Source organism: Physella acuta, unplaced genomic scaffold (assembly GCF_028476545.2).
Source record: "Physella acuta isolate Inbredline_101_S28 unplaced genomic scaffold, ASM2847654v3 ptg001550l, whole genome shotgun sequence".
NCBI classification, from domain to species: Eukaryota; Metazoa; Mollusca; class Gastropoda; family Physidae; genus Physella; species Physella acuta.
Window position 1 is genome coordinate 215187 of NW_026733065.1, and position 127314 is coordinate 342500.

A 127314-nucleotide genomic window follows, 5' to 3' on the forward strand; every position below is an offset into this window, starting at 1 on the left:
ATTAGATATTTAATATATCATTGAATATTTCTAGTTGTTTTTTTTTACTTTAAATTATATTTTATATATTATAAAAATAAGACTATGCTTGGAATAGCTATATTTGAATAACATTATAAGCAATAGTATCAGAATAGATTATTATAGATTCATTACAAATTGAAGAAATAGTGGCCAAACACACACACTTATATGCACACTCATACATGCGCGTTAACCAACACACACACTTATGGGCCTACGTACACGTACATAAACATACACATTCATACATACACGTACATTAACGCATTCGCATACGTACACGTATAGCAACACATATTGCATACAAATCTGCCTATACACACAATGTACTTCACATAGCTAACGAGGGTTCGAGCTCGAGACTTTTCGGTTTAGCAACCATGAGCTTTACCGACTCGACCATGCCGACCCCCACCTTTACTTCTATATTTCAAATGTTTGGCAAGCGTGCATATACTACATACCACAGACTTTGGACATTTTTTTACAACCTCTTACCTCACACAACGTAACCTCCACGTTGCAACTTGATATATAACATGTATAACACAGCTTTAGCCTTATGAGAGAAAACTATTTGGATTAACTATCTAACATTTGGGGGCCGGAGTGGTCGAAACGTAGAACTTTTGCCTGCTAACCCAAAAGTCTCGAGTTCAGATCCTGGGCTCGGCCTGCAGTGCGTCCCTGATTCCACCCAGTTTTAATGGGCGTCTAACGTCTTACACACGTTAGGGAAACAAAGACGGACATACGCTCTCTAAATAAATGGACTTTACTTCATCTGCCCCAAAAATATGATCATATCATATGTCTTATAAAATATGCCAATGTCTTTAAAATTAAAAAAATAAATTTAATAAACGTACTCGCATAAAGAGTGTTAAAGATGTTAACAGTAATTATTATTCGATACAATTCGCTTTATACAAAGTAAACCTTTTTTTATTTTATTTTAAAAGATACATTTAAAATGCGGTCAAACGTTCATACCCCCGCTAATTGTTAGGCCAAATAAGTTTCAGGCCACCACACTCATAGGCCACCAGACTCCAAGGTCAACTGACTCCAAGGCCAACTGACCCCGGACCCCGCCTCTCACGAGAAGAAGCACTTAAGGTCGAGTTTATTTTTTTCGACTAGCTTCGACTTACCCATAATTTTCCCGTCCTGTTGCTGACATTCTATCCCAGAAATCATTGGCAAGTTGTTGCGTCAGAATCCACACAAGCATCACCACGTTGTTGCATCACAATCACAATCGTCATTGCCATTTCAGTTTCAACACAACCCCAGCAATCATTAAAGAGCAGTGACGTCATAATTACACTGGTAGATATTGCCATGGAGTCGTCACAAAATCCAAGCCATCATAGTAAAAAAAAAATCATAGTGAAGCAGCTGTAATTCAAAACCACACCAAAGGCTATTTCTCAATGTTCAGAATTGTTTTCATCAAAATGGCTGACATCAGATTTGTAGGCAGGATTTCGTCATCGAAATTACACACACACACACACTATATATATATATATATATATATATATATATATATATATATATATATATATATATATATATATATATATATATATATATATATATATACGCACAGACCGCATAGTGCCACGCCGTCCCTATATATATATATATATATATATATATATATATATATATATATATATATATATATATATATATATATATATATATATATATATATATATATATATATATATATATATATATATATATATATATATGTGTGTGTGTGTGTGTGTTTATACACACACTGTTTTGTTTATATGAATGGGGTTGCTGTAAAAAAAATCACTAAACTTGTCAAGTGTGGATATGGAATTTAAAACTAAATTTCTTAAAGCAGTAATTGTAGTAATTAGAAAAAAGAAAAATAATTAATTAACTAATTCAAACGAACCACGCAAGAGTACTGGACAAACTCACTTAAAAACGAGGAGAGGGGGAATTCAGCTGATGCTAATTGAATATGTTTGTGTCATAATTTTTTGTGTTCACAAATTTAACAGATCACCCCCCACCCACCCCTCCTCACCTCTCCCGGCGTCCTCCTTTTGAGGAATTTGATCGAGTGTGCACGTGACTTATTAACAGGGTCACGTAATCCGGACCCGACGCCATTATTTATTTCTTAACCCCGCTGACATGTCGCGAAAATTAAGCAGAAAATTTTCCCCACTTTACGACCGTTTTACGCAGTGGGGTGACAGTTTCATGGGGCAGATCCCATACGCAGTTTACTGCCCGCAGGAATGTGTCCACCCCCCTTCCCCAACCCCGACCCGGCGATTTGATTTAAGACTTGTGCCCCAACTGTAACTCTATTCTGAAGTCTATTTTTCTTTCAGGTGTGGTTTTACTTTTTTTTTGTTACGAGTAATGACGGGAGCCGTTTCGTCGGGAGCCTTAATGACGGGAGACCATTTGTCGTGAGTCTGTATCACGGGGTCCATTAGTCAGTGGTCCTTTTGCTGGAGTAATTTTGACGGTCCATCTTATAAAGGCCGTTTTGTCAGGGCCGCTTTGTCGGGGCAGTTTTGTCAGGGTCGTTTTGTCGGGGCTGTTTTGTCGGGGTCGTTTTGTCGGAGGCGTTTTGTCGTGGGCGTTTTTCGGGGGCGTTTTGACGGAGGCGTTTTGTTGGGGTCGTTTAGTCAGGGGCGTTTTGTCTGGACCGTTTTTGACGCCACACGGGAAAATTATGTCTGCAATTGGTGTGTTTACTTTTTCTCCTTGTATGGCGATGTAAGGGTTAAAAAGGATTGCTACAGAAAAAAGGGGCGGATGGGGGGGGGGTCTTGACAAAAACATCCCACCAGATGTCATTCAAACCAACACAAGAGAATATTCCTCTAAAAAAAGAATATGGTTACTTTTAATTTGGTCTTCAGACGGACCTTCACGTCGTCAGCGTTCAATTCTTTTCCTATTTAAATCTCGTAGCACTTCTCAGGTAGACCACGCCTTTCATTAGTTAAGTCTTTTCTAAACTGCAAACATCTTATAACTTATTAGACTTTCAATAAGGTTAAATTAAAATTCTAGAAAGAGTTATCTTTTCTTGACACGTTTTTTTAAAATTTAACAATCGTTAAGCGGTGTGTGTTTTTTTTTTCCTTTCTCTTTTTTTTTTAATTAAACTACTGCGGCAAAAAGCAGCAACGTTAATTAGGCCAACATTATTAAACCAGCGATCAATTGGATCTTTGATCGCCGGTGGGGCTGTTTAAAAAGTTATTTGTAATGAAATCGTTAGTCTCCCTACGCTAGCCCTTTCTCTTGGCTTGACTGTTAGGGATCGTAGTGCACAGTTTGTTTTACACAAGGATATTATATTTAGACCAGCAACCAAATCATGAATTTTAGCTTTAGATATAATACGACATTTAGGCGAACAACCAAGACATCGCTTATAGCTTTAAATATAACACAAAGAAACGACATTTAAACAACCAATACATAGGTTATAGCTTTAAATATAACACAAAGAAACGACATTTAAACAACCAATACATAGCTTATAGCTTTAAATATAACACAAAGAAACGACATTTAAACAACCAATACATAGCTTATAGCTTTAAATATAACACAAAGAAACGACATTTAAACAAACAACCAAGACATCGCTTATAGTTTTAAATACAACACAAAGAAACGACATTTAAACAACCAAAACATCGCTTATAACTTTAAATATAACACAAAGAAACGACATTTAGGCAAATAACCAAGACATCGCTTATAGCTTTAACTATAACACAAAGAAACGACATTTAAACAAACAAACAAAACATTGCATATAGCTTTAAATATAACACAAAGAAACGACATTTAGGCAAATAACCAAGACATCGCTTACATCTTTAAATATAACATAAGGAAACGACATTTAAACAAACAAACAAAACCGCTTATAGCTTTAAAAATAACACAAAGAAACGACATTTAAACAAACAACCAAGACATCGCTTATAGCTTTAAATATAACACAAAGAAACGACATTTAGACAAACCAAACAACCAAGACATCGCTTACAGCTTTAAATATAACACAAAGATGTGATATTTTGGAACAACAACCATTCCATACTATATTAGAAAAGCAATTACCATCCATCCAGCCTCATCCCCTACCAACAGAAAGAATTAAAATTAATATGTAAATAAAAAAATCAAATAATTAGATCTTGATTCTAAATCTATGTGAAGTTCCTAAAAGTCTTTGGGAAATTTATCATTAAGCAGGAAACATGTAGGTGAGATTGCTTAATAACCGAATTAATACAAACAAAAATGTTATTTTATTACATAACATTACATTTGGTCGCTATGACATTATAACAAAAGAAAAAAAAAACCGTTTCTGGTTTTAATCTTAATATGTGCACGATCGCTAACACAAAACCTAATCCAAACCAAAACCGTTCAATATTTCAATTAGAAAAAACAAAATATCTCGATTTGACACTGAGCTATAAAGAAATAACAACTGCTATTTTTTTAAGGTTGCATCCATCTATCTAATTTTATTTACTCTCTATCAAATATTAACGCAATTATAAAATATATTTAAAAATATCTAGTCGTTAGCTTCAAAGACTCTCCGTGCAAAAACGTGACTTGTGCAACGGTTATAAAATTATTAAAAAGCGACCACTGAAAAAAACGAAACAAATTTCGCACGATTTTATCTCAAGATAACACTTTATGGATGTGTCCGAGGGCACAAAGGACATTTTCGTCTGTCTTTTCTTATTAGGAGAATGGGTGGAGTGTGGAGTTTCGCAGTTTACCATAGGATCACTAACGGGGGTGTTGTTTCGCAATTTACCGTACAGAGATTAACAATCTCCTTTAGCGTGATAAATGTTGGAGTCTCCTCCTCTTGTTACTTTAAAAGACAGAGACAGTATGATGATCATACGGTTCCAATCAACGTGGGTTAAGGTGGAGGGTGGGGGTGGGGGTGGGGGTGAGGTGGGGGAGGCTTTCATCATTTAGTCAGTTAGTTTTTGAAAACAACCCACCCCCCCCCCCCCCAAACAAAACAAAAATTCTGCATAAAAAGAATTGAAGTTCTCTTTTCAAGTAGAATTCACCTGTTTCTTTGACATAGGCATATGGCGGATTGTGTGGTTGTCACTATGCGGTCTAGGCGTCTAACGCACTACCTCTAGGCCACGCCGTCCTTTTCTGCCTAAGACTGATAAATAACGCGTGGACATAGATTCTTATATATATATATATATATATATATATATATATATATATATATATATATATATATATATATATATATATATATATATATATATATATATGTATATATGTATATATGTATATATGTATATATATATATATATATATATATATATATATATATATATATATATATATATATATATATATATATATATATATATATATATATATGTATATATATATATAGATAGATATGTATATATATATATATATATATATATATATATATATATATATATATATATATATATATATATATATATATATATATAGGCCTAAATATATACGTATGTATATTAGATGAAATGATTCGACTCGACGATATTTATTTCCTAACGATCGCGTATTCCGTTTACTGTCAGCAAGTTTCATGTTTTTTACATGGAGGAAGGAAGTTGTGATGTTGTCAACTGTATCCCCACACTGCTCAGCAAATGGCCTAACTCCTTACGTTATGAAATGTTTAAAACAATTTTTGTTTAAAAATAAACCAACGAAATCTTCCGTGTGTTGTTGGAAATGACACGTTGTTGTAACAGTTTGATGTTTTTTTGTTGGATGTCCGACATTTTTGTTAGGCGTCCAACAACTCTCATCTCGTTTGCCTGACAGGACTGGCCGTTAGATGAGGCTGTAATGATTGTTGTCTGTCATGTATAACGCATAAATTTTTTCTGATTATAAAATAATTTAATACTCAATCTTCTTGTCAAATATTTATTTTCTAGTCTAGTGCAAGCTGCGTCAAAATTAAAAAATTCGCCTTTTAAATTTTTTTGTATAGCCTTGCCACAAGACAAAGGCAATTACGTCACCATGTCTATTTATAGCTATCTAGACTATTACATTACCATGACAAGTTATTTTTTTTTCAAGCGCTGTTCGTAAACAAGGCTACTCAACGTGGACCATATTTTGTAACACGAGCTATGTTACTGTTACTTACGAATACACCGGATGTACCGGTTTTAAATTTATATTGAACTTTTTGTAAACTAGAACAATGAAGAACACAAAATTTAGACTAAGATAACGGTTGTCTGATAATCAATTAAAATATGGGGCTGTTAATTAATTAGAGTGACAAATGAATAAAGTAGTCTCATTGAAAACTATCTTCATTAAAAATGCGTTGATTTCAGTGAGTTTTGGTACCGTTACTGATGTTGTAGCTTCCCTTTCCTCTCCCCAATGTTAGGGTTATCTGAGTACCACAACTGTATAGCATCGATGTTGGTGTTAACAACATATGTGTTGATATGTTCAGTATATCTGCTGAAGTTAATCTTTTCAATATATCAACTTGTGATGGTGTTTTCAAGATATCTGCTGAAGTGGACGTTTTCAGTATACCTGCTGAAGTGGATGTTTTCAGTATACCTGCTGAAGTGGATGTTTTCAGTATACCTGCTGAAGTGGATGTTTTCAGTATATCAACTTGTGATGGTGTTTTCAAGATATCTGCTGAAGTGGACGTTTTCAGTATACCTGCTGAAGTGGATGTTTTCAGTATACCTGCTGAAGTGGATGTTTTCAGTATACCTGCTGAAGTGGATGTTTTCAATATATCAACTTGTGATGGTGTTTTCAAGATATCTGCTGAAGTGGACGTTTTCAGTATACCTGCTGAAGTGGATGTTTTCAGTATATCTGTTGAAGTGGATGTATTAGTATATCTGCTGAAGTGGTTAATTTCAACCAATCAACATGTGATGGTGTTTGCAAGATATCTGATGAAGTGGATGTGTTCAACATATCAACATGACTGAGATGGTATTTTCAACATATGTGCTGAAGTTGCTGTTTTGAGAATACCTGCTCTTACTGATACTTTAACCCAACACATTTGGTTGGCGTTATAAAAAGACAGCTCTACTTTTAGCCAACATAGTAAAAAAAAAATATCTAAATATATAGAGAAATACTTGAGGGGGGGGTGTAAATGTGCAAATCGAAAGTTTGAGGGGGGGGGGGGGGTGCAAATCGAAAGTTTTGAGATCGGGGTGCAAATCGAAAATTTGAAAGTTTGTCCCCGAGAAGGGTCGCTACGCCTCTGTAGGGTGACACCATTAAGTGCCGCACCGGGTGACACCCGACCTCGCTACGCCACTGACAAGAATCGACCTCAACACCAGGTCAAAACTTTGACTATTATTTATTGCAAATCTTGCTCTTTTAATACTTTTAAACAACGTCGTATAATTGAATTTTACAGTACACTTGCAAGAACCGCCAATACTTCCAAATACGAGATTATATCATCTATTTATCATCATTTTATTATTTTATTCGTAGTTATAAACCCTTGCTGTAAGCTATAATAATGAGATGTTGGATTAGTTCCAAGACTGACTTAGGATAAGATGGAAATAGGAGATACTTAAAACATTGAAGGACAACGATCGAGTGAAGAAAATGGACAGCGGATGAACCAGAAGAGAGAAACCAATTTCCAGAGTTCCTGACCTTCAGTTGACAGAGTACTCACTCCCTCATCCGGGTCTTACAAGAAGAGAAAACGTGCAAAGCGGTATCGCCTGTAATTTGCGTTGTAAAAATGCTACGTTTAATTGCATGCTACTTCTTTGCGCACTCGAGTTCGTCCCTCCCCTCCCCTTCCACTCGTCTTGGAGTGATGACGTCATAATGAACATGCACGAGTGGAATCCGCCGCGAAAAATTTTACCGCGGGTTTTCCGGAACTGACACGGTCTCACAAGTGGAGGCTACACGGATTGCCGGCTCATTTCCGGCTGAGTTAAATCAACAAGGCGTGCCGGCACTGAGTGGGTAATTGTTTTATGGGAGTCACGTGATGCGGGGATATCTTCACCTGGCTCTCCTGTAACACAAGGATAATTGTGGTTATAATCCGCAGTGGTAGAAGAATTGATTTCTCTGCTTTACAATCAGGGTCAGTCGTGATTGCTGCGCTCTTGACTGATTACACGGAGTTTATAAATTTTCTGGTTTTAGGTGTTGAAAATATGACGTAATGCGCGGGTTTAATCTGGAATAAGCACGAGCTTATGGAACGGCATGGTGAGCGCTTTAGCGCACTCTCACTCTCCCTGCTTCAACAGTCTAAAGGAGAGGCGGTTGGACATTGATCTGATGATCAGAGGCGTATTAATGCATCTACATATATATATATATATATATATATATATATATATATATATATATATATATATATATATATATATATATACTATATAAAGCTCAGTTTTGTATGTAACGCATATGTTTGTCGTTGGTCTTGGATGGATTTAAGTGTTAGACAATTATCGTGCGCATTTGTCTAAATTTATTAGTTAAAAAATTACTATTGAAAGTGTTGGGAAATAATTTTCATTTTTCAAATTATAGTAATAATTGTCGGCATGTTCATTAAACACAAGTTTTAAAAAAATATCATCTTTTACAAAAATTCTAATTATGTCTTTATTTAGTCCCATAGCACTTACTTCCCTTTGATAAATTAGGAAAACACAATTACTTCCCTTTAAAAAACAATTGCATTTGTGGAGAAGAATTTACTTTTTAATTACTTTGTTTTGGTGTTGGGAAAAAAAATAATTACATAATTAGCGGGGATTGATCAAGTGCAAATGTTGTAGGTATTTTACGGATAAGCTTGGAGTATTATAATTGTTCATTAAATTGAAACAGGCGCGATCGTTTAAGTGAGTGCAAAAGACTATGAATAAGTTGGGGTACTATAGTCGTTTATTAAGCTAAAACAGGCGATTCCGTTGGGTTTGCGTTAGTGGTTGCGGTTTGATTTGGTTCGTTTTTGTTCTTTCTTTTTTCGTTTTTGTTGTGTTTTTTTCTTTGGGTTTGTATTTATGTTTTTGGTTGGTTTTGCGTTTGGATTTGGTTTGTTTTCGTTTGCTTTTTCGTTTTTTTTGTGTGTTGTTATTGGTTGGTATTGGTGTTTGTGGTTGTGGTTGGGTTTGTTGTTAGGTTTTTGTTTTCGTTTGCTTTTTTGTTTGTTTTTTCTTTGTGTTTGTATTGGTGTTTGTGGTTGTGGTTGGGTTTGTTGTTAGGTTTTTGTTTTCGTTTGTATTTGTAATTGTGTTAGCGTTATGTTTGCGTTTTGTTGTTTTGGTTTGTTGTGGTTTGGGTGGGCAATGCCGGGTTTATGATGATTACTAAACACACAGGTAATGGTCTTTAACAGATAGGTTTTTCACAGAAGCCAGAGCAGGGCCTGGCCGGGACGGCTAGTATGCATATGTAAAAGCTTACTGTTCTAATGTTGTGCGTCTTTAGGCTACATGTAATTCAGCGCGTTGTTTTTGTTGTTTCACCACTACCTAGATCGAGCAAAATAAATGTTTCGACCTCTCGAAATTGTATTCTAATCAGAGGCGTAGCTAGGGGAGGGCGGGTGGGGCGGCCGCCACGGGCGCCGACCTTAAGTGGGCGCCAAATTAGGTAGAAAATACAATAGCATGCTTATTCTGAGCTGCTTTACAGTTGAATTTAAGAAAATAGAAAGCTATTTGGTTCTATGGACGGCTTTCTACGTTGTTTGTGTGATACGGGAAAAAGCTATTAATGTTTACTCATGTGTGTGTGTGTGTTGGGGGGTGGGGGGGGGGGTCCTTTTTGGCTATCGAATACAAAATATATAAATATGTGGGAGGGGGTGCAAAATCGATAGTTTGCCCCGGGCGTTGAAATGGTTTGCTACGTCTCTGATTCTAATAGGTATTAGAAGTTTTAATTTTAATTTCCTTTCTAAAATCTAATGTAAAAAAAAATTATTTGAGGTACACTAGAGGCTCAACGGCACTAACGGTGTTGCCTTACCTACTTTAGGCGAACGTAGCAGAGAAATAAGGATTCTGTTGGCCTTGGGTGTTGAAGCTTTGCTATGACTCTTATTCAGATGTTTTTTTTTGTGATTTTACTACCATTAAACAAGAAAAAAGTTAGTAAAAAATGTTTTTTTTTACGATTTTTGAAGACAGTTTGAGGACTTGAAATACTGGGGGCCGTGGGTTTCTGCCCTTTCACCCCCACCTTAATCCGCCCTTGGCTTTGACAACAAATACCACTAATTTATCTGTACTACAAAACGTCTTTATCTTATTTTTGTACTTTAGACATCTCTGTCATTCTTTATTAACTGTTCAAACAAACACATTATTAGCGGTCTAGGGAAAATCAATTCTCACAGAAGGGCCATGCACTCATCTTTAAGTGTAGAACCCAGATATTTCTTACTTATTTCCCTTTACTAAACCTGGTGCTACGTTAAGCTTCAACGGTGGTGTAGTGGTTGATAATTTAAACGTGGGGTGGTGTAGGAGTGAGAAGGGTCTGGAGACGTTGGCACCACGTGATTTGGGTGCAAGGGTTGGAGGTGGGTGAAGGGAGATAACTTCCGGTTTCGAACCCAGCCACCGAACTAAAGTTCCTGGTTCACAAAGCCAATATTCTAACGCTACACACCGTTCTACTGCCAGAGGCGTAGCGACCCTTCCCGGCGCCCGGGGCGAACTTTCAATTTGGCGCCCCCCCCCGCTATATATATATATATATATATATATATATATATATATATATATATATATATATATATATATATATATATATATATATATATATGTGTGTGTGTGTGTGTGTATAATTATGTGTGTGTGATAGTGTGTTTATATATAAGCTTGTGTGTGGGTAAGAGTGTATTTGTGTGTGTAAGCGTGTGTGTAAGCGTGTATGCTACAGTCCGGACAAGGTTTAATAATTACATTGTATGATTTTCATTCCTTAAAACTTTACGACAATTTAATTCCCATTAAGATGCGTTTAACTTTTTTTGCGAAAGATTAGTAATGTCAGTAAAAAAAAATAAGCCTGATCTGTGTTAGAGGGTAGTTTGTAGCTAACGCTAATATGTTTAGACCAGCCTTTTATGTTCTAGTTTTGAACGATCTCTGTTGTGATATGGTACATATTGGATTCGAAGTTTGTTAGAGTAAGGACACACAAGTGACATACAAGAAGAAGTTATCAGAAATATTTATTGTTCACATTGGAATACGACATGGGTATTTCGTTGATTGGTTGATGGTATGACAAAACAAGCTAGAGAAAACAAACTGGAATCCAACGGATGTTAACAGCTCGTAGTCTTGGATTTCGCAGATTTGCCCTGCCTTCTCGCACACAGTTTCTTCCAGGCATCTTTTCGGGGGGGCGAAGCCCCCCGGAAAAATTTTTACGCCCCCCCCGAACGAAATGAAATTTATATAATTTATATATAGAAAATATATACTTTTAACAGTGTCCGGCCCCCCCCCCGAAGAAAGTTTACCGCCTCCCCCCTCCCCCAGAAGATTTCAAGTGCCCCCCCGGAGAAAAAAGTCTGGAAGAAACACTGATCAAAAGTATCTGATCTCTCACGTTGAAGTTGAGAGAATCGTAAGAATCTTACAAAGAACTAGTCGCGTCTTTTTTTTTAACAAAACTGGCTATTGAAATTGTACATTACTCGTTAATACACTTGGTTTCTTTACTAAGTGTTAAGAGAGTTATCTACTCACCAATCCAGTACAAATACTTGCGATTTTTGTTAGCGAAAAAAGCGCCCCCCCCCCCCACCCCCACACACACTCATCACAACCATCTTGGACAAAGTTTGTAGAGCGGTTTTTAACGTAACTAACTTTTTTTTTAAAAATGTTACACAATTATACAATGCACAGTACAATTCGTTTCTTTCTGAGAGCTAAAGGTTGTTTACTCAGAATCCTGTGTAATTTTGCTATTTTATTTAGCCTAAAAGCGCCCCCCTGCACCATCTTGATAAAAGTCACTAACGTATTTTACAGTTCAACAATCGTACAATACGTTTTAATACAATTGGTTTCTTTTAATAGTGGTAACGTTTATCGACTCAACAATCTAGTGTAAATTCTTCCGTTTTAAGTCTCGAAAAAGCGCCCCCCCCCCCCCCATCTAGGAAAAGCTTCAAAGCGGTTTTGCCGGTCACTGTTTCTTAAGAGTATATGTTTTACATTAAGAAATCAAGATAGAAAACAGTTAAATCAGTATGTAAATGCGTGCAGCCATTATATTTCTTAACTTAGACAGTTTATAATTCAAAACTGCAGCATAAAATCAGCTTTAAAAAATTTTTCCCACCCCTTTTGGCGCCCCCATAGGGTCGGCGCCCGGGGCGGCCGTCCCCCCCGCCCCCCCCCCTAGCTACGCCTCTGTCTACTGCTAGACTCTACGTCGTCTGCTTCTGCGGACTGGCCAGTGTCTACCTGACTTGTTTAAAATATTATTCGATATCAAAGACACGACTGTATTGTAACTAGCTATAAGAACCCACGGTTATCACGTGAGCTCTCAATGTTACATTAAATCACCCCCAACAGTATGTTGTCGACACCCCTCCCCTCCCAACCCTCTCCCCCCCCACCTCCATCAAACAAAAAGTCGTGACTGAATTATCTCCCCGATGGAGGCGCGTGATGTTTACATTTCCACACAGCAACATCTGGGCTTCAGGTTACACTTTACATCATCATTAGGTGGTGACCCTCATGATAACATCATTAGGTGGTGACCCTCATGATAACATCATTAGGTGGTGACTCTTCTGATATTATCATTAGGTGGTGACTCTTCTGATATTATCATTAGGTGGTGACTCTTCTGATATTATCATTAGGTGGTGACTCTTCTGATATTATCATTAGGTGGTGACTCTTCTGATAACGTCATTAGGTGGTGACTCTTCTGATAACATCATTAGGTGGTGACTCTTCTGATATTATCATTAGGTGGTGACCCCCATGATAACATCATTAGGTGGTGACTCTTCTGATAACGTCATTAGGTGGTGACTCTTGTGATAACATCATTAGGTGGTGACTCTTCTGATAACATCATTAGGTGGTGACTCTTCTGATATTATCATTAGGTGGTGACCCTCATGATAACATCATTAGGTGGTGACTCTTCTGATAACATCATTAGGTGGTGACTCTTCTGATAACATCATTAGGTGGTGACCCTCATGATAACATCATTAGGTGGTGACTCTTCTGATATTATCATTAGGTGGTGACTCTTCTGATATTATCATTAGGTGGTGACTCTTCTGATAACGTCATTAGGTGGTGACTCTTCTGATAACATCATTAGGTGGTGACTCTTCTGATAACATCATTAGGTGGTGACCCTCATGATAACATCATTAGGTGGTGACCCTTGTGATAACATCATTAGGTGGTGACTCTTGTGATAACATCATTAGGTGGTGACTCTTCTGATATTATCATTAGGTTGTGACTTTTGTGATAACATCATTAGGTGGTGACACTCATGATAACATCATTAGGTGTGAATCTTGTGATAACATCATTAGGAGGTGACTTTCTTAATAACATCCTTAGGTGGTGACTCTCATAATATCATCATTAGGTGGACTCTTTTGATAACATAATTAGGTGGTGACACTTGTGATAACATCATTAGATGGTGACTCCTAACATCATTACGAAGTAACCCTCTTGAAATATTCAACATGTGGTGACTCTTCTGATAATATTATTACGCGGTGACTCTTCTGATAATATTATTAGGTGGTGACTCTTCTGATAATATTATTAGGTGGTGACTCTTCTGATAATATTATTAGGCGGTGACTCTTCTGATAATATTATTAGGTGGTGACCCTCATGATAACATTACTAGGTCTAATAATGTCATAAAGTGGTGATACTACAAACATAACAAGGTGGTGACTCTCCTAATAACATAACTAGGTGGTGACTTCTAATAACATCACTTAATGGTGACACTCCTTAGGCGGTGACACCCTGCAACCATACAGGTAGTATAGTAATTTAAATACATGTAAAAAAAATTCCATGGGTCAGATGAAGTAGAATTTATTGATTTCTTAATTCAAGGTTGGGTGTGGACTCATGGAAGTTCTAAGGATTTAAGTCCATGATTCGAACTCAAGATTATTGGCTGAGTAATCGAGTGCTCTATCACGTCGTCTATTACGCAAATTTAAAAGAAAATTATCTAGTTGAGTTTTATAGCTTCAATAACAAAAAAAAAAAAAATTATAATATATTTCATATAATTTATGTAGGGTACCAAATTGAGGTTAAAGGGGAATAACAATGCAATTGATTTTGAAAATGTTTACAATTTGTGTGTTACCTCCCTTTAGCCCATGATTACATCTAATTATTACTTACGTTATTTCAACTCAAAAGCTTGACCATGTACACCGTTTAGTTGAGATTGTTAAAGAATTTAACAACTAGTCTAGTAATGGCTTGAATAGTTCACTTGTATGGGCATGTTCCGGATATATTTTTGTACACATGTTCAACTGCAACAATGCCCCCTACTCATAGCAACTGGGAAAGGGAAGGTGGTGTCACATTAATCTTAATTAAATATCTGAAGTAACACATTATTATTAGATTTTCTTAATTTCTTAACCAGCAATCTTTTCTTTATTTATGTAATTTTTTTCCATGCAAAGTATGTTTCTAAAATATCAAGAGGAGCATGTCCTAATAAAAATATCAGGGGGTAGGTGTATACATTTATTTAAGGCCAAAGTATTATCAAATCATAGTTCATCTTTTGGGTTTGCCTGTGCAGGGGCAGATGATGAACAATTAATCCATTTCTGTTACTTAAGTATATAATATGGTCAGTTCTCTGCCAAGCAGCCTTTGCTTTCAACATAAATCAGTACCCATCAGACCTGGGATCCGAACTCAATGCATTCAGGGTAGCAGTCGAGCGCTCTACCGTCCGACCATGCCATTACATATCTAAAACATACACATTTTTTAAACCTACATACAAAGAGAGCTGAGTACGCTCACAAGTCTCCATCACAATCTGATACACTAAAACATTTTAAATATTTAAATTATTTTATTGAACTGCATATTGAGAACAAATTAAAAAAAAAAACAACACATATTCCTGATGTCTACAAGAAAAAAAAAAAATTGTAACTAATGTGAAAGTTAACACTCAATGTTGCAAGCTGTAGACGTGTTTAATATGTGCTCGCATTTATTTTAAGTCGACTAGAGGTGAGAGGTTAGTCGAATAAATAAATAAATTAAGTACCATTCAGAACATTATGGTTTATAAGACATATAAATAGAAATCATCCATTTTTAATGACCTTACAAATAAAGCGATAATATAATTTACTTAAAAGTTAAAATAAAATTTAAAAAGAAAGGAGAAGATAACTGTAAAAGATAATGCTCAGCAGCAGAGTGGTGCACCTTTATATCAATAATATAAAAACTTGGATTGTTATCTCTAGTTTTAATTCCCATTTTCCGTTATAATTCATCCACTGTAAATTGTAACTATTTCAAATAACTTGCTATTTTTAATTTTTGCAAAAATGAGAACTGGAGTGTACACAAATTGAGAACTTGAGTGTGAAATTGTCATAGTAACTAATACACTTTTCTTCACTTCTGATAAAATATTCAATTTTAAATTTTTACTTAATACAATAAAATAAAAAACATTTTTAGCTTTTCTGTTCATAATGTTTTTCAAATACACTTAAATATATGTTTTTAAACATTCCTTTCAGAACAAATAGTCAAATATAAATATGAAATATAAAAATAAAATTTTCAGTGGATTAAATCACATTAAATAAGTTTAAATTTTTATTTTAAAGGATAAATCTCAAAAATGAATACTTAACTTTCAACAATTAGATTTTGGGCAACAGCAAATATTTTTATATTTTTAAGCTGAAGCCAATGACAAAAAAAAAAAACTTTCCATCAACAATCTATAACTAAAGGAAGACTATGTAATGATAAATTATAGTACTAATCAAAACATTCCCAAACAAATGATAAAATAAATAATAAATATATTTATAGTAAAGAAATTCATAAATTTAAATAGAAAAAAAAACTTGATCTAAAATAAAATAATTTATTAAGTATTAACTTTTGCTTTAAATCTGAGTTGTAAAAATAGTATATATATATATATATATATATATATATATATATATATATATATATATATATATATATATATATATATATATATATATATATATATATATATAAAAAATATATATATATATATACTGAAATAATTTCTTTAAGCCATAATATTTTGAAAGTAATAAAGTAAGTACATAAATTTAGAAAGAATATCTTTTTTTCTCGAATTCTAAAGATGGCTATACAGTTAGAGCAGGCTAGTGTTTGTACATACCTACTATTTAGTATAACAAATTGTACATACTTACTATTTAGTATAATAAATTGGTTAAAGAACAGTGACTTGATTAACTCAAAAGGGAAAAATAAAAATTGATTAAACTACAAAAAACATTTTTCTGGATTAATACTTTGGAATAATTACTAATCTTTCCTTAATGTACTTTCATTATCACAGATATCTGAGAAAACATCTTTATACTTATCTTGAGCTAATATATAAATACAAAAACATTTTTATATTTACTCTAATATATGCTTGTAATTTGTATATGTAAATAGGCCTTGTATATTTATATTCGTATAAATAGCCACAGTATGTTTCTGGAGTTGTAAGTTGAGAACATTCATATAGAGCTATTCAAACTATCTATTAGAAAACCAAAAATGTTTATTGCTATTCTCTAACGGAACAACATAGAGTTATGGAACACCAGATCAATGAGCAAATGTCAAGGTCATTATTTGAAACCTGTGGATGTGTGAGCAATGGTTCTCATACTGATATCTGCCGTCTACTCACACACAACTTCTCAACTGAGTGAGGTCTACTCACACAACTAATTGTGTAATAGAATGAAGTGAATATAATTTTAAAAATAAAAAACAGAATCGGTAATTTAATGGTGATATACAAGATAAATTTTGTTCTCAAGTTGTTCATAAGGGGGGGGGGGGGGGGGGGGTCGTGTGGAAGTATATTAGAGAACTGTGTACAAGCAAAATATGTGTTGGAAATAAAAATGTAAATAAGCTATTCACACATTTTTTTTATGGAAATGCTTACATAAGTAGTCATTTATGGAGATATCAAAATTAAACGATGAAGTTGATATCTCAATTATCTGAAGTTGTTAAGTTTAAATAATGGCGAAAACAAGATTAACCTATGGAGATATCAAGATTAATATAACAAATATATCAAGATTAACCTAAGGATATACCAGGATTAGAACATATCATATAGCACAGTAGATATGAACAACCACCTCTCCCCACCTCTCCACAGATACAAGAACCAGGTGAAAGCTCCAGCCAAAATGTCCATCAGGTTAAGGACACTGAGCAAGCAGAAACAACTAAACAAATTGACCATGGTCCCTGTATGTACACGTCTACTGGACCTATTATGTACACACAGAATAAAAATAATACATCCATTGGGGGCTCCTGGCCCAGAAACAATATCACATTCAAGTGTAACAATTATTAAACTGTAAGTCATGGAATAGACAGAAGAGGATTGTGCTAGTTTTTTTTTTTTCTCCCCTTGTCAAGGGAAACAATTATTTAAATGTAAGTCATGGAATAGAGAGATGGGAGGTAACTCTTCTACAAGAATGTGAAACAGTTTTCAAAATGTAAGAAATAGAATAGAGGGGCGATTATAGCACAAGATTTCTAATTTAATCTAAATTAAAATGTAATATTTACCAGAGCTATATGTCATGGAATAAACAGATGGGAAATGATCGTGCAAATATTAAGAACATTTTTTTTAACTACTTCGCAAATGTCATTGCCGAAATCTATCATGTTTATTTTTATACATTATCAAGTTTTACTGAACAATTTATGGTGAGGGAATGCACATTATATTTTACTCTTAGAGATCTTAAATAAGTTTGTTTGGCAAATTAATTTGTATGCACCGAATTTATTATGTGAGATTTCTAAAAAGTGGATTGAAGTGACACAGGCAGATATATTACAAAACAAAACAAAATGGCTGTGAAATATTGGTAACTAACATACAGCACATGATAAAGCAAAAAAAATGTTGATTTATATATTTTTTCAATGTAGATAATAAATGTTTTAAGTGTTTTTAAAAAAAAAGAAATTTGAACTTTGTAGTTTCTATATAAAGGATTTCTTTGTTGTGCGATTTAAATTAGCAAATAATTAAATTGCTTATTTCAAAATCTAATGTTTTGTTTAAGTAAACCTAGAATTATCAGATAAATTTAAATACAAGAGTTGATAGATTATTAATTCCAGACACATTGATTAAACTTTAATTATTTACACAAAAAATAAAAAAAATTATTAGTTAAAGTGAACAAGTATTCAAGCCGTTACTTTAAAGTTATAAAATGTACTTGTCATGCTGTAACTAAAAGTATGAAATAGTATATGTCATGCCATACAAATGTATTTAAACTTGTTAGTTTGTAGCTGATGAAGTAACTTGGATGTGTTAACAAAGTATAGGTACAGACAAGCCTAGGTTGGTACAGATAGTAAACATGAATTATTTCAAGAACATCAGTTCAATCATTGGCGGTAAGTTACATAGCTCCAGAATTTTTAAAACAAAAATCTGGCTTTTAGTCAGTCATCTATTTGAGTTAGTTGTTTCAGTCACATCTAAAAGTCACCTATTTCAGTCATCTGTTAGGTACTTCAGTCATCTGTTCTGTTTAAGTCACCTCTATCAGTCAACAGTAAGTTGCAGGAGAAGACTTGAATAGAACTTGTACCATAACAAATTGTACCATAACACAGCAACATCAAGATTTATGGCAACACTAAGATGTACAGAACTTTCCAGTTGCTGGATTTATTATATTGAGAACTTAAAGACTAAAAGTGCTAACACTTTAACAGTGCTGGTGGGTTGATTAGAGAATTTTTATGAAAAGAGAAAGTCAAATAAACTTTTATTTTTATATTAAAACGAATTTGAAAAAAAAAAATGCTAATATATTTTATCTGAAAGTTATTGTTTCTTTTTTTAAAAAAAGACAATTTAAATATTTTAAACAAAATTACCATTTACTGTTAATTCACAAATTTAAAAAAATAACCCCCCCCCCCAGCATTATCTTTAACATAAAATTTAAAAAAAAATTAAAAATTGAAATTTTATTCAGTAAAATGCTTATGACTTTTGTCAGCTGAAATTAAACTAAATAAAAAATATGATAAATACTCCATGATAAATACTAAAAACATCATTTAAAACATATACAAAGATAGCATAATATTTTCTTATTAAGTCTGCAGACTCTTCTTGGTTTAATGAAATATACTAATAGCATAATTAAACATAAAAAACTAATCTATTACTGAAAATGTGATACAGATTTCTTTGCATTTTTAAGTCCCTATGATGATTCAGGTAAACATGATTGGCAGCATGATGATGATGAACCAGGTAGACTGCTCTTAGAATGATTCATGTAAACTTGATTGGCACGATAATTATGATGACTTAAGTGGACTAGAGTGTCCCTAGGATGGTTCAGGTAAACTGGTGTTTGGTCCCTCCAACGTGGGAGTGCTGCACCCCTCCTTGGCAAGCCCAGTGGTTATTGCAGCTTCCTTGATCTGGATAGCAAGAAAAATGTCTTGTGAGCTTATTAAAAAAAAATAGTAAAACTTTTTCGTAAAGGAAAGTGGTTATTTTACATTGCAATGATTATTTTATGTAGAAAAGTAAAAGAACTAAAACCAAATATTTTTAATTTAAATATATATTAAACAAACTTGACTAATATACTTATGAAAAATTTAAATATAGATCTATATAAAACCAGCTAAATATACTCATGAAAAATCTAAATATATATAAAACCAACCTGCCTAATATTCTCATGAAAAATTTAAATATATATAAAACCAACATTATATACTGATGAAAAATTTAAATACATATAAAACCAACCTGTCTAATATACTCATGACAATCTTTTTTAGCCTGGACTAGTAGGTCAGCATGACCCTTCAACACCCTAATGTTCCAAGCAAAATTTTCTGTTGCCTATAGAATATTGAGACAAGCATTCTTTAGACCCTACAATGTTTACTCAAGATTATAATTTTAAATAAACTAATTTAAACCAAAGTTTAACACTACATACAACAAACTGCCAGGTTTTAATTATTTTAGTTAAGTTTCTAAATATTTTATCTGGTAATGTTTTTCTTGTTTCAGTTTCTGTAGCAGTACAATCAGAATTCAATAAAGCTAAGTTACGGTTTTTAAATTCCTGGATCACTATTGTTAAGGTTTGATAACCATTAATATTTCTAAAGTTTACTCAGGAATTCTCAACATCACAGTCGTAATATAACCAAAATTTAACAAGATATCAGTACAAATTTTAAACTGCTGGGTGACTTACTTTTGATAGTTTCTTTCCCTTGAGCCCTGACTGCTGACAGACATTCTCCAGGTTGTCATGCCATTCAAGTCCAGCTTTCTGGCACTGCAGTAACTGGGAAATTTAGAAAATGTTTGATTATACTAAAGTTTATTTGAAACATTAATTTTTTCAAAAGGTTTAATAAGCAAAGTTTACTTCAGAATGTTTAATTATACTAAATTTTATTTGAAACATTATTTTTTAAAAAGGTTTAATAAGCAGTTTATTTCAGAATATACACTCAAATTATTTTAATAAAAAAATTAACATCATGTTTAAATTAAACACATACTACATTTTAATACAAACTAATTATATTTTTTCAGACTAATTTAAAGCTTTCTATTATATTACCTTAAAACACAATTATCATTATTTTTTGCACATTCTTTACTTCATTTCATTAAATACAATTATTATTACATTGTTAGACCAAATTATTTTACTTTCATACAAGTTAATATAACTATATAATTTTGTAAGATTAACTAAAACTACTTTATCAAATTTGAATTATAAAACCATAAATCAGGTGTCATTAATTAAATTACTTTAATGAATAACAAACTTACTTTTTCGTAAATAGCATCTGAATTCTGTATAACATTTTTACATTCGTTGATTAGCTAAAGTAAAAAAAAAAAATAACAAAATTACATTTTAGTCTAGTTATATATATGTTCTTTAAATACAAAGATCTTTCTATACTTTATCACACACAAATGTGATAATCTTAATTATGTACACAAAAAAAGACACTGAACAATAGGTTTTTTATAACGGCAATTTTTTAAGAACAACTTTAGTTTTGCAACCAACCTCTTCAAAAGTTGATAAAGACTTTTTAAAGATTTCTGGAAGGGTGCCTTGAGCTTCTAAGTCTGGAAACTAATGAAGAGAGTAAAACACAAAATTAATTCATGTTCTTAAACTTTAGTAAAGGATTTATAGATTTGCACAGTAAAGTTATTTAATTGAAAAAGTACCATACACAAATGTCTTTTGTCAAGATTTATCAATTTAGTACGTTGTTTTCAGTTGAAATTGATGACATAGATGAACATAGATGGAATAAAAATAAAATTCAACTTGCTTCATGCTAAAAAACAATTTATGCCACTGATTTGATTTTATGCAGTTAATCTAATATAGATATAAATTCAATATGTAATTTGTTGGCAAAAAGATTTTATTAATAATAAAAATGTTCCAGTCATTTGTTTTGAATAAATAAATCCAAAATTGAACTTAAAATGACAAAACAAAAATAGTCTGCAAATAAAATGTTTTCTGTTAATCTTGTGCTTGGACTCTGGGCTTCAATAGAAGGGGCTTATCTCCCAAAATAGATTGTGATTTCAATAATAATAAAATAATCATTACACTTTAAATAATTAAAAATCAAGAAAAAGATAAGTTTCATGAAAATTTTTGCTATATTGATATGTTTTTTAATTAAAATGATGGAAAGTTACACCATAATTTTTGTTCATGATTACTAGATTTCTGTAAACCAAAACAATGCTAGGTTTTTGAATCAGTATAAAAAATGACAGTAAAATCTCAAGTATTAATCATTGTATTTATTTCTCTCATGTACAGGGTTTTAAATAAAAAATTCCCAACAAAACTGTAAAAACATCTAAGACTATCATGGTAAAGAGACAATTTTTGTATTTCTTTACTTCTAATTACCTTCATTTGAATTGTTGATCAACAAATCAATTTTTTAGTAATGTTCACCATTTTGTTCATGTAATAATATTTGTAAATGTTTGAACTATGTTAAAGATTAAAAAAAAAATAAACCTGGAGTGATCTCCCCTAAACTTTCCCGAATATTCTTATACAAAACAACAGGGGATGGCAACTCGGGATATAGACATGATTTTTAATCCATTTTAAATACTTAAACTTTTTAAAATGAAATAAAATCTCGTAGAAAAAAGAATTGCATACCAAGTGAACGCCACACAAAATGTGCATTATAGTGCGGAATATTATTAGTACTTTATAAATTCACATGCCTTTTTTGAGAAATTGGAAATAGCGTAAATTACTACTTTCGGTCAAAGGAAATAACTCAAAATTTGACAGAAGGCAGAGAATTAGATCTTTTACTTACACATGAAATTTCATTTATACACCTGAAATAGTACTCAAGTTATAGGCTTTTAAATACAAAGCAGAATAAGTTCCACTTCCGGTTATAGGAAATCACTCAAAAGTTGATAATTATCTACGATTTTGATAAAAATATATGCAATTTCATCAACATAGCTGAAACGATACTCAAGTTATCATGTTTACAGACACACACACACAGACACACACACACACACACAGACACACACACATACATATGGACTAGATTGCAAAACTATGTTTTGCCAACTTAAGGAGCTGTAAAACGTCATGATTTGCAAAAATCTCAACTTTTGTTTTGCACGATTACAAGACTTTCTCTATGCTTCGTATATATGAGAAAGTAACAAGGTCATTAAAAACTTGAAATAATAAATCAAAGAAAACAATAACAAAAAAAACAAAAAGATGTTGGCTGTAGTGCCAAAATGGTTAAGAACTCAAGAAACAATTAAAGAAAAAAAAAATTCTAAAATACTGACTTGAATAAGAAATTAAAAAAAAGTATTGAACCTACTTCGCCTTTCATAGAATAGGAGAGGGAGACACTTTCTCCGGAGTTGGCTATTCTAGAAGACAGGAGCCTGATGCACTGTTTGAGGTTTGCTATGGGCGCTAAGCAGCAGGAATCCTTGAATGTGGACAAGGCTAAATGGAGGTTGTCTCGCAGGTCTGTTCCATCTCTCAATGGCTGGATGGCTGTCTGTGGAACACATACAGTCTTCGTTTAGTTATCTATATATATAATTCTCTTCTGGGATCAGTTAGAAAACAAGCTTCAAGCGCGCCTTTGCAGTCCCCTCTCTTCCTCTCTATCACTATCACTACCACCCCCACCCCACACCCACATGATCTGGTGAGCGGTGTTCACTCTGTTTACTTTTTACAATCACAGAGACGGGTTTGGTGACCGCTATTAGGGGCAGATAATTTAGTTTGAAACGATTTTAAACTCAGAGGAGGTAACTAAGAGGAGGCTGCTTTCACGTGGGGGGGGGGGGGGTGGTAGTGTTTTTAAGCAAATATTTTCAATGGCAGCATTGGTACTGTCGAATTCGCAAATTATAAATTACTGAAAAGTAGAAAAAAAAAACAACTAAATAGCGGCGTATGATACGCAGCGGGTCGGCTCGTTGTTACTTAATTCAGTTACCATTACACAGGGGAGTTTTAAGACTAGTCATCTTTGTGAAAATCTGAAGATTTTTTTGTGTTAGAAGAAGTAATATCTGTTCATTGCTTTTTTTTTTAATATAGAAAAAAATGCAATGAATTTTTAAATCTCTTGATAATATATTAATTGATTCAATTAAATTTATGATTATTATCTAAAAAAATTATAGTTATATAATGATGATGAGGATTGTACTGAATTCTCTAATGTTTAATCAAATAATATATAAGCCATGTAATAAAACTTACTTTAAATGTTTCATCTATACTCTTGACTCCCACTGTTTTCATGCTAGTGTAGTCCTTTGATCGCCTTGTTTTTTTCCCAGAAAGACCTCTTTTGTTAACCTTCTAAACAACATTTACAATTTTATACAACCATATCCTTTAAAAAATAAAAATATTTCTAGATTCTATAAAATAAATGAAATAAACTAAAAGTTAGTTGGCTCTGTATTTTGAATGCTTTTAACATTATTATTATAGGCCTACTAAACATCAAACTTTTATCATCCTGCACATATTATTAGCATCAGATTATCAGCACATATTATCGTCCCACTTATGCCGAACGCACTGATCAAAATATGACACACTACTGCAGGTTACTGCTTGAGAAAAGTCTTTCAAAGTTTCAACTCACCCCTCCTCCTCTTTTATTGGTTATTGCAACATGTATAAAAAGTGTACAGTTCTCCATTAGGTTCCCTGTGTTAGAAAGCAGCTGTATGTGCCTGTAGCCTGTAGGAAACAAACAAACAAACACAATCAACATGTATAAAAAGTGTACAGTTTTCTCCATTAGGTTCCCTGTGTTAGCAGCTGTATGTGCCTGTAGGGAACAAACAAACAAACAAACAAACAAACAAACAAACAAACACAATCAACATGTTTAAAATTTACAGTTCTCCATTAGGTTCCCTGTGTTAGACAGCTGTATGTGCCTGTAGCCTGTATGGAACAAACAAACAAACAAACACACTGAACCCACCTCCACAGAATGATATTAACTAAACAATAAATCGTGGTATATTTTCATAAAGGTAAGTGGTAGGTTACCTGTCTGCATGCACTCAAAAGGTATTGTGTACTGTCCAATGAACTCATCTCCAATGTAATCATCATCAAGTATGGCAAATCTGACTAGCGCAAGTTCTGGTAAATTTATTTGAAACTCAAAACTTTCATCAAAAATTGGATTGTACCCTGGAGAATGGAACATAGATAATAGTATTAATTAGTTAATTAACATAATTAATCATCTGTGGTTGCTGCGGTCAAGTTTACTGGTAATAATTTATGGTTGTTTAGTCGAGGTCTGAATAAAGTTTCCAAATACATCCATTTTTATTTTTCTGAGATATTTGACTTTTAAATTCAGTTATGCATTAACTTGCACTTCTTGCTACATTTAATTGGGTTACAATATTCCTCTTGTAATTATTGCTTAAGTTCAGCTTTTGTTCAGCCCTGATTATTACAACATATACATTTGTTTCAGCAACTTTTAAATTGTGTCAACTTTTCCAAAACTTTTCATGTAACTAACCCAGGGGTCGGCAACCCGTGGCTTGCGAGCCGCATGCGGCTCTTTTGATATCAAGATACGGCTCTCCAGCTCCTTGCACAAATACTAATAATCTTAATTAAAAAATAAAATATTTGAAATAAAAAAATGTTAGTGGCTCTTTAAAACCAGGGAAATTTTGAAAATTGTAACTTTTGGCTCTTCTGCTTCAAAAGGTTGCCGACCCCTGAACTAACCCATTTCTGGTAATAAAAAATTAATTTAAATAATTTCTTATGATATAAAAATAGATTGTAATAGATTTAAATTTTTTATTTCTATCCTAAGATCTCCTTTTTGTATATTGGTAACCTGAGACATTTTTAGAAATGACTTGCCATTTGACGCCTACATGAAGCTGAATTAAAAAAACATAAAAAGAAACGGTACCGTTGTGGGGGACAGTTTTAGTTCTCTCTTCTGCACAATCTGCTGGGATACCAAAGACCTCAATTGTGACGTAGGGGTCAGTGACATCACCTTTTGCTGCCGAACCTTTGGGCTTGGGGAAGTTCTGACCACTGATGATCTGTCAAACACAGAGGTCATGTTAGGTGTTAGCTGAGTCAGGAACTGTCATGGTTTGGTCAGCAACTGTCATGTTTTAGTCAGTGACTGTCATGTTTTAGTCACCTTCTGTCATGGTTTAGTCACCATCTGTCATGCTTTAGTCAGCAACTGTCAATGTTTTAGTCACCAGCTGTCATGGTTTAGTCACCATCTGTCATGGTTTAGTTAGCAACTGTCATGCTTTAGTTACCATCTGTCATGTTTTAGTCAGCAACTGTCATGTTTTAGTCAGCAACTGTCATGTTTTAGTCAGCAACTGTCAATGTTTTAGTCACCAGCTGTCATGGTTTAGTCAACATCTGTCATGGTTTAGTTAGCAACTGTCATGTTTTAGTCACCATCTGTCATGCTTTAGTCAACATCTGTCATGGTTTAGTCAGCAACTGTCATGTTTTAGTCACCAACTGTCATGTCTTAGTCACCATCTGTCATGGTTCAGTTAGCAACTGTCATGTTTTAGTCACCTTCTGTCATGGTTTAGTCAACATCTGTCATGGTTTACCAACTGTCATGCTTTAGTCAGCAACTGTCATGTTTCAGCCACCATCAGTCACGGTTTAGTCAGCAGCTGGCATGTTTTAGTCAACACCTGTCAAACATTCAATGTCACTGCAAAACTAAATTCAGCCATTTTGATCCAAGAAATTTATTGCACAGAATAACTAGCTCACTTCTGTCTAGTTAGTAATTTTATAAAAGAAATTTTAGAAAAATTAATGACAAAAAGCTGTATTATAATTAGTTTTAACTTGTAAAAAATGTGTCTAACTCCTTTATTCTATATCATCTTTTTTAAAAATATATAAAAATTTAATCAAACGTTTATGTAATTTTACTTCTTTGTCAAAAACCATCTAAATATTAATATATAACGTAGCCCAATTTAAAATATCTTATATACAGTTGTTTGAGGGTTGAAAAAATTCATAAAAAATGTTTTAATAACAAGCTTTTATATACTAATGCACTAAAAAGTAGAAAATAAATGAGTTTCTTTAAATATATAGTAATGCACTACTATTTAAATAACTATAAAGAAAAGTGTGGGCCAATTTATTATCTGTTGGATACCTTTACAAATATTTATGAGATTTTTTAATGCAATAGGGCCTAGAGTTGCATGACTAAAAACCATTGCGCACCTAATGATTGTGATGACGCATGTCTAATAGTGCGAAATAGTTTGATGAGACAGCCTACTAATTTGGACAAAATTTTAATCAATTCATAAAAAATTAATTAGGCATCCAATTAAGTCAAATTTAATGTCATGTTGCATTGTCTTCATGTCTTGAACCACGTACCAACTAGGAACTGAATCTATCAGTTAGAAGTGCCCGAATTTTTGCTCAGGCATTTCGATCTAGACTGACGACAGAGGAAGCAAGTTAAATAAAAGCTTGTAAAAACAGGTGGTTATTTACCTTGATGTGTAGAATTTGAGGTGAGACACCGGGTATGACATCCTTTGTGTTGGCACTAAAGTATGCAATCTCTTCTCTCATGATGGCGGGCTTGAGAATGTAGCCACACCCACCATTTTTCTGGAACCATCCGTGGTAGAGATCCATCATTAAGCCAGCTGTCTGGTAGTTTAATGCAACTATAAAATAAAAAATTAAATCAAGTAGTTAATTAATTGGATATCTTAATTAAGTGAAATAAATATTTTTTAAATTGACCTATTGCACACAAACTTAATGTAAAATGCTCAACCCATAGGCTAACTATCCTGAAGACCTACCAAAATGACAATACTTTCTAAACGCTACTCCCCCAAAGACCTAATCACACGACAGCCACTAACAGCAGTTTAAACCCACAAAAGACCAACCCACATTAAACCCATCCTTAAAGAACCCACCCATAATAAATCCTCCCTCGAAGAACCTACCCACATCAACCCCACCCCTTAAAGAACCTACCCACATCAACCCCACCCCTTAAAGAACCTACCCACATCAACCCCACCCCTTAAAGAACCTACCCACATCAACCCCACCCCTTAAAGAACCTACCCACATCAACCTCACCCTTAAGGACCTACCCATATTAAACCCACCCCTTAAAGAACCTACCACATCAACCCCACCCCTTAAAGAACCTACCCACATCAACCTCACCCTTAACTACCTACCCATATGATAGACTGTCCCTAGGACCTACCCACATCCACCCCGCCCCCTTAAGCCCCTACCCACATCCACCCCACCCCCTTAATCCCCTACCCATATGATAGACTGTCCCTAGGACCTACCCACATCCACCCCGCCCCCTTAAGCCCCTACCCACATCAACCCCAACCCTTAAGCCCCTACCCACATCCACCCCACCCCCTTAAGCCCCTACCCACACCAACCCCACCCCCTTAAGCATCTACCCAAATCAACCCCACCCCCTTAAGCATCTACCCACATCCACCCCACCCCCTTAATCCCCTACCCATATGACAGCCACAGTTCCAGAGATCCTGTGGGTTGTAGTTGCTGGAGTCGACCCTCATGCCATTGGGGTAGATCCTGGCCAGGAACTTTTTGTTGTGGTTGACAAACTCTTCAGGGCAAGACATGGCCAGCTTCAAGGCTTGAGACTCACTGAAGGAGTTCATCTCCCAGTACTTTTCTGTTGGGTGCAAGACACAATGGTAACAGAACAAAACAGAACTTATATGGCCAGCTTCAAGGCTTGAGACTCACTGAAGGAGTTCATCTCCCAGTACTTTTCTGTTGGGTGCAAGACACAATGGTAACAGAACAAAACAGAACTTATATGGCCAGCTTCAAGGCTTGAGACTCACTGAAGGAGTTCATCTCCCAGTACTTTTCTGTTGGGTGCAAGACACAATGGTAACAGAACAAAACAGAACTTATATGGCCAGCTTCAAGGCTTGAGACTCACTGAAGGAGTTCATCTCCCAGTACTTTTCTGTTGGGTGCAAGACAATAATGTTAACAGAACAACACAGAACTTATATGGCCAGCTTCAAGGCTTGAGACTCACTGAAGGAGTTCATCTCCCAGTACTTTTCTGTTGGGTGCAAGACACAATGGTAACAGTACAAAACAGAACTTATATGGCCAGCTTCAAGGCTTGAGACTCACTGAAGGAGTTCATCTCCCAGTACTTTTCTGTTGGGTGCAAGACACAATGGTAACAGAACAAAACAGAACTTATATGGCCAGCTTCAAGGCTTGAGACTCACTGAAGGAGTTCATCTCCCAGTACTTTTCTGTTGGGTGCAAGACACAATGGTAACAGAACAAAACAGAACTTATATGGCCAGCTTCAAGGCTTGAGACTCACTGAAGGAGTTCATCTCCCAGTACTTTTCTGTTGGGTGCAAGACAATAATGTTAACAGAACAACACAGAACTTATATGGCCAGCTTCAAGGCTTGAGACTCACTGAAGGAGTTCATCTCCCAGTACTTTTCTGTTGGGTGCAAGACACAATGGTAACAGAACAAAACAGAACTTATATGGCCAGCTTCAAGGCTTGAGACTCACTGAAGGAGTTCATCTCCCAGTACTTTTCTGTTGGGTGCAAGACAATAATGTTAACAGAACAAAACAGAACTTATATGGCCAGCTTCAAGGCTTGAGACTCACTGAAGGAGTTCATCTCCCAGTACTTTTCTGTTGGGTGCAAGACACAATGGTAACAGAACAAAACAGAACTTATATGGCCAGCTTCAAGGCTTGAGACTCACTGAAGGAGTTCATCTCCCAGTACTTTTCTGTTGGGTGCAAGACACAATGGTAACAGAACAAAACAGAACTTATATGGCCAGCTTCAAGGCTTGAGACTCACTGAAGGAGTTCATCTCCCAGTACTTTTCTGTTGGGTGCAAGACAATAATGTTAACAGAACAACACAGAACTTATATGGCCAGCTTCAAGGCTTGAGACTCACTGAAGGAGTTCATCTCCCAGTACTTTTCTGTTGGGTGCAAGACACAATGGTAACAGAACAAAACAGAACTTATATGGCCAGCTTCAAGGCTTGAGACTCACTGAAGGAGTTCATCTCCCAGTACTTTTCTGTTGGGTGCAAGACAATAATGTTAACAGAACAACACAGAACTTATATGGCCAGCTTCAAGGCTTGAGACTCACTGAAGGAGTTCATCTCCCAGTACTTTTCTGTTGGGTGCAAGACACAATGGTAACAGAACAAAACAGAACTTATATGGCCAGCTTCAAGGCTTGAGACTCACTGAAGGAGTTCATCTCCCAGTACTTTTCTGTTGGGTGCAAGACACAATGGTAACAGAACAAAACAGAACTTATACAGTGCAAGACACAATGGTAACAGAACAAAACAGAACTTATACAGTTAAAAACAAAATGTTAACAGAACAAAACAGAACTTATACAGTGAAAAACAAAATGTTAACAGAACAAAACAGAACTTATACGGTGCAAGACACAATGTTAACAGAATAACACAGAACTTATACAGTGCAAAACAAAATGGTAACAGAACAAAACAGAACTCTAATAGGGCAAAACAAAATGTTAACAGTACAAAACAGAACTCTAATAGTGTAAAACAAAATGTTAACAGTACAAAACAGAACTTATACAGTGAAAAACAAAATGTTAACAGAACAAAACAGAACTTATACAGTGCAAGACAAAATGTTAACAGAACAAAACTCAAATAGTGTAAAACAGAACTCATTCAATGAAAAACAACTCATACAAAGCAAAACAGAACTTTTACAATTAAAAATAAAACTTATTTAATCTGTGTGGTAATGACAAAGTTTTTAAATTTTATTCACATTTAGTATTTAAGGTAAAATAATTTGCTCTCAGAGATGACTTATATCTGGTCTTTGATGATCACTTTACACAGCTTTCCATAGCTTTTTAAAAACTTAATAGTGTGGCCTATTTGCTTTTTTTTTATTGCCACTCATAGCTTTTGTTTAGGCCCCTATTTATATGAGAAACTATTTTTCATTTGCATGGTATCATCATGATTGGTGTATTTGGTTCTGGTTTCTCATTTTATATTGTGTTTACTTTCTACTTTTATTTTTTATCTAGATTTATGCGATTCTTATCATTAGCCTTCATAGCTTTCTATTATTAAATGTATATTTTTTATCGAGTTTTATGCTATTCCTATCATTGGCCTTCATATGTTTCTATTGTTAAATGTATATTTTTTTTTCCTAGCCAATTTAGAGTTGGTGGGGCATAAATGGCCAACCAGGGTTCTTTTGTCACTTTTTTTTGCTTGATGCATCAATAAAATTAGAAAGGAAGCATCAAGAGAATTAATGAACAAACCCAAGTTTTTAAAATCTATTTAAATCTTTTCCCCAAAAAAAAAAAAAAAAAAAAAAAAAAAAAAAAAAAAAAAAAAAAAACACAACAAAAAAAACAGTCTGTAATGCTATAATATAGAGCTGATCTTAAACCTAAAATGTCGATTTTTTTTTTGTCAGTTCCTTAAAAAAAAATAACATTATAAAATATTCTTTTTAGACCAATAAAATGAAAGTCTCAACAGACTTCTAAAACTTACGATTTTGCTGAGAAGTTTGGAAGTCTTCGAATCTACGTGAAACACAGTACGATATAAGATCAGATAACTCTTTTGCAAGTTTATGCTTTTTAATTGAGCCCTCCTGAGGAAGAAACAGAATATCTTAACCTTAATACAAAAAATTTGGAAATTTATAATATTTCGCCATAATGCAGATATTTAATTTCAAAATCACTATTTTTATTGAAACTTTTTTCTCTAAAAAATGATTTGAGTTTTAAAACTTATTTTCTTATGATTTTATTAAAAAAGAAGTGTGACAGACGAGAAAGAAGATTACCCTTTTACTGTTTTTCTTTTTCTCTGGTTCAGCGCCTTCATCTTCATCGGTAACATAACCTTCATTCGATTCAGAATTTAAATTCAGTTTCTTGCCCTAAAGGAATACACTTTTTGTTAACGAAATCTCAAAAAATTGGCCGGATAACGTTTTTATATTTTTTAAAAGCATTTCAAAGCACTAGCAAAAAATTGAAAAGCAGAACAATATTAACTATAGATCTATACTTCTGCAATCTAGCTTTTTTTTAAAAAAAAAAAAGACAGAAGGGAAATAACTCTAAAATTAGTTTTTTTTTAAACTCTAGCAGAAATGTATCAATTTTTTTTTTTAAATTATAAAAGGCAAGATTGAAATTTCTAAAATTAAAGCATATCTAATGAAGAAAATTCATTAAATTAACTAAAATACTATGCAATTAAAAAAAAAAGAACATGCACACAACTAAAACAAATATAAGCATTTAGAGATTTTTTAAAAACCTGTCAATTTTAAAGTATTTCTAGCTGTCAGTTTCATAAAAGTGCGCTGTCATATGCATGCATTTATAAGTTGTATGTGCAAATAAAAAAGGTGTATCTAACTAAGCACACATGTAGTATTCTTGTGGGTGGCGTATGTGTGGTAAACCTTCAAGTCCATTCCAGTCTACATAAGAGACCTTGCACCCTAAGCACATTGCCATGTAAATAACGTTTTAGTAGTGCTTTCAATTTTCAAACTTCGGTTCTCATAGCAGAATAATAACATGGCTGACTTTTTAAAAATTCTTAATTGATTTCACTAATATGTACATATTAATGTACTTTTAAAGTAAGTTTAGATTAAAAAAAATATGTTTAAAAATAATAGAGGTTGCTTTATATATATATATATATATATATATATGTTTTAAAGACAATTTCATGGTACTATCAGTTAATTTAATTTTTCAATAGACAGTAAAAAGTGCTTCATAACAAAATTTATTAGATCAGGGGTGGCATTTAATTTTTTTTTTTTAAATTAAGAAAATTTGTCTATAAATTGTTCTGTAGCTGGACATTGTATTAGCAATGCTTAGTACAGAAAATGTTATAGATTACTGCTTATTGCTTAGTTTTAAGTCCCAATTTTAGTTACATTCCACAAAATAATGGAGTTTTTATCAACTTTAAAACCAGAGAACCTCAGTTATCTACCCTAAATTTGCTACTGTTAAAATGAAACTAGGTGGTTTTTTTTTATATAGATAGAAGAAGTCCTAACAGTTTCCTGAAGTACTTTTATCAGAATTTTCCCCTTGAAAAACTCAGGGGAGGGAAGTGTGGTCCTGTTGAGGTCGACGTTGTCTGTGTAGAGTTTGTCGCCAAATATGGACTTCATGTAGTGGGCTATTGCTTGTTGCTGCTTGATATTGCAGTGGTTTTCGAGGGAAAGTATCACAGGGTATCTGTAAAAGGAAAGTGTATCTAATAATATATATCAGTAGATAAACATGTCACACACAATATCTGCAGAAGGAGAGTGTATCAAATTATATACACCTGTAGATAAATATATCACACACAATATCTGCAGAAGGAGAGTGTATCGAATTATATACATCAGTAGATAAATATATCACACACGATATATGTAGATAGACATGTATCCAGTTATATACATCAGTAGATAAATATATCACACACGATATATGTAGATGGAGATGTATCCAATTAATTACATCAGTAGATAAACTTAGCATTACATTGGGTATCTGTAGGAGAAGCATATATCAAATAATATACAAAATCAGTGGACAAATATATCATTACATGATTACTCTAAATGAGGGAAGTATTAAAAATTATAAATATCACAAAACAAAACACAAATTATATAGACTATCAGAAGACTTTAAGGAAGGAAAATATTTAAAACAATAAACATAATTTTACAATTAAAAAAACAAGTCCATCAAATGAAGAAGAAATGTGATTTAATATTATTAACATCAAGACCCACCCAAAATATTGCACATCCTAACATATGGAGTTTGAAGAAGAAAAGCTTTAAACAATAAATAGAACAAAATAAGAAAGATTCAAAGATCCCTTCAAACAGGTAACAACATAAAACTTATACAAAAGTTGCTGATATATTTTCTTTTTAAGTCTCTTGACAACAGGATGTAATTACCACTTCATTGTTTGAAAACTTGATAAAAAGTTCAGAAGATCAGAAGCTGATTTTCTTTGATGTTAAGTTAGTTTCCTGCTGGGGAGATCTTATTTAACAAAAAATAATATACTTTCTTATAATTCAAACATATGGCTCAAACTACATAGCTCCATTACTTCACTGCTTTAAAAAAAATTCTGTGTAAATAATACATAACACGAAATACAAAGCAAATACCCAACACTGGAATACACTGGGATCAGAAAAGGTAAATAAGAAATCAGATTGCTCTTAACTATTCTGTTTACAATTATGAACTACAGCTACCAAAGAAATAATTTTAAATTAGAACACAATAAGAACATTTTTCATGTCAAACAGAATCCACTGAGTTTTAATCGTGGACATTCTGTCAAGGGCAATAATTGGATAAAACCAACTCAAGGGCAGTAATTGGATAAAACCTAGAAAATAATTCTTCACATCAGGTAAATACAGGGGTCAGAATAAACGTTTTATCTACAGGAGCATACATAAAAAGTTTCAAACATTAAGACATCTGGATACTATTATTTAAACATAGATCTACAGGAGCATACATAAAAAGTTTCAAACATTAAGACATCTGGACACTATTATTTAAACATAGATCTATATTCTACAGGCAAACACATAAAAAGTTTTAAACATTCAGACATGGACACTATTATTTAAACATAGATCTACAGACACACTCATACAAAGTTTCAAACATTCACAATTGGACACTATTATTTATTTTAAACATAGATCTATAGGCACACACACAAAAAGTTTCAAACATTCACAATTGGATACTACTATTTATTTTAAACATAGATCTAGATCTACATACAAAGTTTCAAACATTCAGACATGTTTACTAATCTAAAGCACAGATTTAAAAGTTAATCCATGAAATAGTGGTCACACCAAACAAATGGTCTAGCTATTGAGATGGACATTACAAGTGGGTCGGAGGTGCTTGTGTCAATAAGATGGATGGCAACTGACTAGTTGGGTTATATTTTTTATTGTGTCAACTTTCTGTAATCTTAATAGATTATAAAACTGTAATACTTTAGTTTTATAACACAAATTAGATTAAAACTGTTATAGTTTCTTCTTTAGGTTGTTAACATAATTAATGTTATTGAGGAAAGATTGTTTTCGTAATTAATGTAATTGAGGAAAGTACCTTTGTCGTCTTTTAGTTAAATATACAACAAACAATAACTTTCCAAGGATAGTTTAAAAAAAAAAACCAACAGTGAAAAGAAAATGCACACTCAATTACCACGTCTTTATTCTTGCACAATATACCCACCCACCCACCCTTCCTCTCACCCAACCTTCCTTCTCTCTCCCCAAAGATCTAAGAGAAAAATTGCTTTCTTTTTTTTCCTGTCAGTCAAGCCCAGCTAATTGTCTACGGCACTGATAGGCCGTGAAGCAGTCTATTTCCATTGGTCCATTTTCCTGGGGTGGGATTACTTTGGCTTCCTGTCCCTATGTGATAAAGTAGAGATCAAATAATCAGACTATTCTAATTCTGGCCATCACCCCTCCTCCCAGTGAGATCCTCATTCTCTTTCACTGCTTTTTTATTTACTATTTTTCCATATTCATATTTGTGATTAATAAAGAAATTCTCTTCGGAGGCTTGCGCAAATCAAATGAAAAGCTACAGACCTCTTTCTATTAAAATATCCGAAGTCCAATATATAGATACACATTAGAATATGCTTAAATTATTTTCATGATGTACAGTTTAACACACTTGAGCTTCAAAAATCCTATCCAGCTATCCAACCCTTACACCTAATTTCTTATTTAGTTTAAAAAGTGTGTTAAAAACAAAGTTAAAAATTTAATAAAAAGGCGAGGAACAAAAGAAAAACTGGAACGTTTGGAGCGAGTTATTTTCTGGTGTGTTCTATAGCTCCTTCAGTCTTTATTCCTGTACGTATAAAAAGTGAAATCCAACATATCTATGAGGCAGGTGGACTGTCAATCTTATCTCCAAGACTCAGTTTACCCCCCCCCCCCCCCACACCATTTACTGTTGGCACACAACTATCAACTTAAATTCATTTTAAAATTGTTCATTTTCTTTGTAATGTATTCATGAAGAATTCAGATTATAAGGAGTAGCAAACAATTCAGTCAAAATTAGTTTCAGGGTTTATTTTTGACATATTTCAATGGGGGTGGAAGGGGGGAGGGGGGAGAATAGAGAGAAGGGCCACCCCTCCTTATAGAGATGTCTGATAGAAACGCTGCCACCAATTCACCCCATCTTCCAATCCCCATTTTTGAACCACTTAGCTCTTTGTTTGTGGGACGATGTGGCTGGGTGGAAGAGCACGCGACTGCTAACTTTAAGGTCTCGAGTTCAGATCTCAATTCTATAGGACCTCCCTGAATCAATCCAGCTCTGATGGGCACTGACTCATGATAGGGAAACAACTAAAAGCGGCTGCGCAAAGTGCTGACTACACTAACTCTTCATATAGACCATGGTAAATAAACAAATGACCTCTACTTCTTCAGCCCTATATATGGTGAGGCCCAACTATCCTTATAGCTTTATCAGTTTAACAAAATTACCTTTACATTAGAGAAACAACAGAAATAACACAAAGAAATCTCTATTTCACTTATCTTTTAAAAAAAACTTAAATCTTATACTCTATATAGATATAGTAGAGATACATAAAACAGAATTAAGAATATTTTTTTTCCCAAAAAAGGAGAAAAATAAGCTTCTTTAATCAAATGATAATACGATAGAATAGGCAGGGAAGGGAGATAAGGAATGTCATCATTTCAAGGGAGATAAGGAATGCCATCATTTCAGTTTCATCAATCTCTGATTAAAAATGATTTGGCATCTTATCATTTCCTGCAGTTAGATTGAATATGTCTAGTGCAGAAAAACTAGATAGAATTTGTGCAGTGTAGAAAAACTAAAGAGAATTTGTGCAGCGTAGAAAAACTAGATAGAATTTGTGTAGAGTAGAAAAACTAGATAGAATTTGTGTAGAGTAGAAAAACTAGATAGAATTTGTGTAGTGTGGGGGAAACTAGATGTAATTAGTTTGGTGTGTGAAAACTAATTAGAATTTTTAATCAAGACATCAAGTGTCTCAGGTGCTTAATCCAACCAAAGGTTAATTAGTAAACATGTTGATTTTAATTTTGATAATGACAAAGTAAATAGAAACCTTATGAAAAGTTAAATAAAATTTAATAATTTTCCTTTTAATAAATATATAAAACAATTTTCATCAAGTTTATTTTATTAAGAAAACAGCTTAAATAAAACTGAATTTCTGAAACAACCAAAATGGAAACTGAACATAATGCTACAGCGTTTGTGTATATTACTTTTGAATTGTTTATTTTGCTACATGTTTTTTATAATATAAAATACTAATTTCAAAATAAAAATATAAACCCTATGTATATGGAAACAAATAACTATGAATTTTAAATTGACTAAAAACTATCATGAAATTACAGAAAAATGATTGTACTGAAATAACAAGCAATGAAATGACAAATGACAAGATCTTCAATGAAATGACAGACAAATGACAAGCATGAAATGACAAGTAACTATAATGAAATTAAAAGCAAATAACTAAAATGAAATGACAAATAACTGCAATGAAATGACAAAAAACAACAATAAAATGACAAATAACAACAATGAAATGGCAAATAAGTTAAAATATATGAGAAATATCTACAATGAAACAAAAGGCTTACTCTGAAGCTGAGAAGGCATGCTCATTGATGGCTTCTATCACTGATTTAAACGAGATCTTGGAAGTGAGGGTGTGGCCATGATAAATTATTGGTTCATCGTTAGGACCGTCCCAACAGTCCACTGTAAAATTAAAACAAGAGTTATGCTCATTTTAGTAACAGGTCATTAGCAAACCATTACAACAGGCAGAACTTAAGCTTCGTTTGAATTAATTATAGTAAGAAATCGTCGTATTCAAGTATTTTGATTTGACACAATTTGACAGCTGTCAATCTAGCCATCTTGATCGACAAATATATGAACTAGAATAATTTGATACAATTTGACAGCTGTCAATCTAGCAATCTTGACAGACTAATGTATGAACTAGAATAATTTGACACTATTTGACAGCTGTCAATCTAGCCATCTAGACAGACTAATGTATGAACTAGAATAATTTGACACAATTTGACAGCTGTCAATCTAGCAATCTTGACAGACTAATGTATGAACTAGAATAATTTGACACAATTTGACAGCTGTCAATCTAGCAATCTTGACAGACTAATGTATGAACTAGAATAATTTGACACTATTTGACAGCTGTCAATCTAGCAATCTTGACAGACTAATGTATGAACTAGAATAATTTGACACAATTTGACAGCTGTCAATCTAGCAATCTTGACAGACTAATGTATGAACTAGAATAATTTGACACAATTTGACAGCTGTCAATCGAGCCATCTTGACAGACTAATGTATGAACAAGAGCTTTACTTACAGTCTATACAACGACAACCTTTTTTGAGGGCTCTAATGTAGCCCTCCACACTCGATGGCCCTTTGAGCTGATCTTCTAATAAATACCTGAAACATACATCAGTATTTATTTGTTGTTTTTTATCTAGGTGCTGTGTTATACTAAATACCTGAAACAGACATCAGTATTTATTTGTTGTTTTTTATCTAGGTGCTGTGTTATACTAAATACCTGAAACATACATCAGTATTTAGATCTATGTGTTGTTTTTTTTATCTAGGTTCTGTGTTATACATACATCAGTATTTATGTGTTGTTTTTTATCTAGGTGCTGTGTTATACATACATCAGTATATTATATTTGTTGTTTTTTATCTAGGTTCTGTGTTATACTAAATACCTGAAACATACATCAGTATTTATGTGTTGTTTTTTATCTAGGTGCTGTGTTATACTAAATACCTGAAACATACATCAGTATTTATGTGTTGTTTTTTAATCTAGGTGCTGTGTTATACATACATCAGTATTTATGTGTTGTTTTTTATCTAGGTGCTGTGTTATACTAAATACCTTAAACACTAAATACCTTTTGTGTTGTTTTTTATCTAGGTGCTGTGACGTCATTTTAGGGGGGGGGGGGGTCTGGCTTATTGTGACGACGTGTGACGGAGGGGAGGGGGGAGGTAAAAATCATTTAAAAAAGCGTGACGTCATTTATGGATGGATGACCCCAAAACAGACATCAAATTTCTTAACTTATTTTCTATGTAGATCCTAAAGTTATACTAAATTACTGAAACAAACATCAAATCAATAAATGTATTTTTATCTAGGCTTTATGATAAAATAAATATAGAAACAGTTATCAAAATTTCAAAATTAATTTTTTAGTAAGTCTTAAGGTACAATGAATAGGCTCTTATCTGATTAAAGACATCAATACATCCACAAATTTTTGAAACTCTCACACATTTTGATGTAAATCATCATCATCAAAATATTATTCCATATAATTAATAAACACACAAGCTAACTTGTAAGTACATTAATATATAACTAATTATTAGATTTATCCCTATCCCTCTCCATAACATAAACCTTAACCACACCTCTAAACTTAATTAGTCACAAACCCAGTCAGTAAATCTTTCTCTGACCTTAATGCTAACTCTCTCTGTGCCAAGAGGTATAGAGCCAATTAGAAATATCAGGTATTTTTAGGTGGGAGGGGTTTTGACAGGGGATAATATGGAGGAGGGGGGTGTAGGGGCGGGTGAAGAAAAAACTATGAACTTTAGAATGAAGTAATATGTTGCTCGTCACATTATGCATTACATTAGCCAATTAATTAACAAGTTACCACAGTATTATTTTAATATATCACAGATATCTGCTACGATTATTCCTGCTTTGTACAACAAACTATTATTGTAACTTAACTCAAAGCCCTCATTTTATTCTAAAAAAAACATATTTTCTTCTTTCATTGATTTTCCATAAACAACCGAATATACATCAATGCTAAAAACCTGAGAATCTAAATCCATCCATCTACACACTTGAGGATTGGTTCAACCTTTTTTTCCCCTGTTATTTGAATACAAATTAAACCTAGCGTGTCATTCAATACTCGACTAAATTAAAACTTTAAAAAAAATTATCTAATGCCAATGCCCCTCTGACACGATCAAATGTAAGATGAGGATTTTCTTATTCGTTTTGTATAACTCAGTTTTATATAGATTGATTTAAACAGATTTTCATTTTTTTGGTTTTTTATTCTATTCTATTATTATATATTTTTTTTCACTTCTGAATATTAAATTCATCTTAGTTTTATTTAAACATAAGGTTTTTGTTTTATTTTAAATTTAAATTAAATTTTTAAATTATCCAGGTAATTGAAGATGACTGTGTATTTTAAATGATCTCACTGTATGGTACAATCAGCTGTGGCACCATTCCAATGTTAGATTTAGACAGTGTTTCCCTGTACGTACCAGGTGTATCAACCTCAGATTTTGTGTACTGACATCAGTAGCGTACGCAGGGGGGGAGCAGGGGGAGCGGCCGCTCCCCCTCTGGCCATTTGCAGCAAAGTGGCGCCTTTTTGAAAACTTTTTAAACTCAAAGTTTTAAACAATGATTTTTGTTAAATAATTATTTTTGGTCGGCACATCTATGTAAATCACAAGATTTCTTTTCATGCAGCAATTAAGCAGAATTGTACTATTCTAGTAGCGTCTACGTTTACAACACGTATTAACAGCTGTATCAAGTTTGTCATTCTAAAAATAACCATTACGATGCATTGCAATTTTTAAAAACCTTTACGTGTAGTACCATTTGGCAAGAGGGGTGTTAAGTTTAAGGCAACTGCATAATGTATTTGCTTAAGAATAATTGATCTAGAAAATATTATACATAAATCTTCACACATAATTACTTTATATATACAGTTTTGATCGTGTAATTAATTTAAAAAAAAATTACAATACAGACACAAATACAACTGATGTGGCATCTCTATTTAAATTTACTTATGGGCAAACTGCGTAGTGGTGGGGACATTTTGACAAGGTCAACAACGTCGTCACGATGAAGTAGTAGTATTATGACAGTTTGGGCGATAGTGATTACGATTACAAATTATATGAAACAGCTGTAAAAAAAATAGTGTCATAATACCACTGCTACTTATTTAAATCTATTTCTGAATCAGTATATATGAGTAATTGAATATGTATGTTTAGAACAGTCATCTAAAAACTGACGCTATGTTCACTCTGTTCACCACACACACTCACACACACTTCACCACCACAATTGTGTAGAGCGACATTAATGTCACACCTAGGTATACACTGGGTTGGATAATTGACCTAAAGTGACCGGACAGTGGTGAATGAAGTTGAACCCCCTCCCCCCCCCCCCCCCCCAACCCACCGTGAACTGATCTGTTAAGTACATTTGGGAAAACGTGTAACGATGTACCAAAGTACCATGCCGCAAGAATCATAGATTTTGAATCAGGTAAAACTCTGTGAATATTGTTTTTGCAATTACCAGTAAAAAGGTGTGTGATCAATACAGTGATCTAACCCATACCTGATCACTATGTTAAAAAAATGATCTTTAAAAAACACATAAAAGCAGTAGTTAATTAGAAGATCTTTGATCTGAACTAAAAGACCGAAAATTTAGTTAAATGTAAGCTATTATTCTGGTTGTTATTCTATAATTTTCAAAGCGTGTTTTTATACCAACTCTGATTTAAAAAACTTTCATTATGCTGTAATACTTTAGCATTTATGATGACGATATATTTAATTCTGATTACAGATAAAACAGAAATTGAAAACACGAATACAGTTAAACAATTATATTACATTTTAAAGTAATTATTGATTTGTTTTGACATTTATAATTAAATATATAAATATATAAATATTTATATTAAGAGCGTGATTATGTCCCCTATTTCGCTTGTCTTAATTAATGTCCCAGGAATTATTATGTAAAATTTTTTTTTACAAGAATTACAAAACAGATTGTGTTGCGTTTATTGATTTTGGTTGTATATATATATATATATATATATATATATATATATATATATATATATATATATATATATATATATATATATATATATATATATTGTTTACATTGATACATTTTTTGTTTTGTCGGCCTACATTGTGTGTTTTTTCTTATTTCTTCAAGTGCTACATACAATTTATTTTACATCATAGCGAAGTAATGACATACAGCTAGTAATTATATATATATATATATATATATATATATATATATATATATATATATATATATATATATATATATATATATATATATATATATATATATATATATATATATATATATATATATATATATATATATATATATATATATATATAAATGTATATAATACACGTGTTAGAACGTGTTAAATATTCGGCGCCTTTTTTTGCTCATTTCGCTCCCCCTACAACGAAAACCTGGATACGCCTCTGACTGACATACACAAACAAACCGACAAGCTTAGGGGAGTTTATTACTGATAGACAGGAGAGTCTAGCCTGACACAATTCCAGAAAAAACAAAACAAAAAATAGGGGAGGTAAATGCTCCCTTCAGGGGAGGCTATCCTCATTAAAATCTATATATGTCTGGCCCAACACTAAATCTTAACCCTGCATGGGTGTTATGTGGTTGATGGGACAATACTTGTGTACTATGTCACCTGGCATTAAAGTAGGGATGGAGGGGGTGTGTCACATAGGGATTGATTTGACAACACAACAATTTGACAATACGACAACATCAAAATCTGACAAACGACAACATCAAAACCTGACAAACGACAACATTATAATCTGACAATACGACAACATTATAATCTGACAATACAACAACATCAAAATCTGACAAACGACAACATTATAATCTGACAATACAACAACATTATAATCTGACAATACAACAATTTGACAATACGACAACATCAAAATCTGACAAACGACAACATTATAATCTGACAATACAACAACATTATAATCTGACAATACAACAACATTATAATCTGATAATACAACAACATTACAACATGACAATACGACAACATTATAATCTAACAATACGCCAACTTTACAATCTGACAATATGACAACATTATAATCTGACAATATGACATTAACTTACGTGTTATGTGAGCTGGCAATAAAATAGTGACTGAGGGGGTGTGTCATGTCCTGGCAAACTGAGATGTGTTCTGGGTCAAACAGGTCACACTCATCAGACAAAAGGTAGGCTGTGAAACCTGGCAATATAAAATGACATTAGAGAGATGATAAAACCTGGCAATATAAAATCACATTCATCAGACAAAATGTGAAACCTGGCAATATAAAATCACATTCATCAGACAAAAGGTAAAACCTGGCAATATAAAATCACATTAGATAGGTCATAAAACCTGGCAATATAAAATCACATTAGAGAGGTCATAAAACCTGGCAATATAAAATCACATTCATTAGACAAAAGGTAGGCTGTGAAACCTGGCAATATAAAATCACATTCATTAGACAAAAGGTAGGCTGTGAAACCTGGCAATATAAAATCACATTCATTAGACAAAAGGTAGGCTGTGAAACCTGGCAATATAAAATCACATTCATTAGACAAAAGGTAGGCTGTGAAACCAGACAATATAAACAATATTAACAATCTCATAGATTTAGTAGAAAATTCAGAAAAATACAAAAGTTTCCGTTGAATTTAATTGGAGGTCAAATTTTAAAAAGATAGAAATACATCAGATGGGATTTAATGGTAAAGTCTGGAAGTAAAAAAATTATCTGTTCCATTTAATTGGATATCAAATTTAAAAAAGGAAAAAAAAAATTTATCAGATGGATTTAGTTTTAAATCTAACAATTAAAACAAGATATAAGATATAATTAGATGCAAATCCTGTAAATCTCAATAAAAATAAGATAAATTCAATCTGGAACATTGGAAATAAATACAGAATAAAAAATAGTAGCTGGGATAGTTTGAGGTTGTAAACTTTACAATCAAACCAACAAAATAGCTGGGATTGTTTAAGGATTGTTCTTGGGCTGTCACAGTCTATGGGATCTAATTCTGCCGATATGGCTAACAACAGGTTGATGTGTTGTGTTGGAGGAAATCCCGTCAAATACTACAAATTAAGAACGGAGAAGAAGAAAACAGAAAGAGAAGAACTCTACTCCTTTGCACTAGGTGCTGGCAATGGAACATAAAAAAATATCAGACGAATCCAGATGCAAAGCGTGACATTAAAAACAAGATCAGATAGAGGCATGTAATTTTAGCAATTTAAAAAAAAAACAGGCAAATGTAGGCGTAAAATTATGGCCATGAAAACTTTTTTTTAATGATGGAGAAATTATTTTCTTTAATTAAAAATGTTTAACTCCATTAAAATAATTCTGTATGTGTCACCAGGAGGGTAGGGAAACAGAACAGGATGTGTCACCATGTAGGAGGGGAAACAGAGAGGGTGTGTCACCATATAGGAGGGGAAACAGAGAGGATGTGTCACCATGTAGGAGGATGTGTCACCATGTAGGAGGATGTGTCACCATGTAGGAGGGGAAACAGAGATGATGTGTCACCATGTAGGTGGATGTGTCACCATGTAGGAGGGGAAACAGAGAGGATGTGTCACCATGTAGGTGGATGTGTCACCATGTAGGAGGATGTGTCACCATGTAGGAGGGGAAACAGAGAGGATGTGTCACCATGTAGGAGGGGAAACAGAGATGATGTGTCACCATGTAGGTGGATGTGTCACCATGTAGGAGGGGAAACAGAGATGATGTGTCACCATGTAGGTGGATGTGTCACCATGTAGGAGGGGAAACAGAGATGATGTGTCACCATGTAGGTGGATGTGTCACCATGTAGGAGGATGTGTCACCATGTAGGAGGGGAAACAGAGAGGATGTGTCACCATGTAGGAGGGGAAACAGAGAGAAAGTGTCACCATGTAGGAGGTGAAACAAAGAGGATGTGTCACCATGTAGGAGGATGTGTCACCATGTAGGAGGATGTGTCACCATGTAGGAGGATGTGTCACCATGTAGAAAGGGAAACAGAGAGGATGTGTCACCATGTAGGAGGGGAAACAGAGAGGGTGTGTCACCATGTAGGAGGGGAAACAGAGAGAAAGTGTCACCATGTAGGAGGTGAAACAGGAGGATGTGTCACCATATAGGAGGTGAAACAGGAGGATGTGTCACCATATAGGAGGATGTGTCAACATGTAGGAGAGGAAACAGAGAGGATGTGTCACCATGTAGGAGGATGTGTCACCATGTAGGAGGGGAAACAGAGATGATGTGTCACCATGTAGGAGGATGTGTCACCATGTAGGAGGGGAAACAGAGAGGATGTGTCACCATGTAGGAGGGGGAAACAGAGAGGATGTGTCACCATGTAGGAGGATGTGTCACCATGTAGAAGGGGAAACAGAGAGGATGTGTCACCATGTAGGAGGGGAAACAGAGAGGATGTGTCACCATGTAGGAGGATGTGTCACCATGTAGGAGGGGGAAACAGAGAGGATGTGTCACCATGTAGGAGGGGAAACAGAGAGGATGTGTCACCATAAAGGAGGGGAAAACAGAGAGGATGTGTCACCATGTAGGAGGTGAAACAGTAGGATGTGTCACCATGTAGGAGGATGTGTCACCATGTAGGAGGGTGTGTCACCATGTAGGAGGGGAAACAGAGAGGATGTGTCACAATGTAGGAGGACGTGTCACCATGTAGCAGGATGTGTCACCATGTAGGAGGGGTAATTAGACCAACTAATCTCCGCAGCATCATCTATCACTGCATCATGTGACAACGTGCGGATACAATTTCATCTCATCATGGCAATGTTATCCGAGTTTTAATCCATCTTGACATTTTTATTCCATCCCTACAATCTTCATTTCATCAATAACATTTTCACTTCATCTCTACAATCTTTATTAAATCTATACATTCTTTATCCCATTTGTTCAATCTCTAACATCTTTATTCTATTTATAACATTTGTATTTAATCTGTAGACCTACCATCTTTATTCCATTTATAACATTTGTATTTAAACTACAGACCTACCATCTTTATTTCACCTTTACCATCTTTATTCCATCTTTAAAAAAATGTATTCCATGTATACTATCTTTACCACATCAATACCATCTTTATTCATCTATGCAATCTAACTAAATTCTCAAATAGCCAATATTGTAGCTGGCTAAATGCTCCTCAAATAGCCAATATTGTAGCTGGCTAAATGCTCCTTAAATAGCCAATATTGTAGCTGGCTAAATGTTCCTCAAGTAACCAATTTTGAAGCTGGCTAAATGCTCTTCAAATAGTCAATCTTGTAGCTGGCTAAATGCTCCTTAAATAGCCAATAGTGTAGCTGGCTAAATGCTCCTTAAATAGCCAATAGTGTAGCTGGCTAAATGCTCCTTAAATAGCCAATAGTGTAGCTGGCTAAATGCTCCTTAAATAGCCAATAGTGTAGCTGGCTAAATGCTCCTTAAATAGCCAATAGTGTAGCTGGCTAAATGCTCCTTAAATAGCCAATAGTGTAGCTGGCTAAATGCTCCTTAAATAGCCAATATTGTGGCTGGCTAAATGCTCCTTAAATAGCCAATAGTGTAGCTGGCTAAATGCTCCTTAAATAGCCAATAGTGTAGCTGGCTAAATGCTCCTTAAATAGCCAATATTGTAGCTGGCTAAATGCTCCTTAAATAGCCAATATTGTGGCTGGCTAAATGCTCCTTAAATAGCCAATAGTGTAGCTGGCTAAATTCTCCTCAAATAGCCAATAGTGTAGCTGGCTAAATGCTCCTTAAATAGCCAATAGTGTAGCTGGCTAAATGCTCCTTAAATAGCCAATAGTGTAGCTGGCTAAATGCTCCTTAAATAGCCAATAGTGTAGCTGGCTAAATGCTCCTTAAATAGCCAATAGTGTAGCTGGCTAAATGCTCCTTAAATAGCCAATAGTGTAGCTGGCTAAATGCTCCTTAAATAGCCAATAGTGTAGCTGGCTAAATTCTTCTCAAATAGCCAATAGTGTAGCTGGCTAAATGCTCCTTAAATAGCCAATAGTGTAGCTGGCTAAATGCTCCTTAAATAGCCAATAGTGTAGCTGGCTAAATGCTCCTTAAATAGCCAATAGTGTAGCTGGCTAAATTCTTCTCAAATAGCCAATAGTGTAGCTGGCTAAATGCTTCTACTCCTAAAATGACACGCTCTGGCTAAAGGCTACAGTTTAACCGTCCCCTACTGTAAAACCCTAGATCTCTAAATACATTCAGGTCAAACGTGCTTTCGAATGGCGATTTAATAATCCGGGCATCTCTTATCTCTGATTTGAAAATGAGATCGATCCTTTCTATATTTAAAAATCAATCAATTAATCCAAAGCTAGAGGCCTACATGGCAATATAAAAATGCAAAACGAGATTGGCAATTTCAATATGAAAGAGCAATTCAAGTTAAACAGCGTAAAGCCAGTCTGGTATAATTTTCTAGCAAATCATTGCATCCGGTGGGTGATTGCACGCTTTTTGATGACGTCATTCCGTTTTTTTTTTTTTTCTTCTCTGTCGAAGTAACGTCAACGACTGTTCTGTTCCTTTCATTCAGTGGTTTTATTTTACCGCTTGATTCTGGGTATTCAAATTCTGCTTGGCTTTTAAAATTTTTAGCACGGAAATGGAAACAGAAGTACTAAAAGCGGACTAACAATGAGGAAAAAAATTAAAAAAAAAACAACAAAAAAAAACGTAGTTAAAATTATTTTTTTTCCCAACAAAGAAAAAACACGGTTACAGTAAACATGCATGAAAGAAGCTCCGTTTTCAAACTACTAAAACAACCATGAAGCGGACATACAGCACATAGAGTATCAGTGTATGGTCTATATTAAGTTGATATGTTTTAGAACACGTATTTCCTCGTGCAACTGTTTATGCTGACCAATTTTCTAATTCAGCCGACTCAGCTTATTTCAGCGGACGATTCACCATTTTCAAAACTACTGAGTTGTTAAGTCAAGGAACTCTCTAAAAGAGGTGTCAATACTGTATATGTGGTGAGGGTGTGTGTGTGTGTGTGGAAGGGGGGGGTGTCAAACTGTCAGTTCTGGCTGGGTGTGTAGGGGTAGGGGGTGTCAAACTGGCTGTCACGACCTTGAGACGGAATAATAAATTGTGACCGAGAGCTCAAGAAATCACGTGACTTCACTGGCTAGACGTTTGTTTCTTTTTTTTTCTCGGCCACCATTGTGAATAAGCCAACGGTAAAGAATATCCATTGCTCCGCTCTCTTCTTTAGCCGGCTTATTGCTTAGCTCTGTTCACTTTGAATAAACCAAATCCTCTCACGCGAGTCTATCCTACGGTCACAATATTTGTCTTGAGGGGCCCACCTTACAGTCTCATCTACAGAGTGTTATTTTACATTCTTATCCATTGCAGCTAATTACGTTTCTAAATGAGCTCATTACTATGTATTGTCTAATAGCAAGTTGACTACTTGATAATTTTAGAAAGGAATTGAGTAGAGGGGGGGGGTGGACTGTTGAAGCATCCAATACAAATTATCCTAAATCGACATTGGTTTAAAGAAAGTTTTCACACAAGTTACGTCTAGGGCTACAGGCCTACAAAACGATACTGCATCAAAGTAATACTCATTAATTAAATGTATATACATTTGCTATACGTGTGTTATTTTCTCTTAAAAAGATGTTTGGAGAAAAAATGTATCACAATGCCTCCTCCCCCCCCCCCCCCCCCTTTAAACTAACAATAATCGTTGAATGGTCGTACAAATAAAAAAAAAATAACAGTAATTCAAATAAAACTACATTGTACTTCAGGATAAAGCAATATTGAGTCAGCGTGGCCGAAAATCGATTAGTAATTTAAATGCTGTCAGAGGCGTCAAATGTTTAAAGGCTGACAGAGGCGTCAACTGTAGTTTAGCGTGAAATGAAATGAATAAAAAAAACGACCTGCCAGTTCATGTGACCATGTTATGATTGGTTAACTGTCAAAACGGGAGAGGTGACAAGCATGGGGTGGTAAGGGGGGGGGGGGGTGAGACGGGGAGAGTTCATTAAATATGAATTGAACCTCCAGACACTATTATACGCGCTTGATCTAAGCTGTACTTATTTAACATAGGGTAAGAGTTACCAAGATGGTGGTTGGGTTTGAATTTCCTATAGGTTTTAGGCAGTAGCTGAAGGGTTTGTTCTACAGTTAGCTACTGGCGTAAGCCATGATATATGGGCGTTAGTAATACGTCACTTGGTTGACCAGTAAATTCACTTAAAATTGGTTTCTTATTTCAGACTATAGGGCAGATGAAGTAGTTCGTGTTTCTAGCCTCGGCATATGAAGGTCAGCGCTATGCTTAGAAGCAGTTGCTTTCCCTAACGTGAGTCAGGTACCCATTAGAACTGGGTCGACTCAAGGACATCGGTTACCGAGATCCAAATTCGAGACTTTCGGGCTAACATACAAGCTCTCTATCACCCTTCATACATTTAACTCCGTCGTATAGTTACCATACAATTTAAACCATTATTTTTAAAGCTCAAAAGATAAGATATTTTTTTTAACAAAGTAAAAAATCTAAGACGCTGATGTGCAGCGAATAAAACCAGCTCACCATCAATGCCCAGTTGACCTTTCCTCCTGCCCTCCTGGGTCGGTTCAAATTTGTTGATAATCTCCAAACATTTGTCTTTGGTCACACGCTGCATCTAAAAGTAAACAGAGATGGCTGATATTTAGGGCATGTGACAGTATGGTTAATTACTGTAACGGTAGGGTAAGGTTAGGGTATAATGTGGTTAAGTATTACTATTGGAACGGTAAAGGTAGGACATGGTTAGGGTTAGATCAGAGGCGAGATGGGGAAATCTTTTATTTTTTGTTTCACAGACAGACAGACAGACAGACAGACAGACAAACAGACAGACAGACAGACAGACAGACAGACAGACAGACAGACAGACAGACAGATACACACGCACACACACACACACAAACATAATCATACACATAAACATAAATATATATATACATATATATATATATATATATATATATATATATATATATATATATATATATATATATATATATATATATATATATATATATATATATATATATATAATTTAGAGCCTTGTGCCTCTGTATGTATATTTGTGAAAGACATGGTTAGAGTAAAAAAAAAACTCGATTTTATCGCCGTTGTGTAATATTAAAAGTGTTTATTTCTTTACTAAAATCTCAAGTGATAATTAAAAAACTCAATACTAATCATTTTAAAACTAAATTTTCATTTTACAACTAATCTTTCTGATTGACGTAATATGCAAAGAACAAAATTATAATATATGTATATATATATATATATATATATATATATATATATATATATATATATATATATATATATATATATATAAAGAGTGATGTAGATATAGATATATATAAAGAGAAATATATGCTCGCCCTGGACCCTAGCTACGCCACCGCATTACAAAGAGAAACCAAAATGGCCAGCTGAAATGTGGGAATTCCCTAAGCCCAGCTGGCTGTAATGTTGTTGTTCATGACACCAAGACGAATGGCCACAGTGCAGACGGCCACAAGAACGCCGACCATAATACAGTGACCACAGGAACAGGCGACCTTTACGACATCCCATGTTGACCATCAATCCTCACCCACCCTCCCTTGATATACCGCCTTCTTGAGAAATAACAGACTCCTCTTCTCTACCCCCCCCCTCCCCCCTGTTAACCGCCGTCTCCAAATTGAACTTCACACTCTAATGTTAGGAAAAAAGGAAGCGACGAACTTTTCACACCAACGGCTTCAAACACTGAGTTAAAAAAAAAATCATCACTTTCAACCCATTAGCATAATCTCCCCTTGTTAAATAGGCCTACTTTACAAGAAAATGAAAGTAATTTATTTCATTCATAAATATTTCACCCCAGGTAAATGCCATTATCGTGCGATGGAGGGGGTGGGAAGGGGAGTTTAATGAGACAGCAGGACGACGTTTATCGAGTGGTGGGTGGAGTAATTGGGGACGAGGGAAGCGTAGAGGCTAAAAATAGACATTTTCATTCACGACAGCCGGGGAAAAAAACAACCGACTATAACAATAGGTTTGAGAGAGGTTTGTTTTGTTGATTGACCAGTTGCGGGAAGTGTTTGACGACAATGGAGTGGGAAGATGAGTTGTCGTCCGTGATTATATCACGGAAGGTCGATTATCACACGGCTGTTTATATCACGGGCTGTTTAATTACATCGCGGCTGTTTGAGTATATCACAGCTGTTTGATTATATCACGGCTGTTTAATTATACCACGCTGTTCGAGTAAGCTAAATCATGGCTGTTTGAGGATATCAGAGCTATGTAATTATATTACGGCTGTTTAATTATACCACGGCTGTTTGATTACATAACGGCTGTTGAGTATATCTCAGCTGTTTGATTATATCACAGACGTTTGTTTATATCACGGCTGTTAACGACAGATGCTGGGATTTTATTCAACTGGGAAGTAAATAAGGATGTGATGATTGACGCTAGCAAGCTAGTCTTGTAGGCTTTCAGACTAAACAGTTCTAAGAAATCTTTATATATATATATATATATATATATATATATATATATATATATATATATATATATATATATATATATATATATGTATGTGTGTATATAAACACAGTCATCAACCAAGTAGAGAAAAAAATTCATGTATTAGAACAAGCGAGCTATTCCACTGATCATGTCCAGATGACCAAACTAGCCAGAGGTCAGTCTAACCCACCGCAGCACTTGGTCAACTCAAAAGGCAGCTGGCGATGGCCGTCCATAAATGGGATCAGACGAGAAAACAGCAGCCGGCCTTGAGACGCCCCAGATCCTTTCTACGCCACTAATTCTGTATGATCCCATGCGCCAAGGCAGGCCCGCCTGTTGAGGTGTGAATCCTTTTACCCCATTTTTTAAAAACGTGTTCTGTTGTTTGATTCTATCAATAATACAATTGAACTCTGGAAAAAAAATGGTATGGGTTTAAACCTTTTAATTCGTCAAATGTATTTTTCTGATCTTTTGAAAGCTGCACCTCAAAATTTAAAATAAAGCAAAAATATTTTTACACAGGGATCCTTCGGTAAGCATTTGGCAGTAAGATATTTTGTCTGAGGTATTTTTTTTCACGATATCTTATGTCTATGCTATCCTTTGTCTAATATATCCTTTGTCCTTATATATTTTGTAATGAGATATTTAGTCCGTGAGATCATTTTTCCTGAGATCATTTGTTCTTGTGATATTTTAGTCTGGGATATGAGATGAGATGATTTGTCTTGAGATCTTTTGTCCATGATGTCATTTGTCTTGAGATAATTTGCCATCGGCATATTTTGTCTGGGAGATTTTGTCCTGGGATCATTTGTCCTGAGATCATTTGTCCTGAGATCATTTGTCCTGAGATCATTTGTCCTGAGATAATTTGTCCTGGGATCATTTGTCCTAAGATTATATGTCCTGAGATCATTTGTCCTGAGATCATTTGTCCTGATATCATTTGTCCTGAGATCATTTGTCCTGATATCATTTGTCCTGAGATCATTTGTCCTGAGATCGCGTGTCCTGAGATCACGTGTCTATCACACAGTAATGTGTACAACCCAAACCCCTACAGAAAATAACTAAAAGACAGACACGGACTCAGACAGACAGCTGATGTGAAGACAGACACTGAAGTCTAGACATAGAAAAAAAGGATGGCAGACAGAGTGGAAGAAGATGGTCAAGCCACCAAAGCCATTTGGATGCTTCCATGGTTTTAACATTAAATGTTTTAACTTCAACAAGCACATTCTTAAATTCTTTCAAGTCAAATTAGGAATTTAACTACCGTATCGAATATGTAACGCATACATTAGTTTAAAGCATGTGTTGGTATAGAATGACTTCGGGTGTTAGAAGGCCCTGTGTACAATTGTTGAGAGCATTTGGTTTATGTGAAAATATATCAAAGAGGAGTAACTCCAGGAAACAAAACAAAAAATTCCCCTTTAAAGCACACGCTAGACAAAAAGTCAAGGTATGGTACAAGGACAAAATAAAAAATGACTTTGGAATGTCAATATAAAAGCCGAAGTCAAAAAATAATTCTTCCGAAAAAATGTATCTTTGGGAGGGAGGGGAGGTAATTTTTTCCCGTTAAACTAGGTTAAATGGAGTTGTCATAATTCACTATCCAGCTTTAACCGCTGTCTAGACGCATACCGCTGGATGAAGTGGGAGTAGCGTCCCTTTGGTGTTGTCGAACGGATGCTCCGTGGAGAGCCGGGTCAAACATTGGGGGGGGGGGGGGGGTCCTCAGACCAAACAGGATGTCCCCCGGCCTGCGCTGGTTGGGACAACACGACAGCCCCCTGTCCACACAGCCGGGACATTTTTCCCCCTGTTCGCGACTGGGTTCAAACATGCGACCTCCATAAAAATAGACACTCGTCTTTAATTACGCAGTCTAAATTTAGCTCGTTTATTCGGATATTTTAAAATCAATAATAACAAAATCATTCACGTATCTAATGTTTTTTTTCTTTCAGTTGAGGAATAGATAAAAATAATCTTGTTCCTAGACCTGATAATCCATTCCTAGATGAAGAGGAGTTCAGCTATTTTGAGATGACTGTGAACTGTGATTAGTAAGTAAACAACGATAAGACGCCTTCATTTTTTATCAATCAAACCCTCAGCATATTCATAGAACCCTTAATATGGCAACCCAATTCGAAACACCAGGCTAACTTGCGTGCACTCTACCTCTCGAGCACACCACCACGCTGCTCGTTATATTTTTTAAACTATAGATTAAGAATAAAGTTCCCCTATCACACATAACGATCAATAGTGCAGATGAAGTAGAGTTCACGTTAAAAAAACAAGTTAATAAAAAGTCTAGTGACAATTTAAGCGCAATTTCCTTATGTTATCCATAACGCCTTTACTTTCTATAACGTGATCGCAAGGGTTCCCACTCCGGGACTTTATGCGGTCTCGAATTCCGAAAAGAGCGAGACTGACAGTACCTAGTACCACATGAGGACAGTACCCAGTGCCACATGAAGACAGTACCCAGTGCCACATGAGGACAGTACCCAGTACCACATGAAGACAGTACCCAGTGCCACATGAAGACAGTACCCAGTGCCACATGAAGACAGTACCCAGTGCCACATGAGGGCAGTACCCAGTGCCACATGAAGACAGTACCCAGTGCCACATGAAGACAGTACCCAGTGCCACATAAAGACAGTACCCAGTGCCACATAAAGACAGTACCCAGTGCCACATGAAGACAGTACCCAGTGCCACATAAAGACAGTACCCAGTGCCACATAAAGACAGTACCCAGTGCCACATGAAGACAGTACCCAGTGCCACATGAAGACAGTACCCAGTGCCACATGAAGACAGTACCCAGTACCACGCGAGGACAGTACCCAGTGCCACATGAAGACAGTACCCAGTACCACATGAAGACAGTACCCAGTGCCACATGAAGACAGTACCCAGTGCCACATGAAGACAGTACCCAGTGCCACATGAGGGCAGTACCCAGTGCCACATGAAGACAGTACCCAGTGCCACATGAAGACAGTACCCAGTGCCACATAAAGACAGTACCCAGTGCCACATAAAGACAGTACCCAGTGCCACATGAAGACAGTACCCAGTGCCACATAAAGACAGTACCCAGTGCCACACGAAGACAGTACCCAGTGCCACATGAAGACAGTACCCAGTGCCACATGAAGACAGTACCCAGTGCCACATGAAGACAGTACGCAGTGCTAGATGAAGACAGTACCCAGTGCCACATGAAGACAGTACCCAGTGCCACATAAAGACAGTACCCAGTGCCACATGAAGACAGTACCCAGTGCCACATGAGGACAGTACCCAGTGCCACATGAAGACAGTACCCAGTGCCATATGAGGACAGTACCCAGTGCCACATGAAGACAGTACCCAGTGCCACATGAAGACAGTACGCAGTGCTAGATGAAGACAGTACCCAGTGCCACATGAAGACAGTACCCAGTGCCACATGAAGACAGTACCCAGTGCCACATGAGGACAGTACCCAGTGCCACATGAAGACAGTACCCAGTGCCATATGAGGACAGTACCCAGTGCCACATGAAGACAGTACCCAGTGCCACATGAAGACAGTACGCAGTGCTAGATGAAGACAGTACCCAGTGCCACATGAGGACAGTACCCAGTGCCACATGAAGACAGTACCCAGTACCACGCGAGGACAGTACCCAGTACCACATGAAGACAGTACCCAGTGCCACATGAAGACAGTACCCAGTGCCACATGAAGACAGTACCCAGTGCCACATGAAGACAGTACCCAGTACCACATGAAGACAGTACCCAGTGCCACATAAAGACAGTACCCAGTGCCACATAAAGACAGTACCCAGTGCCACATGAAGACAGTACCCAGTGCCACATGAAGACAGTACCCAGTGCCACATGAAGACAGTACCCAGTGCTAGATTAGGACATTACCCAGTGCCACATGAAGACAGTACCCAGTGCCACATGAAGACAGTACCCAGTGCCACATGAAGACAGTACCCAGTACCACGCGAGGACAGTACCCAGTGCTAGATTAGGACATTACCCAGTGCCACATGAAGACAGTACCCAGTGCCACATGAAGACAGTACCCAGTGCCACATGAAGACAGTACCCAGTGCTAGATTAGGACATTACCCAGTGCCACATGAAGACAGTACCCAGTGCCACATGAAGACAGTACCCAGTGCCACATGAAGACAGTACCCAGTGCCACATGAAGACAGTACCCAGTGCCACATGAAGACAGTACCCAGTACCACGCGAGGACAGTACCCAGTGCCACATGAAGACAGTACCCAGTGCCACATGAAGACAGTACCCAGTGCCACATAAAGACAGTACCCAGTGCCACATGAAGACAGTACCCAGTGCTAGATGAGGACAGTACCCAGTGCTAGATGAGGAAGCACTCACATGAAGACAGTACCCAGTACCACATGATGAAGCACTCACCCGTCTACGGGAGAAGACAACTCAAGTGACGAGGCCCTACTTTAGTCAATTGAGCACCCACCGACCGTCTGCTGAGTCAAGTTGAGGACAGGCAATTTAGTGTATTTATTCTTCACACAACTCGCTAAAATCACACTCTGTGTGTGTGGGAAGAAGGGGGGGGGGGGGGCGGAATGGTCGACACACCAACCTCTCACCCCCCCCCCACCCACCCCCCACCTTTACGTTCAAACGTCAGCTTTATCTTTAAAATTGTATTGAAGTTCAAAGGGCACGGTGATGACAATCGTGTGAATCGCAGCCCGGAGTTGACGTCATGAAATGTCTACAGACAAGGGTATTGCAGGTGATGTGTGGATGTATGTGGGTGTGGAATGTTTGTGTGTGTGGGCGGTGTGTGTGTGTGGGCGGTGTGTGTGTGTGGGCGGTGTGTGTGGGCGGTGTGTGTTTGGCCGTTGTGTGTGTGGGGGGGGGGGGCGGTGTGTTTGGCCGTTGTGTGTGTGTGGGGGGGGGGGGCGGTGTGTGTTTGGCCGTTGTGTGTGTGGTGGAGGGCGATGTGTGTTGGCCGTTGTGTGTGTGTGGTCGTTAAGTGTGTGGGCGGTGTGTGTAAATATGGGGGATGAGTGTTTGGCCGTTGTGTGGGCTTGTGTGTGTGAATGTGGGCGGAGTGTGTTTGGCCGTTGTGTGTGTGTGAGGCCGTTATGTGTGTGGGCGGTCCGTGTGAATGTAGGCGGTGTGTATGTGTGGGGGGATATTTGAGAGGGAGGGAGAAGTCAGCAATTCATAGCTGTGTCTGCTAACCTCGGTTAGCGTACTTGGGCTTTTAGGTATTTAAATTTTAAATTATTATTATTATTTTTTTTTTAATTTAAATTTTAAAAGTGTTTCCGTCTGGTCTATGATCAACAATAGGGACTAATTTGATTTAACGCGAAATGGGAAAAACGGGTATATACCTTTAACAGTATATCATTTGTCATTGTATTGCTTACTTGTTTTAATATAAATCAAAACTCTATAAAAGTAATTTAGATACAAAAGTAGACCTACAAAGAAGAGTATTTTTTTCCTCAATTTTCACAATTTCAACTATTAGATTCACACATTTTTTAAAACACTACTGATGTACAAGATATTTGTTTACTTCAGACTGTTGCCTCCCCTTGAACTAACTAAACAAAAAGATGCCGGTAACAATTTTTATCTCCCCTCCTCCCTCCCACACCCAACCATCTCACTGACTCTAAAAATAAAATTCTAATCTGATTAGCATGTTGTAAAGAGTTAATTAACGAAGACAGGCTAATGAAAGGACAACTTTTACATTCCATTGATCCAAATGCACTTTTTTTTTTTTTTTTTTTTTTTTAATTAGTACTTTAAAATCTTCACTACAAATCTCTACACAGTTTTCACATAACGAAAACAAGACTGCATATTTTTATAGGTTCTTGAAGAGAAAAAAACACGCCATTTTCTCTAGGTCATTGTTATTCCCCACAGCGGGATTTACCATAGGCAGACACTTCTGAAGAAAGCAATAACAAGACTTAATGGGACCGTCCCACCGGTCAACTTGAAACCCGGTCACGATGACCTGGAAATATGGGCCAGAGTAGACGCTACGTAATGAGCAGTTGTGTTGTTTTTTAAATGCAGATTTAATTTTTCTTCCCGGAAAAAGATGAGTGAACGGCTTTAAAAAAAAGATCAGCTTTGTGGATATTGCTACAGTAGATTAAGATCAAAATGGAATATTTTTTTTTTCAATTAAGCGTTAAGAGGTCGTATTTCCGAAGATTTTTTAATATCTAAAACTGATGCTAAGAAAATCAATAACAGGTTTCGTAACAGAAACCGTTTTACTTGAATGATTCGTTAAAGTCGGTTAAACAAGATTGTATTTCTAGAACATTTTAAACGAAAATTAATGGGCAAGAACATTTTGATTAGAGGCGTTTACATTTGCAAGGATTTTTGGTTTAGAAGCTATTAGATTTGCAAGTACATTTGGTTTAGATGTATTACATTTGCAAGCACGTTTGGTTTGAAGGTAATACCTTTGCAATTACATTTTGATTAGAGGCTATTACATTTGCAAGCACATTTGGGATGGAGGCTATTACATTTGCAAGCACATTTGAGATGGAGCCTATTACATTTGCAATTACATTTGGTTTAGAGGCTATTACATTTGCAAGCACATTTGGGATGGAGGCTATTACATTTGCAAGCACATTTGGTTTAGAGGCTATTACATTTGCAAGCACATTTGGTTTAGAGGCTATTACATTTGCAAGCACATTTGAGATGGAGGCTATTACATTTGCAAGCACATTTGAGATGGAGCCTATTACATTTGCAAGCACATTTGGGATGGAGGCTATTACATTTGCAAGCACATTTGAGATGGAGGCTATTACATGTGCAAGCACATTTGGTTTAGAGGCTATTACATTTGCAAGCACATTTGGGATGGAGGCTATTACATTTGCAAGCACATTTGAGATGGAGGCTATTACATTTGCAAGCACATTTGAGATGGAGCCTATTACATTTGCAAGCACATTTGGGATGGAGGCTATTACATTTGCAAGCACATTTGAGATGGAGGCTATTACATTTGCAAGCACATTTGAGATGGAGCCTATTACATTTGCAAGCACATTTGGGATGGAGGCTATTACATTTGCAAGCACATTTGAGATGGAGGCTATTACATGTGCAAGCACATTTGGTTTAGAGGCTATTACATTTGCAAGCACATTTGGGATGGAGGCTATTACATTTGCAAGCACATTTGAGATGGAGGCTATTACATTTGCAAGCACATTTGAGATGGAGGCTATTACATGTGCAAGCACATTTGGTTTAGAGGCTATTACATTTGCAAGCACATTTGGGATGGAGGCTATTACATTTGCAAGCACATTTGAGATGGAGGCTATTACATTTGCAAGCACATTTGGGATGGAGGCTATTACATTTGCACGCACATTTGGGATGGAGGCTATTACATTTGCAAGCACATTTGAGATGGAGGCTATTACATTTGCAAGCACATTTGAGATGGAGGCTATTACATTGGTTTAGAGGCTATTACATTGGTTTAGAGGCTATTACATTTGGTTAAGCCTTGTGTTTACAATCTGTTCTAAATGCTAGATCATTTTGTTTACATATGTGTTCTAAGACATTCTGAACAAGAACATTTTCATGTTGGTATATTCTTAGTGAGGTTAATTTAACTTTCAAGAATGAATTTTGGAATGGGAGGGGGGGGGGGGGTGGCGTCGCGGCTGCATTGTAGAGCTTACGAGTGCTAACCCGAAAGTCTTGAGTTCGAATCCGAGGCTCGAATCTGTGGGACGCCCCTGAGTCCGCCCAGCTTAGATGGGTACCTAACGTAAAATGCTGATCATACTATCCCCTCGTATGTTGAAACATTGAAATAATTGAACTCTACTTCAGCTGCCCAGCTTGTCTTGTGTCAGATAAACGGGGGGGGGGGTGGAAGATGATGCTAAAATCACAGGAATATTGCTGATGAACTGGTCTATTGCGGCTCCAGCTAAAGCTACCAGACCCAGACGTCCGGGGTTCTAATCCAAGCAGTGAAACGATCAACCCCACCAAATCGGAAATGAACAACGCCAGCTGAACCAATGGAATATCATTACTGGTTGACATTAGCATCGACAGTTTCAGAGAAAAACTCATTTTTTCTTTCTTTCTTTAGAAGAATGTTTCCATTCGGCTCGAAGTTCCATCGTTCCCGAGCGATCATTTCTAGAAGCGGCTGATCTCTGTGGCGGATCAATCTACAGTGCCAGCGGTCTATCAACCCTCGCCAAATCTCGCTCATCCCCGCGGATTTTTTAGAGATGTGAAATGGGAATGTGCCGCTTTAGCTGGGGAGATTTGCTTGGAGGAGAGGGTACGGTCGTATAGTGAACATAGGAGACACGTCAGGACATTTGTTCCTGGTGCCATCTTGCGTACATAGGGGAAAGGCCAAAACATTGGTTTCTATTGCCATTTGGCGAACATAGGGGATAGGTCAAAATATTAGTTTTTGGTGCCATTTAGCGAACATAGGGGAAATGTCAAAACATTGGTTTCTATTGACATTAAAAGGACATAAAACATTAATTAGAAAATTGTACAACAAACACTAAAATCAAGTTTTCGGGAGATCTACTGTCCCTCCCTCTCTCTTTCTCCCATACATACTTATTGGTGATCACCTGTTGAAGATTACTTACAATCGTGACATGGTCTATGAAAGATAGGCTTGCGACACAAAAACTTATTTCTGTAAACATTTTATTATCTAAGATGTCACAGACAAAAATAGTACCCGAATCCCGGAAGCAAAGCGGCTGCATCAAAGTATTCTCGTATAAGCTGCCTGTTGCCTGTAATACGCTTACACAGACACAGGCATCACAGAGGGGAGAGGGTGGGGTGGAGGTCTATTTCTGTACTGGTTAATACTCCCGGGGGATGCAGGAACATAATCGGTTTACCCCGGGACTAAATACACCTGAGCACACAATGGCCGGTCACTCACCTCGTTATCTCACTGGCCAGACCCATACGGTACTTCAAGTACAGCAGTAATGTGGCAGTAGGAGAGATCTGATAGTGTCATGGGCAAGACCTGACAGTAGGCAAGCTGACATTAGGCAAGACCTGACAGTAGGCAGCTGACATTAGGCAAGGCCTGACAGTAGGCAAGACCTGACAGTAGGCAAGACCTGACAGTAGGCAGCTGACATTAGGCAAGACCTGACAGTAGGCAGCTGACATTAGGCAAGGCCTGACAGTAGGCAAGACCTGACAGTAGGCAGCTGACATTAGGCAAGACCTGACAGTAGGCAGCTGACATTAGGCAAGGCCTGACAGTAGGCAGCTGACATTAGGCAAGACCTGACAGTAGGAAATACCTGACAGTAGGAAATACCTGACAGTAGGAAATACCTGACAGTAGGCAAGACCTGACAGTAGGCAAGACCTGACAGTAGGCAAGACCTGACAGTAGGCAAGACCTGACAGTAGGCAGCTGACATTAGGCAAGACCAGACAGTAGGCAAGACCTGACAGTAGGCAATACCTGACAGTAGGCAATACCTGACAGTAGGAAATACCTGACAGTAGGCAAGACCTGACAGTAGGAAATACCTGACAGTAGGCAAGACCTGACAGTAGGCAGCTGACATTAGGCAAGACCTGATAGTAGGCAATACCTGACAGTAGGAAATACCTGACAGTAGGCAAGACCTGACAGTAGGCAGCTGACATTAGGCAAGACCTGACATTAGGCAATACCTGACAGTAGGAAATACCTGACAGTAGGCAAGACCTGACAGTAGGCAGCTGACATTAGGCAAGACCTGACAGTAGGCAAGACCTGACAGTAGGAAATACCTGACAGTAGGCAAGACCTGACAGTAGGAAATACCTGACAGTAGGAAATACCTGACAGTAGGAAATACCTGACAGTAGGCAATACCTGACAGTAGGCAATACCTGACAGTAGGAAATACCTGACAGTAGGAAATACCTGACAGTAGGCAATACCTGACAGTAGGAAATACCTGACAGTAGGCAATACCTGACAGTAGGAAATACCTGACAGCAGGAAATACCTGACAGTAGGCAATACATGAGAGTAGGAAATACCTGACAGTAGGAAATACCTGACAGTAGGCAATACATGACAGTAGGAAATACCTGACAGTAGGCAATACCTGACAGTAGGAAATACCTGACAGTAGGAAATACCTGACAGTAGGCAATACCTGACAGTAGGAAATATCTGACAGTAGGAAATACCTGACAGTAGGAAATACCTGACAGTAGGCAATACATGAGAGTAGGAAATACCTGACAGTAGGAAATACCTGACAGTAGGAAATACCTGACAGTAGGCAAGACCTGACAGTAGGCAGCTGACATTAGGCAAGACCTGAAAGTAGGAAATACCTGACAGTAGGAAATACCTGACAGTAGGAAATACCTGACAGTAGGCAATACATGAGAGTAGGAAATACCTGACAGTAGGAAATACCTGACAGTAGGCAATACATGAGAGTAGGAAATACCTGACAGTAGGAAATACCTGACAGTAGGAAATACCTGACAGTAGGAAATACCTGACAGTAGGCAATACATGACAGTAAGAAATACCTGACAGTAGGAAATACCTGACAGTAGGAAATACCTGACAGTAGGAAATACCTGACAGTAGGCAATACCTGACAGTAGGAAATATCTGACAGTAGGAAATACCTGACAGTAGGAAATACCTGACAGTAGGCAATACATGAGAGTAGGAAATACCTGACAGTAGGCAATACATGAGAGTAGGAAATACCTGACAGTAGGAAATACCTGACAGTAGGCAATACCTGACAGTAGGAAATACCTGACAGTAGGCAATACCTGACAGCAGGAAATACCTGACAGTAGGAAATACCTGACAGTAGGCAATACATGAGAGTAGGAAATACCTGACAGTAGGCAATACCTGACAGTAGGAAATACCTGACAGTAGGCAATACCTGACAGTAGGAAATACCTGACAGTAGGCAATACGTGACAGTAGGAAATACCTGACAGTAGGCAATACCTGACAGTAGGCAATACCTGACAGTAGGAAATACCTGACAGTAGGAAATACCTGACAGTAGGCAATACATGAGAGTAGGAAATACCTGACAGTAGGCAATACATGAGAGTAGGAAATACCTGACAGTAGGAAATACCTGACAGTAGGCAATACCTGACAGTAGGAAATACCTGACAGTAGGAAATACCTGACAGTAGGCAATACCTGACAGTAGGAAATACCTGACAGTAGGAAATACCTGACAGTAGGCAATACATGAGAGTAGGAAATATCTGACAGTAGGCAATACCTGACAGTAGGAAATACCTGACAGTAGGCAATACCTGACAGTAGGAAATACCTGACAGTAGGCAATACGTGACAGTAGGAAATACCTGACAGTAGGCAATACCTGACAGTAGGAAATACCTGACAGTAGGAAATACCTGACAGTAGGCAATACCTGACAGTAGGAAATACCTGACAGTAGGCAATACATGCCAGTGCTATAGGAAATACCTGACAGGGCTGTAGGCAATAGCTGACAGTAGGCAAGACCTGACAGTGCTATAGGCAAGACCTGAGAGTGCTATAGGCAAGACCTGACAGTGCTATAGGCAAGACCTGAGAGTGCTATAGGCAAGACCTGACAGTGCTATAGGCAAGACCTGAGAGTGCTATAGGCAAGACCTGAGAGTGCTATAGGCAAGACCTGACAGTGCTATAGGCAAGACCTGAGAGTGCTATAGGCAAGACCTGAGAGTGCTATAGGCAAGACCTGACAGTGCTATAGGAAAGACCTGAGAGTGCTATAGGCAAGACCTGACAGTGCTAGAGGAAAGACCTCAAAGTGCTGTAGGCAAGAACTGACAGTGCTGTAGGAAAAAGCTGACAGTAGGCAAGACCAGACAGTGCTGACGGCACTGTAGACTTTACACTTGAAGTTTTGACTTGAGACTTTCCTCAAATATGTTAGTATCACCAGAACAGCCTGCCGTAAATACACTATACGACACAACAAACAATGTATAACACTCTCAGTAACAAGCTACACCGTCTGTGACTTAACTGGCATACAGTTTCTCTTTATACACCCGGCTATAATCGACGTAGAGAGATTCTCTTTAGAGGAAACCGACTCTCGGAGATTAGAGGATACAGAGAGTTAATTCTAATCAGCTTTTGCGTTTTACGACGATACATTCAGAAAATCCTACACATCAAACATTCCTAACATCAATCATGCATTTTAAATATCACACAAACGTTAATAAACAAAGCGGGTTTTGATCAAGCTAAAAACATAATGGCGGAGTAAATTTGCATCGCAAACACACCAGGGGTTCTTAAGTTATTCTAATGTAGCACAAAGACAACAAAGAACATTAGATGAATGGAACATGTTACAATACGACGGGGATTAGAACGTGGCCAATACACGTCATTTAGGACATCAGGACAGCTATATGATACAATATAAAGGTTGTAGGACAATAGCAGAAACAATGTAGTAGGACTCAGGACATCCGTATGCTAATAATAATATGCGAACATAATTATACAAAATATCGCGAACAGAATGATACAACTTATCGCGATTAGAATGATACAACTTATCGCGATTAGAATGATACAAGTTATCGCGATTAGAATGATACAAGTTATCGCAAACAATGGTACAATTTATCGCGATCAGAATGATACAACTTTCGCGAACACAGTGATACAACTTATCACACACAGAATGATACAAATTATCGCGATTAGAATGATACAGCTTTCGCGAACACAGTGATATAATTGATCGCAAACAATGATACAATTTATCGCGATCAACATTGGGGCTTTTATACTTCAATATGTTTCGTGAAATCCACAAGATATACAGTAAAGATAAAAGATATGTCAAATAAAATATTTAAACCATTCGTTTGGTAGTAAATTAATTTAAACCATCTCCAAATATATCCCATTTAAAAAAATACAATTTTATTATGTACAAACTAAAAACCAGAAAAGGAAAATTTATCCAAATATTTAAATCGTCCTTTTTTTCCTGATTTAGGTGGCGGTCTGACAATTTAGCACGTGATTTGTTATGCATGTTTATTTTTTTTTTCCTAACCGCGTATGCACTCTTCCTAACACGACAAACATCTTTACATACATATATAAAAGAAAAATAAACTCAGATGTCTTGCCGTTGGGAAAGTTTTCCCCGATCATCAGATGCTAATCATGCAGCTTGACAGATTGGCCTTCTGAGCCCCCCCCCTCCCTCCAACCCCCATGTCTTGTTTTAAACATATACATGAGGGGGGCGGGGGTCCAGGGTGTGGGGTGGAGGAGGGAGGGGGTCCAAGGTGTGGGGTAGTAGGGGAGAGTTAAAAATAATTTTCAAGACTGAATTTTCGCGTGTCTATTTTGTAACATTTTCGTACGAGGTTATCGGTCCTGAGGCGACATTGAAATGACAGGAAAGAGAAGGGGGGTTGGGGGGGGGATTATAGAATAGATAAAGCCGGATGGAAGAAGTGTAGAAGGGGGGTAGTTTGGAGATCTTTAAGTGGGACCGATATGAAACAAGGATGTCGTGTGTAACAACTGGAAGGGCAAGGGGTCCACGCAGATACGGCATGAGTATACAACAAGAGAGTATGGGAGAGGTTGCTGAATGTATCGCAGGAGTTAGTTGTACAACTAGTTGTATCACCATCTATGTAGTTGTAAGGTTTATGTTGATACTGGAAGAGCTCGGGCTAGCGTTAATGTAAGGGTTAGCGGTAGGTACATGTTAGGTTCTGGGTTGAAAGCTCGTTAAAGGTACGTCTAACCAACAGGAACACAGCTACTCACCCCTTGCTCCGCTTCTAAAAATAGTAACAAATCATCCGTTGACATAAAGTCAGCATTGCTTGCATATCTGAAATGTAGAAGTGTGTGTTTCTATATCTCTATCTGTATCTCTATCTATGTCTCTTTCTGTCTGTCTGTGTCAGTCCGTCCGTCTGTCTGTCTGTCTGTCTGTCTGTCTGTCTGTCTGTCTATCTGTCTGTCTATCTATCTATCTATCTATCTATCTATCTATCTATCTATCTATCTATCTATCTATCTATCTATCTATCTATCTATCTATCTATCTATCTATCTATCTATCTATCTATCTATCTATCTATCTATCTATCTATCTATCTATCTATCTATCTATCTATCTATCTATCTATCTATCTATCTATCTATCTATCTATCTATCTATCTATCTATCTATCTATCTATCTATCTATCTATCTATCTATCTAACTGTCTGTCTGTCTGTCTGTCTGTCTGTCTGTCTGTCTTTCTCCCTGTCTCTCTCCCTGTCTCTCTCTTTATATATATATATATATATATATATATATATATATATATATATATATATATATATATATATATATATATATATACACGAAACACTTTATAAAGGGCAGACAGCTAATGTCTAAAACAGACAGTGACATGAACGCTACAATGTATCACACACTGACAACATAACAGAAGGCTTTTATTTGGCTTTTAGGCTGTTTGATTTCTGCATTAAGGGGGAGTCTGTGCAGGATTTCGTTTTGTCATCTGAGACGTTTTACATCGTCGATTCATTTGACAGCGGTAAAAAAAAATTGTCTTGTTCCGACATCAACAGAGGGGTTGGGGGTGGGGGTATGTAATGAAGAGATGAAGCAAAAAGAAACGGTTTGAATACTGGCATGTAAACATCATACAAAATACACTGCAGTGATATACGTCGTCAGAATCTAGAGATTTTTTACTTTAAAAATCTAAGTTGTTTCACGTTATCTAGCTAGAAAATAGATCGAAATATACGTCTAGTGTTATGTATTGAAGCCAGACCTTTTCTTCTTTAAAAATGTGTAGTGGTCTTATTGCTATGTAGTTCGAAAAATTGTCGATTTTTGTGCAATACTTCATTAAAATATCAATACTTCTACTTTAAAATATACGCAAAGAGTCTTTAACTAGCAGCAAAACTAGATCGTATACAGTAGAACACTTCATCAAAGTCTAGACCTTTACTTCTTTAAAATATGCGTAGTGGTTCTTTGATATACAGCTATAAATAGATCTTATAATAAAACCTTACGGCAAAGGAAAAAAAAAAGCCGTTTCCGGAAACGCACCATCCGATTGCCTCTCCCGCTATTTATAATAATCTCCTAATTGGGCGCGGACGTGGTACCGGACGGCAAAGAGATCCGGAAGTCGGAGATGACCACTGAAGCTCGCTGGTCAGTTGTAATTGCAAATAAATACCGGAGCTCAAAGGGAATGTCAGGGCACATTATTTGTGTCTGGGATTCTGGGGAGGGACTTCATCGGGGGCGGGCTGCAAGTAGGCCGGGGTTTGGTGGGGGGGGGGAGGGACTTCATCAGGGGCGGAGTTTTGGGGTGGGACTTCATCAGGGGCGGGCTGCAAGTAGGCCGGGGTTTGGTGGGGGGGGGAGGGACTTCATCAGGGGCGGAGTTTTGGGGTGGGACTTCATCAGGGGCGGGCTGCAAGTAGGCCGGGGTTTGGTGGGGGGGGGGGGGGGAGGGACTTCATCAGGGGCGGAGTTTTGGGGTGGGACTTCATCAGGGGCGGGCTGCAAGTAGGCCGGGGTTTGAGGGGGGGGGGGAGGGACTTCATTAGGGGCGGAGTTTTGGGGAGGGACTTCATCAGGGGCGGGCTGCAGGTAGGTCGGGGTTTGGGGGGGGGAGGGACTTCATCAGGGGCGGGCTGCAGGTAGGTCGGGGTTTGGTGGGGGGGAGGGACTTCATTAGGGGCGGAGTTTTGGGGAGGGACTTCATCGGGGGCGGGCTGCAGGTAGGTCGGGGTTCGGGGGGGGGGGACTTCATCAGGGGCGGGCTGCAGGTAGGTCGGGGTTTGGTGGGGGGGGGGGAGGGACTTCATTAGGGGCGGAGTTTTAGGGAGGGACTTCATCGCGGGCGGGCTTCAAGTAGGCCGTGGTTTCGGGGGGGGGGGACTTCATCGGGGGCGGGCTGCAAGTAGGTCGGGGTTTGGGGGGGGGACTTCATCACGGGCGGGCTGCAAGTAGGTCGGGGTTTGAGGGGGGGGGGGGGACTTCATCAGGGGAGGGACTTCATCAAGGCGGGCTGCAAGTAGGCCGGGGTTTTGGGGGGGGGGCGACTTCATCAGGGCCGGGGTTTTGGGGGGGGGGACTTCATCAGGGGCGGGCTGCAAGTAGGTCGGGGTTTGAGGGGGGGGGGACTTCATCAGGGGAGGGACTTCATCAGGGCGGGCTGCAAGTAGGCCGGGGTTTTGGGGGGGGGGGGCGACTTCATCAGGGCCGGGGTTTTGGGGGGGGGGACTTCATCAGGGGCGGGCTGCAAGTAGGTCGGGGTTTGAGGGGGGGGGACTTCATCAGGGGAGGGACTTCATCAGGGCGGGCTGCAAGTAGGCCGGGGTTTTGGGGGGGGGGGGGGCGACTTCATCAGGGCCGGGGTTTGGTGGGGGGGGGGGCTTCATCAGGGGCGGACTGCAAGTAGGCCGGGATTTTTTTTTTGGGGGGGGGGGGAGCGACTTCATCAGGGCCGGGGTTTTGGGGAGAGACTTCATCACGGGCGGGCTGCAAGTAGGTCGGGGTTTTGATCACAGTGGGTCAAACCAACCCTACCATAGTTTGAGTTCATTTGTTTCATAGCGTTATGTAAGGCGTATCGTTTGGATGAACTGAAGGGATGCGCTAACACTTGTACATAACGAAAAGAAATTTAAAAAAAAAATCTTTTGAAAAATTCGCTGCCGTTGGATCTAACAAATCTGAAACATGACATCCCATAGATTTTTGGCAAACGTTATCTTAGCTGTCGACAGAAATGCTGAGCGTGGGGTCTACACATTTCATCGCAGGGAAAGAATATCGTGTTATTCTTTAAAATAATGTATAAATATTATTCGACTCTTATTCTTTTTCCCTTCTTAATTTGTAGTATTGGACGGGATTTCCTCCAACACAATTAAGTATTACGTGTTGTGCACCATATAAGCCGATAACTCCGATTTCATTTTGCTTTTCTGTTTAATTTTGCTACCATAACCTTTGTCCATTCAAGACAAAACTACAACACAACAGACTTTGGCGATTTCTCTTCTTGATGAGTATGGTGATGTATGCCAGTCTAGCAAGTATGGTGTTGTATGTTAGTCTAGCGAGTGTGGTGCTGTATGTCAGCCTAGCAAGAATGGTGTTGTATGTCGGTCTAGCGAGTGTGGTGGTGTATGTCAGTCTAGCGAGTGTGTATGTCAGTCTATCAAGTGTGATGTTGTATGCCAGTCTAGCGAATGTGGTGTTGTATGCTTGTCTAGCAAGTGTGGTGTTGTATGTCAGTCTAGCGAGTGTAATGCTGAATGCCAGTCTAGCTAACACCTCACGTTGAGGCAGATTTCAGGCCGCTAAAGGCGATCAGTTCAGAAATTGGCAGAGTAAATCATAGGCAGATCGATGACTTACCTGACAAGGAGGAAATAAATCTCTGGCCGGGTAGAGATTTCTTTAAACAGGGAGATAAACTCCTCGCTGCTTAGCCTCCCCTTTCTCCCGTCTCCTCTCTTCAGCTCCAGCTCCTGGGGAGGGGAAGACAAATATGGCGTTATGGCAGGGACATTTGGAATTAAGAGGTAGGGCAGGGAGATTTGGAATTAAGAAGTAGGGCAGGGACATTTGTAATTAAGAGGTAGGGCATGGACATTTGGAATTAAGAGGTAGGGCATGGACATTTGGAATTAAGAGGTAGGGTATGGACATTTGGTTACAATATGGACATTTGGTTACAACATGGGCATTTGGGATTAAGAGGTAGGGCATGGACATTTGGAATTAAGAGGTAGGGCATGGACATTTGGAATTAAGAGGTAGGGTATGGACATTTGGTTACAATATGGACATTTGGTTACAACATGGACATTTGGAATTAAGAGGTAGGGCATGGACATTTGGAATTAAGAGGTAGGGTATGGGCATTTGGAATTAAGAGGTAGGGCATGGACATTTGGAATTACGAGGTAGGGTATGGACATTTGGTTACAATATGGACATTTGGTTACAGCATGGACATTTGGAATTACGGGGTAGGCTATGGGCATTTGGTTACAACATGGACATTTGGAATTACGGGGTAGGCTATGGGCATTTGGTTACAACATTGACATTTGGAATTACGAGGTAGGGTATGGACATTTGGTTACAATATGGACGATTGGTTACACCATGGACATATTATTATGTATATGTAACGTTAGGAAAGGGACATTTTGATGCAACATGGTCATTTGGTTACAATATAGACAATTGGTTTAAACATGGACATTTTGACCACAGACGTTACAACATGGACATTTCTATTTAAGATGTTACAAATTGGACATGCAAATCTAAGACACTACAACATGAATATTTGGATCTTACACCTAACAACATGAATACTTCGACCTTAGACATTACAAAACAAGCAGTTGAAAAAAAAGGACATTACAACATACGTACAATAACTCAAACCAAAATTGATAGAAACTGGAATTTAATTAAGTCTTTAAAAAAGGACATTTGAACCTAATTGTGAAATTGACTATGGACATTTGAATCCGGCTTAGATATTATAATACTAGCTGCATCCCGTGCTCCGCCACGGTAAATCTTTTTTAAATGTACGAACTTGGGAACAGAACAAAACTAAACACAACACAAACGAACGCAAAAAAAAAAAAAAAAAAAAAAAAACTAAAAAACAAACACAACACTCATAACATAAACACAATTTAAATGCAATCATACAGGCATATTGCTCACAGTCTAGCCCGTAGCGCCAAATCGCGCCCTTTCCGGTGTTTTGCACCCCCCTCAAACTTTTGATTTGCACCCCTTCCCCCCCCCCCCTGCCCTAAAACTTTCGATTTCCACCCACCCCCCCCTCGCAAATTTTTTCCAACCCACTTTGGCGCCCCCTAAGGTCGGCACCCGGGGACATATGCCCTCCCCTCGCTACGCCTCTCCTATAAAACCCCTAGCTTGTCCTCAAACCGAAAGATAGAATAATAATTAGTAAACAGTATAAATAATAGGCAGTATTTAAAATATCCGTGTTTTACCTACAATATTTCACTTTATCCATTCACGCATTTTTTTTCCAGTACTTTAAATTTTAAAAATTTACAATAGAGTTTCATAACTAAAACGTGATGACGCGTCTATAATAGTGCTGAATAGTTGATTAAAAATTATAAGTAATAAACAGAAGGGCCTACATTCAGTGAATAAAATAAATAAAAGATTGCCTTTTATCAATCCATGCTAATTATAATTTTCTAACAATAATTTCCTCTTACACATCCCCATAATTTGCATTCACATTTTGCTAATTATATTATTGCAACACTAATTCCTTCTATGACGAACGTATATTTGCATTCACATTTTTTATTAGCGTGAGTTTAATGTATTTTTTAAATTACCTCCATTGTCAAAGTTAGAAAAGAGTTAAATTAATTTGATTTTTTCTACCGTACTGTTATTATGTTATTAAAATGTATCCACTTTTTCTAGGAATATAAACGAAAATGATATTGGACATTGATCCTTTTAATATGTTTTAGCAATGTGCGTGTATTTAATATTTTCTTTAAGTTATGCAAAAGAGTAAACACAGTGGCAATTATAAAATAGCTCTATGTCGCTATATAAACAAACCCTACTCTATTACTTATAATAAGACACTGCGGTGCACTGAAAAGCACAGTATGGTGCGAATGTTTACTTTTATAGTCCCAAAATCTATAGCGATGACGGACGGAAGGAAGGAAGGAAGGACAGACACAGCCCGCTTATATTATAGATAGATAATTAATTCTCAGGCACTGAAAGATAGTCATGCTAATTAATCTACTTAATTAAGAAATATGAGAGAGTGGAAAATAATCTGTTCTTTTCCTATATGCTTATATGGCTGTGTAATAAGCCTTCGCAATACGTCTTTAAAAAAAAAAGTTTTTTGGAATTATTCGATTTTTCCCCCCTCCAGTTTTCTATGTTACCCAAAACTAAGGTGATAAATTAAACCCTATCGTCTGCCTCCCCCCCCCAACCCTTATCAAACATCAGTACATAGCCTAGGGGTATGTGAAATCGTTAAAAAAAAACAACTAACCCATACACCTTTTTTTCTACCGAACTTCTCACATTAATATTGAGTTAGACGTACAGTTGATTGGTAAAATGGGCAATGAGAAAAAAAAACAATTAAAATAAAAGCCACTGATCTAAAACTCTGTCAGCAAATAAAAGTTAACTTTCTCTCAATAACTTGGTCAACAAATAAAAGTCAACTTTCTCTCAATAATTTGGTAAACAAAAAAAAGTCATTTTTTTCTCAATTACTTAGTCAACAAATAAAAGTTAACTTTCTCTCAATAACTTGGTCAACAAATAAAAGTCAACTTTCTCTCAATAATTTGGTAAACAAAAAAAAAGTCATTTTTTTCTCAATTACTTAGTCAACAAATAAAAGTTAACTTTCTCTCAATAACTTGGTCAACAAATAAAAGTCAACTTTCTCTCAATAATTTGGTAAACAAAAAAAAAGTCATTTTTTTCTCAATTACTTAGTCAACAAATAAAAGTTAACTTTCTCTCAATAACTTAGTCAACATATCTTCGCTAATTCGACATTTTGCAGCGTGAAATATTTCCGACTGTTTTGTATTGTTGTGTATGTGAAAGGAGTGTTACAACTCAAAACAAAAACAAAAAACAAAACAAGTTACGTAATAACATTGAGCTATACACTATCATTTCTAAACGTGCATGACCTTTACTAGGCTGAAAAAAAAAAACAGAACACAATAATGACACGGAGATACGAAACTGTATTCTAAACTTGACCAACAAAAAGAAAGCAATCCTCCACTCAATAACGATAATTTAAAAAAAAAATCGAACTGATTTTCTTTTTTTTTTTTGTCGCCCGTCTTAAAGACTTCCGCCCGACCTTTGATTCTGACCTTAACAAATGTCCCCTTCAACAAGACCGACTAAAAAGTACTATTCCCCGCCACAATCACCCCCCCCACCCCTCCCTAAACCAATCCTCTTAATGTGAAGCCAGACATTGGCCTGTCACCAGAGTTTTTCTCGGTCACGTCACATGGGACGTTAGACGAGGGTAACCCCTTGGTGATTCTTTTTATCATGGGACGTCAGACGAGGGTAACCCCTTAGTGATTCTTTTTATCATGGGACGTCAGACGAGGGTAACCCCTTGGTGATTCTTTGGACGTCAGTCGAGGGTAACCCCTTGGTGATTCTTTGGACGTCAGACGAGGGTAACCCCTTAGTGATTCTTTTTATCATGGGACGTCAGACGAGGGTAACACCTTAGTGATTCTTTGGACGTCAGACGAGGGTAACACCTTAGTGATTCTTTTTATCATGGGACGTCAGACGAGGGTAACCCCTTAGTGATTCTTTTTATCATGGGACGTCAGACGAGGGTAACCCCTTAGTGATTCTTTTTATCATGGGACGTCAGACGAGGGTAACCCCTTAGTGATTCTTTTTATCATGGGACGTCAGACGAGGGTAACCCCTTAGTGATTCTTTTTATCATGGGACGTTAGACGAGGGTAACCCCTTAGTGATTCTTTTTATCATGGGACGTTAGACGAGGGTAACCCCTTAGTGATTCTTTGGACGTCAGTCGAGGGTAACCCCTTGGTGATTCTTTGGACGTCAGACGAGGGTAACCCCTTAGTGATTCTTTGGACGTCAGTCGAGGGTAACCCCTTGGTGATTCTTTGGACGTCAGACGAGGGTAACCCCTTAGTGATTCTTTGGACGTCAGTCGAGGGTAACCCCTTGGTGATTCTTTGAACGTCAGACCAGGGTAACCCCTTTGTGATTCTTTTTTTCATGGGGCGTCAGACGAGGGTAACCCCTTAGTGATTCTTTGGACGTCAGACCAGGGTAACCCCTTGGTGATTCTTTTTATCATGGGACGTCGGTAAAACTTACCATTCCACTACTTTTCACTATGGGACGTCAAATGAGGGTAACCCTTTAGTGATTCTTCTAAGCAGGGGACGTCAACAAAGGATACAATCCCAGTTATTTTTATCATGGGACGTCAATAGAAGTAAGGATACACTCCATATTATAGTCATAGGATTTTCAGTAAAGGTCACGCTCCATGAAATTATGGGACGCACCCCCTCCCATAGCCCCAGTTATTTTGATCTCGGGACGTCATGGAAGGATTCCTTCCCCCCCCCCCCCCCCCCCACAACAGCTACCATCTTACAGACTGACCCGACCGCCTGCCCTTATATGGTCATCGTGTCACGTGACCGAGTAAACCAAATGTCAGGTCGACCAATCAATAGAAACCTGGAGATTCGAAAACTCCTGCCTATTTCCGGTGGTGTATTGGTCAGTTATCTACCCCATACATATGCCAGCTATCTACCCCATACATTGGTCAGCTACTAGACGTTCTGGATCCGCATGGGGGCTTTACATTTGGATAAATGCGGCATACACACACACACACACACACACACACACATATATATATATATATATATATATATATATATATATATATATATATATATATATATCTTGAGTTTGTACGGGGATATCCTTATAAAAAGGATATCAATTTAAAAATGAATTATCTAATTAATTAAAAAATTCCCTAGCTTTTAACGACGTGTGGAAGAAACAACATAATTCGGTTGCTATGTAATTAAAAAACAAACAATCAGAGCAAACACAGGGTGACTCGGTCCACTCCGTATACATTTTTAATTCCTAATTTCTGCCTCCGTGCTTGGCATAAAGGGACTGCATCCATTTTGTCTCCCCCGATAGAGTTGTGCCGTTCTTTAAATCGATCCAATTAAAAAAAAAAAAAGAATGCAGCGCTATCTTTAACTTAGCACACCCAGCTTAGAGACGTGGAGACAGGGACATACATTACATCTGGACGTGAAATTTATTGGTGGGCACACAAGTAAGATGAAGTGAAAATGTCAAGCTATTTTGAGAAAATTAAAGCATTGAGGGTAGGGTGAGGAGGGGATGGGGGGTTGAATTACAAAGTTAAGATGTTTGAAGTCAGTCACCTCAACAACATTAAGTACAAGAAAACTAATTTCTTTTTGAAAAATTTCATCTTAGTTGTATCAAATGTCCAAAAGCAAAACGTTCGTATTAAAAGAAAGAATTTAAGAAAATAATTTATAGCAATCTACTTAAATTAGAGTTTATATATATATAGAGTTTTTATGTATATATATATATATATATATATATATATATATATATATATATATATATATATATATATATATATACATATGTATATACGTTACTCACAACTCACGCAATAGTTACTTCATCCAAAACTGCCATTTTATACTTTGGTATTCTAAACCATGATACAGAGTTATAACTTCTGATTGTTAGAAATGTGCGGGTGTTAGAAATGTGCGGACATACCTTGAGTTTCTGGCAGATGACGGAGGTTGTGATGGTGGTGTTAGAAATGTGCGGGTGTTAGAAATGTGCGGGTGTTAGAAATGTGCGGACATACCTTGAGTTTCTGGCAGATGACGGAGGTTGTGATGGTGGTGTTAGAAATGTGCGGACATACCTTGAGTTTCTGGCAGATGACGGAGGTGTTGATGGTGGTGTTAGAAATGTGCGGACATACCTTGAGTTTCTGGCAGATGACGGAGGTTGTGATGGTGGTGTTAGAAATGTGCGGGTGTTAGAAATGTGCGGGTGTTAGAAATGTGCGGACATACCTTGAGTTTCTGGCAGATGACGGAGGTTGTGATGGTGGTGTTAGAAATGTGCGGACATACCTTGAGTTTCTGGCAGATGACGGAAGTTGTGATGGTGGTGTTAGAAATGTGCGGACATACCTTGAGTTTCTGGCAGATGACGGAGGTGTTGATGGTGGTGTTAGAAATGTGCGGACATACCTTGAGTTTCTGGCAGATGACGGAGGTTGTGATGCTGGTGTTAGAAATGTGCGGACATACCTTGAGTTTCTGGCAGATGACGGAGGTGTTGATGGTGGTGTTAGAAATGTGCGGACATACCTTGAGTTTCTGGCAAATGACGGAGGTTGTGATGGTGGTGTTAGAAATGTGCGTGTGTTAGAAATGTGCGGGTGTTAGAAATGTGCGGACATACCTTGAGTTTCTGGCAGATGACGGAGGTGTTGATGGTGGTGTTAGAAATGTGCGGACATACCTTGAGTTTCTGGCAGATGACGGAGGTGTTGATGGTGGTGTTAGAAATGTGCGGACATACCTTGAGTTTCTGGCAGATGACGGAGGTGTTGATGGTGGTGTTAGAAATGTGCGGACATACCTTGAGTTTCTGGCAGATGACGGAGGTTGTGATGGTGGTGTTAGAAATGTGCGGACATACCTTGAGTTTCTGGCAGATGACGGAGGTGTTGATGGTGGTGTTAGAAATGTGCGGACGTACCTTGAGTTTCTGGCAGATGACGGAGGTTGTGATGGTGGTGTTAGAAATGTGCGGACATACCTTGAGTTTCTGGCAGATGACGGAGGTTGTGATGGTGGTGTTAGAAATGTGCGGGTGTTAGAAATGTGCGGACATACCTTGAGTTTCTGGCAGATGACGGAGGTTGTGATGGTGGTGTTAGAAATGTGCGGGTGTTAGAAATGTGCGGACATACCTTGAGTTTCTGGCAGATGACGGAGGTTGTGGTGGTGGTGTTAGAAATGTGCGGGTGTTAGAAATGTGCGGACATACCTTGAGTTTCTGGCAGATGACGGAGGTTGTGATGGTGGTGTTAGAAATGTGCGGACATACCTTGAGTTTCTGGCAGATGACGGAGGTTGTGATGGTGGTGTTAGAAATGTGCGGGTGTTAGAAATGTGCGGACATACCTTGAGTTTCTGGCAGATGACGGAGGTTGTGATGGTGGTGTTAGAAATGTGCGGACATACCTTGAGTTTCTGGCAGATGACGGAGGTTGTGATGGTGGTGTTAGAAATGTGCGGGTGTTAGAAATGTGCGGACATACCTTGAGTTTCTGGCAGATGACGGAGGTTGTGATGGTGGTGTTAGAAATGTGCGGGTGTTAGAAATGTGCGGACATACCTTGAGTTTCTGGCAGATGACGGAGGTTGTGATGGTGGTGTTAGAAATGTGCGGGTGTTAGAAATGTGCGGACATACCTTGAGTTTCTGGCAGGTGACGGAGGTTGTGATGGTGGTGTTAGAAATGTGCGGGTGTTAGAAATGTGCGGACATACCTTGAGTTTCTGGCAGGTGACGGAGGTTGTGATGGTGGTGTTAGAAATGTGCGGGTGTTAGAAATGTGCGGACATACCTTGAGTTTCTGGCAGATGACGGAGGTTGTGATGGTGGTGTTAGAAATGTGCGGGTGTTAGAAATGTGCGGACATACCTTGAGTTTCTGGCAGATGACGGAGGTTGTGATGGTGGTGTTAGAAATGTGCGGGTGTTAGAAATGTGCGGACATACCTTAAGTTTCTGGCAGATGACGGAGGTTGTGATGGTGGTGTTAGAAATGTGCGGACATACCTTAAGTTTCTGGCAGATGACGGAGGTTGTAATGCTGGTGTTAGAAATGTGCGGACATACCTTAAGTTTCTGGCAGATGACGGAGGTTGTGATGGTGGTGTTGATCCGCTGCATGAGACTGACCACACGATTCTCCTCCAGGGTACCGTCGTCAGGGGACGCCGACTGGAAGAGTTCCAGCAACCAAGTGCTCGGGGTTAAGGAACTCTAACTTAGACCTGGTTATAAGCTTTGGGTCAAATTATACGATCATTTTAGATTTAGTTTCCTTGGCTAAGTGATTGGGGTTAAGGAACTCTAATTTAGACCTGGTGAGAGGCATTTTGTCAAATTATAAGATCATTTCAATTTAGTTTCCTTGACCAAGTGGCCGGGGTTAAGGAAATTAGACCTGGTTGTGGTTATAGACATTGAGTCAAATTATAAATCATTTTAAATCTACAGTTTCCCAGAACAAAATTGGTAGTTTTCAGGATGCAAGTACAAAGTTGGTGAAAATTATGAGGAATATAATTATTTTTTTAAGTTATGAAAACCTGAATAGTTACTGGAAAATATTGATGAATCTAGAATTCTATTATGAAAAACTTCTGTCTAAAGTGAATATTGAATATCTAGCACCTACATCTGCAGATGAAAAGTTTACTGTTTTACAGGTAAAACCAGGATTGTTATTGTTATCGTAACGGATAACATTTAGAAACTAACATATAATCAACGTCTAATTCTATTGTCAAATGTAATAGAAAGCGATGCTTTGTGTTATATTTCCAATAATCTGATTGTAAAATGTACAGCATATGATTTTAAAAAAAAATGCCAACACACATTAATTCGATGCGTTAAAAATGTAAACGAAAATGATTTTAAAAGGATATGCGTCTCTCATTCGCTGCATATCACCAATGGCACTTGAAGCTGAAAATAAATACATTTTATTAAAAAAAACATGTTTAGTTAATTAAAAATGAATTCATATTACAATGACATTTATTAAGATTAACAAAGGGCGATAAAGACCGGGCGAGTGTTTAATACAAATCGAGTTTCATTGAATAAGATGAAAGCAGCTCAATACCATACGGAACCTCCCGGTCTATGCGAGAAACTATAGTGAAATAACCCATTGTATGCAAGAAACCACGAAGAAACCACCCAATCTGTGTAAAAAAAACCACAAAGAAACCACCGACTGTATGCAAGAAACCACAAAGAAACCACTCACTGTATGCAAGAAACCACAAAGAAACCACCGACTGCATGCAAGAAACCACAAAGAAACCACCGACTGTATGCAAGAAACCACAAAGAAACCACCCACTATATGCAAGAAACCACCCAATCTGTGCAAGAAATAATAAGGAAACCATCCAAACTAAGGAAGAAATAATAAGGAAACCATCTACACTATGCAAGAGACCACACGTACTAATAAATCCGCTCAGCTCTGGGTACCAACAAGAGACAGTAACCCTATACAAAAAGCCACCATATTAAAACCCCATTCTACGCAATCACCCATATAAAACAACACCCACTATATAATAATAAAACAATTCTATGATAAAAACAAAAAATTATCGTGGAATAACATTGTGTCCAAGACAAATCATTCAGCATTTCCATCCAAACTACAGCCATACTATACAACTTAACATGCCAGACTTCTTTCAGCCTAGCTCTAGTATAAAAACCATGGATCAACTAGCCCGACTTGGCAGGGAGTAAAGTAAATGTTCCCGACCATTTGAAATTATTACGCCATTCTAGTCACCGCCGGCCTCAACACATGAATATTTTCTATGCTTCACATTTGCATTTTGGCAAGATACTATTGAACTTAACTACAAGGGAGTCTTCTATAGAGGAGATGGCGGGTCATGAACAGGCAAAAGGGCAGAGGTCACTTTAATCAAGTTATTGGTACATACATCCGAGAACAGACTTATTTACATTTGGTGAAGGGATTCGTCAATACGGAATGTTGTGTATAACTTGTGCATGATTTTAATTTGTAGGGAATGTAGCGGCATAACACTTTAATGTTGCGATATTGTTTAAGGTACTGTTTAAAAAATAAAAAATAAAATAAAAAATTAAAACTGATTGTCTCTATATAATGTGTTTATTAAGAAAAAGAACAGGCATAGATAAATGGCGAATATCACGATTTCACTAATAGAAAAGAAAGGCACAAAAGGGTATATATGATCTTCGATATATACTTGTGATTATGTATGAGTAAAAGAAAAGTACCAAATGTTGATTAACTGTACTAGCTATAGTTTATGCTGAGTGATAGACATTTAATCAGACAAAAAGGTTAAACAAAATACAGACAATCTGCGATTAGAAGTTTTCAGAAAATATATAAACACGAATACATAGCAAATGATGAGATGTTTCTACAGCGAATATAACTTTTATTTCTTGATAGCATTTAGCATTTTAAAATTACTTGATTGCATTTTGTATTACATCTAAGCTTTTTCAAAGAATTTAAAAAATGTAATAGATATATAATGTTAATGAAACATTGTACTGGCCAAGCAAATATGTTTACCAACAATTTTCATCCTCTGACACACACATCACTACAATTATTTCTATTATGCAAGACCGACGACACGAATGAGAAATAAATAAGCAATACGATCGATCAGGACGGCTGTGATTGACAGGTTTTTAAACGACGACAAGTTGAGAAAGGTCATGTCTGTCAAGAGAAATGCTACAAACTTTGCCAGACTATTTTTTTTTCTTTCCCGAGACTGTCTGATTCAGGGGAGAGAATTCCAATGGAGACAATTTAACCACGAAAAGATTGAATGTGGTGTGATTTAAGCGAGAGAAAATATTTATACAAGTGAAGACAATGGAATTCAATGTTGTCACGGTCCATGGTGATAAATTCACACATTTGAAAATAGTTTTTATGTTTAAAATTTAAAATGAGAATGTCGCCCAACCTCTTCAAAACCAAGTAATATTTAAGAGATACCTACATTTATCAATGCAAAAATACAATTATTAACTAATCTCACAGCAACCCGTCGGCAACCCTTTGATATGCAAGAGCGAAAAGTTACAATTTACAAACTTTCAAAGTTTTTAAAGAGCCACAATATTTCTAGCTCAATATTCGGTATTTGATAAATAAAGTTAATTTGTTATTTAAAATAAATAGCTGTAAATATGAAATAATATTTATTCATATAAAAACAGACATGTTTCGCCAGAATAGTAAAATTAATAATCACAAGACTAGGACTATCTCTATCCACTTTAGAAGCTGCTAATTTTTATTTTTTTCTTTACGTTTATCACCGACTCAGGAGGTGTCTCCCATTAGCCAGTCAGGCCTCAACACGGCAAACGCCGACTAACTGGCTTGGATATCGGTTTGAATAACTTGCATCTTCCGCTTCTATCCCTTAGTTCTCACCAGGCTTATCTTCCATCCCACTGAACGCAGGGTAAACTCGTACCCCACCGTCCAGTAAAAATGAAATTATATAACTATTAATATTTGTGCAAGGAGCTGGAGAGCCGCATCTGGACGTCAAAAGAGCCGCATGCGGCTCGCGAGTTGCCGACCTCTGGTTTAATGCATTGTACAAATAAAAGTAAAATAAGAAACAGACGAAACAGAAAACTCGGTAACAAAAAGCTACGGTAAGCCGATCACACCCCTCCCTGGGACTACAATACAATCAGGATTGTGTTTAGTTCGTATGTATTGATTACAAACTTGCCCTTAGGGAAGAAAACAAAAAAAAAATGCCTTGACATTTCCTACTGTACCTAGTGGTGCTCTGCCGGCGAAGAGGATCGGGCTCATAGGTAATCGATGAGTGATATCAGCGTGCAGGTACTTAGTGTGAGCTAGATATTGATGGGGTGTGTTCTTGTAGCACTAAGAGCAGGTTGGGTGAGGTTGTCGACGGTCATGTGATGCATAACTTAACGTAAATGTAGCCAGCCCATCTGCACACCTCATCCAAACACACCACAACGCCCCCCCCCTTCGCTACAACTAGTTACCTTCATCGCCCACTACAAACAATCACACAATCAAATAAAAACATAATATATATATACCCGAGAATGTATGTGTATATATATATATATATATATATATATATATATATATATATATATATATATATATATACACGACTATATACTGAAATGTAGCACTAAAGTACATTTTAAAAATACCTCCTCAAATAGACTATTTCCTTCAATATAATATTAAAAATAAAAAAATCTTCAATTCAAAATATTGATTTTATTATTGATTTTCATTTTATTAAAGGACGTTGCGCTATTCAAGCATTAAAAAACATAATCCAATTTTCCTGAAAATATTTACAACACAGCTCCATTCAGACAACCACAGCAAAATGTAAATATATATATATATATATATATATATATATATATATATATATATATATATATATATATATATATATATATATATATATATATATATATATATCACGCAGTTAGTGGTATAACTAACTCGTGGAGAAGTAGTTGCACGATTCACAAGGCACATAAACACATAATACCACCATTATCTCTAACAACACATGCATGCACGTCGTGGGGAAAAAATGACTTCATAAGCCACGAATGTTGTCTAACATCCGGGGTTTATGATGTATTAAAAATAATCTACCCTGAGCTGCGAGAGAAATCTGGCCAATTTGTCTCAAGCGAGATAACTTGGTGATTAGCACGCGCTGAGGATAATTAAAAGCGTGTAAACAGACCATAAAATAAAACTATCGGAGACATTAGATTCATGTATATTTATTAATGCCACAAAATTAGAAAGAGCTGGGTAGATCTATTAAAAGCTTCATTCATGTTCATATGTAAATATTGACTATCAGGAGTTGCAAAAAAAATTAGAAGAAAAAAATAACACTTCCACTTTCAAGTATTTTTCTTTACTAGAAGCTTTCTTTACTAAATTTTGGCCAAATTTTTAAATAAAATAATTATAAATTGCGTACATAATTCGCATGTTAATTACATAGCGATGTTTTTTTTTTTTGACAAGTATTTTTTTAAATTGACAGTTTATTATAGTACTCAGCCGTCTGTGTAATTTTTTAAAAATAATTTGTTGGCGCAAAAAGTGTATTTGGACGTGAAGTTTTAAATCTAAAAATAGCACACTGTTTATATCAGCTTTTTTTAAAGGGGTCAGTAGCGAAGAAAACAGAATAATAAACTGTTGAATATATAAGCGGAATGAATCATATGGCACAATAAACAACATCGGGAAAAAAAAGGGGGAAATAGCTTTAACAAAATACATGAGACGTTGTGGAATAGTAAAACAGAAACAGCCAGACAAAAATGACCAGGCACTCATAAATAGACAGACAAAACGATGGTCCTCATAGATAGCCAGACAAAATAAATAGACACTCATAAATAGCCAAAGTGATGAGGCACTCAATAAATAGCCAGACAAAGTGATAAGGCCATTATAAATAGACAGACAGAAATCAGACAGACGAACACAATCTATAGACTCTAGCTCCAAGGCAGAAATATCCAGACTCAATTACACGACACTTAGCACACCTTTACAACAATGGAGAATACAGAATACACCGCAACTATCAGTGACAAATGTTCATGTATTTCAACATGAACTGCTTCAACCATACCACACCCTTACCCCAGTCATCACAAATGTTCATGTATTTCAACATGAACTGCTTCAAACCTACCACACCCTTACCCCACTCATACGTATATCACAAGTTCATATATAACTAACAAATGTTCATCTCAATGGAAAAATCAATACATTCAATCTATTTTTCTGATAGAAAAAAAAACAATATCGGCATGTAGTGATATGAATTGAAGAAACATTGACAAGACAGGATTATTCAAAAAAATCAAATTATTTAAGAGTTTATTATCAAAAACGTTGCATATAGGGTAGCGAGGTAGAAATCTCCAGTCAGATAACCTTAAAAGACCCGTCACAACATTTCCGATACAAAACAAATAATTTCCGATAGTGCATGTGAAATATATAATTTCCGGTAGTGCATGTGAAATATATAATTTCCGAGAGTGGATGTACAACAAATATTTTCCGATAGTGGATGTGAAATATGTAATTTCCGAGAGTGGATATACAACAAATAATTTCCGATACTGCATTTAAAACAAACAATTTCCGATAATTGATGTGAAATATGTAATTTCCAAGAGAAGAAGTAAAATATATAATGTCCGATAGTGAATGTGAAATAAATAATTACTATAAGTCGGTCATCGCCTCGTCAATTGAATCGACACCGCCCTTTTTGGATGGAATCTCCAAAAGGAATGGTACAAAATATCCGCTTATTAGCAGTAATTGTTTGACAAGGGAATATTTTATTGGGAATTTCGATCTGAAATGACTGTTTAAGAAGGGAATATTTAATAGGGAATCTCGATTTGATATGTCTTATTTGTTATTACTCTTTTAGAAGTGAATATTTAATAGGAAATTTTTATCTGACATGGTATGACTGTTTCTGAAAGGATTTAGCCATTGAAGAGCCCTTAAGCCAATCGAAACTTGATGCAGAAAGCAGTAAGACCAACATTGTGATGACAGATTCAAGTTGATTTAGCCGGACGATGAAACGCTTTAAACAAAATCACAACTAACTCCTTAGGATGGGAGTAGTCATTTTTATTGGTAAAGAAAAAATGACGCGTAATTAAAGATGTGGAAATTCAAATTTATAAAAAAAATCTAATAAGTATTATTGAAGAAGCCAAGATTTAAAAAAAAATAAAGGAAAATGACGTTTCGATTTTTCATCGGTAAGATTTAGACATAAAAAAAATATCAAAATCTAAAGAACAGGAAAAATATTTTTTTAAAACTTTTATCCTATTTGTTACGCTGATCTCTTAAAGATTTTTACAATTGTTTTAACAACGTAATTTTACTTGAATATTCTCTACAAGACAAACTGTAAGCGGACGTCCATGAAAGCAGCTAGATGAAGAAGAGCAGATATCAGTGTATATACGTCCGGTTCAGAGGCGTAGCGATGGGGGGGGGGGGCAGGGGGGGGGACATATGTCCCCGGGCGCCGACCTTAGGGGGCGCAAAAAATGGGTTGTAAAACCAATTAAAATGTTATTTTAGCTGCATTTTTGCAGTTTGAGGGGGGGGGGGGGGCACGTCGAAAGTTTGAGGGGGTGCAAATCGAAAGTTTGAGGGGGGGGATGCAAATTGAAAATTTGCTCCCGAGGGGGCGCCAAATTGAAAGTTTGTCCCCGGGCGCCGGGAAGGGTCGCTACGCCTCTGGTCCGGTTCTCGTACTAAACACACTGAGCGCTGGACACTGGATGACAACCACAACAAACAACCCATGAACTATGTGTATGTGTGAAACGGGTAACGTTTTAAATAACATTTCGTCAAATGTTTATATTTTTCATTATTACAGAGAGCATATATATAACACATTGCTTATATTAAAAATACTCACGTAGATATAAATATATAACCTATACTAGATAAGCACATTCACAACGTATTGAAATTTAGAACAAAACACTATAGACTAGAACACTTGGCAAAGTTTGACTCAATGTAGGAAGGACACAATTCAAAAAGTGTTGGTAAATAACATATTTTGTAAATATAGATCTATTTGATCATGGGACATTTTGTAATTATAGATTTATCTGATCATGGGACATTAATTGTCAGGAAAGTTGTACCTTACACGAAACGTTCGAAACTCGAAACATTCGTAACTCGAAACGTTCGTAACTTGAAACGTTCGTAACTTGAAACGTTCGTAACTTGAAAAGCTCTAAGCATCTGATCCACGCTTTGCTTTCTTAGACATCAGTGAATAGATTTTTTTTTAAAAACAACCAGATGCAGAATAATTATTTCCTTAAAAAATTAAATAAAAAACAAAACGGAACAGTTATGCAAATAATTCGAGCCTCCTCCCCTAGCCAGATAAATTTGGAAACATAACACCAAAAAGTGGAGCAAACTGACATTTCAATTTTTTAAGAAGCTAAACAAAAAATTAATAAACCCTTTTATATTCATTTTCCGGAAAATTTATTCAGAAACTATTTTTTTAGTACGCAGAAACAACTCCTCTGTAAAATAAAAAAAATAAAAATAACAAGAGATGCATATTTCAGAATGACAAGATTTGGTTTGACGTATATATCATTCTGACACTGTTACACTTTAAAGCCGCTCCACATTATAGCAGTAAAGATCTTTACACGTATCTATGGGTGGCTTTGTCCTGAATTAGGTCGAATTTGTACACATGACATTCGACCGATTTATATCCTAGTAAAACACGAATTTTTATATCGTGTTACACTATGTGTATTCTGTCACATCTTTTCCACAACTTAATTAAGCAAAAAGGACGAAGTGGTCTAGCGGTAGAGAGCTGGACTGCTAACCCATAAGTCTTGAGTTCAAATCCGGGTTCAAGTCAGGAGACCGTCCCTGAGTCCACCCAACTCTGATGGGTACCTAAGTCACGTTAGGGAAAGTAAAGGCGGTTGGGCATAGTGCTGACCACACTATCTCTTCATATGCCGAGGTCAAAGAAACAAGTGAACTCTACTTCACTTGCCCCATTGACCGTCAGGTTTGAAAGGGGAACTTAAGCACAGTCTCTTTTTTTTATTGCTTTACATATTTAACATTCAAATTTTAGTAACCGTGGACCTTATTTTAGTGAAAATATTTGATAATTTAAAACAAATATTTAATTTTTTTCTAGATGGCTTCTGAATTGTGTATTCTTGAAATAAAATGCTTCTTTCTAATACTAAGTAAATAGGAATCCAGAGTTGCATCTTTTATTACGTTTTTATTTACATTTTACCCTATAGTGAGTAACACGTAGTACAATTTTTTACACATGTCATAATTTGCATATTACTTGACCGATAAAAATGAAACTTGTTACACCATTTCAGAACACCTACACCATCATTCTCCATACATGGGATCATATTTAAGACATCCTGAGGTCGTGTCGGAAGGGATTAAACATGCTGTCAAAAAGTAACAGGTACTTAAAACAAAGGTATGATGTAAAGAGTGTTTGAAGTGTAGGTCAAGGCACGAGCTAGATTAAAGTGGCCAGGGAACTGAGGTAGCTGGATGAAAGGAGGTTAATCTCCATCTTAACGCCGTACTTAACGCCGGCTGTATCCCGTTTATCGACGCCGTCGTGTAATAAGCGGTAACTAGCCTGATTACAGCGCGGCGGCTTGAAGACTGGATTACGCCTTGGAAGCTTTCTGCTGCCTGAAGGTTGGGTGTCTGTTGAGGGGGGGGGGGGGGGATACCATATTACATAGTAAAAGGTCAGAGGCGTAGCAATGAAGGTGGGGGGGGGACTCAGGGGTGTGGCAATGAAGGGGGTACTCAGGGGCGTAGCAATGAAGGGGATACTCAAGGGCGTAGCAATGAAGGGGATACTCAGGGGCGTAGCAATGAAGGGGATACTCAGGGGCGTAGCAATGAAGGGGATACTCAGGAGCGTAGCAATGAAGGGGGGTACCCAGGGGCGTAGCAATGAAGGGGGGTACTCAGGGGCGTAGCAATGAAGGGGGACGGGTGGTCCATCGACCTCAAGAGTTAGATTTACAGGCGGCTGAATTGACGATAGGAACCAGACGTTGGGTCGGCATTTTATTGGAGTCCAGTACGAAGTTATCGATTTCCTTGACCTCGTCCAGTAAGGTGATTGAACGGTCAGTACCGAGACTGGTTCGGTATAAAAGTGAAGCATTAAGTATAATGATGTCATGCAGTGTTTCTTTCCGACTTTTTTCGGGGGGGGGGGGGGGGGGAGCGGACTAAATTTTGAAGGAGAGGGAAGGGTAAGGATGTCTAAAAAGAACTTTAGCATGTGGTCTGATCACTTACACAACATACAAGGCAAGGCGTATCAATATCAAATTATAATTGGAAGACACGAATAATGACCCAACAAAAACTGCCAAGGTAAGTAGCCCTAATCATCAACTTAAAACAATCGCGCATTCCTTTCGATCGATCATCATGCTATTTCTATGCAGACTGTATTTCGTTGTTAACAATATATATATATATATATATATATATATATATATATATATATATATATATATATATATATATATATATATATATGTGTGTGTGTGTGTGTTTGTGTGTGTGTGTGTGTGTGTGTGTATAAAACACCAACATTTTATTAACAAAACCCGAGAAAAAAAATATAGCATCGAATGAAGAATAGCTAAACATCAACTTATAATATTTAAATATGTTACTCTTAATGTAGCAATACCATACATTTACCCTATATATTAAAGTCAATGAATAAACGGTCGTGATAGTTAATGCAGGTAACATGACACACACATAGCTATTTATCGACCAGACAACTCCCATCAAATCCATGACCTAATAATCGCCGACCGAGTCAACACGCATGCCCGGGAACTACGATCAGCCAATCAGGTAATAACTCATTTTTAGTCGTGACGAGCTACAAATGTCACGGTCGTCTAATTTGCTGGAGAAAAAAAATCGTTCCGTCCCACTTGTCAGCTTGTTTTTTTTTTTTTCGATCACCCACCAGCCATGACCCGGCCATGTTCGTGATTTACAAGAAACTATCTCCTAGATCAGGGGTCTCCAAACTTTTCAGCCCGAGGGCCGCATTAACTATCAAATATAAGTTCGGGGGCCAGAGTTTCTTCCAGACATCTCTTCGGATATATATATATATATATATATATATATATATATATATATATATATATATATATATATATATATATATATATATATATATATATTCAAATTTCAAGTACCCCTACCCGAGAAAAAAAGCCTGAAAGAAACATTGTCGAGGACCGACAACAGACTCTAGGTCCAAGTTTGTTCTCAAATTTTTCTCAAAAAGCTCTCCGAGGGCCGGATGAGAGGACCTCGCGGGCCGCATCCGGCCCGCGGGCCGTAGTTTGGAGATCCCTGTCCTAGATCATGAGCGTCTCGACAAATGTTATCATTCAACACGAAGCAAATCGCCTTACTTTCCGAAACGAGGCTTGTGAATTGATTCCCTATTCGATATATTCGCGTCTTTAACTGATCATAAAACGTATTTTAAAAATACTCAAAGCCTGCCGTCTATCGTGGCCTTGAAAATAATCACTTGCTAGAAATGACCAAAATTAGATTTATACAAAGAAAATCGGTGGTTATTGGAGAGTATTGGGTTAAAATTCCCACGGCTAGCATAGATATGCAAGAATATCGATATATACAGACACTTGTGTTAGGGATAGGTTAGGTGGGGGAGGGGATTACTGTGCTAGCAACCAGCACATGTTCAGTACTCGGCGATAGAGAAGTACTAAACAACATTTTACAAGGAATAAACACACAAGTGTTTTAAATCGAAACCATGCATTCACAATAATATTTTAATATGACTCACTCAATAAAATAATGTAAAGTTAAATCGGTTATTTTTTATTTAAAAACACCGCTTCATTAGTGAGCATTCTATAATTAGTACTTGCTAAAAGCTTTATAATTATAATTTTAAAAATTACGCCTTTTCCCCCAATTTACTTTTTTTGACTGTGTTAAATTATATTCACATAATTTTAAAGAAGAAAAAAGTGTCATGTATTGCGAAATCAGACAAGCTCGCAATAATAAACCAGCTCAAAGAACGTGATTTCAAGCTACATTTGATAGAAGGAATGGAAAGGGCGAGAGTTCGCCAAAGCGCCTTAATTTGTAATTACTGTATCAATGCGGGCTGCAGTGCATAAAATTGTAGGCCATTCCTAGATACCCAGTAATTGAATCGGCTCTGGACTGAATCACTTTTTTTTTACTACACCAAAAAAAAAAAACCCAACTTTTAGCTGCTGAAAAAGACCATTCCCCTACTCTGACTAAAGTGATTTATGTGAATTAGAAGACTAACCTAGAAAAAAAAAAAAACGTTAGTGTGAAACATTTCACAATCATGAGCGAGGATTTGAAATCCCCGTCCATTTTTGCTAGAGTGCTTGATTTGTGTAACTGTCTGAAGCGGAATAGCTAGTCTGGGTGAGTGGTGGGCCTTGAATACCCCTTGGTGCAACCCGATGCTTCTTGACATGGATGTTTTGTATATCACACAGGAGAACATACCAGCTCTAGCATATAGGTACAAGCCCTAACACCGCGGTACAAGGTACAAGCCCTAGCATAGCTGTACAAGCCCTAGCACAGTGGTACAAGGTACAAGCCCTAGTACAGCTGTACAAGCCCTAGCACAGTGGTACAAGATACAAGCCCTAGTACAGCGGTACAAGCCCTAACACCGCGGTTCAAGGTACAAGCCCTAGCATATAGGTACAAGCCCTAACACCGCGGTACAAGGTACAAGCCCTAGCATAGCTGTACAAGCCCTAGCACAGTGGTACAAGGTACAAGCCCTAGCATAGCTGTACAAGCCCTAGCACAGTGGTACAAGGTACAAGCCCTAGTACAGCGGTACAAGCCCTTGCACAGTGGTACAAGATGCAAGCCCTAGCATAGCTGTACAAGGTACAAGCCCTAACACAGGACTACAAGCCCTAGTATAGCTGTACAAGGTACAAGCCCTAACACAGGAGTACAAGCCCTAGTACAGCGGTACAAGCCATAGCACAGCTATATAAGAATACATGTACCCATTCAAAGGCAGCTTTCAGTAAAGTCGCACTCACATATGTTTTAGCTTTATATGGCTCTTGTAGAGTATCATTTAACACGTACTTTTCCATGAGATGAACTGTTTACTTTATAGTTATTACAATCCTCTCCCGTTCGTGTCCAAGACACATCGGGCAGATGAAATGGAGTTCATCTGTTTCAATCATCTCGACATACAAGGGGGTAGAATGGTCAACACTATGCCCAGCCGCTTTTATTTCCCTAACGTGAGTTAGGTACCCAATTATAGGCGGGTCTACTGAGGGACGTCCTACAGACTCGAGCCAGGGATCCGAACTCGAGACTTACGGGTTAACATTAAAACACTCTACCATTCTACCACATCTTCCCTATTTGATTATCAAAGTGTGTGTTTTTTTTTTCAAATTATTATTTAGGAATGGTGAGTAAAGCTAAATTTTGAAAGAAAAAAAGACAACCTATGTCTGGCCTTATCATTAATTACAATTTATTTTTTGTTAGAGTTATTAAAAAACACGGATCATCAAAAAGGTCATCAGGTTCACATGAGGACAAAAAAAAAAGGAACAATTTTTGTTTTCCATCGCCGTTGAGAAAAGATTGTATGAATGTACTCTGCCGATGAAATATCAACAAAGGTGTCAGGGGAATTCTCCAGCATTACTAAACTAAAAGTTCATGTATTGCTGGGTTGGGGAATTCAAGGTCAAATGGAATTCATGAGAATACGCACTATAGTTTAGACTGTGGTAAAAGGGGATAGGGTGGATAGATAGGGTGGATAGATTGGGTGGATAGATTAGGTGGATGGGGTGGATAGATTGGGTGGATGGGGTGGATAGATTGGGTGGATGGGGTGGATCGATTGGGTAAGTGGGGACTGAGAGCGTGTCCCCCAACATCCGGTTACGTAACTGATTAGTAGTGAAAATTGAGTTACAAAATCTGACCAATAACAGACAGACAGACAGATGGACAGACAGACATACAGACAGATGAACAGACAGACAGACAGTTGAACAGACAGACAGATAAAAAGACAGACATACAGTCCGACAGACAGACAGATGTACAGACAGACAGACCGGATGACCCAAGTAAAAGCTTATAAAATAAACTAGGTCTGACATTCCTCCTGCAACCGCTCATTAATTAAAACCCTGAATAAGATAGACGGCCCCCTTAAGACGCGCACAGCTCCATAAATCCCGTCTAAAGCGCTACACGCAATTCCTTTCACCTGAGATCAAATTCACCGGCACTCCGTACCCCGAAGGATGTCCTTGAGTTGTGGATAATCGATACCTTCCTATTAAACTGACATACGAGAAAAATCGATTACACACCACGAATGTCTAAAAAAAACTACGGATATGTGAGTATCGATTACTGGATGGGGGAAAAAAAACCGAAACGAAATCAGAAGTTTTCTCTAGATCTCCAGGGTTTTAAACCGCGCGACAGTGTCAACAAATCAGTTTTACGATACGTTCGTGAAGACGCTTTTCACGCAGGGGGGAAGATCGAGTCATACAATGGCACTCAATGCATCAGGACTTCAAGAGGTGAAAGTTCGCGGATCGATTTGCGACGTAGTGATTCACGGTGAAACGGAATAACTGTTAATGCATGAACTCGTAACTACTAAATTGTAGGTTGGGGGGGGGGGGGGGCTTCATTTTTCGTATCTCTCTGTCGAACTTTTAGTCCCAACATCGAACGTTTTTTTTTTTTTTTTTTTTTTTTTTTTTTCTAAATTAAAATTTAAAAAAAAATTAAATTGTTTTTTTTTTTTCCTTTTTACATTAAACTAAAAATGTGAAAAAATGATTAGGCCTAGCGAAACAAAACCTTGTAATTGTAACTCCCTATCACTCTAATATAAATTATAAATAAATTAATAGGGTACAAAAATAACGTTTGAATTAATAAGTAAAAAAAAAAGACAACTATATTAACCTATATCAACGGAAATAGTTTTATTTTCACGAGTAGGCCTACAAGATGCTCAGTTTAAAATATCATCCTAGGCCTACACGATGCTCAGTTTAAATAATTTTTTTTTTAAATTTGTGACCGAACGAAAGGATATTTTTGAAAACTTTCTTTGGCAATATTGTTCTAAATTATGGCAGGAATCAATTGGCAAATGTTTCAAGTCGCGAAGTGGTCTGGTTGCCGAGATATGGAGCAAAAACTGCATTTGTTCGAGGTTTTTTGGCTTTTCCGGGAAATCCAGGAAGGAATTCCGGAATTTTTTGGGCCCACAATCATCCTTGGAACTTGCTTAACATATTTGCTTTTGGAACTAGTCCTCGATATTGCTTCGTTGAGGAGGAAATACCACTTAAAGCTGCGGACACACATCCATCCATCCATTCATACATCCAGAAATGACGAGTTAATAATCGCAATTGTCCGTATGGAAATTGCGATAAAAAAGGTATAATTTTATTTTAATTTTTTATTGGAATAGTATTGATTTCAAATTATTAGAAAGTGGGGTTTTCAGAGGATCGATCACATAACTTTTGTACATCCAATCAATTCTTGTCTTACGGAAGTGAAACTAGAGATTATAATTTAGGCTAGATGAAAATAAATAGGAATGTAGCCTTAAAAGTTATTGTATTTTATTTCAAGTTGTCTACATTTACAATTTAATATCACCGATTCTTAAAATATTAATTTAAAAAAAAATCTTCAAGCTTAATTTAATTTGTTAATTTAATTATTGTTCACGGACACCTTTAAGGGCGAAAGTTACGAAAACACAATTTTTATCCATGTCAACAATGACGAGGGAAGGATTCTCGTCAACTCGGTGATGTCCATTCTAAAAAGTGAAGTCATAAAATAACAAACAAACAATGCGTTAAAGTACTGTAGACGCAGTCTGTTAAGTAATCACGTAGTTAAGCTATTAAGATGCGCCTGGCTAATATCCAGTGAAACACCTCAACGGCAGGAAGACACACAAAAAAAGGTAACCGGATTCCGCAGAGTGTGACACTACATGCACGGGGTCATGAACTCATCCGTCTTCGGTATACAGGTGAGCTCCGTGATTTTATAATCTGTACGGTTATCTCCCATTTTTTAACGGTTTTCTCGCATGTACGGTTATCGCCCATGTACTATACAGTTATCTCCCTTGCACTATAGGGTTATTTCTGACACGGTTATCTCCCTTGTACTATACAGTTATCCCCCCTATTTTGTCTATACAGTGATTCTCCAAACACTCAGGCAAAGAGCTCAAGTAAGCAATGCAAGTAATGCAGTCATTAGCTATTAGCATGTTCGATAAGTACGAGGTAAGCAAGACGATACAACAACTTAAACAAGAATACCTTAGACTACGTCAGGGGAAAAAAAACCAACAAAAAACTCACGATAAAATGCAGAAAACAATGGTTGAAATGATGAAATCTTTAAACTACTCAACGCAAGACCACAATACACTCATTACAGCAGGGCAAGAATGTGTTATCACAAAATACCGATGTAATTGAAATGCTCTGTAATGCTGAAGTGCCATGGACTATTTTAGATCAAAACATCAGATTAAAAAAATTCTAGCTCAGTAATGCTGAAGTACCATGGACTATGGTAGACCAAAACATCAGATCAGAAAATTCTAGATCAGTAATGCTAAGTACCGTGGACTATGGTAGACCAAAACATCAGATAAAAAATCTAGCTCAGTAATTCTATGTACCGTGAACTATGGTATACCAAAACATCAAATTAAAAAATAAATCAAGGTCAGTAATGCTAAGTGCCATGGACAACGATAGGCCAAAACAGATTAAAATAACTCAATCTCAGTAATTCTGAAGAACCATGAACTATGGCAGATCATTAAAGCATGAAGATAAAAATGCAGCAAACACCAAGCTTGGAGATCCTACTGTACACCAAAGTATGGCACGCAGAAATCCCATCACAATTAATCCGGGAAACAACCTGCAGTAATTACGTTAACAACCAACAACCAGAAAATCCTGTAAGAAAATTCCTGGACTCGATGAGTTTCAAGGACTGGAACTCAAACAGCACAAGGGCTTTTAAAGTTAAATCTGAAACTCGTCAGGATTTTAAGAGTTTTGAGAGTTTTATGCTAACAGGATTAAAGTTGGTATTATAATGTTCGAGGTAAGTATAGGATAATGTGTGCTTGATATGTATGGGTATGTGCAAGCGTGTGTGTGTGTGCACGTGCATGAGTATGTGTATTTTCATGTGTTATGCATGTATGTGTATAAGTATAGCATTACAAAACATACTAAAGCAACAAAACAGTGGGGGAGGGGGGGGGGAATAATTTGACGCTTCAAAAAGAAATTCAAAAATGTATTCGTAAATATGAATTAAAGTACGTTTTTTTTTTAAATGCTTCTGTTAAGCAGTAGGCTATATCCCGTGATTTCGCCCGTGAATATATTTTTGACGCGGATTTTTTTTATTGACAAAAAAAAAAAGAATGATCATAGCTACAGGTTAAGGAAATATTCTAGAAATTTCTCAGCAGAATTTTTTTTTTAAAACCAGCTAAGGAACAAAATCCCTAAGCTTTTGCACAAAGCCCCGGAGGTAAATGATATAGCACATCTAAAGAGAAAGGCGGGATTTAGGCGTAAAACAAAATAAAATGTAAATATAAAACAGAGTAAAGGCAGCTATAACGAGTATCCTGCATTGATTAGATAAGTCACACATGAGTAACATCCAACTCTAACAGATATTTTGTATTTAAGGATGGGGTCAGATCTGAGTACAACCAGTTATAAACCGGCATATTTAGAGATGTTCTGAATCATTTCCCTCACCCCCCCCCCCCCATCCCCACACACACACACAACCCAAATTATAAAATGTCAGCATACATTAATCTATCTGATAAATTAAAAACAAAACAATAACTTTCCGATTGGAAATTATTTTTTTTAATCGCTCAATCCCCGCCCCATTTAATTAAATTAAAACCTAATAGTCTTGTGATTAAAAAAATTACTAAACAATAAAAAAGGTCTTAAGTTTTCAAACGTGATGTTTATCGGCTCCAACATCGAGCGTTGAGCTAATGTTGCATTTACCTTATCAATCATTACATTAAAACTGATCAGGAAATGTTATATTTACTTAATCGTATCAATCATTATGTTAAAACGTACCAGAAAATAGAATTAAGAAGAGAGCAGTGATAGCACTACAAAATCCCTAGCTCAGGGAGGTTTAACTGAGAACTGGAAGCCCAATATACTAAGGCAGCCATCATGAATCCAGTTTTAAAGCCCACATTAAGCCCCACATCCTAGGGCAACCATCGCCAGTCCAAAGTTTTACAGCCCACACAAAGCCCACCAACCTAAACCAAAATTGCACGCCCAAAATAATAATCTCAAATACTTTAACTCAAAAATATGAGCCAGATCAAATGCCAAGTCCCTTCGCTAAGCAGCATGAACTAACTTCCTAGAAACAGAATGCCAATGACAAAACAGGGGACTAACAACCTAAGCCAATGACACTAAGCAGACAAAAGCCCACGCCCATCAAAATCAACCAAATACAGGGACAGACAAAAGCCCAATTCCCTCAGCCAAACGACTAAAAACCGAAGCCCAACAGAATCAGCCAAATTCCAGTAGTAGTCAAAAGCCCAATTCCCTCAGCCAAACGACTAAAAGCCCACGCCCATCAAAATCAGCCAAATACCCTTGGGACAGACAAAAGCCCAATTCCTTCAGCCAAGTAGACACCATCTTAAGCACAACACAATCAACCCAATACCCAAAGCCGAACTCTCTCATCATGCGAACTGAACACTCCATTTTCAACTCTCAATAATTGAAGTGCATACAATTCTAAATTGGCACCAATTACAACTTTACGTTGGCACCGGCCATAATTCTAAGTAGACACCGGCTAGCACTTATAAACTCAAGAAACTGACAGACGCCAAGGATTTAACGGTTACATTGTACCACATCTACAGAGGCGTAGCGACCCTTCCGGCGCCCAGGGACAAACTTTCAATTTGGCGCCCCCCTCTGGAGCAACCTAATCAATTTTCGATTTGCATCCCCCCCCCAAACTTTCAATTTGCACCCCCCTCAAATTTTAAATTTGCACACATTTTGGCGCCCCTAAGGTCGGCGCCCGGAGACATATGTACCCCCCCCCCACTCCCCTAGCTACGCCTCTGCACATCTACCATGTAACCCCCGAACAGGTGAGAGAGTACTCACAATTGCTGGACCTGGAGTTGGCGTTAAGCAGGCAGGTGAGGCCGCTAATCCATATATTGGTCTCATCCGGCGTGTTGGCTATCAAATCCATCGACTCGAACTCCTCGCCGAAGATGATCGAGAAGGCGCACTCGTCGGGGTAGATGCCCACGATCTCCTTACTCCGGAGAACCTCGGTTGTCTTCCCTTGGCGCACCTCTTTAATGGAAGACACGGCGACTGAAATATTTAAAAACATTATTATAACTTTTCATATATTTGTGTTATATATTACAACTTGTAGAATGTTTTATAACCGAGTTTGAAAATGTCACATACATGGAATCTTCTTTAAAAACGGGTGTTAGGTTATAGGTAGTAAACTAAAAATGTCTATAACTTGCTAATGTCAACACTAACACTCTCTATAACACAATCCAAAGTTATAACATAGCCCTAATCTTAATTTCCTCTCCGAAAACTTTACGTAATATTGCATTACTGTTGTAATAATAAAAAAAACTAACACACACATTTACATAAACTATTTTTCACACACCCGTATCAACAACTCTCCATATACAGTTCAATACAACATACAACTTGTTTCCATATATTGTTCAATACAACATCTTGTCTCCATATATAGTTCAATACAACATACACCTTGTCTCCATATATAGTTCAATACAACATACACCTTGTCTCCATATATAGTTCAATACAACATACACCTTGTCTTCATATATAGTAAAATACAACATACAACTTGTCTCCATATATAGTTCAATACAACATACTTGTTTCTTAACAAATTGTTCAAAATAGTTTTCATGTTACCAATAGCTACTCATACGAATCAAATGTGATAAGAACAGTTACTACAAAGGTTGTTTTCAACAGACAATTTTTGTGTGTGTACAATCTTATGATCTTACTTAAAAATTTCCTATTGTGTGATTTAGTGTGAAGCTCAACTAAATGAGGGTTATCTGTTTCGGTGACCTCGACATATAAGGTATAGAAAGTTCAATGTCCAGTCGTCTTTACTTTCCATAATGTGAGTCAGATACACAACAGCGTTATTTTTTTTTTAAAATAAAATCCTCTAGACAAAGAAAACAAGCAACATAATCTAAAAGGAATTAAAAAAAAACGAAAGCAAAAAAAAAAAACTTAATATATTTGAGTAATGAAGTTAAACTTTTAAACTTTCTGTTTTTTAAACATTTTTCAAAATTAAAAAAAAAAAAAGAAAAAGAAAAAAAAAAGTACAAAGCAAGAAAAAAAACCCTGGTAGAAAGGAAATGAAAAGTGGTGGTAACCCCTCGGGCTAATGAATGAGAAGAGGAGGAGACGTAAACAAATGATCCAGCTTATCGACAACGAAAGGGGGCGCCAGAGAAAATAAATCTCATTTTCTTTAATGAGGATTTTTTTTAATCAAATCAGAGAAAAGCTCATTAGTTGGACAAAAGGCCAGATGCAACGTAAATACAATAGAACTTTTTCATAATAAATAACGATAGTCAAATATATGTGTCAAACATATAAAGAAACATACGTTTCGGAGTATTAATTATAATTTATCATTGTGTTGTTTTACGGTAAATTTTTAAGTGTTTCTGTTTTCAAAGAACTGTCCACTTCAGCATATATGTTAAGGAGGAAAATGACTGGATCTTTATAGCTGTAGAAATCCCACTTCGATTGTCATCAGTTGTTTTTTTGTGTGTGTTAGCGTAAGGTTGATCCAATATTGCAGCGTTGATTGGTTTTTGTTGTTGTGTGTGTTAGCGTAAGGTTGATCCAATATTGCAGCGTTGATTGGTTTTTGTTGTTGTGTGTGTTAGCGTAAGGTTGATCCAATATTGCAGCGTTGATTGGTTTTTGTTGTTGTGTGTGTTAGCGTAAGGTTGATCCAATATTGCAGCGTTGATTGATTTTTGTTGTTGTGTGTGTTAGCGTAAGGTTGATCCAATATTGCAGCGTTGATTGGTTTTTGTTGTTGTGTGTGTTAGCGTAAGGTTGATCCAATATTGCAGCGTTGATTGGTTTTTGTTGTTGTGTGTGTTAGCGTAAGGTTGATCAAATATTGCAGCGTTGATTGGTTTTTGTTGTTGTGTGTGTTAGCGTAAGGTTGATCCAATATTGCAGCGTTGATTGGTTTTTGTTGTTGTGTGTGTTAGCGTAAGGTTGATCCAATATTGCAGCGTTGATTGGTTTTTGTTGTTGTGTGTGTTAGCGTAAGGTTGATCCAATATTGCAGCGTTGATTGGTTTTTGTTGTTGTTGTTGTGTTGTTGATGTTAACTGCTAATAGCTGGGGTACATCATTAGCAACAGTGGTGGATCGTCTGAAGCAACGGTGGATTACCTGCCACAGTGGTGGATCATCTGCCACCGTGGTGGATTATCTGCCACAGTGGTGGATCATCTGTCACAGTGGTGCATAACCTGCCATAGTGGTGGATGACCTAAAGTAGTTGTGCATGTCTTTGCAGTAGAATTTATTTGCTTTATTTTCAGAGCAACCTTCTTTGCTCTCTGAGCTGTAAGTGTCTCACAAAGGCGTGTCATTGTGCGCCTTTACATTTTGAACCAACACGTCTAAAAATAGATGCAATGACAACATTCATAACTTCAAGTTTTGAGCGATGTCCTAAAGAAACCTCGTCCTTTGTATTTTTATTTCACTGTTTATTTATAACAATGTGTGGTGTATAGGAGTGCTAATCTGATAATAAACTATTGACAATTTGTATCTCTACAAAATGGTATAAATGACGCAAACTCTGTCATAAAGAGAGCAAATAAGGCATAAATATCGACCAGTGATTGTTTCATTTCTACATTAAATGCGATTAGTAGCATTAAGTGCAGACAAATCAATGGAGTAATGAGAAATAGAGTTGTCTCACATTAACTCGAGATCTCCATGGAAATGATTCTAAAATGTTGTTTTAAAATAATGCATTTTCCCGTGAATACTTTCTGATTTCATCAACAGAGCACTGGTAAAAATACAAGTCAATTAAGTTAAGGAAGTAATGCCTTTTCTATTTTCGTTTCGCTAATTGAAAAAAAATTTCATTATTTTAATGCAAAGAATATAACTTAATTATTTTTTTTCTGAGGATTATTTATTCAAATATATGGAATAAATAACGATCTGCTTTAAAAACAATTATTGGGCCTGTATTGATGTCGATTTTTAATGAAATAACACGAGACATATTACAAAGGGGTATAAACATTTATCAAACAAAAAGAAAAAAAAGAATAATCTTTAGTTTTTTTTCTCTAAGATTTAGTCAACAAAACAATTTTCGACTAAAAGGCTGAGAGATAAAGTATTAAAAACAAAAAAAAATAACATTTAATTTAAATATTAAATAATTAAGCATTTGCATCTTTTAAAATGTCAGGCTATGCTGTTTATCTTAATACTTTTAATGCTCGATTTTAAACAACAATAACATTTATTTTCTAACAAAGCTGTTTAAATGACCTACACAGTTTTAATAAAATACTTTTAAAAAACTTAAAAAAAAAAACACGTTTTTCTTGTGGACTAAAAAGTAGAAAATAAATTTTCATACATTTGATGACAAAAAACGTGGGTACGTTCACCGTCAAATTTCCCGACCCATCTGCCCGACCCACATTTTTTGTCATCAAATGTATGAAAATTTATTTTCTACTTTTTAGTCCACAAGAAAAACGTGGTTTTTTTTAAAGTTTTTTTTAAGTATTTTATTTTCTCCTTTTTAGTCCGTTGCTACACATGAAAAACGTGGTTTTTAAAAAGTTTTTTATATAGTTAATTTTCTACTTTATCTAATCACTTAATTAAGTATGACTTGACTAAGTGTTTTTAAATACACGGACTAAAAAAATCTTGAGCGACCGATACGCTTTAAACAGAGAAAGGGTGTAATTTACGTTGCTGGCGTGGAGATCTACTCACGAATCACGTGATCAAATCTCCCATAAACAAACAAATAAACGCGAAGCTGAGTTAAGGAAAAACGTGTTTATGTGTATTTTAGCATGCCCAGCGTACCAACCGTGTCACCGTTAACAATGTGTTACCGTGTCCGTTCTCCTTTTTAGTCCGTTGCTACACATAAAAAACGTGGTTTTTTAAAAAGTTTTTTTTAAGTATTTTATTTTCTCCTTTTTAGTCCGTTGCTACACATGAAAAACGTGGTTTTTAAAAAAGTGTTTATAAATACACGGACTAAAAATCTTGAGCGACCAGGATTCGAACCTGTGTTGTCGCGACCACAACGCGAAGTACTAACCACTATACGATCACGGCCAGCGCGCTCACATCGATTTGGGCCGAAGTAACTGTGTCAATAAGCCTCCAGTCTTGTCGGTATCTTTAGAAATCATGTCCTCAATTTTATGGTCCTTGGGGCGTAATTAAATTAAGCTAATTACGGACTCTAATTGCTAGTTTTTATGATTGCATCTGAAATTGTTAGGCGAAAGTAGCCTGTATGCCAAATTTCAGATCTCAAGAGCAATCAGAAGTGGGCTAATTTTCGATGTCAATTTTAACAACAAACAAATCCATCCACAAACGCGAAGCTGAGTTAATAAAAACGTGTTAAAAAAGGCGGGCAGGGACCCCAAAGGATGGGGTGGGACGGGCCTCAAAAAAGATCACCTGGTATTTTCTGTTTACCAATGTGGTAAGACGTAAACGGAGCAATGCTGGTGATGTTAATTAACGATTTACAGCTGATTACCTAATTAGATATAATATGGGAAATCTTACGAGTAACATTTACAGAGCTTTTACAGAGCTATAGACTTATAGAGGGAGATAAATTATGTAGTATTTAGTACTGACAGAGTCGACACGTTAAGGTGAATTTATTTTGTTCAAAATATGTAATCTTTTTGACATTTTATTTTGAAGACAATGTTTATTTATAACGTATATGTTTAACATAATAATAAACAAAAATCGCTCATCAATAAACGTTCGCGGGTTTTACAGCAACTTCAGTAACCAGTGGTCAAGTAATTTAAATGAGAATATAGAGGGATGTGTGGTTCTATTTATACACTGAAGAAGTTGAAATAAAAAATCGAACTTGAAATAGAAAGATAACTGGTGCCATTATATGTGAAAACAAAACAAAGTAAAAACAGGGCTAAGATTTTAGAAAATTGTACAGGAAAAAAAGGTCAAGATGGGATTTTTTTTTAAATTTTTTATTCAATTCAACCAGTTCAACGAGTGCTTTATTCCCACGTTTTCTTTAACTTGCTTTCTCTGTGTCTGTGTTTCTGTGTTTGTCTTTCCAATCAAATCTTGCGATCGAAATTTCTGGCACTTCACAGTTAGCTAGCGCGCTGAAATTTTCAGGGAAGCTTTCTTTTGGATGACCATTGAATATTCAATTGTTATTATTACTAAATTGATCAATGGAAACATTTTATTGAGCATTTTAGACCGCTATATAATCTATATATATAATTCTCCTCTGCGAGCCATTAGAAAAAAAACGAGCGACGCGTACCTCGCGCGCAGTGAAGCGAACGATCCCACATCGCCACAGGCTTAGGGGCAGATAATTTAGTTTGAACCGAGTTTAAACTTACAGGAGGTAGGCCAGTTTGGGGGAGACGATATGGTCGAGTGGTTGGGCACACGATTGCTATCCCACTCGACACGGGTTCAAATCTATGTGTTAACACAACGTGTTTTTTACGAGTTGTCTTTTTACGAGTTGTCTTCGTTTACCCAAAAAAAGTGAAAAGATAAAATCGATAGCAAGATTTTAATGCAAACAAACAAAGACTAAAAAGTAGAAAATAATAATCATTAAAAAAGTTTAAAAAAAACCCACGTTTTCTGATTGAACTAAAAAGTAGAAAATAAACGCTATACATCACAATAATGCAAGCGATCACTCTACTATAAGCGATCAAAAACGTGGGGCGCCGTCATTTTCTTACAGTTTCTAATACTGTTGACTCTCTACAAGCTCCCTAATAAAAGTCAATAGTATTATCTAATCAATAGTAATATAACTTTTACTTCGGCGCCCCACGTTTTTGATCGCTTATAGTAGTGTGATCGCTTGCATTATTGTGATGTATAGCGTTTATTTTCTACTTTTTAGTTCAATCAGAAAACGTGGGTTTTTTAAAACTTTTTTAATGATTATTATTTTGGACTAGCCTTACAACATGTTGTGTTGAAGGACAGATAAAAGACTTTTTATACACGAGAGTAACTAGTGTCCAGGTATGGTAACTATTGCTTCATGTGATCAAACGTATGCTGTTGTCCAGTATGTGGCATTGATGCTATACAATGGAATATGACTGTCAGCTAATATATGACTGTAAAAAACCAATACGACTGCCAGCCAATATATAACTGATTAATCAATATGACTGCGTCAGCTATATGACTGTGTCACCCAATATATGTCTGTGTCAGCTAATATATGACTGTGCCAGCCAATATATGACTGTAAAACCAATACGACTGCCAGCCAATATATAACTGATTAATCAATATGACTGTGACAGGCAGTATATGACTGTGTCAGCCAATATACGACTATATAAGCCAATATATGACTGTATGAAGCAATACACCACCCCTATGGTGCTAACACGCGCTAACCGAGTTACCCTGACCAGACACGGTGGAAACAACCGATATGAAATTAATCTCCCAATACCCCTGGGACCCGGTCCTTTACACCGGTATTTTTGTCCTGCCCCCCCCCCCATGTCCCCCTCCCCTGACATGGACAGAATCAAATAAGACAAGGTCACCGTGACCTTATCAGGATGAACGGGAAGTGTGGAATTATACAGCGCCGCATAAGAAGTGTGTTGACCTTTCTAGCTTTAATCAAATGTGGTTAAAGCTACCCTTTCGATCTTTCAAAAAAAAAAATAATCTCGAACCAAGTGCTTGTGAAAGAAAACAGAAAACTCCGGCCCGTTTATTAATATATTGGCGCTAAAAATAGATTAATAATACAGTTGTCGTTTTTAAATCGCGTGTTTAATATGGAGTTTTTTTTTTCTTTTCTTGTGAATGATGAAGGGGTGGGAGGGGGTTGTACTGTTTCCGCTGGGGAATATCGATCAACTTGGACTTCCTCTCGATTGTGCCCAGATATTCATCTATATCGTAATCTCTATCTTTTACGTTTTTAGAAGTAACTAGAATACCCGTCATCCGTTGGATAACTGTGGGTTTCGGGGGTCATCAATCAAAAAACATCACTTCTGTCACTCAGAGGCAGAGCGACCCTTCCCGGCGCCCGGGGACAAAGTTTTCGATTTGAACCCCCCCCCCCCGCAAGATTTCGATTTGAACCCCCCCCTCAAACTTTTGATGTGCACCCCCCCCCCACTCAAACTTTCGATTTGAACCCCCCTCAACCTTTCAATTTATTTTTCCAAACCATTTTGGCGCCCCAACATATGTCCCCCCGCCCCCCCCTTCCCCCATCCACCTCCCCCCGCCTCCCCTCCCTCCCCCCCCGCCTCCCCTACCCTACCGTCCCCCCCCCCCTCCTCGCTACGCTACTGCAGTGTCACTTATCGTCACAAAAAACAGACCCCACATTCAAAAATATGTTTTTTATCTTTTAAAAACACCGAAAACACCGATTTCGGACTATCCCTTCATATACTGACGTCACATGTGACCTACTCAACTCTACTTCACCTGCCCAGTGTCCCGCCAAGTCTCAGACAACATGTATTTATCGTTTAAAAAACGATTCCAGCCGAGCATGTCTCTGACCACACTATCCTTTCATATGCTTAGGACAAAGAAACAGATGAACTCTACTTCACCTGCCCTGTATCTTGCCAAGTTCAGATAGGCAACTTTATCATTCACATCTAAAAAAAAAAAATTGAAAAAAAAAATTTCATCGACATATTGGTCTAGAACCCGTGCCACCTGCATGAGAGCCGACTACGCTACCAGCTTAGCTATTTACTCGTGACGTCACAAGTGAATTTTTATACTATACTTTTGAGTCTCCGCGCATAGATCTAGATCTAAGTCTAGTAGTAGTAACTTTCAAATTAAATTTTATCTTAAATTAGCCAAACAAAGATTTATATAAAATAATTAAGGCCTGAAATAGATTCTAGATGTAGAATTTACATTAAGTCTAGATCTAGAATTTACATTGAGTCTAGTGACCTACATCTAGGCTAGATCTAGATAGATCTAGATCTAGATCTAGGCTAGCTTCATAACTTTCCTTCGACAGCTGATCTTTAGATCTAGAGAAATTTATCGTAAAACTAAATGAAAAAGACAGTTGAAAATTGATATAAGTGTTGGAACGTAATAAATACAGCAAACGGACGTATTGTTTAAGTTATAGCCGGCAGAAAATTAGCTTTGTAACGCGTTAAACTTTTGAATGGGCCACAAAGTCTATGATGGAGTCCGCCATTTTTATTGTACCAAAAAAGTAAACACATCAAGGGACGTCACTATCCCCACAAAGTTTATTCAAAGTATTAACATTTTTAAAAAAATACGGTTAATTTAACAATGAATAAATCAATAAATTAATTAACGTCTTTAAATAAATTTGTGATTAACAGTCTGTCTTAAAACAAAAATTGTTCTCTACCTACATACTATTTTACAGCTTTCCACGATGAGTGCAACCATGAGCAATAGTCGATCAGGCAAACAAACAAACAAATAAATATTCAAACATGTGAACAAACTTGACTTTTAGTAGTATATAGATAGATATTTGAGTTCCTGTTTTCAACTGTAATCATTTATTTTTATTTGCATTCGCCCCCCCCCCCCCCCCACTTCACGTGAGATCTGCTTTTCTTTCTGTTTAGTTTAAATTAAAAAGGTGAGGGGGTGAATTGGAGCGTGTAAATAGAAGGGTGTGGGTTATGTGGGTACTTGATGATTATAAGCTGGGGATACAAGGGTAAGTATATTTGATGGGGTATAAATGAGGTGGTATAAAAGAGTTGTGGCCTAAGTGGTAGAGAGCTAACCCGCAAGTCTAGAGTTCGAATCCGGATCTAAGTTAGTAGAACATCCATGAGTCCACCCAGCTCTGGTGGGTACCTAACTCATGTTAGGGAAGGTAAAGGTGGCTGGGAAAAGTGTTGACCACGTATGCCCTTCATATGCCGAGGTCAAGAAACATATGAACTCTACTTCATCTGCCTAATGGATCGCCAGATCTAAAGAATTTTTTTTTCAATTTTTTACTTTGTAAAGGAGTTGGTATATAGGGGTATATAGGAAGATGTATATAGGTGAATATAAAGATGGGATATAAGATGAGATATTTAGGTAAGCATTGAAAATGTTTGGTCAGTACCTGCCCAACCGCCTTTACTTTTTCATTAACTAACCAGTGACACCGAAAAGAGTAATAATGGCATTGAGGTTATACAGGGGGATAACTCCATATTCAGGGCATATTTACATTGTCACACGCCTAAAACACGAAGGCAGATCACATCAACAGTTTGAAGATGGAATATTTTTAGCCTGCGCTAAAGGACAAATGTAGCTAAATTTAGGCCCCCCCCCCCCCCCCCATATTTAAGTGAACACTCGATGTCTGCATCTTCAGATGTAAACAATGCTCCCATCCTTCTCCCTAATGCACAGATAAGCGTTTTGACATGAGGGTGTGGGGGTGGGGGATAGTTCAACTCATATGAGGGACAGGACATGGCAATGGCAGCCTTAGAAAACATCTTGACCTTGAGAAACATCTAGGATACACTTAGGGCTCTTTCTCCCCAAATGATGGTCTTTCTCCCTCCATAACAGAGGTCTTTCTCCCACCATAAGGACAAAGGACTTTCTCCCTCCATGATAACAAAGGTCTTTCGTCCTCGATGAGAAAGATCTTTCTCCATCCATGCCGACAAACAAAGGTCTTTCTTCGTCAATGACAAAGGTCTTTCTCCTTCCATGCTAACAGGTCTTTCTCCTCCCATAACAACAAATACCTTTCTCCCTCCATGCTCAAGAAAACAAAACAAGTTCTAGTTCTACACAGTGGGTATACGATTGCCTATACAAGGAGTGAAGAATCAAGACGGATCAATGGACAAGGTTTTTCTTTAAGAGTCTGGTTTTTTTTTAAGTGGTTAGGATCCAGCTCTGACAACCTAACGGCCATAAGGCAGCGTCGAGGGCTGGTCTCTACAGCTGGTCTCGGTGTACTTGACCTTGTTACTTAGCCAGGCTCTGTGGCTTCCGGGGACGTCTTACAAATCCGGCTACTAGCCGGAGTACGGATTTGAACCAAGTTAAGATTTGGGGTTTTAAAAAATTCAGCAACTCTTTTAAGAAAATATAAAAAAAAGAACTGTTTATTTAAAGTAAGCCAGTAACGTCTTTAAAGCTAACCGTAAGAAAAATATTTTCAGCAATATGAAGAGGTTTAGTAAAGTAAAAGTTACTTTTCGGATCCGGCGGGAGTAGGTGAAGTAGAGTCCACCTGTTTCTGCACACTAGGCATATGAATTGGTATTGTATTTAGAACTATGCCAAGCCGCCTTTACTTTTCCTAACGTAAGTTGGGTATTCATAAGAGCTAGATGACTCAGGGACGAACTCTACGACTTTTTCTAGGGACCCGAACATGTGACTTTCGGGTTAGCAGATAAACTCTCTACCATTCAACCACGAGGCGTTAGTGTTAGTTTATGTTTAGTTATCGTTCTCACCGATCCAAGTATACTTTACACATCATATAAATAGGTTAGTGCTGTTTTATATCCGGGGTTGAACTCTCAAGTACAAAATAAACTAATCAACATCGTTTCATGTACTATTGCATTAAAGAAAAAACAGGGTTTACATTTCTAATTTTATTTGATGATCACGTGATTCAGATGTCTACCATTGGTGATCACGTGATTCAGATGTCTACCATTGGTAATCACGTGATTCCTTTGTCTAACATTGGTGATCACGTGATCCCGTTGTCTAACGCTGGTGATAAGAGGAATGGATGCTGGTCATGTGACATGTGACATAAACAGCAGTATTCGACTCAGTGAGTTTTGTTTTTCTTCGCCCTTACTAGTCAATGGAACCGGGGAAAATGTACGGGAAAGTGAAGACAGAAAGGTCAAGACAGAAAATTAAATACAGAAAAAGTAAAGAAACAAAGGAAAGATGGGATAAAGATATAAAGGTAAAGAAATATAATACAGAAAAATAAAGGTAGAAAAGTAAAGGCATAAAGTAAATATAGAAAAGTAAAGACAGAGAAGTAAAAACACAACAATGTAGACGGAGCAAAAAAAAAAGGATTAAAAAAAAATAAAGATAGAAAGGTTCAATCAGAAAAGTAAAGTTGGAAACGGAAAATAAAAGTACTGACAAAGTCAGGAAAGTACAGATAGATAATTATAGCTAGACATGACATATCCGCTGGTCAGAGGGTGGTGAGAAATGGACTCGTCCTAGCATTTACGCTGTGTGCTCGGGGCGAATCGTTGGTTCTGTGTGGTTGTGTGAGTCTTGTCTAGCCATTCGGTGTGGTTGTGGGTCTTGTCTAGCCATTCTGTGTGGTTGTGGCTCTTGTCTAGCCATTCTGTGTGGTTGTGGGTCTTGTCTAGCCATTCTGTGTGGTTGTGAGTCTTGTCTAGCCATTCTGTGTGGTTGTAGGTCTAGCCATTCTGTGTGGTTGTGTCTCTTGTCTAGCCATTCTGTGTGGTTGTGGGTCTTGTCTAGCCATTCTGTGTGGTTGTGGCTCTTGTCTAGCCATTCTGTGTGGTTGTGGGTCTTGTCTAGCCATTCTGTGTGGTTGTGAGTCTTGTCTAGCCATTCTGTGTGGTTGTAGGTCTAGCCATTCTGTGTGGTTGTGTCTCTTGTCTAGCCATTCTGTGTGGTTGTGGGTCTTGTCTAGCCATTCTGTGTGGTTGTGTGAGTCTTGTCTAGCCATTCTGTGTGGTTGTGGGTCTTGTCTAGCCATTCTGTGTGGTTGTGGGTCTTGTCTAGCCATTCTGTGTGGTTGTGGCTCTTGTCTAGCCATTATGTGTGGTTGTGGGTCTTGTCTAGCCATTCTGTGTGGTTGTGGGTCTTGTCTAGCCATTCTGTGTGGTTGTGTGAGTCTTGTCTAGCCATTCTGTGTGGTTGTGTCTCTTGTCTAGCCATTCTGTGTGGTTGTGGGTCTTGTTTAGCCATTCTGTGTGGTTGTGGGTCTTGTCTAGCCATTCTGTGTGGTTGTGGGTCTAGGCATTATGCGTGGTTGTGGGTCTTGTCTAGCCATTCTGTGTGGTTGTGGGTCTTGTCTAGCCATTCTGTGTGGTTGTGGCTCTTGTCTAGCCATTCTGTGTGGTTGTGGGTCTTGTCTAGCCATTCTGTGTGGTTGTGGTTCTTGTCTAGCAACTCTGTGTGGTTGTGGTTCTTGTCTAGCCTTTCTGTGTGGTTGTGTCTCTTGTCTACCTCTACCATTCAATCTTAACAATAACAATTCTTCTGGTTCTTTGAATCATTGTGGCTTTGAAATGACTTTGTATGGCTTAGTATCCTTTGTCTGGCTTTAATAATATATCTTAACTGTAATTTTCTTTTACTTGATCAAAGCCGCGTTTTGACAAAGAAATAACGTTGTCGTGTATACATGCTTCTATTTATATCGCTCAACCTTGAACGCACCGAATAATCCAACGACTTTATGAATCCATAATCGTAAAAACACGTCCCGTAACTCGAGATTCCCGAGAGCCAGTTTCCGGAAAAAGCCGAACATTTCTTGTAGGAAGCCCACTGAAAATGGTCGAATGCATCTCAATAAAGTTTTTTTTTTTTTTTTTTTTTAAATTGCGAGTACAAAATAAAATTCTCCTCCATGAAAGGGATACCGCGGCACAAATTCCCGAAGCATTATCGATACCTGGACAAGTTTCACGCGTGAATAGGCCCTAATACCAGGTCTAAATTTTCAACAAAACCAAGGGATAGGAAATTAGATTAACTTATTTTTTTTTAAAGTTCATTTCAATTTACGTTCATTGTTACATAACTCTATTTGGAACTGGTGAGGCAGGGTTTGTTTCAATTGCTTGTGAACATAAAGGAATTATGCATGGGGATGCGTATACGTTTCAACATGTGGTTATTGGTCAATATCTAATGAGCTTTAAAGATGTCTTCAAGAACATTATTGAAGACTTTCGTGTTAACAAATGTAGCGCGTTGTCTCTGGGCTATTCAATGCCATGAAAATATCAGCACACGTTAAAAAAAAACACCTTTGGAGTTTTAGTAAACGAATAACAAACTAAAATAGTTTGTATTACAAATAACAAGTTGTATTGAATTATGCCGTTTGATTGGATATAAATCGCGCCAGTGATTGCTTAAATGGATTAACTTCACGCTAAAAAGAAACACATTTAACGTTCATGCTGCGTTGATTACTGAACATAGGAAGGCTCCCAGACAAATGAAACGTTTCAAGTTCTCGGCGCGGGAGTAAAGTTAGACAACTGGCTGGTCTTAAATAAAGGGAGAGAAGAAATTCGGCGCGTCGAGTTTAGGGCCTACACATTTTTGTATGGACAAAAATATTACCAGTATTTTGTTTTCAATCCGTTCTGTTCATTTGCAATAAAAAAAATCTCCATAAATCTGTATTGTAACATATTTATGTGTGAGTGTATGTGTGAAGGTTCAGAAGGCAATGCTTATTAAACAGAAATATCATAAAACCAATCATGTGCAGATTTATTATCCTACGGATAGATCAGCCATACCCAGTTATTCATAACGCAAGTATCAAAACTACGGAATCTTTTAACCAAGTCTAGCCACTCCAATATACACTTTAATGAAGTCGATTAAATGGAAATAAAATTGTGGCCCCGCAACTGATATTCTATTAAGTCTAAAACTAAGTTAATGTTATGTGATTATGAACTATTGAATTACTGAATCTGAAAACAGAGGTAATGTGAGATAAAGTATTTCCCCATGGCTGTTGAAAATGGAGATACAATTTTATCATGATGTGTGGGATGTCGAAACGATCCTAATGTTTTGTGTCTAGAATGTATCATAACTACACGAGCTTACCACAGACAGTTTAATCTTTTCCTACACTTACACCATTACTATCATTTTATCCGTTTAATTTTTTTGTTTATTTTACACATTTTATAAAAAGTCTAGCCTAACCGTGCAGTTTTTTGTTTAAAAAAAACACCTCTATATATAAATATATTTTCTAATTAAATAATATTGGGGTCGGTTATCTCGAAAATGTGTTCCAGCCATTCTGGGATTAGATTAACCAGCTATTCTTTAATTTTTTGGTTTATTTTACACATTTTATAAAAAGTCTAGCCTAACCATGCAGTTTTTTGTTTTTGTTTAAAAAAAAACACCTCTATATATAAATATATTTTCTAATTAAATAATATTGGGGTCGGTTATCTCGAAAATGTGTTCCAGCCATTCTGGGATTAGATTAACCAGCTATTCTGGGATGAGATTAACCAGCTATTCTGGGATTAGATTAACCAGCTATTCTGGGATTAGATTAACCAGCTATTCTGGGATTAGATTAACCAGCTATTCTGGGATAAGAGTAACCAGCTATTCTGGGATTAGATTAACCAGCTATTCTGGGATTGGATTAACCAGTTATTCTGGGATTAGATTAACCAGCTATTCTGGGATAAGAGTAACCAGCTATTCTGGGATTAGATTAACCAGCTATTCTGGGATTAGAGTAACCAGCTATTCTGGGATTAGATTAACCAGCTATTCTGGGATTAGAGTAACCAGCTATTCTGGGATTGGATTAACCAGCTATTCTGGGATTAGAGTAACCAGCTATTCTGAGATTAGATTAACCAGCTATTCTGTGATTGGATTAGCCAGTTAATTTGAAATTGGATTAGCTAGCTGATTTGAGATTGTATTAGCCAGCCAATTTGAGATTGGATTAGCCAGCCAATTTGAGATTGGATTAGCCAGCCAATTTGAGATTGGATTAGCCAGCCAATTTGAGATTGGATTAGCCAGCCAATTTGAGATTGGATTAGCCAGCTACTATAAGAATGTTCATATAGCAATCGTCTTACAACGATTTTTAAATGTGTCTTTAAGTGAGTTACCACTAGGGTCTAAACATTGTATGCTTATTATAAATTATTACATTTTCATGATACTGCTTTTAATTAGTAGTTATACCAGTAGTGTGTTAAAAATGCATACTTACAATTAATATAAAATTATACATGGCACTAGTTTTAATGTCATATTACATCACTCGTGTATATAACTTATGTTTACAATATATTATATTTTAAATTATACTACTTTTAATGTAGTATTTATACCAATCAGGTCTTAAAATTTTATGCTTACAATAAATTTTTGGATTATACATAATACTACTTTTAATGTAATATTTACACTAATACTTTCTAAGAATTTTCTGCTTAAATGTAATAATTAGATTATACAAGATACCTATTTTAGTGATGCTTCTAGTAACGGCTAAAGTGCGAACTATTCACTAGCGACATACGTCAAACGTCAGACGCTGGGTGATGTAAGAGATATTTCTGCTCTACAGGCGCGGGGCTGGGGACAGACTTCCCTGTTATTACCTATCATTACGCTCGTCTGCACGCCCATTACGCCATAGAACGTCTTAATTAAGGTCAAAATCCATTTTTGTCTCGTGCGAGGGGGCCATTGAGCGGTCAGACAATTAATGGTCGTTCATGGCTTCAATCTATCTTTTTTTTTACTTCTTTATATTTTTTTATTTTTACTTTTATAAAATATAAAGAGTTTCTAGACCAAGGAAAAGGGGTTTGGCTTGCAGTTTCGTGTAGTGGGTTCACCTGATGAGTTACTTCCCCTGATGAGCTGCTTCGATAGTTGGTCTCCCCTTAATAAGAATTATTACGAAACGACGGATCGAGAGGTTGGTACAGAAATTTTTGGTTTAACATTTTTATCAAAATATAAAAGAGACCAAAGGTTCCGGGGTAAATTAGCTTTCGTGCTCAAATAAACGGTCTATTCCGATAAGAAGTTCCCTGTGGCCTTTGATCAGGCTGTAGCTTGCATAATACCTCTCTGTGTCTTTTGATTGGCTAGAATGTTGGAGTTGATATAATTTAGGGTTAGAGTTAAGGTATGGTTGTGGGTGGTGAGCGTGGACTACGAGACAGTCCTACAGGAATATTGTAACAGTAAAGTCACATCTGAAGTTCTTACTGCCTACGGCTTTTAGTAACTTGCTTTGACAGGTTTAATAATGATAATAATAATAATACGAACCACGTTTACTAAACTTGGAGCCATCTTAACAACCACCAAGTCATATTTACCAACCACTTAAGCACACTTACCAACCACATTTACCAAAACACAACCACATTTCTAAACCACGCAAATCACATTTACCAACAACATTATCAAACACCTAATCATATTTCCCAACCACATATACCAACAATTCCACCAATCATATTTAAAAACAGCATTTAGCAACCACATTATTTAGCAACAAATTTACCAACCACATTTCACAACCACGTTTACCAACCGCCCATTACCAACCACACAACAACCATTACCAACCTCCAACCACCATTACCAATCACCATTACCAACCACCATTACCAACCACTCAACAACCATTCAACCACCGTTACCAACCACTCAACTACCATTAACAACCACCCAACCACCATTACCAACCATCCGACCGCCCAGTACCAACCACCATACCATCATTACCAACCCCCCAACCACCATTACCAACCACCATTACCAACCACTCAACCAACGTTACCAACCACCCAACCACCCCCCCCCCCCAACCACCACTACCAACCACTCAACCAACGTTACCAACCACCCTAACCACCATTACCAATCACCAAACCACGATTACCAACCACCATAACCAACCAACCACTCAAACCCACCACTTTTTACCAACCACCTTACCCACCTCCTAACCCCCCCCCCTAGTCCCCCAATCACACCCAACTAACAACATTATCTCTCCAGCGTTAATCTCCCAGAGCTGCGGGGTGCCCAAGCGTCCAATTCCCCCCCCCCCCTCCCCTATTGTTGGCCCTACCACCGGCTGATTTGAAATCGACCACCCAGATCACCCGAGACATCAAGACAACTATTTACCCACACGCCTACCACCGCTGGTAGTATCACATGGTGACCAGTGAAGTTTTCAGCCCCTTTAGAAAATCTGGATTGCTTGCTTCAAGATAAGAGTGGAAGGGGAGGAAGGGGGGGGGGGGCTTATAAAATCTACAGAAGAATAAAGTATCGTATCGAGTTTTTTTTTAACAACTAGTATCGTTGTCATATATACGATATGGGTTAGGGCAATTACTAGAGATGTGGTCAGTTTTAGGATAAGGGTAAGTATCAGGGTTAGGGTCAGTATTTGGGATTGGATTAAGACTAGGGTCACTGCCGGGACACGGGTGGCGATACTATCAAAACGTGTATCGAATCCGTCCAGGGGACGTTTTAATATGTACCGGGGAGAAGAAGTATAGATTGGTCGCATTGTATGTGGGAACTAAAGCCGGCATCGATTCGGTCCACAAACACAAACAACACAAAGGACTTCGGGTCAATCTTGACGTCAAGTCAATCTAAAATTCTCGAGCTTGCCTTCGTTTGAGGGTAGAACACGCCCCACATACCATCCCCAAGGTTGTTAAAAAAAATATTACACGGTGATAATACTATAAAGGCGAAAATCAATATTTTAATCAAATCGATTAAAAAATATATAACTATGGTTTCACCCTAAAACCCACTAACCTTAATCCCTAGACCAAAAAAAAAAAAAAAAAAAACCCATCTTGCTCTCAAACCTACTGATGTCTTTAATGTTTTATTCTTATCTCCAATATATAGCAGACATATAGCAATTGTTTTGAAGCACCTTACACTATTCTCATGCAGTGTTTATAGCGAGGTAGCAATAAAGCACGATTTTGTAAAAAGTCAAATTTAATTATTACAGAAACGGAAATTAAACTAAAATATGTAATTGTAATTACTTTAATAGTTAGGGTTATGTAGTATATTATTCCTTGTTTTTAAACTTCACGACCTGATTAAAATAATTATTAAGTCACTGAGTACAAAACTGATTTATTTGATAAGACTCATTTTATTTGGACAATTCGCGAGACAATTTCTATAACTGCTGTTGCGTACTTCCTACAGAGACGAAAACGTGTTGGCGAGTCAAGTGAAGATAATTCGAAAATCACTCAACCTTCTTTTGAAAAATGATTTATTTTAAATAAAATTCAAATGAAAATACAGCCTTCATTATAATTTAAATTACTGTACTATTCTCAACCGCCTACACGCTAATCTATTTCATTTTTTTTTTACAATTTTTTTAACTAAAAAAAAAACAGTCCTGATTTCTTTTGAAACGAAACCAAGATGAAAGTAGCTTAAAAGACTGTCTGCGTGGACCTACAAGCTCCCCCCTCCCCACCAGTGTTCACATAATTGACCCGTTTCTCAGCCAACGCCCGGAGGCCAAAAGCGAATTGCCTGGGCAGAGAGAAAACAGCCGACACGACGTGAAGGTAAACCTGCTCACCGTCTGCCCCAGGGGCTCTATTTATACCCCGGCCATTGTATTCTTCTCTCTGCTGATGGCCAAGTAAGAAAACAAATACAAACTTTTTTTTTTAAAGAACTCAAAAAAAAAAAAAAAAAAAAAAAAAAAAAATCAACGTTGTATTCCTCATGCCATTTCAGACGAGTTTTCGTTTTTTCCTTATTGGCCATCTTAACACATTGTGACTCGCTGTAAATTGATTCCAGAAAATTTAGACCCCCGCAGATCCCGTGCTTTCAATCGCTTCCAATTTTCAGAGCCAACTGATAGAGTTGTGCTGAGATTATCCGGGGAGTGGCACCCACAGATGAGAGGCACTGCCATAAAGCATTGGTAGTGTATTATCGACACTTTATCAGAATAGTATCGACGAATATTCGGACATAAATGTCACTGCCTCACACATTAAAGATGTGTTTTTTTCCCTTTTCCTTACGGTTTTATGCATGATTTGATGGGATCTCATTATCCAGAAACTGGATCTTCGTGTTTTTATTTTTAATAATAATAAAAATAAACCGGGAGTAATCTCCCCTAAACTTTCTCGAATATTCTTATACTAGGCATGCTGCCCAGCTTCGCTTAGGCTTTCGAAAACATTGAGAATTTGAATGCTTAATTAATTCGCCTGAAGGTCGGTCTACGACCTCAAGAGTTATGAAGAGGTTCCTCCGTGGACATTTTTTTTCGATTTATAGCTCATATAAGGTACCGGTCAGTCGAGGTCAGTTTTGACCCCCACATCGTAGACTTTTCGGCCAACCGGCCCCCGTGTTCTGTCGCCCCAAGCCAAATTTGAAGCGCCTGCGGCGCCGGGAAGTGCCCTATCGGACACCCGACAATCTAGATCTAGATCTAGATTCCTAAAAGAATTTTTTTTTAAGTTTAGCCCGAGCATAATAAAAAAGAATACATTAAATTAACCAAGTTGACTTGCTGTGTCCCGAACCCGCACCACCTGCGTGGTTTAATGTACACTAACATCTCCGCTATTTAGGCACCTTATAAAATACGGAGAATGAAACACGTATTTTAAAATCTTAACTTACGCGAATATGCCTATTCTTTCAAATTAATTTTTTATCCCAAATTAGCCAGTTCCAAACAAAGATTTTGTATAAAATAAATAAGTCTTGAAATAGTTTAGTCCTAATATAGAAATTTATTTTTGGAATTGATTTTAGAGAAGTTAGAGTCTAAATGTAGATCTTAGCGTCTACGTCTAGATCTAGTTATTGCGTAGATTTAGATTTAGATTTAGTCTAGATCTAGAATCTCTAGATCTAGAATCCAAATACATAAAATAAATTTTATGAGTTTAGGCCGGAAAAATTGTATTGTATACATTTCATAGTGTACGTAGATCTAAATCAAATTTGAATGAAATAGTTCATTTCTTTTCATTCTAAACACGGCAGATGACGTCATTAGTTAATGTATAAGCAATAGTGACGTCACAGTTTTATGCGTTCTTTTTCACATCTATTAATGCTTTTCCGGTTGCATAAATAATACTGTTTCTCTACATTCGAATACGCCTTTAATTTTTATTTTTCTTCTTTAACTAAAATTGTGGTTATACATTTAAAACATCTAACATATTATTTTCAACAAAAGTCCGTAAAAAGTTCTCGATATATCGCTGCCGATTCTGATGTGATGTCCGGCGAAAATTTTTTGCGGACAGAGAGAGAGAGAGAGAGAGAGAGAGAGAGAGAGATGTGCGAACGTGGGGATTTATATATTAGGATAAAACAACAGGGGATGGGAACTCGGGCTATAGACATGATTTTTAATCCATTTTAAATACTTAAAGTTTTAAAAATAGAATAAAATCTCGTAGACAAAAGAATTGCACACCAAGTGAACGCCAAATAAAAAAAGTGCATAATAGTGCGCAATATTATTAGTACTTCAAAAATTTACATTAGTTTTTTGAGAAATCGGAAGTAGCGTAAATTACTACTTCCGGTCAATGGAAATTACTCAAAATTTAACAGAAGGTCGAGAATTAGATCTTTTACTTACATGTGACATTTCATTTATCTATCTGAAATAGTACTCAAATTATAGGCTTATGAAAAATTCAAAGTAGAAAAAGTACCACTTCCGGTTATCGGAAATCGCTCAAAAGTTGATACGGATCTACGATTTTGATAAAATACGTATGTATAAAATTTCATCAACCTAGCTGTAACGGTACTCAAGTTATCGTGTTTACACACGGACAGACAGACAGACACACAGACATACGGACAGAATTGCAAAGCCCAGTTTTTCAGACTGGATTACGCATAAAACCTCTTAATTTTGATAAATCTGGATTGATCATTTTTGCCCGATTAAAATAAGTCCTCTATACTTCGGATGTGATGAAGGACTGAGGTGTAATACGGTGAAAATTGTTAAAATTTCTAGTGATTTTTGTGCACGATTATAATACTTTCTCTATACTTCGTATATACGAGAAAGTAAAAAGATAGCGAGTGTATATTTTTTCTCAGAAGTTGTGGACATTATTGGCGGGCTTAACCTGGTAAATCCGATAGTGCCATAAACTGAAATTGTCTCTTGGAAAATGAGGAAAAAAATATGGTCGTTTTATCCTTGCTATAATGTGTATATGTAAACCAAGAGCTACTGGATGCGCATATATATATATATATATATATATATATATATATATATATATATATATATATATATATATATATATATATATATAAGGGAGTGTGGAAGGGAGTGTTTTATATAGCTTATAAAACAAACAGTTATACACATATACACAACATAATTTTAAAGGCGAACCTCCATCCTATAACTTTACACTTCCTAATAGAAACTAATTTTTAACACTTCAGATGAATACAACACACCAACACACACACACACACAACGGAAAAACACATGAATAACATTAAGAGAGATCTTGGTTCCTTTTACACAACTGCAGATACAAACTAAATATTAGAAAACATACTCTAAAGATAAACACCACACACCCAAACTCAACCACAACCACAGAGGCAGACGACAGTACATCTAGATAAGGACACAACGCAACAGGGGAACTCACTTCTGGCCTTGTGCGGTTTCTTGGAGGTTGGTTGCCAGCGTATCTCTGTCATATCGTTGCTGAGTGTGAAAAATCGATGGTATTGGCGGCTGTTGGACCGGACTTTGATCAGTTCGCTGCCATTCTGCATGTACGTGAGGCAGTCTTGGGCTGGAGACATAGAGAAGGTATTGCGTTAATTCTTGAAGGAAAGTTATATAACAAGCTTAGCAATAATGTAGATAAAGGCCATCTTGGGCTGGTGACATAGAGAAGGTATGGCGTTAATTTTTGAAGGAAAGTTATATAACAAGATTAGCAATAATGTGGATCTTGGACTGGGGGCATAGAGAAGGTATGAGTAGTATATTAGGTGAGGGTGAAAAAAAAACGCATTAAAATTACGTAACTAGGTCACTAATTACGTCACAAGGTCACTGATTACATCACAAGTCACAAGGTCACCGATGGTGATTACGTCACAAGGTCACCTCTGATTACGTCACAAGGTCACCTGTGGTGACCTATTGACCTACGTCCCCTCACCCTCCCCCACCCTAGGGTGGGGGAGTATTTTACTATATCTCATTGCGCCAGGCTCACCCTTCACCCTCACCCTTCACCCTTCACCCTGCGCCAGTTGGGGGAGTATTTTACTATATAACATGTTTAACCCTCACCCTTCACCCTTAACCCTGATCCCCCAGGTGGGGGAGTATTTTACTATATGATGATGTACCTCACCCTCCCCCAGGGAGTATTTTACTATATCCCGTTGTCCATCCGCCTCACCCTTCACCCTGCGCCAGGTGGGGGAGTATTTTACTATATGTCATTGTCCATCCGCCTCCCCCAGGCGGGGAGTATTTTCCTATATAGCCTTTGTTCACCCTCACCCTCACCATCCACGTCCGCCTGCGCCTGCGGTCCAAAAGGGACCTAATATACTACTGGTATGGCGTTAATTCTTGAATGAAACAACTACTTTAATATAGCACGTATAGCAATAATGTAGCTATTCCATGCATTATTGAGCTTGAGACTCTTCAGTAATTATGGCGCTAACTACTGAAAGAAAGTACTACTTTTATATAACAAGTCTAGCGACAGTGTAGAAACTGCTGGAAGTATGGGGCTGAACACATAGGACAGGCATAGCTTTAACTGTTAAAAGTACTACTAGTAAGTAGAACAATAAGGTAGCAATTGTAACACGGTGATTGTATGTACCTATATGGAGAGAAAATACCATTTGTGAAAGAAAATACTAATAAAAAATGTTGCAACTGAAGTTAGTTATTACATGAAGAACATTGTTTTAATTATTGTTAAGTATATAATAAAAAAAATAAAACCAGGTCTGGAAGCATAAAAATTCCCCCACTGTATAAAAATCAATTGACTTGCACTATATTAAATGCATAAACAAATATCGTTTATCAGATACCTTACTACTGTCAAAATTAATCCGGCCATTACCTCTACATTTGTAAATTATTGTCAAGTTACATATGAGTGTATGCATTTTTTACTATACTTTTATATCGATTAAACCACGAAGACGAACAACAATGACGGATCCGAGTTCTAATGCCGCCTGGAAATACAGTAAGTTTAGCTTAGGGCCCAAAATATTTTACAATCACCAAAGGGTTAACGCCCCTATCAACTCCCACACCGATCAAGTCTATTTTTATGTCCGCGTGTCATTATAAATTAATTACGACACAATCTCGGGCGAGAAATAGCCACCAATCAGCTCAGCTGTCAATGTTTATAGAAGCGATGGCACATCCAACAGCTCCAATACAAATCACAGTCAGCAGCAGTATAAAAATTAAAAAAAAACTAATACCCCTCTTTTTCTTTAGCAGGTAATAAAGATCTTCACATAATTTGTTCGGTTTGACATTTTCATATTCGCATCGATAACCGACTTAGGGCACGTAACCGATTATTCTCGAGTAATCAGATGAGCGATTACGTGGAGGGGGAGGGGGAGAATTATTCGAGTAATCAGACAATGTACACGTGGATCGGTCCGGTGTCACGTTCTTCCAGATCCTGACGACATGGAGAATCGATTCGCCAGACCGTGCCAAATCAGACGGATCCGGCCCGGGGGTCGGTGCTGCTCAACTTCTGGCACCCGTGTCTCAAGATGGCGATGTATGTGAGGGTGGGGGCGTTTAATTCTGGCACCCGTGGCGATGCATGTGAGGGTGGGGCCGTTTAATTCTGGCACCCGTGGCGATGCATGTGAGGGTGGGGCCGTTTAATTCTGGCACCCGTGTCTCAAGATGGCGATGTATGTGAGGGTGGGGCCGTTGAAACCAGACAGCTGCTTCTCGACTGCTATACAGGATATGTTGTAAACATGAGACTTTAAAAACTCAAACCGGAACAAATAAACGGCATTTGTTACCAATATACAGGATATGTTGTTAACATGAGCCGTTTAAAAATTCCAATCGGAACAAAAAAAACGGCATTTGTTACAAATATACAGTCCTAATCTTGATACTATATTTGACTCTAATCCAACTTCCTACCCCCGAAGCTAGCACTAATCATACCCCTGACATTAACATACGATACCTGAAGTCAAAATAACCTCGATATTATATATTATATTATTATCTCGGCATTTTTTACACGCAAAAAAAAAAGATTATTGAAAAAAGATTACAAGCACCCCAGGCTAGGCATGAATTACACGAGCAAATGATGGCGTCAATGTCTGATCAATGATCACCGCCACAACTGTCACGTGACTTACTCTAAGACCCAACCACACCACCACCAACAACAACAGCATCTCAGGACGTGTTCGTCAATCGCGACGCCATGCATGTATTGACACAACCAACCCGTCGGGTTGTTTAGTCTGGGCGGGGAGTTGGGGGCTGGGGGGCTTGTAAAACAAGGGGAAGACAACTCGTCCGTCACGAGTAGTAAACAAAGGGAATATACCCGTGATCACAGTTTACCTTGGCTGATGCCGCTTAACAAGATGATGAAAGGTGCCGGACATTTGCCAGAGAGACGATTTCCGACAAGCCAATAGAAAGGTGCCGGACATTTGCCAGAGAGACGATTTCCGACAAGCCAATAGAAAGGTGCCGGACATTTGCCAGAGAGACGATTTCCGACAAGCCAATAGAAAGGTGCCGGACATTTGCCAGAGAGACGATTTCCGACAAGCCAATAGAAAGGTGCCGGACATTTGCCAGAGAGACGATTTCCGACAAGCCAATAGAAAGGTGCCGGACATTTGCCAGAGAGACGATTTCCGACAAGCCAATAGAAAGGTGCCGGACATTTGCCAGAGAGACGATTTCCGACAAGCCAATAGAAAGGTGCCGGACATTTGCCAGAGAGACGATTTCCGACAAGCCAATAGAAAGGTGCCGGACATTTGCCAGAGAGACGATTTCCGACAAGCCAATAGAAAGGTGCCGTACATTTGCCAGAGAGACGATTTCCGATAAGTCACGGTGCCGGACATTTCCCAGAGAATCGATTCCCGACAATAGAAAGGTGCCGGACATTTGACAGAGAGACGATTCCCGACAATAGAAAGGTGCCGGACATTTGCCAGGAAGTCGATTCCAAACAAGCCAATCATTAAACGAATTATTTTCCACCGGTGTGAAGTGGGCTATATTTAATTAATTTCAATTAGCAAAAAAGTGGGCGTGGCTTATTTTGTTTGTTTCAATAAACATCTGCTCCCATAAATAAATGCAAAAAGCAACATCCGTAATTTGTTGCTTTGATCTAAACCAAAGAACATACGCCGGTTACTTACAAAAAACCATCAGTAAAACATTTAATTATAAAACACTGCTCATCTGTTTCTTTGATCTAGCCATATGTTGGGAACGTATTGTCAGCAGATGTTACAAAACCCGTTCAAAGGAGCAATGGCTTCTATTCCGCATTTAATACTGGCTAACGAGAGCTATAAGAGAATTGCTGAAACCAGCTACATGCACTAACCATAACATAACTATACCTCCAACTCAGCATAACAGTACTGTATAACAACTCTAATAATACTTATGTATATTGCGTAACTCTATTTTAATTAAGGCAAACATGCTTCTAAATTAACGATTTATCGAACTCTTTATTTAGATGATCTTAAGACAACATTTACTAAGCAAAAAAAAAGGGGGGGGGGGGGGGGAGGCGGTACTTAAGTATATTGTATAACTTAATTTTAATTAAACCAAAAATTCTTCTAAAATAAGGACTGATCTAACTCTACATTTAGATGATCTTGAGACAACAATGAAGACAAATATGCTTCTAAAATAACGATTTACCTAACTCAACATTTATATGATCTTGAGACAACAATGAAGGCAAATATGCTTCTAAAATAACGACTGATCTAACTCAACATTTATATGATCTTGAGACAACAATGAAGACAAATATGATTCTAAAATAACGATTTATCTAACTCTACATTTAGATGATCTTGAGACAACAATGAAGACAAATATGCTTCTAAAATAACGATGTATCAAACTCTACATTTAGATGATCTTGAGACAACAATGACGGCAAATATGCTTCTAAAATAACGATTTATCTAACTCTACATCTAGATGATCTTAAGACAACATTTACGAAGCCAAAGAGGGAGGTAAAGACATGCATTAGTCTAATGAGAACGGTCAACACATCCCTCTGACCAGCGCCACTCCAATCAATACACAATCAGCACGAAGCTTTGGGTCGATGCCTCGGTTGTCGGCCACCGTCCAGCATGCTTCATCCTCAACAAGTGCGCCAATGTCAATTCACAAGACTCACTCCTATCGTGACGTAGGATTCGAAGAGAAATTTCCGATTTTTATTATTAGCTAGACATAAGATCCTAATCGTGAAAACGGAAGTTCCCGATTGTGGTCATTACCTAAAAGAACATACTAACCTCAGCAGCCTTGAAAGCTAAACAAATAAAGTAACTAATGCCATCTAAATAATACTTTGATAATTTTTTTTCCGTAAGAGCGTAGATTCTTCATACAGGGTTAATTCCATTTGTAAATCTAAAGCAAACAGTATGTAACTAAGAGAGCGCATGTTACAAAAGCTTCCTCTCGTAGAAGGTATGTAAATAGGGCCGATAAGCCAGTGTGTGCACACATGGAGATTAACATATAGAGCTAAATCCACATAGGTGTAAGGGTTAAGATTAGAATTAGGATTGAATCAAATCGCATTTTTTTTTTAAGTTTAGGGTAAGTGTAATGTTAAAATATATAGACTACATACTATTTTTTTAAACGATGGGTATTTAAACAATGTATTTAATAGTTTCTTAATTAAACGCAAAACTTAAGCTAGGTTTAGCGTTTGCGTTCAATGGATTGTGTTGGGGTTTACTTTAGCGGTAGAGTTATGTTTAAGAAGATGTTATGTTTAATGTTGGTGTTTATATTGTGCTTTGAGTTTTTGTTACATACATTCTCTATCACAGTTGGTGATTAATCAAACAAAACGTCAGGGATAAGAAAGCCGTTACGGATAGTACCAAAGTTTGTTAATGGTTACGTTAAAGCAGGTTAGTGAGTAAGTGTCAACATTTAACGTTAAGAACACACCCAGTAGCAAGTCTCCGCATCAAAGTTACCAACCCGCAACAAAGTAAACTTTGACGTGTGCTTAAAAACGGAATCCCCGTTTTACCCATTCCTAGATCAACCCTTAGGCTCTGACAGAAAAGACGCATTAAAATCGCATTTCAAAAGTCACTTTAAAAGCCATAAAAAACTTAACAAAAAGCACTTTTTAAAAAAAAAATCCACTAAAACGCGCGGACTTCCGCGAAAATTAAAAAGTCCGCGCAGATTCTCTGTGATGAAAGCGTCTACATAATGAAAGAGAGTACAGTGTATCGTGATGTTTAACAGAACACTCGGAAATTGCTGCAATTTGAACTAGAGACGGGCATAAAAAAAAAAAAAAAAAAAAAAAAAAAGAGAAGCTATAAATAGACATAAAAGGCCGAGACGAAAGTGCTATTTATATTGCTCAATTGCCTGCACATGATGGCACACATTCACCATACAAATAGTTTTGTATTCAGCTGTAGCTGTTGTTATAGTGGGTTGGTTATGTCCAGGATAATGGGATAAATGTGTTAATTCAGTCAATTATGGGGTAATATTTATTATGTCTATATGGTATTTACATGACCTTTTATATGTTAATGAAGCACAATTACTTACAGGACGAGTGCATGAAGTTGAAAGAGGATGTTTTGGTGTAGATCGTGTCATTTGTTTACATTTAGATCGTCTATTTGACGACTCAAACGACATTTAACATGTGCAAATACAACTCTAGTGTGGACGAGTATCCTTTGTTTACATTTAGATCGTCTATGTGGCGTCCCATACGACACTTAACATGTACAAATACAACTCTAGTGTGGATGTGTATCATTTGTTTACATTTAGATTGTCTATTTAATGTCCAATACGACATTTAACACGTGCAAATACAACTCTAGTGTGGCCGAGTGGTAAGTATAGATCTAAGTTCCTGTTTCAAAGTGCGCAGTGTTTATTTCTGGAATGATATTGTATTTAAGAAAATACAAATGGAAAGTCACCCTGTTGGACCAGATAGGACAGGTGAAGCAGAGTTAACCTGTTTATTTTTTCAAAACGGCATTTATTTTAAAGTATAGCGTGATCACTTTAATGACCAGTCGACATGATTTCCCTAACTAAAGTCAGGTACCCATTGGGACAGGATGAAATCCTGGACGGTAGATGGAATCGAGTTCGGGAACCGAACTCGACGTGGGGATAGCTATCGTGCGCTATCACTCGACCACGTAGCAGTGGCGAACTCGTATACATATTATGAGAATACGTTCAGTGTATAGTTTCAAGTAACCTTCTCAATGATTAAAACTTGGGTACATGAAAAAGTAGAAGTAAATCAATGGGGTGATCGAATGCTAGAGGCTGATGAATCGGTCGATTAACCCTCAATGGGCGAACTGTGTGAGCCTCTATTAGACTCTATTGACGGGATGAGAAGAGAAAAGCTTGTAGAGGGAGATAATCTATCATGTCCTGGCATTGTAAGCCACACAGTTTGTATAGGACAATACATCATACAGTTTATATAGGGCCGCCTAGACAGGTGATGTGTTTATATCACACAGTTTATATAGGGCCGCCTAGACAGGTGATGTGTTTATATCACACAGTTTATATAGGGCCGCCTAGACAGGTGATGTGTTTATATCACACAGTTTGTATAGGGTAATAAGCCACACAGTTTGTATAGGGCCAGCTAGACAGGTGATGTGTTTATATCACACAGTTTATATAGGGCCAGCTAGACAGGTGATGTGTTTATATCACACAGTTTATATAGGACACTACGTCACAGTTTATATAGGGTCAGCTGGAGAGGTGATGTTTATATCACACAGTTTATATAACACAGTTTATATAGGGCCAGCTAGACAGGTGGTGTGTTTATATCACACACTTTATATAGGACAATACGTCACACAGTTCATATAGGGCCAGCTGAGATGGTTTTATACAGGTGATGTGTTTATATTACACAGTTTATATAGGACAATACATCATACAGTTTATATAGGGCGAGCTAGACAGGTGATGTGTTTATATCACACAGTTTATATAGGACACTACGTCACAGTTTATATAGGGTCAGCTGGAGAGGTGATGTTTATATCACACAGTTTATATAACACAGTTTATATAGGGCCAGCTAGACAGGTGGTGTGTTTATATCACACACTTTATATAGGACAATACGTCACACAGTTCATATAGGGCCAGCTGAGATGGTTTTATACAGGTGATGTGTTTATATTACACAGTTTATATAGGGCCAGATGGAGAGGTGGTGTGTTTATATCATGTTGTCTATAGGGCAATACGTCACACAGTTTATATACGACGAGGTATACATGGTTCTATAGAGGTGATGTGTTTATATCAAGTTGTCATATGACATCAGGACATTACGCACACAATGTTTGCACTAGCAGCTATATACGGTTTTACAGAGGTGATATAGAGCTGTCTATAGGACAGTAGAGACACATCTCACCGACCACACATGTCTATCTAAAGCTGAGTATTAAACATAAACGTTTAATTAGGAGCGTCAAAACAAAAGACAAAATTATGTTCAGCCCTTTGGCTTAAGGTTAGGGTTAGTTTTATCTTCATCAATCGTAACCAAACAATAAGTCAGTATTCTACACTTGTAAACTACCAGAACATTGAACAAGAAAATTATCGCTAAATAAATGCCGGACTATCAAAGTGTAAATCGCCACCATCCCTTCAACCCCCCTCCCCCTCCACAATAGTATCCTCAGTAAGAGATAAAACCTTATGTTTTGTTAAAAAAAAACGTGAAATCTCCCGGGGGATGGGCGTCCATTCAGACTCGCTTCATTTTAATAGCTCGCCAGATTGGCGATCATTCGCAAGCCAGGCACACGGCACTGACTGGGAAACTTGGACCAAAGTGGCTGCATTCTAAACGACGTCCCGGGGGGCCCCGGGCCATCTACGACTGATCAATAGCAAATAAAATATGCTTCAATCAACAATACACCTAGTAAGAGCGGAAGTGGCTTACATGGGAGAAAAAAATAAAGTGCACGGTGTGATTAGAGATATCCCCCGTGTTAGAAGATCATATCAAGAGGACGAGGATGTGAAGAATGCAATCCTACACTGGCTGTCGATTAGACGGATGACCGACTGGTCACTCAAGACGTCCACTGATACATGGATAAGATGATCATTTATTTCCCACCCTATTCCCGTCCCTCCCCACC

At 37.2% G+C, this 127314-nt stretch overlaps 1 protein-coding gene across 1 annotated transcript; it reads right to left on the reverse strand.

Annotated features, from left to right (window-relative positions):
• Positions 1 to 19746: 19746 nt before the first annotated feature.
• Positions 19747 to 118629, reverse strand: LOC131928797 (inactive phospholipase C-like protein 2). The gene is made up of 25 exons (XM_059284925.1): positions 118470 to 118629; positions 96742 to 96960; positions 78594 to 78633; positions 77776 to 77902; positions 69588 to 69700; positions 65938 to 66004; positions 49974 to 50067; positions 43434 to 43551; positions 38745 to 38830; positions 37978 to 38098; positions 33307 to 33475; positions 32044 to 32139; positions 31743 to 31845; positions 28647 to 28826; positions 27629 to 27807; positions 26025 to 26163; positions 25127 to 25273; positions 24711 to 24808; positions 24317 to 24418; positions 23412 to 23597; positions 21569 to 21637; positions 21322 to 21375; positions 20729 to 20821; positions 20269 to 20364; positions 19747 to 19931 (listed from the first exon to the last, which is right to left on the reverse strand). The coding sequence occupies exons 1-25, from the start codon at positions 118627 to 118629 to the stop codon at positions 19836 to 19838; spliced, it is 2952 nt and encodes a 983-aa protein (XP_059140908.1). The 3' UTR covers positions 19747 to 19835.
• Between the last annotated feature and the right edge of the window lie 8685 nt (positions 118630 to 127314).

What these genes read in the sequence shown, in the direction of transcription:
- LOC131928797 (XM_059284925.1), bottom strand. Translation starts at nt 118,629, where the DNA reads ATGTCTCCAGCCCAAGACTGCCTCACGTACATGCAGAATGGCAGCGAA. An exon ending in TTTTGAGTGCATGCAGACAG is followed by an intron (nt 24,809 to 25,126) that starts GTAACCTACCAC and finishes TGTTTCCTACAG; the next exon opens with GCTACAGGCACATACAGCTG. An exon ending in CCAATAAAAGAGGAGGAGGG is followed by an intron (nt 24,419 to 24,710) that starts GTGAGTTGAAAC and finishes AATGTTGTTTAG; the next exon opens with AAGGTTAACAAAAGAGGTCT.